This window comes from Rattus norvegicus, chromosome 19, assembly GCF_021556685.1.
Source record: "Rattus norvegicus strain SHRSP/BbbUtx chromosome 19, alternate assembly SHRSP_T2T, whole genome shotgun sequence".
Classification (NCBI taxonomy): domain Eukaryota; kingdom Metazoa; phylum Chordata; class Mammalia; order Rodentia; family Muridae; genus Rattus; species Rattus norvegicus.
Genome location: NC_141552.1, coordinates 7,680,704 through 7,824,882, shown reverse-complemented (window position 1 = coordinate 7,824,882; position 144,179 = coordinate 7,680,704). Strand labels below are relative to the sequence as shown.

Sequence of the window (144,179 nt, the reverse complement as noted above, 5' to 3'; positions counted from 1 at the left end):
GTTTGCTTTTAAAATTCAGTGCACAAAGGGTAATTTCTGTACTTTTCAATTAAAATCTGAAGCTGAGAAAGCTAAGTGTTTCTTCCCAAAGTCAAGACACAGAAGTTCTCAGATGTAACAATTAAAATTTTAAGAAAATCACTCTATTATATTTGGTATGTATATAAGTGGAAATCCAAAGAACAGGATTTGAATTCAGCTTTTAAGACCCTTCATCCAGTTATCTCTGCACAGCCTGACATGGATCACAAAATATAAATAGTAAAAGGGGAGGTGACAAATGAAAAAGGACAGAAACCTAAAAGACATTCTGTTCATATTTGAATATAAATGGATCTACTTTTGCAGATAAAATGTTAGTGTTTATGTGTTTGTGTGTGTGCATGTGTGTGTGTGTATATGTATGTGTATGTGTGTGTTTGTGTGTATGTGCATGTCTGTGTTTATGTGTGTTTGTGTGTATGTGCATGTCTGTGTTTATGTGTGTGTATGTGTATGTGTGTGTGGATATGTGTGTGTGTGCGTGCGTGTGTGTGTGTGTGTGTGTGTGTGTGTGTGTGTGTGCAAACATAAGCATTCATGGATATTGCTGCAACCTTGGGTTTCTTTCTAGAGCATCACTCACCTAATTTTGTGAGATGAGACCAAACAGTAGCTCAACAAGTAGGCTAAACAGGTGGGCCAGTTAGTCCAGGCATCCACCTCTCCCCACGGCTGAGATTGCAAACCTGTACCCCCTGTGCACTTCCTTTTTTAATGAGTTGTGGGGCTTAAACCCATGTCCTCATGTTTGCAAAGTGAGCACTTTACCAACTGAGCCATCTCCTGGGTGTCTGATAACTCAATTTTAACTCTTGTCAAATCATTAGTTTTCAAGCTCCAGCATAGCATTTCTCCAAGGATTACTATTCCATCTAGGATCAGAATTGATTCAATAAATTCCATGGAGGAACAAAATCTCACAGGGACATTTTTTTGTTTTTTGTTTCTAGAATGGCATTTCATAGTCATTCAAAATATGTAGTCAGTCAAGAAAAGAGAGCCCTTTCTTAGTTAATAGGAAATTGTTCTCGAACAGACTGGGCCATTTCTTTAACAAAAACAAAAATCTTTACTTCTGAGGACAGAGCCTGAAGCATTTTAAAGAAAGCCATCTGCCAAGGATTGCTAGCCTTTGGGAAATGCTCTACTGAAACTTGCACTATCTGCTCTTCTTTTCCCCTCTTTCCTGAACCTGTCTTGGCCATACACCAAACACGGCACCAAATATTTAAAAACAAATGATTAAAAAAAAGCAGATAACACTAGTGCATTGTCAGCTAAAGAGAAGCAAGTGTCTCTCAAACATATCCAATTACTGCATAGTTTATATACTAAAAAATGGAATGGCTTAACTGGTAATTATGACCAGTGTCCTCATAAGAGATTTTAGTCAAAGTTGTTTAAGGTTTCAGTCATCACAGAACACAACTGAAAAACCTGCCCCAAGCACACATATGTTGCTAGCTGCAAGCCTTAACTTTTTTCTCTCTGTTGAATGGATATTTACATTGTTCCCGTCATAGGGCTACATCGCTTTGCAGTTGGCATCCTAAAAGCACAGGATTCTCAGAGTGACTGGAAAAGGTTTTCACTCCACCAGCTCTGGAAGAATATTCCCCTCGCTTCCCCTTCTTCCCAGCATGAGCTGTCACTTGTGCCATTGTACATGATAGAATCTCAACGTCATATTGATATACATTTTCCTGATGGCTAAGGATGTCAGGCATTTCTTTATGTTTTTCTCAGCCACTTGAGTTTGCTCTGATGAGAAGTCTCTGTTTAGATCTGTACCACATCACATTTTTAATTGGATAATTTTCTTGTTATCTACCTTCCTGCATTTCTTGTATATTTAAGATATTATACTGCTATCAGGAGTTGGTGAAAATCAACTGTTTTGTCCTATTGATGGTGTCCTTACAGAAGCTTTTCAGTTTCATGAGGTCCCATTTATTCATTGTTGAATTAAGGGTTTGTGCTATTGGTGTTTTGTTCAGAAAGTTGTGTCTTGTGCTAATGTTTTCAAGACAATTCTACACTATATTTTGTTTTTCAGGTTCAGTATATGTGGTTTTACGTTGAGGTTGATCCACTTGGACTTGAATGTTGTGCAGGGCGATACATATGCATCTATGTCTATTCTTCCACGTGTAGTCATTCAGTTTGACCAGCATCATTTGTTGAAGGTGCTTTTATTTTTCTATTCTATCTTATTCTATTCTACCTGGCTTTTTATCAAAAATCATACATACTAATGTGTTTGGATTTATGTCTGGGTCTTCAGTTAGATTCTGTGGTCAATATTTCTCATTTTATTCCAATACTATGGGGTTTTTATTATTATAGCTCTGTGGTATATCTTGAAAACAAGGGTGGCGATAACTCCAGTGTTCTTTTACTGTTCAGCATTCTTTTAGCCATACTGAATTTGTTTGTTTGTTTGTTTCTATATGAAGCTAATATGGCGGTTCCTCAGAAAGTTGGGAATGTATTTACCTCCAGACCCAGATATACAACTCTTTGGCACACACCCAAAGGACATCCTCTCTTGCCAGAAGGACAGTTGCTCAACTCTGATCATAGCAGCTTTGTTCATAATAGCCAGAAACTGGAACTGACCTAGATGTCCTTTCAACAAAGAACAGATAAAGAAAACGTGGTACATTTACATAATAAAGTATTACTCAGGGGTTTAGAAAAAATGGCATTGTGAAATATGCAGGCAAATGGATGAAACTAGAAAAAATCATCCTGAGGGAGGTAACCTAGACCCAGAAAAAAAAGTATGATATGTATTCACTTATACGTAGGATTTAGCTGTTAAGGTAATGACCATCAAGCTCCAATTTAGAGAACCAGAGAGGTTACATTAGGTAAGGAGGAGAGCTTTGTGGGGCAACTTTCAAGGGTCATCCTAAAGGGGAAATAGAATAGCGTTTGGAGTGGGGGGAGACTGTGGAGTTTGGGTGAAAGGAGTGAGCACGATCAGACATGGGCAGAGTGAGAGAGTGCAGAGAGAGACGATACACCTGGGACGCATTTGAGAGCAGCTTGGAAACTTAGTGCAGAGGAATTTCCTTGGATCCATGAGGATAGACTGAGTGATAGCTCCTGGAAATAGAGAACGCAGACCCTCAACTGACCACGCTCTGTAGCCGGACACGGCTTCCAGTGGTTGCCATCCAGTTAATGCTTTGATGAAGTGGGGGAAGGGAATCCTCTGGAGATCTCTAAACAACACAGACTGATACTAAGGCAGAAGAATGCTCTCTGCAACCTGAGAGAGGAGCTGTATTAATCAGGACGACATCCACAAAGCTTACTGAGCATAAAGAGGTTGAGTGAGTATCTGCAAGAAGCTACTTTCCCTGTGTTTTAGTCTCTTTGGAGTGGGGAGGTACACTGTAGGTTATGGAGAGAGAAATCCGGACACCAATCCAGCCACAAAACCCTCAGCCTATAATCTTTCTTGCCTGCAAGATATGCTGTGACAATGATGGACTGGCCAAACAATCTCTGGTTTAACTTGAGGGCCACACCTCCGAGGGAGCCCATGACATACTTTCTGGATGGCCAGGAATCCAAGCCTAGATAGCCCAGAGACCTAAGATAGAACCAAGCATAGTGGGCAAAAAACGTTTAAAAAGTCAAAGAAATAATTCCTAATGATATTCTGCTATACTCGTAGATTGATGTCTTGTCTTATAGTCATCAGAGAGGTTTCCTCTGGCAGCAGACGGGAACTGATTCAAAGACCCATAGCCAGGCATTATGCACAAAGATAGTCTAAGTCACACATAGCCATCAGGTTCTTCCCCTTTGATCTCAGGAAACCCTGTAACAGAGGGGTTGGGAAGACTGTAGGGATCAAGGAGATAAAGGACACCAGGAGAACATGGCCCCCTGATTTAACTCAGCAGGGTGCATAATGTCTCAGAGTCTGACGCATCCGTCCTGCAACGGTGTGCACCATGTCCTCTGTGAGGATATTATGACTGTGATGTTGGTGGGCCTCCGTACAGTGGGATTTTTTCCTACTCTTGGGACTCTTTTCTTCCTATTGGATTGCCTTATATGGCCTTGATATGAAGACCTTTTTCTTGTCTTAGTGTATCGTTTCTTATCATACTGGGTTGTTGTCTCTGGAGACCTGTTCTTTTCTAGAGGCAATCAGAAGAGGGGACTGGTAGGGAGCTGGGAGTAGTGGAGGGAGCGGAAACAAGTGACATATTGTATGAACAAAATCTATTTTCAATTTTTTAAAAAAAGCACAGGATACAAGAGCAACAGAAAGAAAGGAATAAGACCTGCTGTCTACATCTGATATCATCAGTACTGGTATATGTTCTCTGTCATAAACAAAATAGTACTGGAAAAAAACTAAAGGTAACTAAAGGTTCATCTTGCTGTCTGGAACCCACGCGCTGGTGCTCTAGTGCTCTGGTGCTAAAACATAGACACATGATAAATGCATGTATATGTAAATATCCCCTAATTAGTGGTAAGTGAGCAAGAGGTTCCCGGTACAGTTCTTTGGGGACAATCATTCACAAGTAGACCTTCAGACCTGTGAGAACAAAAGGAGAAGTTACTGCGTCCCTGTCCTCAAGATAATCTGAAGCATTAGAGATAAAGAACTCCTACCAATTTTCAAGCATGTAAGTGTCCTTGATTCGATCTCACAACCACATCACATCAATCTCTCCTATTTCATGGAAAGCATCAAGTATTTATTTGTAACTAAGATGTTTTCCCAGTCTGCTTTTTTAATACAATTTGTATCTTGTGCATGCATTTCACTTTGTACTCTACCCACGTTAGTGTAAAATGGGTTTTTACTAAGTTATAGTTCTTTAAAACACCTTGCTGATGTTCTATAATTTTTCTTAATATCTACTTTATTAAGATAAAAACCCTCACATCCACAGATAGCTCAATGAAAATCCCTCCTCCTTACAGGCGGCAGACATTGGAAAGGACAGTTCCCTTAAACTTCCTGGAAGCTCTGTCTTACTCGGGTGATACTTGTACAACTTCCATGCCCATGGTCTGACCTAACAGTGCTATAAGAGAGAAATCTTTGATCTTCTAGGTCTTAATGAAGATTTTATAGTCGTACCTTCAAATCATATTTTGTTCTCCACAAACACTGGGAAATTTTAAAACCTTGATTGCTTGGTTTAATTTGTTTAGCTGTCTTTTCTATATTGTATTACACACCCTCTCTCTCTTCTCTTAATTTTCTTCCGATTACCTAAGAATGAATCAAATAGTACATACGACATCCTGTTCAGAGATCGCTTCAGATAGAATGTTCTGTGTGTTAAATACAGATTCTATATTCCCTGTAGTTCCAGAAAACAGAATTGTTAAATATTCTGTAATGAACAATACAAGAATTCTCTTGATGGGCTTCTGATGGTGTTTATCTCATGCTCTGAAAGAGCTCACTTGTCACTATATCAGAGACCATCATGCTTCAAATAACATCTCCAAGAGACAAAGGCTTATTTATTTTCTTTTTCTCTTTTCTTTTCTTTTCCTTTCTTTTCCTTTCTTTTCTGTTTTTCTTTCCTTCCTTCTTCCCTTCCTTTCTTACTTCCTTCCTTCTTTCTCTTTCTTTCTTTCTTTCTTCCTTTCTTTCTTTCTTTCTTTCTTTCTTTCTTTCTTTCTTTCTTTCTTTCTTTTTATTCTTTACTCTTATTTTTTTACAGTCCAGACTTAAACCTCCTGGTCTACCTTCTGACTCTTCCACATCCCACACCTCCTATCCACCCCACCGCTGACACCCATCTCCAAGAGGATGTCCTCAGCCCATCCCACAACCCACCAGACCTCCCCATTCCCTAGGGCCAAATAACCTGGACTCCTCAGATCTCTCAGATACTGAACCATCAATCAGGCAGCACACACCAGCTGATATGTGGTCCCCAACATATATACAGTAGAGGACTCTCAGGTCTGGGCTCAGTCAGAGAGGGTACACCTAACCCTCAAATTTCACCTCCAAATTCAAAGGTTGTTTTCATATCTAAAGTTTATTATTACAGCCATATCCAATAGCTATTGCTGCATAACAGATTATTTCCAAAATGATTATAACATTTTGTATTTTTAGTTACTTTAAAAGTAAAAGTGTTATTGTATCACAGTTTTGTTGCTGAGGAATCACTAAGCATATTAGCTGTGTGATTCTAGCTCAGGACAGATATAGCTCACAAGTTTGCAGTTAAATTTTTTGGCCCTGTTGCAACCAGAGAATTGATTTCTGAGCTCACTTACATGGCTGTTGGCAAGCCATAGTTCTTCATGACTCTTGGCTTAAAGCCTTACTCCTTACCATATGGCTTCTAGGGCTACACAACACTGAATATTGAGCAAAAGAAGGATTATGAAGAAGAGGGTGTTAAGAGTATAAGTCGAGGTATTGGATGTGACAGTTTCATTTATAATGAATGCTATTGATTATACCAACCTCTCCCAATTCAATGCAGGAGCTACCTGTGTATCAAAACTAAGTGCAGTGTTAATTAGGAACACTGGAAACTGAGTACCAATCCCCAGCAATACACAGATCTTAGGCAATTAAACTTATAGAGTGATATGAAGAGAAGTTGTAAAGAAAAGAGTGAAAATTCCCAGAAATAAATTAGGTCTTCATCTCCTTTTTGTTGAATCCCAAGGCACAGTTTAGTATACACACAAAGCAGGCCAGCATAGCTTTATTAGAACACTGAAGCCATGTCAACTAATCGAGTGGAATCCTAACTTCATTGAATATTTAACATATGGTTCTCAGGAAAAAAAATGATCATGGGTATCCTATTTTATAGTAAGCTTTGAACCTGTTACCAAACTTCAGGCAACACATAGGATTTTGTCATTACTAAGTATCTGTCATCCTCACTGTGATTCTAATGGTAAACTAGACGTGACAGAGGACATCTAAATCTCTTCTTATACATGAAACTTAACTTGCAATGAAATGTCCCCTCCTTCTTCTAATGCATCTGCCACATGGATAGCAGGAGAGGTCCTGTTAGTCAATGAAACTTGGGTGGATTTTTTTAAAGGTAGAATGATATGTGGCGAGATGGAGAAGAGTAAGGAAGATGTATCCTTGGGACATTTCTCTACTTTTAAATTTCAGAGAACTCTCAAGAGTTTTGTTTTGTGTATGCTATTTTCTCATTCATGCGCTCTAATATACTTCCTAAATATAACTAAACTATAAAAGGCAATGGGAATATGTTAATAATGTGAATTAATCAAAAAACTTTTTAAAACAGTGTTTAAATGATCACCCACAATAACAAACAAACAAACAAATGAATGAACGAACAAACAAACCACTATGGGGACTTTCTGATCTAGATCCTTCAGTGAACATCACCTCTCCGATGAGCAAGTTTCAGACTACTTATTGTGTTTAAACAGATTTACACACAAAAATAACTCTGAAACCCTTTCTATGTCACCATTCCCATCCTCAATTATATTGACCATTGTCACCAGTCTTTCTTTTCTTCTCTCCCTATTTCCCCCTTTCTCTTTTCCCATCATATCCTGTATAATTTGAATCTGCTTTTTAAGTAATGGTAGTCTAGTCCTCCAGGCCATTTTAATGCTAAGGATCTCAGACATTATCAGAACCGAGTAGGTAGATCTATGAACCTGTCAGATACCCAGTTCAATTTTAATCCTTTGAAATAATTAAGAAAGTAGATAAAAGGACACATTGAGAGAAGCTGTATGTTTCCATCAAGAGGACAAGGGCATCTGAGAAGGGCTGGAGATTTTTTTCACATGTGGCTTGGTTTAAAGACACATAATTCAGAAGAGACAAATCTGAGTTTGAATATCTTTCTCATGTCAAAATTATTAAGCACCATTCACACTTGGAAAGTGATTTTTCTGAGATGGTTACTTTCTTGTCAAATTTTTATCTCTTTTCGCGTCTTAAAAACAAAGATTCTTCAGGACAGAACTGATGGCTTCATATTGGAGCACATATTGAGTGAGGCTCCTGATGTCCCATTCATAGGACATTATAATTATCTGGCACATGAGCATGTGAATTTAAGTGTTGCTGAGGAAGTCTCAATGGGTGTAATTAATAGAAAAATTATTCCACTTTAGTAAGAACATATTTCTTCCAAGTGAGCACATTTTTTCTGATTAATAATTCTCTCTGAGAAAAATTATTTTCTAATCATACGTTTTTCCCCTTGTTTGTTCAATGGCAGACAAAGCAGGGACTATCATTACACTGACTGGACTCAGGCTCCATTATACTGAACAACTGCGAATGGCGATGGGAACCTTTTCTCTTGTAGGGTTGAAAAAGTTTTCAGTGTTGATAACATATGGCTCATTTTAACATACTCAGTGTCTTGCATTTGTCAGTTGTCAAAATCTTCATTTTTCTGCAGGTGTTGCTGTTGTTACGGCACAATAAGTGTGGTGATTCTCTTTGTCACTTTCTTGATTAAAATAACAGAAAACGCACAGTGAGAAGAAGATTCCAATGTGATTTGCTCATTAGCATAGCTTTCTTTTATTGAGCATTGTTCTTCCAGGAGCTTCAAGAAGAGTATTAGCCTGTGCATTCTCAGAGGTGATTTACAAAACTCATTAAAGATATGGAAATTATTTTAGAAACCATCTAAATTGAATTTAGAAGTGATGGCAAGTCCTGTGTATGATTTCAAATAGTAAACATATCCTCTGAACTAAAGCTTTTCAATAAACACAGAAATAGAAAATTGTGTTTGTCTAGACAGACAGTTTTGATACTTCTCCACATAGACATTAAATTTTCATTTTAAAAATATGATCATCTTACTTGAAAAGGGGAAAACGGAGAACAAGGGTAAAGGGGCTTACGTAGTGGGTCACTTCTGCCACTTACTGATTTTGAAACGATAATTATTTCTGAGCAAAACTGAGAGTCATTTTTTTCAGCTGCACCTATGCAGAGCTGGAACTCAAATGACGTGGCTCAACGGATGCTATTAGTATTTCTGAATTTTTGTTGCTATGTCTTCTGTAACATTTAGTGCGGAAATCACCATTTCCATCTCATTATTTTGCATTTGTATTATTATAATAGTTAAGACAGGCTATCTCTACTTTTAGACATGGTCTATTTAGATAACTACTCCAGAGGTTCAAAGTCTAAGATTGAGCAATTTTACTGAGTTAGCCTCCCCACCCCACCCCCATGGGGAGTTCATAGTGAATGGACCTCAGGTGTGCTTGTGGGAAGGAGTGGTTAGATCAAATTGGAAGTCACAGAGGCTGTGATTCCATAACCGCTGAGGACCTGTGTTCTATAGACCTAATGGCCTCTCAATAAGCATCACCTCTTCAAGCTCCTGCTATCTCAATATGGGAACAGAGAGGTTGAAACCTGGAATCATGGACCTTGGAGGAACCACCACATCCAAACCTGAGCACACACTGAAGTATGATTTCCAAATGTTGAGGTTGTTGTGGCTTTGAGCTGTTATGTAAATTGTTCTTTTGTCAAGCACTCACAATTCTTGATCTTACTCATGCAATTCCTGATCACTCTAGTCTCTAATCCACGTTTCTAGATAATCAGTACGATATAGGCTAGAGTTTATCTGTGTTGACCTTTGGTCTATTGCTGTGTATGGTAATGCTAAATTGTGTTACTGGAAGGTTAGGCCTATGAGTAAATTCTCATGTTTACAAGCTTTTGTTGTGCAAACCTTGTTCCTTGATTTAAAACCATTGGTTAAAAAAAAATTGGCTACAGCCAATTACTGGAGGAGTTAGAGGTAGGTGGGTTTGGAGTGACCAGGGAAGGAAGGAGAACCATGAGGAGAGAAAAAGGTGAGGAGGAAGAGAAAGAAACCATGGGCTAGGAATCAAAACAACCTGGCCCTGAGGGCTGGGCAATTGGAGTTAAGGAGAGCCCAGATGAAACCTAGTAAGTAGTAAGTTGGGGATTTTATTGGAGATAGATTTTAATAGCATAGAGGGCAGATATCTGCCAAGCTCTCGTGCTGATTAAGGCTTTTTGTAAATATAAAGGTTGCATGTGTCTTTTACCTGGGAACTTAATGGTTCAAGTTGGGGTAAAAACACTTGATTAGAATTAGAAATTTAGACCAAGACCTGCCTGTGGTCTCAGGTGGTGTGAGCCTAGAATTTAGTTACAACACCATAACACATTTTATGCCTTTATTTTCCTATTATTATTCATACTCATTTATTATATTCATATTAGCATGGGGGAAATATCTCTGTGCTCGATGCTGGTTTCTTACACCTCTTTTCACACACAGCACACAATAATTTTAAAAAATCAGCACAGATATTTCTGTGTGGAAAGAAATGTGGAAACAAAGAATAAAACCAGTAAATTACAAAGGAATCTCTGTTTTCTCCGTAGAGTTTCTTGGGTTAGAGTGTTGGGGTAGAATCAACCATTGTCTCTCTGAGCTCTTTCTTTGACTCAGCTCGTGTTACGCCATAAGCAGGTGGTCTATCTCAGTGAAATCAGCGAACCCAAGATTAGCCACATTCAGACTAATTTTATAAAGGTGGGGAAAATTGGTTTTGATTCATATTATTTTACAATGTTCAATTTTATCGTAAGTGAAAACATAAATTTTATTTTATTCAGTACAATGTGTACATTTATTGAAATAATACATGTGAAAAAATTAACACAATTAATGCAATGCTATCAGTCATTAGCCATATGAATGTACGTGTGTACAGGTGCATGGATAGAGAAAGAGAGAAAGAGAACATCAGTGTTTCTTTGGCTGTACTCAGATGTGAGCAATTCAGCGAAACATAAGCTAGCTAACTTCCAGCATAGAATATCAGCAAATGGATCATGCTTTTGAGGAAATATAAATTTCTGCATGCTCCCACTTTTTCTAAGATGTAGATACGAGAAAACAAAAAGGGATTTCCTGACTGATAGACTACCATATTACTAGCATCATTATATCGGTCAATTCTGCAGATACCTTAGCATCAGGATCTGAAAAAGTACTGGGTAGAAGCCGACAAACATATGGTCCATCCGTGGACGTCCCACACAGACTACTTTACAGATCACAGTTCTGAAAATGCATAATACATATTCTGCTAATTCCATGAAGTGCTAATTAACAAATATTTGCTGATATTAACTCTTTAATCCTTGATTTGGAAGGCATGTATTTGATCACAAATTTAAAATTGAAATGTTTTTGAATGGATTCACTGCATCTAATTGTGTTGAGCTAAAACAGAAGCTATTTGGATTAATGTTTTAGGTTCTATGCTTGAACCATTTCCTCTTTCTCTCCATAAATACAGTGAAATATAAATATCCCAGAAAAATCTCACTAAAGCCCACCGTAAGTTCCTTAATGGTATTTGCATTTCCAGACACAATCATTGTACCCAGATAATTCTGGTATGTAAAAACATACTGACACGATCACAGAATACTTCTAAAATTATTTTCTTTCGCATCTGTTACAACAAATTAATCTCCAAATCTTGATTTTGATGGTTCAGGCTTTTCAAAATAAATCCCCATGGATTTCCTTTCACCTCTCAAACTATCAGCCTTAGTGAGAATCGATAAACCTTCTGAGCTGACTCGTGGAAGACAAAATGCCGAGCAACTGAATGAAGAAAATTTCTTCTTTCAAAAACCCTTAAACACACGCATGCATGTGTGTGAGTGTGTGCGCGCACGCACACACACACACACACACACACACACACACACACACACACACACCACATCTTTGAGACACATCCATGCTCAACTCTGAAAAGTCCAATGGAAATGTGTACATGCTCCATCCTTCTTCCCGAACATGGTCCTTATGGAGGTAAAGAGGAATGTTGACAGAGAATTGAAGGGTGGATCTATGACTTCTCTGCTGTTGAGCCTTTTAATCAACTCCAGAAATAGGCAAAGACTAGTGAGGAACTGAGTGTAGGTGTTTATGCAGCACAGTACCATATGGATGCGGAACTGCACACAGGCCAGTGCCGTGGATACTAAATTCCTTAATAGAAAATGTTGTAGTATTTATAACTGAATCTGTGCACATTATCCTTCCACTCTACTACTGTACAGATCATCTATGTTACTTACAATACCAACACAATGTAAGTGTTACATAAATCATAATTATCATTTAGGGAACAATGATAAGAAACCAAGTGTGTGCTTCAATCCGGACCCGTTGCTTTTACATGCACAATTGGTTGTTCTACACTTGCAGAAACACCAAAACTGTGACAGGACTAGTTGAGAGGTGGGTGGCTAGAGGGACATAAATACTAGCTCAAACTTGAAGGCTTGCAATACCATTTTGGACATTGCTAGCACACAGACGACATCCACTAAAGATGTGTTAGTCCTTGCCATGGCCTAGCTTACGATTATAGTTCTACTTTTCTTTTAGGATCCTGTACTTAGGAAGTTCTTCCCTTAAGTCAACTTCAATTAAACCATTTATGAGGTTAGAAAGCTCAGTTACAATGCTTTCACAGCATTTTTCAAGACACTGAACTTCATAAAAGTCTTAATAACAACATTCCATAGACAATGCCTTTGATAATAATGATGTTACCAATGACAGGGGTGACCCTGTGTTCCAGCACGCATATTGGATTGTACTATTTTAAGCACACTGTAGTGCAATTTTATGTAATTTTACCAAAAAAAAGTCTAAAATATGATTCCATATTTTCAAGCCAGCTTGACTGCAAATGCCTCTCTGCCGCACTGTCTTGATGCATTTTCTTTTCTTCACTCGAAAGCTGCAATTAGGCGACTTGTGTGTGGTGGGCATGGAGAGGGTGGTGCTCAGCACTTCGTTTCTGACTGCAGTCGCTCTACGTGACCTTGTCAAACGTTTGTCCCGTGGTTTGTTGATGAGTTGATCTCAGAGGAGAGGATGAAACAACAAACAAAAAATTTGCCGCGGAGTTTACCAGATTGCTACTCCTGGTAGCGAACCATGAAGGTTGAATATCAGCATTTGAAGTTCCTACAAGTACTTTGAACAACAACAACAATCAAAAACAATCCCAAGACACAGAAAGTTGGTAATTAGTCTTTAGGCATTTATTTAAGGAAATGTCCATCTCTGCTTCTTTCAGTGTATTTAGCTAGGAACTTCCACTTGGAGGGACACTGGTTTAGTATCACTCCTCATGATTCATTTAAGTTAAACGCTCAGCACATGGCTTACATAATAATTTACACTCACTCTTACTGTTAATATAGTTAGCATTGGAATTTCTCCTTGAAATTCACCTCTCGTTAAAGGATAAAATGACGGGAAGTAATGAATCCTACTTAAAGAATAAAGGCCACTAAATGCCCACATATAAATTTACCTCATTGGAATATAAAAATACTTACTGGCTAAAAACAAACACTCCAAGCTTACCACAATAGTATATACGAGGAATTTACTCAAACACATGTTGCCCTCTAAAAAAATTAATGCTATACTAATTTCTAAAACAATATTTCCATTTGTTGAGGGACCAGGTAAGTTACTCTGGCAATACTTTATATATATACATTATTTGAATTTATCCTGTGTTAAGCAAATAACTCTATAATATGTTAATATTAACTGTGCTAAATTCGCTGATGTTAATTGTATTCTTTTACATTGTTTATGAGATTGCCATAAACTTTTGAGTGTTATGTGTTTCTTCTATCTTCAAAAGACACACCAAAAGCAGTTGAATGCTGACCTGAGTAGACGGACACGATGTTTACTTCGCAGTAGAGTGCATATGAAGGTTTTATAGTCTATATGAAGAAAAACGCTACTTGAAATAAAAAGTATATTATTTTCGTTGAGTAAATAAAGACAATTACCTCAAATCCCGTGTTCCCAATGTCAATAACATCATAATTACATTTTTCACCTAAATTCAGTATACTGTCCTATTTGTCCCAGAGTTTTTCTATCGCTAATGTTGCTATCCACTGGACAAATGTGTACTAGGGAGGTTATAAACTTAACTGTGTATGCTATGAAGCAACTAGGTTAGGCTGGCTTCTTTAGACATTCCTTTACTTTTAGAGAGTTTCATTGTATAGCCAACTGGCCTTAAACGTCGCATCATCCAGCTTCTCATCTGCCCAGTGCAATTGCCAAGAATGTTTTACTCCCTCTAGCTTTCAGGTGAAAGTTTACAACAGCTGCTCTGGGCTGCCTTTCTAAAGGAGAGCATCCTTCATCTCACCCCAGAGAGGGAAGAAGCCGCTGAAGAGAGACGATCAGGCTGAACTCTTACTCACCGGAACCCCGTGAACCTGGTTCAGAAAGGCGAGGATGCCGAGACCACCCTGTGTTTGTACTCCAAGGGGGAACGGTGACAGAAAGCACGAAACAGATGTCTAGTTACCTAGATCCGTCCGATGGGGGCAGACAGCTATCTTTCAAAGCTTTGAGCTAGTTCTTCGTATTTATTGATTTCGCAGTTAATATACCGAGGCAGAGGATGTTGCTTTGAAAACTGCCTCTAACACCTAGGTATAACACTGGATCCAGCAGGAAGCTGTCACAGTACGCTGGGCCTCCTTCTCACAGAAGGAGCTCATCAAGGTGAAAGAGCATCGTTTGTCAATATCTAAGTGCGGAAGCAAAGATGGGAAGTTTCAAGGAAAGGTATTTATCATGAGATATTGTTCTATTAAGCTGGCTTTATTTTGGTTACTTCGGGTGATTGATGTACAACGCATGTAATCATTTTGTCGGAAAGCTGTGCGCCCGACAAAGTGTCAGCTGCTCACTGTACCATTATTTAGCAGCTGCATTCTGATTGAGTCCCAAACAAGACACTTCCAAGACCCTGTTAATCACAAGTAGGCAATCCAAAGGCAAACGGGAAGGCAGGAGGGTGACAAAAGTACTTGATAGACTTTTAAAGTGTCGAGAGAACGGGCCAAATCACATTAAATACAGCTTATTGTCAAATAAAAGGCAAAAAAAAAATCACATACGCCAATAATTGGAAAATCATAACTCTTTGCTCTGCAACTTTGCCTACAATTGACTTTTATGATCCTCTCCCTCAAGGAAGATAATTAATCTTGGGAAATTGTTGATGGCTTTCAAATTAAAATTTCATTGAAAAAACTGAATAATAGATTTCACATAATTTTTAACAAGCTATTTTGACTTTGGACCTTATTCAGACTGAGTTTCCTTGATTTTCTGACATTTAGAGAGAAAAAGAAAAAAAATACACAACACTCTTCCCTTTGACAGTAGGGTAAGTGCGAGGAACAAAGTGTCTCATTTCTTCAGTGTGTTTGTTTGAGCTATTTAACTTTCCCCCTTTAATAATGATAAGCTGTGACTTGCTTGACTAATAAAAGATAGGAAGGTTCTGAGACTCCTTCCCTCTTGTGTAACTATATAAAGGAGAGTGGCAGGCATGGAGAGATCATTAGCTAATGAAGAAGGTACTTTCCAAGGGGGATGCATTTTCCCTGAGGCTTTGACTTAATTCTTTAGCATCCTTTGACCTCCAGCCCTTCTATGAAACATGGAGTCTAGTCTAAGGTCAGGCAAAAAAAGATGCTTGCCTTCAGCATAAAATTTAACCACCATGTGGGTCTGTTTCATTAGTATATCCAGGGTGTGCTTATAGCAGGATAGCTTGCTTCTAGTGGTACCATACTTCCCTGGGTCTTGTTAATTGTGTTCTTTACCTGTTCTTTAGACACTGGTTTTCGCTGGTGTTGGCTGGATGATCTTGGTGGCAGCAGGACTTCCTGGGAAGGCAGGAAAGGGTAAAATGGGGGAACAGACAATGGAGGTCAGGGTCTCTGACTCAGCTGGTTGTGTCTCAGGCAGACCAAACTGACAAGGAATTGGTTGGGCAATGTTCTAAGCTGGTAATTCTTGGGGTCTCTGTAGGTCTCCACAGTAAAGCAGGATGTTCTTGGGTTTCTGCAATGGTCATTGGGACTGAAGGGCAAGCTCAGAGTTAGACATGGGGTTCAGGGCACGAATCACAACTCACCTCTGCCAGCCGTGTCAGATGGCCTGACTGAGAAGGGGTTGGTGGGGCAGTGTAGGAGGAATTTAACCAAGCAGGTCCAGCGCAAATGCTGGCACAAGTATAGCTGATGCTTTCTCCCTTAGTCAACCAAGAATCTGCCGGCAAGCCTAGAGGCCACTGGCGCTGGATCAGGCAATGGAGTGTATCATTGCAAAAAAGACAGTGTCTCATCTGGCTACATGAGAGCCAATGAGATTCTGGTAAGGAGTTTGTCTACTTCCTGCAAGTAAACAAATCTGCTTTTGCCACTTGCCTGACCTCCTGAATGTGTGTCGTTGACTCTATCCCTTCTTACCACCCCCAAAGGTCTTGTCCAGGGTCACAAGCAACAAATCAGGGTTCCGAGCTGGTTAGTCTTTGGGTCCCAACTCACAAAGAAACAGGATGCTCTTGGGGTCCCACACAGCTCCTCAGGACCATAAAGCAAGTCCAGAGTTAGACAACGGAGTTCGTGGGACTGCATCCAACTCCTTTTCAACCTCTAACTCTCCCCTTCAGGATTTCCTAAGTATCTAACCAAACCTGTTGACTTCTGCTTTTCTTGCCATTTTTACGCCATGTCACCGGCTTTCACCAAGTCTCCCTGCCCCGATCCATGCTTCTGTGGATGCAGGCTCTTTCTTATGCTCAGCTAACACAGGTTTACAGTGGCTAGCTCTGCTCGCTCAGTTTGGTCCTGCAGGCTGCTAACTCTTGGTTCTGACCCCTTCCCCTTTGGCTCAGTCACTTTCAGTCTTTCTCTGGAACCCTGCTGTACTCGGGAAAAGCCTCAGGTACTACACCCTCAGGCTCCAGTTTGAGAGAGAACACAGAGAAGTTCCGGGATTGAGTTATCTCATGAGCCTCTTCTGTCTGTCTACCCTCTGCAGGCTTCGCTGAAACGTGGCTGCGCCCGTTAAATACTCCCAGCTTCAGTTCTGCACGGGTCTAGAACGTGCTACTTGCAGGGGTGCTTGTTCGTCCCTTCCACCTGAAACTTCTCGGGCTCTAAGACTGCTTCTTTCGATGCTTGCATTCTTTGCCAGACAGTAGATAACATGTGTAACCGCATGATCTTTCACCTGCAAATTCCCCCAAAATAACGAGTCTTGGGACTTTTTAATATATGAATATATACCTAGGTCAATAGCTTTGGCTCATTTCTCCTAGCTGATAACTCAGTTATCCCATTTAAACTAGTCTAAGTTATTTCTCTTTCAGTTTCCCGAGACCCTCATCCTCAGAGTTTGGGGCAAAACTTCCTATGCTTGATTCTATCCCAGAAATCCTCTCTCCGTACTGGAAAACCCACTTCCCTATTTCCTGCCTAAACTAATAGGCCAATAGGAATCTATTGACAGATGATGCTTGCATACAGTCCAAGAGATCCTCTCTAAATAATAATGATTGGAACTAAGGAAAAGAAAAAAATGACATTGCAAGGCAATGAACCTCAAATTATGCAGTTAAGTTCCTTTTTTGTTGGCCATCTATTACTGTTGGACTTGCAGCCTACCCTTAAGAGTAGTTCATTTCCTCAATGAGGCTCCCTTGGAACAACTAAATTTTCATTTGCAAGTGCTTATTAAATGGAAATAGCATCTTGGTTAGAATTTGGGGCAGGTGTCTATTTTTCATTTAAGCTCTTGAACCCATCTGTGGAATGAAATTTATATCATATTGCCACATAGCAACTATGGATACTATAAGTAGTTTGTGTTTACGTATCTACCAATAGTCTGTGGATTTTCTGCTCCTAAGAATTCGAGCGTTCCATTAAAATATTGTTTTCATGACATATTCAGCATGCTTTTAATAAATGGCTCAAAATCATTAAACTCATAAAAACTATGCCAATTGTATCTTGAAAAAAAAGAAAATAGACAACTAGCCTATGTAGATATCAAAAGCAGAAAATTTAAAACTGCTAGTTATATATAGAAAGGGTATTTAAAAAAATAATTTCTTTAGAGCTACTCCAGGGAGCAGTAAGGGAATTAATGACCTTACCCAGCTGTGAACTTTATGCACTAAAACACCATCTTGTTAGACAAACTATGCCTATTGGTACTGTAGAGGCATGGTGGTTACTGGAGTAAAATACAACTCCCTGATTGCATTGTGACATCTCTATAAGAGGAAACCCACACTAATGCAGTAATTCCAATCCAAAGTCCATGATTGAAATATCTTAGGCCCTCAGGGAAAACTTAAAACTGCTGCATAGCTGAATTGAACACAGTACCAACCTACATTCCAAATATCTTCACACCCACCATACACAAGGCTACTCTCAACCTTAAACAGAGAAGCCCCTCCTTACGGTTAACAGAGGTAAATGCAGAGACCTGTGGCTGCACTAGATGCTAAAAATGAAGGCTGGCTAAGGGTTCAGTCTAAACGAAACATGTATCCCACCCCCTTGAAGCACAGTGAATACTGTGAAAGAGAAAGGAAGAAGGAAAGAAAGACAAGATACAGAAGACGGACTGCAAAATGCCCTCTTCTAGGCAAAACATAATTATAGCCATCAGGAGCTCACAGCAACTGTGCCTATTGTGCTGGCCCTGCTACAGATCAGCTCTGTAAGAACGGAATTCTACTTAACTACTGATGCTCTATGGGCGACTAACAGATTCTGGAAGAAAGAGGTGCGAGGCACCAGTTGTACTGTCAGTGTTGAACCCACCAGTCTCTAGTGATTAGTGCCAAACTCGGAGTCACACAGATCGATCAAGGAGATTCTGGAGTAAGCCAGAAACTAGTAAATATAAGACACTTGAAAGAGAAGAGATAGGCTGGCAAGAGCAGAGGGGAGATGAAAGTAGAGATAACAGGAATGGAGTAGGTACACGGATCTAATTGTTTAAGAACCGAACTTATATTAACAACAAATGCTCTCAGCATATGTGACACTATAAGTTAAACATAATTTGCTGATCAAATTGATATTTATATTATGAATGAAATTTTAATCACCATGACCAGCATCCCCTTTTACAGGTTTTAAAGAGTAAAAATCGTGGCTTTTACAAGGGTCTACTTCGATGTTTTAGAAGATATTTGAAAGTGCATCTCCACAAGAATCAGCAAGGTGAGCACCTTACTGGACCAATTCAATTATTCACTCCATAGGAACTATGGTACCTGTATTCGAGCTGGACTTTGATGTTATGTTCTCTCCTTTTGAGCTTGTCGGGAACATGCTTGGGCCTGATTTTGCGTGAGTTGAGAGCATGAAGTGGTTTTTTTTTTTTTTTTTTGTTGTTTATTGTTTTTGTTTGTTTGTTTGTTTTTGTTTTTGTTTTTTGGTAGCAGCAAAGAAAGTAATCTTATGTCACATGTAGTGTCCTGTTTCTAGAAGCTTTAAATTACTCTAGATTTTTTTTTATTTTTAAGAAATAGCTGATAACTTACCAGGGATTGTAACCAAGGGAATTGGCAATCTTTGGGGATTCAACATCTTCTGAGTACTTGGGAAAAGCACTATTGTATTATTTTGAAAGGTAATCTTCTTGTATTTTTCCTGTCTTTACATATCTACTCTTCGACAACTCACATACAGCCCCGATAGCAGAGATCCTCTCTGTGACATAATATCTTCTGAGAAGTTGTCAACAATTGGGACATGCATGAAAAGCATGGAAATTGTCACACTGAATCTGGCCCACTTTATCTCTTCTTGTTTTGTGGAAGAAAAGGCAACTTGATACAAAACACATGGTACTAGAGAGGCATTTGGAAATAAATGGCTTTGCATTCAAAGGTAGGTTTTTCATAGTCAATTTTAGAATGTGCTTTAAATGTACACGTGGGGGGAAAAGTGGTTGCTGATAGTCTCCACTTAAAACAGATTGTTTAATTGTGAAACATCTGTCAACTTCCTTAAATGATTCCAAAGCTAGTCTTTGTAGCTTGCCAGCAGATCCCTAACACCTTCGCTTCATCTACGTACAAATTAACAATATAGAAATGTGTCTTCAAGCTTAATTTCAACTCTCCAGAGTTCGATCTGTAGCATGAGTGGAGAGCGGACCCCAGAGAACCCTGAGAGCCCCACTGCCTCTGCAGGCCACAGTCAACATTACCATAAACTATGAGCAGCGAGACCAAGACCCAGCAGCCGCTCTCAGCGCCACCTACACCGAGCCGCGGGTAGTGGCAGTCAGGGCAGCCTCACATCTGCGGTGCAGCTTGCAAAGACAATCAGGTCATTGCAACGAAGGTGTTGGGAACAATGAAATGTTCAATGTATGGAACAAGAACTGTTTAATGTATGGAACGGATGTGGTTTGATCAACAGGAATGACACCAAGGAAGACGTATTTGTACACCAGACAGCCATGAAGAAGAATGACCCCAGGAAGTACCTTCGCAGTGTAGGGGATGCAGAGACTGTGGAGTTTGATTTTGTGGAAGGAGAAAAGGATGTGGAGGCAGCAAGTGTTACAGGTCTTGGTGGAGTTCCAGTTCAAGACAGTAAATACACAGCAGACCGTAACCATTGTAAACACCAATCATGTCTTAGGAGTCCTCTACACAATTACCAGCAAAATTAGCAGAATAGTGAGAGTGGGGAAAAGACAATAAGAGATGAACAAATATTGGAACTGAAGGTCTTAAGTGCTTGCTTTTCGCCCGTTGAGCAGATCCACTATAGCTATCTGCATTATCTATGTAGCATTGGGGTTTTTATTATTTTACCTGTAGATGTCTTTTTTTAACGTGTTTTTTTTAAGAAAGAAGAAAGAAAGAAAGAGAGAAAGAAAGAAAGAAAGAAAGAGAGAAAGAAAGAAAGAAAGGAAGGAAGGGAGAAAGAAAGAAAGAAAGAAAGAAAGAAAGAAAGAAAGAAAGAAAGAAAGAAAGAAAGAAAGAAGAAGGCCTGGTTTTTCTCAAAAAACCTTTAACTTTTTTTAAATGGCTCCATATCTGGTCAAGTTGAGATTTTTAAGAACTTCATTTTTAATTTGTAATAAAGTTTACAACTTGCTTTCTTTTTCAAAAAAAAAAAAGTCAACGAACTGCAAGTACCTATTAATAAAAATCTTAAATAATAATAAAAAATTCAACTCTCCATATGCAGAATGACTTGATTCACCTGATGTTCAAAGTTTATTTGTTTATCAGACAAATCAATATGTCAAACTACAACGAGAGATGTCAATTCTTATGGAATAGAAACAGAAGTCTGAGCAGAGAAGACCATCTATCCCAGATTCTAGACCAAGCCTTGTCCCTATCTCAAACATATTCAAAACATCTTTGATGGAATTTCTTAGTGTCACTGATAAGTCGTATTGAATTTTATTTCATTTAATTCTTGAACTATAACCATGGATATACAGAGCACATCTGTCTGCTTTTCGTTTCCCACTTACTGTTCTTTCGGAGCGTAGAATTCAATGGGTGTTGTACAGAAAGGAATAACATCGCCACTTACGGTTACTACTCTCTTTCAAAGACTGCCTACCTCCTCTGAGGCCCACACTGTGTTAATAGAGAGTTAGATCAGGTGTAGCAGCAGAGGATCTGAATTCTTTAATAACTCATATGCGAAGGTCATCATCCAAGCTCTACGTACTGAGTCCTAACCTTTGATTTTAATACTTTCTGAGTCAGGAGGTATCTTTCCTGTTTGGTGACTGTGATTAAGTGACCTATGCTTTTGGCTGCACTTACCTACAATTTAAAATGGTTGCAAATTATGTGCACTTTCTTCAGAAGTCTCTTTTTGGGATGCTGAATGTACTAATGATTATCATCTTTAATTTAGATTTCTCACATTCCACTTCAACATTGGAAGTCTCGCGTATATGAATAAACCTATTTATTACATGCATATGCTGAAGGAGAATGGACCAGTCTCTATCAAGTGGATAGATACTGTGCAATTAGTGCATTTATTCCCAATGATTATCAGAGGTGAATGCTTCTGAAAGCATCCACATAAATGCTTCGAATATTCACCTGTATCAATAGCCACTGAGTGACCATGGAATGATTAGCTTCTTATTATTCTGTGGGTATGAATAAGATCGTAACCGACCCCAGGCCTACTTAACACCAGGGCTTTCAACTAGATCTGCAGCAACTAACAGTATCAGTTTAAAATTAGCTGTTCCCGTTGTTTTCTTTCTTAAAGCATGGAGAGAGTTGCTCTTTGAGTTGAGGCCTCACTTTCCTAAGGAAGCTACGAGAAGGCTGTGCTAAGAGCTTGCCACCTGATAATCAGCTTCATGGTCAAGTCAGAGAAATAAATGTGGTGCACCCCAAGCCTTAGTTTCCTTGTCCACAAAATGAAGCTAAGTGTGATGTTTTAAGTGTCTGATAAGGTTGCCAAAAAACCTCAATTAAACAACCCATAAAAGGCACATGTAAATATGAACATATAAATTGAACATCACATTATATTCACGGGTGGTATAATGTGAGAACAGGTGGACTGTAGCTATAAGAACTACTATAAGGGAATTTTACAACTTCATTGGGAGAGAAATAAATAAGGAGAAATTTAATATTTGTTCCATAACTCACAAACTGATACTATAATAAGACTTTGAACAGGATTTATTTTAGACCCAGTTTGATCTATTGAGTACATACCAACAAGAATGCCAGTGTTCATTACATTTGTGGAGACAGATGGTCTGGACTGAGACAACCAATTAATGTAAAATGTGTTCTGTTTGGCACTTATCACAAAGAAAGATCTTATTTTTTAATACCTTGTTCTTAAAGTTTATTCTATTTTCAGATTAATGTTACTTTATGTAGAAAGTACAAATGGTAAATGCATGTATGGATAACAATTTTACCCAATTATCATTACACATAAAGAAAGCTAATTCTTATGATTTATTGTCTTTTTAATAGCAAAGAATGAAAAGTAAGATGGGCATTTGAAATATTCTCATGGCCCACATATCACATTTTTTCATCTGGCAGAAAAATGCAAGGAAATTGGTTTTTGCCAAGATTACTCAGTGAGGTCATTTCCCATCTCCCTAAAGTCTTCTATTAAGTCGTGCAGATGCCCAAGATTGTGAGACAGCTCTGACTTATTGACAGAAAGAAGAAAGCACAAATGTATTCTTATTTAGATATGCATCCTTTCCAGCTCTGGCTGTTTGACTAAACCAAGGGAAACATTTTTTTTCGAAATGGAGATTTTCTAAGATGTGTGTGCAAAGGTCCAATTATTCAAGAGCTATTGATGCACAAAGTCAAGTTCTGCCTCCTTACTGCATGACCTAGGTCAAAGGCAGTGTAAAGAATAGCACGTCTGTCTGGAACAACCAAGGATAAATAGGACACGAGGTTAAGAAATATCTTGGATTTATGAATTTCACATTAGAACTTTTAAGCCAGTGGGATCAGAGGTTAAATATTATCTTCTAAGCCAAAGTGAGAATCATAATACATTTAGGTATATGAAGCAAATGTGAGAATTTATTTGTATACATTTATCATCTTTTAAACGTTTTCCTTTCTGCTCAGTTCACAAATTTAGACTATACTAGTGCAGAAGCCATCGTGTAGTATTTCACAATAATCCTGCATAAATTAGTGAAAGTTGTTTGAATAGTTTATTGATGTTTGCAAGGATAAAAAACATTAGATGTCACTGAAATATGCAATGACCTGTCAGTCATACATGTGCATTACTCAGGAGGTACTACCTTTATGGACAAGAGGAAAAGAAAGAAATGAAGGGCATGCCGCACCCATGTCTGTACACTCTGTCTATATGTGTATAATGGGTACTAACCATGACTGTCAACTGCCTATCAACTGTGGAACTGCTAAGACTCACACAAAGCTAAGTTCTCTGCTGGGAAGACCAAGTTAATTTCATTTAATACCTAGAGATAGAGACCCCTGTGAGCTGTCATCTGAATTTCTTCTTTCTAATTGTTTCATCATCTTTTGGAAATGGCATTTCTGTGAATATTTGTACTTGGTAATGAAAATACCAGAACACTGAATCTCAGACACACAAGAGAGTCAAGAATGTGGAGAGCGCTGGTTAAGAAATATTGTATTACTTAAAGTGGTAGAGATAAGAACAAAGGTGAGGAGTTAAGTCATGAATTCAAAATGGTGAAAATAATTTACCTGTGATTATAACACAAATTCTTCATGTAAGATGTAGTTATTTGGGGCAAAGATCAACTTATGTGAAATATAAGTACTTATCTATATAAAAATTATAATCCTGTAAATATTTTCTTCTCTTATTTTATTTTAGAAGTAATAATTTCAGACACACACTCAAAGGGGGGAGGGAGGGAGGAAGAGAGAGAGAAAGAGAGAGAGAGAGAGAGAGAGAGAGAGTCCAGACTGCTTTCATGACATGTAAGCTCCAAATAGGGATTTGTGAATAGCCTACAAAATGACTTAATTGATGATTCCTGTGCTTGACTTTAAAGCTTTGCACTCACAAGCTGATATGGAGAAACCGCTTAACCTCTCTGATCTTAAAAGTCTATTGCCCATTATATGAGAATAACAAGACCTACCTAAGAATATTTCAAATGATTCATAGAATGTAACTAGCTTGTGGAATATGGGAGGCTATAAATGAAAATTATGATTGTGAAATGTCTTTTAAGCTCTAATCATGATCATCAATCACCATAATAAGATGATTAGATGGAGTACTACTTTTCCTTATACGGAACTTAGTAGAGAATACAGTGATTTTTAGTTACCTTGACTCCTTTTTTATTCATCTGATTAATTGAAGTAAGAAATTCAGGGGAACCTGATCTGTATGGCAAAAGAGATTTAATAGTATGTATTTGTTTATTCATATGTAATGAAAGACTGAAAATAATCAATTTTGTTGGGCTTTTTAAATATTCTGTTTCTATTTCAGAAATAATAGTGTTTTGCAGTAGCAGATTGGAACAGTAGGGAATTATTGACATAATCTCATTTTCATTTGTTTCAAGTTGAATTTTGCAAAGATATACTGAGAACAAGTTAAAAATACAGCAAAATATCATTACAGCAGGAGTATCTTTAAGCTGCTACTCATGGCTCTAAGAGGTAATCAGAGATGGCCAGGGAACTTGGAGAAAAGGCACTGTTCATGGTCATCTCATGATTCTCTGTGATGATTATTACTACAGTCTTGATCTGAAATGTCCTTAGGGTCATATCTTAAATGCGTCTTCCTTTGCTGTTGGTGCTGGTTTGATAATCAGTGACATATTTAGAAGATAGGTCCTACATGGTGCAAGCAGGTCGCTTGAGGCTGCCTTATGGCTGCTAACTCAGCCCCTGGTTCCTCCCGGCTTACTCTCTATCCTCTATGTGTGATGGAAGCAGTCTGCGCCACAATACTGCAAACTCCATATCAAAACTGCTCCATCATGCCTTCTCTGTCATGGTGGCCTGAAACTTTCTCAAATTGAGTCCAATAACCTTTTTCTCCCTTCGATTGTCTGTGTCAGGTAATTTGGTCCCAGTGACATAAAGCTAAGCGATTCAGGTACCAAAGGTAAGAAAAATAGGGATCAACCAGTACACAGTTTAAAGAGTATAGAACAAAGTGTATTGGGAAGAGTTTGAAGCAGTCTGATTGATGGACAGGTTGGATCAATAATCAATTGCACTTCTGACATAAACTTGACCTATAATGAGAAATGGGCCCCAGCCAATTCTCTTATGAATCCTTGACTTGATTATTTATTTTACTTCACCTTTCATCATGGTAGTGCTTATTTTAAATTATTTGGAAATAAGGTATTTCATCATTTTCTTTTCAACTAAATAACTCTTTGCTGAATAGGGAAATAAATAACTGTCCTAGTACTTGCTGTACTGAAATTGTAACCCCATATCCTCTGGCTGTTTATGCAGAAGCTTGTATAGGCATCCTCTTTCCTTTTGTGAAAAAATATAGGTATGCCAGATTGAGTGTGCATTTTTATAAATACCCTTGAGAAAAGATGTTCCCAGAAAATTGTTTTATCAATTAGTGGTGCACAACTTTAATCTCAGTACTCAAGAGACAGAGGCAGGTGAATCTCTGAGGTCTAAGCCAGCTTGATCTGCAGAGTAAAGCCCTTGATAACTGTGGCTTCATAGAAAAACTGTCTCAACAAAACAAAACAAAAGAAGAAAAGGTAAAAAAATAAATGTAATTATCATTTGCATCAATGAGGGGCAAGAGTTTGGGTGTATAATGTGACTGAAAGTATACTATTGTCTATAAAGATGGAAGAATTTTTAAATAAATAAAAATAAAATATTTATTTACATTCCAAATATTGTCCCCCTTCCCTGAACAGTTCTTCACCCTCTCCCTCCTTCCCTTTGCCTCTGAGAGGGTGCCTCCCCACCCCCAAAACCCCAACCCACCCACCTATTCCTGCATCCCCTTTCCTGGAGCACCAAGTCTCTACAGGATTAGGTGCATCCTCTACCACTGAGGCCACGCAAGGCCGTCCTCTGCTATATATGTGCTGGAGGTCAGGGACCAGCCCATGTATGCTCTTTGGTTGGTGGCTTAGACGCTGGGAGCTGCCAGGATCCAGGTTAGTTGACACTGTTGTTCTTCCTATGGGGTTGCCATCCCCTTCGGCTCTTTCAATCCTTCCCTTAACTCTTCCAATTTTGTCCCTGCATTTATTTTATACAGGAATAATTCTAGTTCAAAACAACTGAGCATAGGTTGGTGATCCCATCCCTCCAGTAGGGGCCCTGTCTAAATGCTGGAGGTGGTTTTTTCAGGTTCCATTTCCACACAGTTGGATATTTTAGTTAAAGGCCTGGGAGCCTCTCAAATCCCAAGTCTCTGAGATTTTCTAGAGGTCCCGAGCCCCAGCCTCTCAACACTCACCTCGCCCCAGCTGTATATTTCTCTTCTTTCTCCTGGCCCTCTGGGCTTCTCTTCTGTCTCCCTCTCCATTACTGAACTTGCACCCCCTTCCCCCCTTCTGCTCCCTCCCACTCAGATCCCTCCCTCCGTCCTTCCCTCCCTCCCTCCATCTGCCTCCCGTGATTATTTTGTTTCCCCTTTTAGGTGAGATTTAAGCATCCTCACTTAAGCCTTCCTTCTTGTTAAACTTCTTATGGCCTGTGGGTTTCATTATGGCTATTCTGTACTTTTTGGCAAATATCCACTTATCAGTGAGTACGTACCACGCATGTCCTATTGGGTCTAGGTTACCTCCCTGAGAATGATTATTTTCTAGTTCCATCCATTTGCCTGCAAAATTCATGATGCACTCATTTTTAAGAGCTCAATAGTATTCCATTGTGTAAATGAACCATATTTTCTGTATCCATTGTTACCTTGAGGGACATCTGCGTTGTTTCCAGCTTCTGGCTACTACAAATAAGGCTGCTTTGAACATGGTGGTGCATGTGTCCTTGTGGTATGGTGGAGCATCATAAAGATGGAATTCTAAGCCATATTCAACTTCTTAACATTTTAGTTATGAGTCTAGCCTTTAATGATTTAGCCATGTCTCCATCTCTTAAATTTTACTTATAAATCAGCAAGTTATAGACAAAGACCATGAACACACTTTCAGAGACATGTTTGGTATAGTCAAAACTGACCACCTGGCGATATTTTAATGTTTAGTTGGATTTGATAAGGATAATGGACAGTAATTGTATTACCGTCATAGGGTGACTTCTCATCATAGGGTTTATTTTTATATTCTTTTTTATATTATATCCCAACTGTAGTTTCCCATCCCTCCTCTCCTCCAGCACACCTCCCACATTTGTCCTCTCTCCCAGATCCATCCTTCCTCCTTTCCCTTCACAAAAGGGCTGACTTCCCAGGGATAATAAGCAAACATTACATATCGAGTTATAATAAGACCAGGCACATTCCTCACATTAAGAGTGAAGATAAGACAACCCATGAGCAGGAGGAAAAGGATCCCAAAAGCAGGCAAAAGAGTCAGAGACAGCCCCATCTCCGATCATTAGGAGTCCCACAAGAACATCAAGCTACATAGCCACAACAAATAGGTGAGACCCATACAAGCTCCTTGACTGTCGGTATAGTATCTGACAGTCCCTGTGAGCTCTGGTTAACTGATTCCATGGGCCAAAGACAATCAGTGTCTTTGACTTCTCTGGCTCCTATAATCTTCATCCCCAGCCACAAAACATTTGACCTACAATTTGTCCTCCATGTAAGGTCACACAGAACTTGTGGGAATGGCCAACCAATGACTAGTTCAACTTGAGACCCATGCCAAAAATAGGAAGCCCATTCCTGACACTGCCTGGAGAGCCAGATAACAGAGTCTGGATAGCCCAACTGGGAAAAAAGGACAATGAAATAATTTCTAGTGGTACTGTTATACTTGTTGATAAAAGACTAACACAACCATCATTAGGGAGGATTCATCCTGAAAATGATAGAGCAGAGAGACCCACAGCCAAATTCCATATACTTTATAACATGTGAATACAGCTGTATGCTATTCAAGGAGAAGGCCTTGATAACCACATCACCTGCAGTAGGTTCATGCCACTGAAATGAGAGACAGTGAAAACTCAGAGAAAGTTTAGGCTGGGGTTTCTGCCCAGTGTTCAGAAAGTGTCTAATTCTACTCTCAAACACATCTTAATCTGGATGATCAAATATATGGTAACCCAACTCATTAACAAATATATGTGTGTGTAAAACATTAAAACAGAATGTTTTTCTCAATTCCATGTAAATCATGCACAGAGAGACACATCAGTAGCCATAGATAGCTGAACATTTGAGAGATAACAGATAGCAGCTCCTATCACCAATGCTAGATGGCTTCACATTTGACACTTAAAATAGGTTCCTAGAAACAACCGAAAAATGACCCCAGCAGAGCAGTCAAGCCTCTGGCTTCTACAATTCTGATACCTACTTCTGTCTTCAAAGTAATATTTATTTTCAGGTTCTTATAAATTTGACCAATAAGAGTGTGAAGACATTTAGGCCAAGTTTTGTTCAGAGTTCAGAGTTAAAGCCAAGGTGTTTGACTATATTCATAATTCTTCTCAGAAAAAAAAAGATATTCTAATTCACTGAAAAAGATGTGCATTGGAAAAGAAGCATTGCCAGAGAGTAGACTGTCAGGCTTTCTGTCTAACTTCCCTTTCTTCTTGTGCAAATCCATAGCACTGACTCCAGTGGCAAGGCTTCATGGAGACCTCTCCCCATTTTACACCAGCATGTCTGCTTGCCTAAGAGTGAGACGGCATCTTCGTTATCTTTTCCAACACCCTCATACTGATCTCAATGTTAACAAACCCCTCAGTACTTTATATTACAAATCCAAGCAGCAAAACATCAATTAACTGGAAGAGAACTGTAATATCCTCTGTGGTAAAACACATCAAAACAGAATATCTCATGTCAAAATAAGTATTTCCAACTAAATAGGCTTTCTTTGAAGTATTAAATATTTATTCTGCACCAACCTCAAAATATTATCTAGAGAAACAAATACCTTGCCAAATGATGGGTGTATTTTACAATAAGTAAAAAAATTCTCTATTCCCTGGACAACAGCAGAAAAAAATAATAAAGCTTTAACAGAGAAACCCGTGTAATAATAATCAATACACCTCATGTTGCTACTCAGTGATTTGCCCAGAAACATTGTTAGCAATGATTTCTAGCACAACATAACATGTCCTCACTAGTTGGTACCACCCTCCTTTACAGTCAAGTCGGCAGAGAGAATTAAATAAGGGAACAGAAAGATTCATATTGCCACCCTGCTGGATCCTCTGAAATTTCTTTGAAATTAATTGCGAGTTCATCTGTGCTTCATGTTTGTTTTGAACTAACCGTCTGCTTTTCTAAAGGTGTTTGAAACCATTTATAATGAAATTGCTGGTATACCACTGGAAATGGTATGGAGGGATACAGGGGACAACTAGGAAAGGATATCACTAATAAAAAGGTGATAATTGTCCTGAAAAGGCGAGACTGAGGCATATGCTCAACATCGCCCGTTCTGTGGGGAACGGACAGCCAAGGCAAAGAAAGGGTAAGAAGGACAGTGTTACAGGCAGGATGAGAGGAAGGAAGAGAAGGTTGGGAGCTGATAAACAGCAGGGTTCCTCAGACATGATGCTCTGCAACCCAGAACACGGCCCTGCTTTCCAAACAGGCAGCAGGCCTGGCTGCCTGATCAATGTCTCCTCATAGCCTCAGCCTACTCTTTAATATCATTACGTGTAAGTGAAATTTATGTTTGAGCATGCGTGCTGCCAGAAATATTTCCCTGTCGGCCATATTTCACTTAACAGCTCATTACTCAAGATTTGCTCTTAAATACAGTGGTTTTTACAGCTGTCTCTAGGTTCTATCAATGTACCCCTAAAAATCCTATAATAATATTTTCCACCTCATTGCTTTCTTTCTTTTGACTGTGTTGTAATAAAGCTCTGTGTCCGATAAGGGGAATTGACATTCTTGTCAAACTCCCAAACAGGCATTTACATAATGTTTTATTCACACAATTGCAGCAGCTTGCAGAAACTGAAGGAATTTACGTTTTCTAAATAATACATTTTCACTGGTTTTGGCATTTTTTTTCCTACAGTCTGCCACTCATTAACCACCTCTTCTGTAGCCCTACGGGTTCTATTCGTTAAGTAAAGGGGATAAAATTTGTTATTTGTTTCAAAAGATAAACAAAAATTCTTGCTAGGAAAGCAAAGTCAGAATGTGAGCCCTGGGAGCCAACACCATCTTTATTTTCGATTAGGGATTCAATAATATCCATTAATACTAATACAATGATAAACTCAGTAGCTACATCAGTGTCTTTAGTACTAGAAGTTGAAAGAACTTATGGAAATTACAGTGGTGGTTCCTCAGACAACTTTTCCAGCTGCTCCAGGACAACATCTGTACGTCCTGTCCAAAAGCCATTTAGTGTTTGCACCTGTAGAAGAAAACATCCCTGAGTCAAAGTTTTCAACATTTGTTCCACTCTAAATGAATGGGTGTCTTTTAATGTTTTGAGGCTGTGTAATTCTCAGACTCATTCATTCATAGCTAAGATTGGTAGATTTACGTTTCTGTCTTATCAGCTTTTGTTCTGGTAAGTCTTGATAGGAGTGCTGCAATCAGGAACCTCTCATGGAAAGTATCTTCAGGATGATTTTCAGTAATGATAATGGATGCTAGAATGCTTACTCCAAGGAGGAACATTATACACACACACACACACACACACACACACACACACACACACACACACAGAGAGAGAGAGAGAGAGAGAGAGAGAGAGAGAGAGAGAGAGAGAGAGACAGTCTAAAACACTAGCAGCAGCTGTTCCCTGGCATTCCAGTTATTTTACTGTGGTCTGTTTACATATAAAAGAGCATAGCAAACAGCACTGTCTATGAAATTGGATAACTGCTTTCTTCTTATTATTAGTCAGTTTCGGCTTCTGTTGCTGTAATAAGCACAATGACGAAGGCTCCTTGCAGAGGAAAGGGTGTGTTTGAGCTTCTAAGTTAGAGTTCGTCACCAAGGGAAGTCAAGGCAGAAACCTGGAGACAGGAACTAAAGCAGAGAGCATGGAAGGATGTTGCCTACTGGCCTACTTTCCATGACTTGCTTAGCCTAAGTTCTTATAAAACCCACTACCACCTGCTGGGATAGGCAAACATGGGGCTAGGCTCTCCCACAACAATCATTAATCAAAACACCCCAAAGACCTGTCTACAGACTGTCTCATTCTCTCAATTAATATCCTTTATTCTCAAATGATTCAGACTTGTGTTAATTTGACAAAAACAACAACACAATAATAACAACAACAACAAATGCACCAGCAAAATACTTCTTTCACTTTGGGAGAATCACTTAACTATTAACTTAGTTTGTCTTCTATAAAATGCCAATGATTACCTAATACTCCTTCCCTTCCAGTTCCGGAATCTCTGTTTCTGAAGCTTGAAGCTAGAAGAGCTTTATAGAACGTATAGAAGCATTTTCCTTGCTCTATGAGGAACAAAGGAAACTATAGCATTTTTATCTGTCTTGTGCCACTACGGAAATATTTGACCTCAACTTAGACCTTTTATGGCTCTCAGCAATTTCCTCATTAGTAAACTTTCTCCCTTTCTCCCTTCATGGCCTATGAGGGTGTTGTAGTACTGAGGTTGACCCTCCCACTCCTTTTAATAGGCATACATTAAATATCTGTATCTCAGCATGGTGGTGTATAAGTATATATGTAAGCCCTTTTGGATCTGGCTATGAAGTTGGCCTGCTGTAGCACCTTTCTAAAGAATTGTCACTCAACAGCTCTCTTCACGATTCTGAATCTTTCTTCATGAATCTGGTTTTATAAGACAGTCTCCCACATGCAATAGTTACAAGGATTAACATTTAAACATAGAATTTTTAAAATGTGTGCTTACTCAACAAAAGGCTTGCACACTAAAACACAGTAAGCTCTGGTCCCAACAAACTGGTAAATCATCTTGTTTATTTCAGGAGCCCTTTAATGGTGGGATAACGAAGACTTTCTCCTTGTTTGTAAGCAACCTATGAGTTTATTCACTGATGGACAACGAACTGGCCATTCGTTTCCATATCTTTCCATCATTTGCCATGCTTTTACCTTCTCTGGACACTTCCACGATCTCTACTGTCAGTAATGAGTCATCCCTTCTCACATGGAGTTTCCCTTGATGCATCTCGAAATCACACCAGCCCACAGGCAGAAGTGGTGACAGGAAAGAGAAATATAATTTGCCTCTTTCCGAAGAACATTGTATGGAAAGAAAGCAAAACAGAGCAAAAACAATCAGAGCTGTGACATAAAACTCTTTCCTAGACTCTCACAGTTTTTAAGCACTGATTTGTCAATATGCCTCCTTTTAGCCTTAATTTGTTTCAGCATGTGCTTTTGCCAACAGAATTCCTGTATCCTTGCCTTCAACATATGGAGTAGAGGTTTCTGACATTACCTTTCTGCTGCAGGCAGTGCCTAATTGGAAAGAGACTGTGTGCTTGAAATTGATTTACAGAGGAAAAAAAAAAAACCATTGGTGACTCAGTTGGTATTTACTAATTACCAGGGATCTTGGTACGAGCGAATTCTTCAACAGGATGAGAAGGTGTTGGCGTGCTTGGTGACTGATATGATTCTACTGTTTTTGTGCAATATTCTAACTGAGGCAAGAGAACACTCCACACCAATCTGATCTACTAAATGTTAAGACATTTATTGGTGTTTTGCAATGATAAAAACTTTAAGAAAGCTAAGTTAGAGAGGACTAAACGACCATAAGCTTATTATTTTTTTTTTCGGAGCTGGGGACCGAACCCAGGACCTTGCGCTTGCTAGGCAAGTGCTCTACCACTGAGCCAAATCCCCAACCCTCATAAGCTTATTATTATTAGTTGTACTTATCATACTAGATGTTAACCAAGATAACTCAGAGCAATTGTACCATGTATCAAAATGAAATTTACTGATGTCTTAAATACACAAATACTGAAGGAAGGGTTGGGGATTTAGCTCAATGGTAGAGCACTTGCCTAGCAAGCGCAAGGCCCTGGGTTTGGTCCCCAGCTCTGAAAAAAAGAAAAGAAAAAAAATACTGAAGGAAAAGGCTACTATGTATTTTAAATTTTTTCTTAAAAATGCAAAGTTCTAATTTGTATATAGAAAATATTTCATTTTAGACGTATGAATAGTTATCCCTTACTTTGCTTTACTTCTGTGCATTTCTTCTAAATATGAATAAAAATTCCATACACTGTGTTTCTGCTGTTAGAGCTCAATTGCAGAAAAAATGGTCTTTCCCAATAGCTGTGTTTCTTTAGAAAACAGTCTGTCTCCATTCAGAAATGCAAGCATCATTGTACCACCTGCATTTTTAACTGATACATAGGAGAAATAAAATATGTCACCCCCATTGTGAAGAAAATTGTGTTTGTTTATAATAACCAAACATTTGAAAACAGATTACAGTAGTCACTGTGCATTTTTAAAGGAGGAAATTACATAGCTAATCTGTCCAGAGTCTCATACCACACCAAGCATTTGGTATCGTGGATGTCTTATACATAAGCATTATTTATTTTGCCTCTATATCCCCTTGACTATTTCTAACATTACCTGCCAAGGTAATTATTTCAAAACCTACCTGCTCTTGCTTGGGGGCAAACAGCACATTGGTCATGTTGATCATGGTGAACATCGGTTTTCTCATTATAAAATAATTCCCTTATCCTTAGAGTCCCTGTGGAGTCTCTGGAATTGCCCTCGATTTACAAAGCAGTGGTGAAGGGTTGCACTTCCCTGACTACTTAGTTAAGATTATAACACAATAAAATCCTTTACAATGAAATCAAGCCGTAAAATGTAACCCAGTATGGGTCAGTCTCGTAACTCAGGAATGAGTGGGAAATACAAAGATAAAATAAGCATGGTAGAAGTCAAGCTTGCTTCCAAATCCAAGAAGATCTAAGCAAATTGGAAGACAGAAGCAGGATAGAGATGAAAGCCAAGAAGGAGAATTCTAACAAACTACAAATCTTAGGTCTCAAGTGGCCAGGCCTTGAAGCTAGGTGATGACAGGATAAAGTCTGAAATCAGGGAAGAAGCTTGGGCTTTGAAGTTAGATATTAGGCTTCTATTCATGCTCTACTCTTAGATTTGTCTCAGGCATGCAACTTAAGTTCACGCTCTGTTCCTCTTTTCACTTTTCTCTTTCTCTCTTTCTCATATAAAGATAGAAAGCAATGCCTATTTGACAAGAATTTGAAGAACTAAACTAAAGGATGAGAATCAAATAACCTTTCCTCTTGCTCTCTTGGAATGTAGCTGACATTCAGTTATGTGATCCCTCTCCCACTGGGTTGGTCTTATTGTCTGGTCTTTTAAAGACAGGACTTTGATAGTTCTGGGTTAATCATTGCTATATTAGATCCTGTTATGAAGGATTTTTCTTCATCAAAATTTCCTTTAATAGGTGTGTGTGTGTGTGTGTGTGTGTGTGTCTGTGTGTGTGAGTGTTGCATATTATATGTTTTGTCTGTATAATGTATGTAGAGAGGATTGGGCATGGTATGTCATACATTCATGTGCTCTTTTGTTAGATGATTTTTGTCATAGAATTGATGGAACAAAACACAATACAGAAAATTTTAATGTGTAAAAACAAAGATGAAGACTCTTTGCAGCTATTCAACAATATTCTATTTTAAATATCATTTTATAATTGTGGAATAAATAGTTACTTCATTTTATTTTATTTTGAAATAAATTGTAGTGGCAGGGGTACCTGCCTTTAATTCCAGCAATTGAGAGGTAGAGGCAAGCAGATCTCTGTGACTTCAAGGCCAGTTTGGTCTACATAATGAGTTCCTGGATATCCAGAGCTATAGTAAGACCCTGTCATAGCAACAATACCAGCATAACAATGACCATGGTGGTGGTAATAATAATAATAATAATAATAATGATGATGATGATGATGCAAATTAATAATGGCACCAACAGCAATTCATCATTAGAAACTTCCTCTATTATTAGAAAATCTGTAGTATTTTTTGGAAAACTGTATTTGCTAAAGATACAGAAGAGTACTTAGAGTAATCCAATCACATTTCCTCAGAAAGCAGAAGCATTATTTATATGGCTGGTGTGGTAATATAAACCTTTATTTCCAGGGCTCTTAAAGCAGAGGCAATCAGGTCCCTGTGTGGTCACAGCCAGACTAACTTACATAATGAGTTCCAAGTTAACCAGAGCTTCATAGAGAAGCAGGAAGAGGAATGGGGGTGGGGTGCATATAAAGAAGGAGTAAAAGAAAGGTTCGAAGAACTCTTATTTTGCAGATATTAAGAACTGATAATGGAACTGTATGGAAATTAAAAGTTACTGCATAACAAAGGAAACAATTACTGGAAAGAGGATAGAGCAAACAGAATAGGAGAAAACATCTGTAAATTAGTCTTCTGGCAAATAACCAGTATTCAGAATACATAATATTTTTAAAGCCAAATATAGAAAAGTTTTGAGTATTTCAATCAATAAGCAGGTACATAATAGAGCAGACAGGTTTCCAGAAAAATTACGAATGCCTAATGGAAATATTAAAAACCTTTACCATCCTTTGACACTAGAAATTTCATACTGAAATTATCATGTGATTGCATCTCACCCAGTCCAAAAAAATAAGCATCGAATATTGAAGAGGGTGTGGGAACCAGGAGTATTGCTGCATTGCTAGTGGCCATGTAAACTAGTACAGCCACTATGGATGGTTCTCAAAAAATAAAAGTAGAGATATTATATAGCCTATCTATATCACTTCAAGATATATACAAAAAAGATGAGTCAGCACACATCAGATGTACTGATATATCTGCAACCATTTCATCTGCGTTCACATTAGCCAAAGTGTAGAACCAGCATAGGTACCCACAGACAGATGAATAGATTTTTAAATGTGGTAATATACATAATGAAATTTCAACCACAAAGAAGAATTTTTATATCATTTTTCAGGAAAATGGATTAGGCTGAATATCACAAAGTTAAGAAATTAGGCCAGACTTATAATGGCAAATATTACGTTTCCCTTCATTTGCTAGAATTCATATTTAACAAACAACAGAATATAATAATCGACACAATGGAAGAAATATATTTTGAAGGAAAAAGGACTGACAAAAAAAGGACAAAAGAGACTGACAGACCAAAAGGGGAGTTGAGTATGATCAAACTACAGGATACATATATACACATATATATATATGATATATAAATATTATATATTACTATATCATAAAATATTTATATAATAATTCTTATGCTATAATTACTCATATTGAATACTTATGTTATAATTATAAATATTAAATTTATATTTTATAATATTTATATTATAATTATAAATATAATACTTATATATTATGTGTATCATAATGAATGAAGCCCAGTACTTTTGTGTAATGAGCAGGCACTGACAAAACAAAAGTAATCAATTTCTGCTGTTACTTTTGTTCACATTTTTTCAATTCCACTTCTATTTATATGAAAAATAAATAATTAAAGAGCTTCTAGTTTATATAAAATGCCCAAGAATGGGTATCAGATGTGCCAACACATTTAGCCTCATTTTGATTTGATGGTCCACCGAGATGCTCCTAGACTACATATTTTAACTCTCAGTGTTCTAATTAGGAAATAATTAAAGTGAGTTTACAGGGTAGTAAATAGTGTCACTGAGATTTTGACTCAGTTTCGTTTCCACTTTCAAACCACGAGAAGTTGAGAACGTGGGTGAACGAGCGGGCATGGGGCTGCTGTCCAAACGTTTCAGCTTGGTTTATTCCCAGAACAGGGAAATGTAACTGAAAGTTTCATGCTTTATAAAAACAGTGTGGCAATGCTCCCTTATCACATGGCACTTGTATATAATCAGGAGTTAACCAAATACGAGAGCGAGGTGAAATGCATATGTTCAACTTATTTCTAGTGATTTTTGTCCTCTGCAATGACATGTTAAAACCATTTTAGATATCGATACTGCTGTTGATTTAAATCGACATGCCTGTGGTTGCGAGATCTTTATCTAATCTTAGATCAGGGCAGTCAAGGCTGCTTCCTGAAGGGTGAAATATTTTATAAAACAGTATGTCCTGTTTCGAAGGAGCTATGTCATCTGTGTTTTTAAGGAAGTAAATTAGTTGTTATATATTATGCATGGATTGTCCTCAGTCTCTGATTTATAGATAGTCTTCAACATGTAGACAATTCCAAACAACATGAAACAATTCATAGCATATGCTCACACAGAAACACTCTTTCTTTGCTCTCTGGTCAACACTTTTTGCTTCTACACAGCTAAGTCTGAGTTTCAGATTCAGCCCTTAAAAAACTTCCTGAAAACATGACTACTGGCATGCTGGACATGTTGCACACATTCTGTTAAAAAATTTAATATTTCTCCCGAGTAGGTATATTTCTGGCCATGAGATACAGATTTATAAAATGAAACTCAAGTAATTTGGTGTAGTGAGTCTTTATACTGCATAGGACTACTTTCTATGATTTTTATCTTACTTCTAACTCATACGGGCATCCTGAGAGGCTTAAAGAAAATGGAAATGAAAATAAATGTCTGGAATCGAGTTTTTCATTTGCAAGTTTTTTTAAGTATGGAAATGTTTATATAGCAGAGATTTGGAAGGAAAACTAGATAAAATAGAGATTTAGAACATAAGATATACTACATTCATAAATCCAATCTTCCATTCCCAAAGAAAGGGTTTAGCAAAATACACTAAATAGAAATTCTTAGCATTTTTGGCCACACTTCAATTGAGACATTTTTGTCCATATTCATATCAAGATATCCCAGATTTTAAAAGAAAATCAAAGCCATACGCAAACAGCATCACCAATATCTCTTCATTAGAGTAAGAAGATGAATGAGAATGTCCTTGTCATTTTGAAGGCTAATACGATTTATCTCTCACAGTTGTGCTTGGATCTGAAATTTAAGTGTACATAGAGTCAACAGGAGGAACGCATACAATTAACTTATTACAAGTTTTCAATGACACGAGGCCTTAGTGAAGAAATGTAGACCCCCAAGTGTCGTTAGAGTCAGTTATAACAGACTGAACTGGACAAGGTTAGCAGATCATGAAGAGGATTCTGAATGCTCTGAGACATATGAAAAATAAGGGCTATATTCAATGCTCACTCAGTCTCTATTTCCAACCCTTCAGAATAAAGAAAGTGGCCTTTCCTTTTGCCCTGGTTGCTCTGTTGCTTCAATAAACAAATGATCAAAAGCAACATGGGACAGGAAGGGTTTGTTTTGTTTTACCTTACACTTCTCTTTCACAATTTGTACTGAAGGCAGTCAGGCCAGGAGTTCAAGGCAGAAACCTGAAGGCTTTTACTGAAGCAGAGAGGATGGAAGAACTCATCCTGTTGGACTGCTTCCAACAGCTTGCTCTGCCAGCTTTCTTAGTGAACCCAGGACCACCTGCCTAGGGGATGGTGCCACCCACAGTGGACAGGGCCTTCCACATCAAAACTCCATCAAGAGAGTGCCCTCATAGACATGTGCTTGCAGTCTAATTGGAACTTATTCTTAATTGATGTTTCCTCTTCTCAGATGAATCTAGCTGATATCAGATTGACAAAATTAATCAGAACACCTTCTCTTTTATTGAAGTGAGACTTGACATGAAGACTTTGTCTTGGCTTTTAAAAAAAGAGCATAAACATCAGAATGGTCATCATATACCTGTCATTTTCCTAATACTGTTAATTCAATCAATAAGCCAAAATCTCTTCCCCATGAATAGACTTTAATTTAAACGGTTGTTTCCAATGGCCTGTATATTTTCTATTCTGAGAAAATGGTTCTTCATTGTTATTGCCATTGTTCAATTTAGAGCCGCTCAGTGGAATGATTGTTTCACTCTTATTACAGTTAGGATCTCTATAGATTTTTAAGAATTAGGCTAATAATTATGTTTCAAAAATATTCTAGCAGTTATATGTTTTGTAAAGAAATTTCAATCCAGCAACATGGCTTCTCTGGAAAGGAAGGGATCACATCCAAAGACCTAGGTCTTTGTGATCAGGCTGGCATACAGGAATGCTACACATGTTTAATTCTCTAACTGGAATATGCACACCCTTAGTACAGACCTTTAAGGTAAAATTAGTTTGTAGAAGGAAGCAGCTATGTTTTAAAGTGACATCTAATTGAGGGCCATGCAAAGTGAGAAAGATTTGACTGAATTAGTCAGAGATAGGGTACTCCTAATTCTCATAGAGCAGTGCAGGAAAGAGGAGCTATTTAAGAAAAGGGGAGAGAAAGAGTCAGTCAGTGAGTTGGCTGTCAGTTGAATTGAGTGCAAGGGAATTCAGTCAAGGAGTTGGGAGTCCGTGCAGGGAATGCATTGTAGTGCAGTTGAATTCGTTCATGATTTCACGCAGTTCAGTGTAGATCAGCAGAGGGCAGCTGAAGCCAGAAAACAGAAGGAGTCTGAAGAGTTGAACAAATGGCCAGAGTTAATCTAAAGCAAAGCAGAGCAATTCGGTGAGAAGCTGAGGGAAACCAAATCGAATCAGTCAGCTTGGGGAAGAGTTTGAACCAGAAGAGCTGAGTTGAATCAGCCTTTCAGAATTTAAAAAGAACTATAAAGGGTGATCCTATTCTGCAGTAAACCTTCAAGACAGTTATAGCTGCCAAATAAAAGTTACTTTTACACTTTCTATCACTAGCATCCCTAGAGGGATTATCTTCTTGGAACATGTCATAGCATGTCTCATAGCCCCTACCCATTAGGGACATAGATGCTGGAAAAATATCAGTGCAATAGCAAGGAGCTTGGTATGTATATTTCTTAGTTAAATAAGCATGAAATATGGTTAACCAGTTGAATCTCTCAAGTCATGCAATAATTAGCCACTCCAAGTTCAATGGAATTTTGGTTTTAAAATACTTTAATTAGGTGCTGCTAGCTGGCTAGAATTGACACCATGACATAGATAATTCCTATTAGATAACGTGAGAGTTTTGCCATAAAGTGATCACACCTTTATTATCTTTGACAGTTTGTAATGCAGATTACATTCTTGTGCAAAATATAAAAGGTGACTGCTATAAAATACTATAAAGATATCAGGCTGATTATTCTTTTATATTTAAAATGTCATGTGGTAAAGGTTATTTCCACTCATTAAAAGTAAATGCATGTGACCATATGTTAGGGCACTTTTGAATTTAAAGTATATCCAACGGAAATTATCAACAAATTCAAAAATACCCAAAAGAAAAATAGGTTCCTTTTGATTTGCCAAAGCATCTTCTTTCAATTAAAATGTCATTATATTACACTCTCACTTGACACTTCATTATGATAAATCTGATACTGAAAACAGTAAGTCGTTCTATATATAAATTTGATGGAATTTTGATATTAAAATGAATAAAACCTGTCAATATCCTAGAAACAGTATATCAGCAAAGAGGATTATTGGTTTACCCAAATAATAATGTAACCATTAAGAGGATAACATTTTCCAACTGCAATTACATGCCCTAATTTTAAAAGGGCTATCATTTACAATAATTGGCAGATTTGGTCCATATTTCTTTCAAAAATTCATTTCTTCATTATGCCTCAAAACAATTTATGGTGCATTTATGTTGGTGAAGATAATTTGCTTTTTTATTGTGAATGGAAATCAGTAATTACATACAATCCCATTTTCTGCAGACATAAAGTTAATTCATGGTAGTAATTTTATACAGAATATTAGCTTCTGTTAGTTATGATGAAAATGTAACTGTGGTAAATGCCTCCATTATAACTGAATTTCCTTGGACTTGATGGAAAAAGAAATGTTGGCTTCATAATAACAATTCCATGGGCAACTCTGTGACAGGCCTGCAGATCACTCTGTCCCGCTGGCTGTGTGAGCTACAATGTCCTTTGACTTTGGCTAGAGTTTTCTATTCTGTTTTAGCTTCCCTCTTCCAGTACTATGCTTCGTTGGGTGAGCAACACTTCTTTTTTTTTTCCATGCCTGAATTTTATACCTACAATATGGAGAAAATCATAAGAATTATCTCATGTTGATGGTAGGATAAAATGAGAAGATGCATAAGCACTTCTAGATTGTTCTCTGTATTTGTAGCTACGTTGCCACTAGCTAGGAAACCTCAGGCCAAATGGTGTAACAAAGTACATCTTCCTCACCAATCTTCCTTCAGTAAGTTGCAACTATTAGGAGAGACCTTAGAATACAAGCGGAAAAAGGAGAAAGGTGAAAAAAAGGATTTTTAAGTTCTATGAAAATTCTTCTTGAAACTTTGTTAGGGACTGTACTGACGTGTTAATTATATTTTTCTTCCAATCCATTAAGAAGAAATGCTTCTCTTGTTAGGGATGGTTGCATGTGTCCACTTCTCTCAGCTCTAGGAACCCAACTGGTGGAGACCAGTCCAGGCCTTGAGCGTGCTGCCTGAGTCTCTGTGAGTTCATATGTGCGTCATCGTGTTGATTGAGAGGGCCTTGTTCTCTTTATGTCCTCCACTCTTTCTGGCTCTGACATTTGTTCCCTCTTCTCTTCCCCCGTGTTCACTGATATCCGAGAGCAGAGAATTGATGGAGACATTCCATTTAGTTCTGAGTATTCCAAGGTTTCTCATCCTCTGCCTCCTTTTCTGACTGTGGCTCTCTATCTGTGTTCTCATCTGCTGCAGGAGGAAGCTTTGATGATGGCTCAGCAGTGCAGTGCTCGGGAAGCATAGCCAGACACAATTAGGAGTCATTTTATTGCTATGCTCTTTGAGTTGAACGGTAGTATTTTGTTTTCTCCTAGGTCACCGGACTACCAAGTATCATCTTCCAGTTCACCCACATCATTGGTTCCTTTCTTTGCAGTAGACCTCAAAACAGATGTAGATTGGTTTCTCCTGTAAGCTTTGTGCTGCTATTACACTAGTATATCTTGCAGGCAAGACTCCATTGTACATTGAAAGATCTGCTGGTGTTTCCTCCTTTGGTAGTATGCATAATACCTTCCTGGACCAAAAAAAAATGTTATCGTGCAGGGATAGAGGTGCTACGTAGGCACAAGCTTGACTTTTCTGTGTCCAACGAGTTCGTGTGTGTTCTCTCCAGCAACTGGGTCTTACTTTGTCATGACAACAGGCAGGATTGTTCAGTTTCCCAGAAGATCCCTTTGGAGAACAATCCATTTGCAAGGAACCCATTCCTAGTATTGGCAACTTGGTCACAAAAGATGAAATGTAGTAAGATGACATTTAAAAAAAACTTTTTCAACAAAAAAACAAACATTTTCACATTATCTCTTAAGACTTTGTTTTTTCTGGCAGTTCTGGGGAAGGAATGTTCTGCCTTACGCCTATGAGACAAATGCCTCAGCACTGAGCTATCTATCAATCCTTTGAAATTTTGGGTTCTTAAATTCGGAAACCTTCTCAGTAAGTTGCTGAAACTCCTCTTGAATTCACTGTTCCCCAGGTAGGCCTTGAACTTATTGTCATTCTGTCTTAGGCCCAAGAGTAACTAGAATTACAATCACAATAGACCTGGCTATACCTTACATCCAAATATTTTTGCTTGTTGGCTATGCTATTGCTTAGTATAGAGCATGTGGGACAATCTTAAATGGGATTAGGTGAAACCAGCAGTCTTTCCTTACTTCTGGAATACAGGGAGCGCTCTAGTCTTTTGGTTTTAAGTATATTGTCAGCAGCAGAATTTTCAGAGATGCCTTATCTAGCCAGAAAACCCCCTCGTTCCCACCTCCACCCTCCATTTGCTTTGGCACATTATCATGAATGTGTGTTTAATTTGGTCAAGTACTTTCTCTTTGCCAATTGATATAGTGATATGTGCTGAATAACACTGATTTCTTTCATTTTAAATGTTAAAGCCACTGAGATACATTCAGCTTGGTCATAACACATTATAATGTTTTAATGTATTGCTACTTTGAGCTAAATCATGCCGTCCATCATGCTTGTGGACAGAGCTGTGCTTCCTTGTTTAGCTTTCCAGTCGAGGTCATACTGTTCTCATAAGCCACATTTTTTTCCATCTTTATTAACTTGAGTATTTCTTATTTACATTTCGATTGTTATTCCCCTTCCTGGTTTCCATGTCAACATCCTCATATCCCTTCCCCCTCCCCTTCTATATAGGTGTTCCCCTCCCCGTCCTCCCCCCATTACCACCCTCCCCACAACAATCACGTTCACTGCAGGTTCAGTCTTGGCAGGACCAAGGGCTTCCCCTTCCACTGGTGCTCTTACTAGGCTATTCATTGTTACCTATGCAGTTGGAGCCCAGGGTCAGTTCATGTATAGTCTTTAGGTAGTGGCTTAGTCCCTGGAAGCTCTGGTTGGTTGGCATTGTTGTTCATATGGGGTCTTGAGCCCCTTCAAGCTTTTACAGTCCTTTCTCTGATCCTTCAGCAGGGGTCCCGTTCTCAGTTCAGTGGTTTGCTGCTGGCATTCGCCTCTCATAAGCCACATTAAATGAGTTCTCGCCTCTGTTTCCTGAAAGACTTCATTTAAGATTCCTACTACTTCCTCTATTCATGTTCCCAGAGTGCAGCAGTGAAGCCATCTGCACCTTAAGGCTTCTTTGTGGGAAGATGGTTAATTATAAAATTCAATATCCCTAGGAAATATGGACTTATTTTAATTATTTCTCCTTGTGTCAGTTGGCTAATTTGTGGTTTGCAATGAAAGCATCCTTTTCAATTGAGTTGCTAGATTTGTGGTTGTCAAGCTGCTCATAATTACAGTGTCCATGTTGCTGCGTCTTCCTTCCGCTGAGTTGCTCTTTTCTCTCTCCTTTTTCCTCTTGGTCAATCAGGTAATTGGTCTATTTGGGATACTTTGTGGAAGAGAATATGTGTATATCTCCACATTAACATTATTTCCTTTTTCTCTGTTTTTTCTCAGCTGTTATCTCTTTCATCATCTTCGTTTCCATGATTTCCTTCTAATTGGAATACTGCTTTAAAAAACACACTTTACTCCTCCTTTTGACCATTTTATACATACAGAAACTATGTTGGTCATCGCCATCACAGCTCACCAACTCCTCTTGCTCTCCCTGGACCCCCTTCTGCATGCCTTTCCCATCTCTATGTCCTCTTCTTCCTTTTTTTCTTTTAAATAATGCATTGAATCCAATTATTACTCTCTGCTTTAGCATGGACATCATACCAGCAGAAATATGATTCTCCATTTCCAAAATCAATACATCAGATAGGGATAAAGGATTATTACCTCCTCTATCATCAGTGCTGGAATTATTGACTGGCTTGATAGTGTGTAGTAGGTCTTATAATCGTAACTATAGTTTTTTTTTCATAAGTGCAACAGCAATGGTTTTTCCAGAAGACATCTCCTCACATTTCCTCCTACCCTCTGGTTTTTAGATTCTCTACCCACTCTTTGTCAATACTCCCTGAGCTTTGGGAATGTCTGAACAGATATTTTACTAGGACTGTGCATTCAACAGAAACTTATTCTCAGGGGTTGGGGATTTAGCTCAGTGGTAGAGCGTTTGCCTAGGAAGCGCAAGGCCCTGGGTTCGGTCCCCAGCTCCGAAAAAAAGAACCCAAAAAAAAAAAAAAAGAAACTTATTCTCAGCACTTTGACCACTTGTGAATCTCTACATTGGCAGTGGCTCATTCCAAATGAAGTTTCTTTGTCCAAAGTTGAGAGTTCTACTAATTTATGTTATACATTTTAATATATAAGAAGTAGTCTGACAACAAATGTATTTAGTGAAATACCAGTAATATAGTCCTTTCCTGGACATGAATTTTTTACTAGGTTTACAGTCCAGAGACCATGTCCTCCTGTAGAGAGGCTTCAAATGCAGTCAGAAAGAACTTAGTCACTGCCCCTCATCCCTCCTGCACCATATCCCCACAAGAGTCATGCCATTATTGCTGCCTGACAGGTCTGTATCGGAGCATGCAAGGTCTATCACAGAATAAATCAATTGATGCCTTTTCTCCTCGGTGCATTGCAAAAATCCCCTCTATTCTGAAAGCCCGCTAACATGGACAAAGTGCTCTTGTCATCCCAGGTTGATTTCAGTGTTTACTGAAGCCAAAGTGTGTTATGTCTTCAACAACAGGCCCTTGCCTTTTAATTGTGGCCTGCAACCAAGAGCGTTGGCAATGTCCTGGTGGTTTTGAGGGCCCTAAGGCTCCCCGGACCAGTATCCTTATGGGTAGTATCTACCCCTGGGACTACTGTACTTGTTTAGTAACCAATATCTTATGAGGGAAGCTTTGTCTACCAATATGGCAGATTTTTATTCAGGCTCTTCACTGCAAAAGCAACAAAATAACAACAACCAAAACTGCTTTGTACCTTTTAACTAATTACAGAGTGAAGGGTTTCCAAAATGTTCCTTTATACCTGATGAGCTTCAGTCAGCTCATTCTCTATTTCCTTCTTTGATTTCTTTTTGCATTTCGTTCTGTTGTTGTGTTTTGTTGTTGTTTTAGACAGGGTTTCTCGGTGTTGCCCTCCTTTGCTTCTTCCCTCATTCCTCTCCTTGCTTAAGCCTTGAATCCCCAGTGCTTTCTCTTACTTCCATATCCCATGCTCTACGTCACCACCGCCCTTTCCTGCTTAAGGTCCTGTCTTCTCTCCCATCCTTTTTACTTCATTTAATGGGAAATTTTGATTTATTTTGTTTTGTAAAAAGCACTGGCCATGGTGTGTATTTCTGCTGTACTGTAATCCTTATTTTTCTTTTAAACTCTATTTTAATACTTTCTTTTTAAATTAAAATATAATTGCCTTGGGTTGGGGATTTAGCTCAGTGGTAGAGCGCTTGCCTAGCAAGCACAAGGCCCTGGGTTCAGTCCCCAGCTCCGAAAAAAAAAAAGAAGAAAAAAATATAATTGCCTCATCCCTTCTCCCCTTTCCTCCTTTCTTCCTTCAACCTTTCCCACACACACTCACATTTCTTGCTCAAATTCATGGCCTCTATTTTTTAAATTAATATGTGCATGTGTGAGTATGTGTGTGCGTATATGTATTTCATTTCTCCATTCTTTTATCCATTCATTCATTTTATATCCTGATCAAAATCCCCCTCCATCCAGTATCCCCCTCAGAGAGCCTCTCCCCCATTCCCCCCATCTCCTTCACTTCTGAGAAGGGGAAAGTCACCCCTGGATATAACCCACCCTGGCACCTCAAGTCACTGCAGGACTAAGTATGTCCTCTTTCACTGAGGCCCGAAGACAGCCCAGTTAGGGGATCACAATTCACAGGTAGACAACAGAGTCAGGGTATGCCCCTGCTTTAGTTGTTGAAGAACCCACATGAAGACCAAAATGCACATCTGCTACATATGTGGGGGTGGATGGGCCCCACCTCTGTATGCACTTTGATTGGTGATTTAGTCTCTGGGAGCTCCTAGGGGTCCAGGTTAATTAACTCTGTTGGTCCCCTGCCCCCTCCAGGCTTTTCAATTCCTTCTCCAACACTTCCTAAAGATTTTCCAAGCTCTGTCTGATGTTTTACTGTTGGTCTCTCCATCTATTTTGTCCAGCTACTGGGTGGACCCTCTCAGCAGACAGTTATGCTAGGTTCCTGTTTGCAAGCATAACTGCGCAGCATTAAAAGAGTCATGGACTAGTTCTTGTCCATGGGGTAGATCTCATGTCTGGACAGTCATTTGTTGGTAACCCTCTTTCTTGTCTAAACATTTTCTACTTTCATTAGCTCTCAGTGAACTTCTTCCTAAAATTCTGTTTCTTCTTTCAAATTTCTAACTATGGGATAAGTGTCTTTATACAAATTAACCTATATTTTTATTATGAAATGCACTAATTTCCTTTAAACACATTTTAAGGTGTGCGTGTATGCGTGCGCGCGTGTGCACACAGGAGCTACCTAACATGGGTACTAGGATTCAATGGGTACTTGGATTCAAACTCAACTCCTCTGGGAAAAAGCACATGATCTTAATCACTGAGCCATCCTTGAAGCTCATCCTCCTTTCCTTTGGTAATATGCTTTTCCTCATGAGGCTGCCTGTGTGGAATGGTGCAGGCACAATGTCTATTGTTTCCAAAGATCTCCCTTTGGCTGCCTACTGGTGGATAAAGAGCATCAGTGGTGGAGAGAAACCAGCTCACCCTCAGTTTACTTTTCATTCAGAAGGTCTCTTTAAATTGAAACTTTTTTGATCTTCATGTAACACAATGTTTGCAAGTTTTTACATATGCTTCCCAGAATAAATTTTATATACCTTATATAAAAAAGTATCTTATCTGTGGTATTTCCACCCTTCTGACTCTTTTTAGGTTGACTAATTTCTGTTGCTGTTGTTTGCTATTCAGTTTGTGTGTGTGCACACATGTGTAAGGGAGGTGCACACGTGTGTATGGGGACCCAATATTGACTGAAGGTGCCTTTCTATTTCTCACCACCCTAGTTTTTGAAACAGAGTCTCTCGCTGAACCCAGAGTTCACCACTTCAGTTCAAGAAGCCCAAGAGCTCAGCCTGTCTCTAATTCTCCTATGTGCAGTCCTATGCCATGGAGCTCAGGTTTTAATGGGTGCTGGAAAACTGTGCTTAGATCCTCATGCTTAGGGCACAAGCACTTTACTAACTGGTCTATCTCCTAGCCACTATATTCACTTTCAAAGCATTATCTTTTATTTTCACTTGTCATTTCATACCTAGGGATTACACCATGCAATGTTACCATTTATAATCCTCGATGCAAATTTGCCACTCCATGTATAACAGAAGTGTGATGGGTACCACTGTATTTTCAGTTTAAATCACTGCACTCAAGATATCTTTGAACCAAAAAAAAATGTCTCCAGTCTATAAGCCCCACCCGCCCAAGAAGAGATGATTCCTAGAATGTTGGGGGATGGTTTGCATATACAAAGTTGCTTACCCTAACTGCACAGAATATGTGCTTGATTACACCTAGATAGGAAATGCATAGACAAGAAGTATGTCAGAATATATGCTTGTTTCTGATTGGACAAAGATGGGATGTAGCCTTGAACTCAAGTGTCTGCCTTCTCTGCTTCTCCAATTCTGGGATTACAGACGTGTGCCACCCTTTAGTTAGACTACCTGACACTGTACCATGGGACTGCTGTTCTTTGAGAATCTGGATTTCCTTTCTAAAAGCTTTCATGTTTTCTCTCTCAGGAATTTACTTTAGATCAATGGCATTGCATTCAATCCCGGTGAGGGTTTTGTTAGGAGTGATTTAAAGTGAGTTTTTCTCTGAGAAAAGGAGCCTATCAGCTCTATTTATAAGGAGTAGACTTTCTGAGATTCTAATTGAATAACTTCTTGAGACTTTTTCATGTGATTTTATCAGAACTCTAATCTTTCATACTCTCATTGATCCATAAAGAAAGCTACTTTGGGCCAGTCCTCCCAGAATTTCATCCCACGTGTATAAATTAGCATTTAGCCCAAGACCAAGGCAAATCACTCCACAGGTCTCTGTGCCTCTTTCTTTGCCTTTTTTTTTTTGATTTAGTAACCCTGAATTCTCATCTCTTTCTTCTGCCCAATGAGAAAATTCCTCTCTGACCATGACTGCCCCATGTCTGTGTAGAAATGCACCCCCCCCCCACCAGAATCCATCCAAGGCACACATGAAGTCCCCCTTCATGGATTTTCAATCTTTGTGTTTCCCATTTTCTGCAAATATCTACTTCAGAAACTTTGTCCATTTATAAGTTAGGTTGTGGTTGGAATACATGCAGTCTGTCCATAACTCTTTCTTTGACAGAATTGGAAATCCATTTTAGTTATATTTACTTCCCATTAAATTTTGTTGGACCTATTCAACATGCCTACAGCTAGAGCATTCCTTTACCTGTTCTTTCTTTGTTTACAAAAGCAGAAAGGACTTGATTATTTGACCAAAATAGATAAATTTTCTCATAGGCATCAGTGACAGCTGGTTTTGTATATTTGTATATCACAAAAGGATAAAGGATCTTTAGATTGGGTAATAGGAAACTTCGGTATCGCTAAATGATTTGTCAGGGTTCACGGGATGTATTTAGTGAGAAAAAGACAGGTCTAAGATGAAAACCATGAAGCTTCAAATCTCACTTTCAGAGCCTTAATCCTCTGGGCTGTATTTGGGGCTGGGAAATAATAGGAAATAGCATGGAGTGAGGTCCTTAGAGAATGGCAGTGTCACCGATGAATTTAATTTAAATGCATCTCATTTCACACCCTGCATCTTTCTCCTCTGAGATGGCTGAAAGAATATGTTACATCTTTTAACTCTCTCATCGCTGAAAGAGAAAAAGAAAAAAGGTTAGTGACAGTTTCCCAGCCTAAGTGATACCCAGCAGCCTATTTCTAGGAACATGCTGCTGTTGTGGGATCCTTGGGCACACATGTCTGCTCATCTATTGGGTCATATTTTATATCAGTTGGTGCACTTATTAAAAAGTTGCAAGTAACCTGTGAGCATTTCATTTCATTATCCATTGAATTTTTTTTGCAAAGTATTACTTAGTTATAGGTATCAATAATCAAAAATAAATCATTCCACTATGACATGTTTTCTCTTCCAGTGTTTTCCTCCATTGAGAAACACTGATTTACATAATATTTTAACTGTCATGATTTTCTATCTTTCAGGTGGAGAATTCCCATGGCACTGTTCTGGATGTGTAATGTTAAAAGGCTTGGCATTCAATGCTTTTGCTTTTCAAGCCTCTAACTGTGAAGATACAAGAATCAGGCCGGCACCAACCACTTCAATGTTTTGCTTAGAAACACAGTGGACGATTGTGTGGCAGGCACTTCCTTCATGTTGAGAAAGACTGAGCTCGCCAGGGATCCAAAGTGACAGCATCCTGCTTTGTGCAGCTTTTCACAAGCCCTGGACCTGTATTAAATGAAGCCTTTGACACGGGTGCCCTTGGAAAATCCCCATGCCGATTAGCAGCCCAGTTCTAGCTACCTGGTTCTAATTATCTTGTTGAACAGCTTGAGAGTTTTCTTTGCCTTGCAAGAAAATACCAAACCAGAGGAGTTAGCACAGTTTGAGATGTTTTGGTTGAAAGAAACTAGTTTTGGAGTCCTCGAAATGTCTGAAACCAAATTTAACACATTTGCAAAGCGAAAAGACCCCAGGAGACTTCTATGTGGGTAGTTGGCTGTCTTATAGCAATGATGGAATTTTGTCATGCTCTTAATAGAAGAAAAAAAAAAACACACATAGCTAACTAATGAACTTACATGGCATAAAGTTAAACCTATCCGTGTTTTCAAATTCTATACACTAAAAGACTTTCCAAGAAAAAGAAAACATTACTGTTCATTTCTTTAAAAGTATCAGTATAGTTTTCTGTCATTGATAAGTCTTTATCTTGATTGCCAAACTACAATAGCAACCATGTTATTTAGTTCTGATTCTCACACATTCTACCTCCCTGACCTACAAGTTCATCCTATATATTCAAAGGAAAACCATCCGAGAGGCTAAGGAATATACTCATGCTGGAGTCAGGGACGCACTCGAGAAGTTCCCCTCCTAGTGGAAGAGTACGGGATAGTAAATGGCTATTTCCAGAGGGCATAGCCATTTTCTTCTTAGATGGGGACCCTTGTGGGCTGTGCTCATTCCAGTGGATGGGCCTATGCCCAAGTGCACTTGGTGAACACAATGCATTATAAAGAGAGAAAAAAAAGAGTACCGGAAGTTATAAGGGAAATGTGGTAGGTAAGTGTGGTGGTTTGAATGAAAATGGCTCCCACAGGCCCGTTTGGAGTGGCACTAATACAAGGTATATCCTTGTTGGAGGAAATCTATCATTGCAGGATGGACTTTGAGGTTTTCTCTGCTCGAGCTGGGCTCATAGTCTCTCTCTTCCTGCCACCTGCTGATCTGGATATAGAACTTTCAAATACCCCTCAAGCACTGGGCGTGCCTGGATGCCGACGAGCTTACCATCACACTGACAAGGGACCAAACCTCGGAACTACAAGTCAGCCCCAAGTCAATGCGATCCTTTATAAGAGCTGCCATGGTCATGGTGTCTCATCACAAGAGACCCTAACTAAGACTGTATGATACGTGTAGGAAGACTTGGCAGGGAGGGAGCGTGGGGAGGATTTTATCAAAACACATGGTACACATGTATAAAATTCTCAAGCATTAAACAGAGAAATGTATTCCATTTCACACAACTCATAGTAGGACATATCTAGATATAAAATTTAAACCATGTGATTTGGATGTAGTAATTTTTTTAAAGATTAATATTCATTCCTGGTGTATAGTTGTTTGTTGGATTTATATGTTTGGGAGCTCAGGTGTTCTCAGAGACCAGAAGAACAAGCATCAAATCCCTCAGAGCTGAAGTTACAGGCACTGAGGATTCCGTGTACCCTGATGCTAGGGACTAACGTTCGTTCTTTTGTAAGAGCAGTACATGCTTTGAACCATGTTTCAGCCCCTTCTACTCCTGGCTTTTGAGACAAAACCTTATTTAACTAAGTTATCCTCCAACTCACTATATAGGTGAAAACGAGCATGACCTTGAGCTTCTTATCCTTCTGCCTCTGCCTCTCTGGTGCTGGGGTTACGGTGTACATTTTTCGTGCCCTGCTCCATGGGGTAGAGCTTTGTGCATACTAGGCACTACACCACAAGCAATAGATCCCCAGTCTGTGTGTGGCACATTTTAAACTGTATAGCCGATACCTAACGAGATGAAGATGATAGATGAATATTGTCCTTAGTAGCGTCTCTTCTTCTTCCCAACATCTATCAGTATTGTGAACTGTAGCTCTGGCTGGCCTCAGACTTGTGATCTTACTGCCTTAGCCTCTCAAGGGCAGGGTGGGCAGAGCTGCACCAAGTGTGAACTTAGTTACCCTTGCCTCTTATAACCTTTCAACGACCCCTATATTTAGTCGGTTCCTTTTTCTTATGTACTTATTACTGCCAACATAGTCAGTGAACTTATTGTCGTGAACACATTTTTGAAGCAAACTCTATGTTGTGCTTGACATGAAGAGTGTCTCGAAGTAAAGAGACTGTTTTCACCATTATGATTAAGGGCTTTGGTGCTTTCCTTCTGTAGTACCCCAACTAAAAGAGGGAAAAGGTTACTCAATTCTTTGTTTTTAATACACTAGTCTCTAATCACAAAATGTGAGCTCTTTCTGTTACGCTAAGGAGCTTTGTTCAGACTGACAGTTAATTTTTTTTACTGACACAGTTTAACCACGGGAGTGAAAGGGAAGTGAAGTTTTGGATCGAAATATTTTGAATAGTAGGCCAACGTGTGTTGCTATTAGTAAATTTAGTAACTCTCCGAACATTCGTTAATAATGTCAGCAAGGCTGCCAGTGTGTGATAATGTGTGGGATTATACAAGAGCACATGAAGTAGGTATGGGAATGTGCTGGGGGCTGGGGTATGGGTGCTGGAAGGTGGGAAGGAGTAGAGGTGGATTTAATCAGAATATATTTAGGTGTGTTTGAAATTTTCAAACAATAAACTATTTTTAATTTTCCTTTATCGGCCTTATGCCTGGTCACTCAACAGATGTGAACATACAACTCAGACAGTTCTTAAAATAACTTTTAAAAAAGAAGTATCAGCGGCTATTGAAAAATTCTAAACACTGGAGGAAAATTCATTCTATGTAAAATGGAAAACACAGAAAATTGCAGAATCAAACAATGAAAATGAATGGTATTAGTATACAGTGTTTTAACGAGATTGATGGAGGCCTTACTAAAGTAAGAAAGATGTTCGAAGGGGTTAATTTTTTAGGTAGTGGATACTTTGCAACAAAACCATGGCCACTTACTCATCGGGACCTGTGTGACTTCTTAAAGCAAACAGAAAATATATATCATTTACTTTGAAAGAGATGAAGGCATGTGGTTGTGGCAGGGGTTTTAAAGTAAAATTTTCTGCTCCTGTTTGCTCATTCTTCTTCATTTTCTGTGGGAGACAAGGTTTACTGGCAGGAGTGGCCCAGTCAACACTCATAATAAGAGGTTATCCTGCAGGAGTGGCTTAGATTAGCTTGCAAATCAGAGAGAATTGTTACTACCTAGGAGAAGAAACAGTTTCTTATTTAGACAAAGTTTCTGGAGTTTACCTTTATATCACTAAATAGGAGTAGTCCAAGGTGTTTTACAGTGAGCGGGAGATGATGTTTAGAAAAAAGTAAGTCATAGAAATAGGATTGAAAACTTTGAAAATCAAGCTGATTTTTCATTCACATAAAATACATATTGTTCTTGCATAGTTAAGTATTCATTCTTTCTCAGTCTGAAATTTCATATTTTCCCCATATTTATGCCATATACATGTATTGAAATCAGGTATTAGTTTAACATAAAAGAAATATTCAAAGTGTTATTTTAATTGATTTGCTGAGGAACATTTCACACATCACCTTGTTTGCTGAACTTAACTGAGCAAGTCATTACTCATGTGTCCACAGTTGGGTAATCCTCATCCAAATGCAATATCAGAACATTCTCACATGCCACAAAGAAATTCTATCATCTATAGAATGAACTGAAGATGTTGTCATGACTAAAGTAGAAAAATTGGGATATCAAATAGAAGTAATAATGAAAAACTGATGAGAATCAGTGAATGACAAGTTATGTAATAAGGGAAATCTAATATAATAGTAACAATAATAACACATAAGACGTTACTCATAATAAGTTAAGGCAAAGATGGCTGTCAAAGGACACATAGTAATGTCACTGATAGGTAATATTTCCCCTGGGCTACAGTTAGCTTTTCATTACCCAACCATTTTCTTCCACAGGTAGAATGACTCAGAAGTGATGGTGCTGGGAACAGACAGGAATGCCATAGACACTGGATCATATTGATGCTAGGCTACAGCACACTCAGTGTCTCATGTGCAGAATGGCTGTGAATATTAAGAGGAATAATTTAATGTCACTGAAAGAATTACTATCCTTTACACAGTTCTTTATAGAAAATATGAGGTGATTTGGTGAAGGTTAACTAAAGCAAAGCCCAATTTATAACTAAAGCAACTTGAACCCATGTCCTCAATGGCATCCAGACAATGTTCTTATTGTCAAACAGTGACCCTTTAGATGACTGGTTTTGTTCAAAGGTAGACAGAATTCCCTCCTGGACTTGATAATTTTATATCAACTTGACACAAGTCATCTGAGGGGAGGAAACCTCAATTAAGAAAAATGTTTCCCTAAGATGGACCTGTATTCATGCCTGCAGGGCATTTTATTATTTAATAAATGACAGGAAGAGCCCAGCCCACTGTGGGTGGTGCCATTCTTAAGCTGATGATTCCAGATTTTATAAAAAATTTAAAAAGCAGACTGAGCAAGCCAATAAAGCAGTACCCCTCCATGGTCTATGCATCAGCTCAAGCATCTAGCCTCCTGCCCTTCTTGAGTTCTTGTCCTGACCTCCTTGATTATGAACAGGGATGTGAAGTGTGAGCCAAATAAATGCTTTTCTGTACAACTTGGTATGCTGTGTCTATGACATTCCTGTCTGTTTACTTCTGAAATGCAGACTTCCGGTCTATGAAAGAAAATCCTTGGGTAGTGAAAAGCTAACCATAGCACAGAGGAAATATTACCCTGAATCCTTTGGCAGCCAACATTACTGAACTTTCATGGTAGTTCATCACAGAAATAGTAACCTTAACTAAGAGATTTAAAGGAGGAGGAGGAGGAGGAGGAGGAGGAGGAGGGGGAGGAGGAGGAGGGGGAGGAGAAGGAGGAGAAGGAGGAGGAAGAAGAAAAGAAGAAGAAGAAGAAGAAGAAGAAGAAGAAGAAGAAGAAGAAGAAGAAGAAGAAGAAGAAGAAGAAGAAGAAGAAAAGAAGAAGAAGAAGAAGAAAAGAAGAAGAGGAAGAAGAAGAAGAAGAGGAAGAAGAAGAAGAAGAGGAAGAAGAAGAAGAAGAAGAAGAAGAAGAGGAAGAAGAAGAAGAGGAAGAAGAAGAAGAAGAAGAAGAAGAAGAAGAAGAAGAAGAAGAAGAAGAAGAAGAAGAAGAAGAAGAAGAAGAAGAAGAAGAAGAAGAAGAGGAAGAAGAAGAAGAGGAAGAAGAAGAAGAGGAAGAAGAAGAAGAAAGAAGAAGAAGAAAGAAGAAGAAGAAGAGGAAGAAGAAGAAGAAGAAGAAGAGGAAGAAGAAAAGAAGAAGAAGAAGAAGAAGAAGAAGAAAAAAAAGAAGAAGAAGAAGAAGAAGAAGAAGAAGAAGAAGAAGAAGAAGAAGAAGAAGAAGAAGAAGAAGAAGTAGCCCTCTTGCTTAAGCCACAAACTTATTCATTGTAGAGACATAAGCCATGGACAATAAGTTGCTTTAGCTGTTATCATTGCCCCTTTGGTAAGCAACAGGGTTCTACTTTTTCAGCATAGAATATGTATTTATAAATCTCTCTCTCACACAGTATTTGGCTAATACATTTTTGATATTCATATTATGAATGCATAACTCTTTTTATATGTTTCCAGATAATTTATTTTAGTAAATGTATTTGACTTTTTCAAGATGTGGAACACATTGAAGTCAATCTTAGTAATTACTGTAAAATATTTTTAATTCCTTTTTTAAAGATTTATTTTTTAATTTTGGTGTGTGTCTCTCTATATAAATACACACTAGTGAGTGTAGGTACCCCTGGAGGACATAAATATCGGTTTCTTTGCTCTGAATTTAGAGGTAGAACTGCATGACATGGATGTTGAGAAGCAAACTAAGGTACTCTGGAAGAGTGGCAAATGTTTTTAACTATTTATCCATCTCTCCAATCCCCTCAGTTATTTTAGTGGTGACCAATGATAGTCTCTTCAGTCTGCATTTGCTCATCTATTCATGCCTAAATATATAGACAATATATCTTAGGCATTCCTCTGGACTCTGGGTGCTCATCAATAAATAATCAATGTAGTCTTTGTAATCAATAAGTCTTAATAATAAGCTGCCTTTGTAGTCTTTCACTCTAGTGTAAGAAATAAAATGACTTTAAAGAGATCAATGGCAGGTGGGCACGAGCTTTTCTAAGTGTCCTTTTTAAAACTTAAAACTGAAATATCTCAAATGATGTGATAGGAGGAAGATAATCACAGGATTTCTCCTTGATGAGGCATATTTAATACAAGATTTCAAATTAAGAAGGAATCTGTCATGCTTGATTTTTTTTTATCTGAAGGATGGCATTTCAGGCCAAGCAGAGGGTTAGTTAAAAAGCTTATAGAAAAGGAAAACGTTGCTTCAAAATCAGACAAGAATCCCTTGGTTCAATCTAGTGATTGAATTGGAAAATGATGAAGAACTAAGGAGGTAGAGCAAGAGATTAGAATTCATTCTAAATATAATGTGAAGACACTTGAAGCTTGCAAGTTTTATGGAGAGAGTGAAATGAATTACAGTTCTTCGAAGTGCATAGCGATGCTCTTTCGTAGGATGCAAAGACTGATTGGGTGAGAAGAAAAGACAAAACCTTTAGAAATGTCAGGTCTGAGCTGCCTTTAAGAGTGGACGTATTGGGCTGGAGAGATGGCTCAGCGGTTAAGAGAACTGGCTGCTCTTCCAGAGGTCCTGAGTTCAATTCCCAGCAACCACATGGTGTCTCACAACCATCTGTAGTGGGATCCGATGCCCTCTTCTGTGTGTCTGATGATGGCCACAGTGTACTCATACATGAAATAAATCTTTAAAAAAAGAGTGAACATATTAAGAAGAAATTGAATGTATAACTCTGGACATTAGAGAAAGTCTTCTACCAAAGATACAGATCTGGATGACAAGTTTATAGACAGCCTTCAAAAGCACAGTTTCATCTGAAAGAAAGCAAACCTTACTTGAGCCAGCACATTAGGAACTGAAATAGAGCCTGAGAGTATCCTCAGGAAGACTATTCTGCAGGAACCTAAAATAGCGAATCAATTCCATTCAAATGAGAGTTGCGTCTGAGGATGGAGAGATGGCCTTTGAAGAGGACTCAGGATCTACTTACTCCCAGTGTAAAGCCACCTTTAACTGTAGCTCCAGGGCATCTATCACTCTCTTATGGGTTCTGTAGGCACTGAACTCACACAAACACATATCCACTCATGCACATAATTAAATAATAACAAAATAAATGAAATATTTTCCGAAGACAGTCACTGTTATAACAGGTGTGTCTGAGTGAAGCGACCTTGGGGCCCAATCATGAAACACACATTGATTTATATTATTTATGTGACTCAGCTCTTCCTGTGAGATAAGGGTGCAGGTCACTGCTCCTGGTATAGAAGAACACAATAAGCACAGTAAAATGAAAGATTCTTGGTCAGAAGTTGTCAGTCGTTCTGAGAGTGAGAAACCATTTTTTTTTGCCTAAGTTTGGACTTACAAGGTAGGCTGAAGACCACTGATGAGAGATTACTGTAATAATGAGACTTAAATGTGTCTGGAAAAGTCATGGTATTACAGGAACAGTAAGCATAGGGAAGAATTATAGCACAATAACCAAATATTCCCATTATTTACTTTTTAAAGAGTTTATAGCCAATGGTTTGCCTAACATTCCATTTTAAAAACTTTAAAGTGTTTTTGTTCTATACATTTTAAATGCATATTAGTTTCCTGATTTAAACTAGCTTTGAAAACATTGCTGATATGGCGTGGGTGAATTAGGATGAATCACCTTTAAATGTCAAGAGCTGTCACTGAATTAATTAATAATATATTTGCATTTATGTGATGGTGGCATATTTATCAGTTTGTTTAATATCAATTAGGGCCTTTCACATTGATTTAGGGTGACATTGGAATATCAACTTTTAAAATTAAGTTATTTTTAAAAGTCCCTTGTAGCAATACATTCAGGATAAAATTTCTTCACATGATTAATGTTCCAGAAAGCATACAGAGTAGAATTTAGTTACAAGAGGAAGACATGGCACACAATATTGAAAAACTGGCTCAACTAAATTATGTCATGGGTTGTTGGGGTCTTGACATGAAACATGTAGAATATAGAAATATTACTTTTTGTATTGAGGTTTGTAGATTGATGCAGGTGAGGGCTGGCACAAGTTAAGTCAAGGCCAATGATTGAACAGTAGAAATATAAAACGGGACAAAGCTTTGGTAAGGTGGGGAGAGACGGGGAAGGACAACGAGAATCAAGATGGAGAAAGAGAAGGTTGACCCAGATCCTGGTGGTCTTGAATTGTCAAGGTAGTTGGGATGGATTTCTGTAGGCAAATTTATCTTATCTAGGTGGGCAGTTTACATCCTTATCAGTTGGTTGTGAGTTCACTGTGAGGATGTATTGTGGATTGAGAATTTAATGTGTACATCTGATTGATACATTACAGTTTATTGAGTCATGATTTCACTGGGCTGTTGGGAATGTGAGCAGAGTCCGTGGCAGGGAGCCGTGATAGGACAGCCCACGCTGGACTTCTCAAGTCCTGATTTTACCAGAGTTGAAACCAGAGGGTTCATGGCTAGCAGAGAGTCGCCAGGAGAGATACTAATTAGAAATAAACTATGGTTAGTTCGATTTGGCCCCACGAGTGCCAGAACTAACATTAGAGAGCAGTGCGGCAAGATGCCACGCTGGAACTGCCCATGGACCGCCTGGGTCAGAGAGCACTTGGGGGCAGCGTGTAAAGATACCCCGCAATCCCATTTGGCCCCACGAGTGCCAGAACTAACACTAGAAAGCAGCATGGCAAGAACGGCTTGCGGACCACCCATGTCAGAGAGAGCCAGGGAGAGAAGCACAGAACGGTTACCCGAGGGAACCCGTCATGCCAATTTTTTACCACAACAGAGGTCATGCAAAATAAAGTAAAAAACATGTTGCCAATTTTCTACACTGATAATAAACAAAAAACATTTAGAATAACAATAATGTCTATAACAAGTATAATATAAAGTAAAAATAAGTTTACCTGAGTAAACAAATAACTGTTAAATCTTTAGAATATACTGGTAATAAACAACTGGCATGTTCTTGCCTAGAAAAAACTATTGCTTTTGTCCTCAGCATACAAGTAACATTATATAGACTGAGCAGGTTGTATTCATTTATTTAAGAATGTGTGTGTGTGTGTGTGTGTGTGTGTGTGTGTGTGTGTATTACATGGATGCACATATTACATATCCATTATATAACATACATTTATACATATGGAAAAACAACTGAAAAAGAGGTCTTGAATTTTAATGGGAGAGCAAGGAGGGTAATATGTAGGTTGATGTCTATATGTAGGTGAGGGCTGGCGCAATCTAAGGCAAGGCCTGTAAAAAGTAAGGAGGTAAGTAAGTTTTTGTAAGGCCGGGGAGAAGAGGAAAATAAAGTAAGGACCAAGATAGAGGCAGAGGAGGATGACCCAGATCCATGTGACCTTAAGTGGCCACAGGTACTTGTGAATATTTCTCTGTTTTTAAGGTTTACATATTTATTATATATAAGTACAGTGTAGCTGTCTTCAGACACACCAGAAGAGGGCATCAGATCTCATTACAGATGCTTATGAGCCACCATACGGTTACTGAGATTTGCACTCAAGACATCTGGAAGAGCAGCCAGTGCTCTTAACCACTGACATCTCTCAAGCCCTGAATATTTCTTAAGGGATGGATTTCTAGAGGTCAATTTATCTTATCTAGGTGGGCGATTTATATCATCAATTGGTTGTGAGTTTATTGTGTGGCCTTATTATGGATTGAGAATGTAACATATAAATCTGATTGCTAAATTATAAGCTCTAGAGTCTTGATTTTAACGAGATGTTGGGAGTTTATATTATAACTACCAGGGGGCAGTTGCTGGGAGTGTGGGCAATAGGGAGCCATGATAGGCCAGCCCCTGCTGGACCACTGGGGTTCTGATTATACCGGGTAGCTGGAACCAGAGAGTTCCTGGCTGGCAGAGAGACAGCTGGAAGAGGGCGGCTAGCAATGAAGGCGGAGAGGTAACATGCCATGGTGCCACACTAGAGACAGCCACTGCTGAGATGAAGATACCCCGCAGATGCCAGGTGGCCCTGCGGTGCTGGAACTAACACGGGATAAAAGATTCTACATTTAATAATTACCTCGACGGGAATATGGGAGGCTATAGGGGGATATAAGGGAAGAGGAAGATGTAATTATAATCTCAAGGAATAAAAGAAATATTTTTTAGAAGAATATGGTACTAAATTGGGATTTTCAAAAACAAACACTGGCCTCATAGGTAAAATTAGAGTTTCTGATTTTTTTTCTCATTCCTACACACTGTATGGTTGCCAAGCCTGTTTGGCCACTGTCCCCTCCTCAGGCTCCCAATGATGTCGTTGAATTTCTTCGAATTTCATATCCACCTAGAGGTAACTTTGATATAGTGGTCCAGTAACCAATACCATGGAGATTAATCAGGCATATATACTTAGAAGTATCTCTCATATTGTTTTCTGCTATTTATAAATAAATTTTAAAGAGAAAGGCTAGAAAAGGCAAGTTAACTACTCATATCAAAGACAGAAGCAGACAGACGTCAATTTAAATCATGCAGGTTAAGTAGCAAACATAGGCTGGCAAACTATGTGATATAAGTCAATTTACAATATTTTCTTCCTCTCTACCAAATAATATACTATCTAGAGTAGCTGAAACATCATTTGCTAAATAAATATGTCCATTCTTCTCCTGGTAGATGGGTGATACATTGCCTAGAGTTAGCCACATGCCAGCTTCAAAACCTTTTTATTGTATAGTATTTTTTAATATTTCCAAAGGAGACAGAACATCTTTCCAAACGCCTGCTCACAGTGGTATGTTTCTAGAAACCTAAATTATGCTTATACCACCCATAGAAATGGAAGGAGTAATACAAGATATAGTATTTAAAACATTTGTTCACAGAAGAGTTCTAAGAAGCCAAATTCTATGTTCTCCCTTTTGGCTTTAGTCAGAAACTAAGTATAAAACATGACACACAAAAAGTTCAATACTCGATTCCGTTCTTTCTTATTTTGTTTTGTTGTTGTTTTAAGTTTCTTTTACAAAAAATAAAGGAATCATTTCTAGAAAGTGTCCTTTTCTACATTTCAGTAGTGCCGTGAAATACTTCGTTCAGAACAGCTGTTTGTCTATCAATAAAAGCATAATTGAGCAAAATTCTTAACATTTTAAACTTGCCCCCTATTAGTCACAAGTGTTATATTTCAATAACCTACAGTTTAAAAACTCTCGAAGGCATATTTATGTTCCAAGAATATTAAGCCACCTTTATTTAGAAAGCTAAGTAAGGAAATAAAGGAGAAAATAAGGTGATTTGGTAATGTTCCTGAAAACACTTTCAAATAAGCAATAATCATCTGAATGATGGGATTGAGTGCAAACCTCAATTAAAAACGGTGTGCTCTGTTTGATTTGCTAAAACAATACGAACAGTCATCCTTCAAGCATGCTAAAAAAAGAAAGGTCACTGGTCTTGGCAAGAGTCTTGTTGGCTGCTTCTTTTTAATTGTTGTGTTTTTCCTCATTAAAACACATTATATATAATTGGGGTTTTGGGTTAAGTCACAAGTAGATTATTTTCTTACCTGCTACCTCTTAAATGTCCTCAATAAATCTATCTTTAAAAACCACACTTTTTTTTTTAGTTTATTTCACTGAGGATTCCTTTGGAGCTTGAAGTGAGAATCCTGAGACAAGTTGGGACATGAACAGAGACAGAACCTGTACTGGCCACAGGTCAGCATTCTACTCTGTCAGAAGAGTAGCCACAGATTAAATAAGAAAGAAAAAAAAAACCATCACAACCAAAACAACCCCAGAATATTATCCCTTTCTAACTGGAAAGTTATCTTCCCTTTTCCAACTCCCCTCCCTCCCTTTTTAGCTTAGGGTATTAATTTCCTATTGTTCTACTTGAATTCTTATCTAAGAAGTACCTCAGATATAAGGGAGCATCTTGGCAGTATAGTGAGTACATGAAACATGTTGGGGGTTGGAGTAGGGGACATTAGATGCTCCATTTTTAACCTTTGTGAATTTGGAGCAGCCTGTTTCTGTGTCTCACTTTCCCGGTCTTGTGGCCCAGGTCCATTAAAGTGTGCTGCGTTTCACGAGACATGTTTGAGCTTATTTTAGAAACTTTAATGAATTTTTCAAGGCAGACATTGTTTTGGAAATGACTAGAAGACAATGCAGAGTCTGTTGTTACCTGATTTTGTTTACACCAAAAAGGAAGATGTGTGAACTGAGGACACACAGGTGTGGTTTTGAGACCACAGAGTCCTCCACAAAAACTTAGTTCAATCTTGGTTAGAAAGTTTAAAGTAGTGTTCATTCAAAGAAGATTTGAGTGAATAGTTTGGGTTAGAATCTAGATATAGACACTAAACCCAGACACTATTGTGGTTGCCAAGAAGTGCTTGCTGACAGGAGCCTGATAGAGCTGTTTCCTGAGAGGCTCTGCCAGAGCCTGACAAATACAGCGGTGGATGCTCCCGGGCAACCATTGGACTGAGCATGGGGTCCCCAATGGAGGAGTTAGAGAAAGGACCGAAGGAGCTGAAGGGGTTTGCATCCCCTAGGAAGAACATCAGTATCAACCAACCAGAACGCCCAGAGCTCCCAGGGACTAAACCACCAACCAAAGAGTACACACAGAGGGACCCACGGCTCAGCCGCATATGTAGCAGAGAATGACCTTGTAGGACACCAAAGGTAAATGAATGCAAGAAGCCTGAAGCCAAGTCAGGATCTCAGATGCTTGCCTCTGTGGTTTCCGTATCTTCTGACCCACATGAGAGTGTGTGAGCAATTCTCATTGCCGTCCCTCGGAATTTATTCCATAGTTAGTGCTCGACGTCCTCTGTAAATGACAAGAACTGTTACTAACTATTGCCGTTGTAATTTCTATTATCTGCTTCACTCCGGTACCTAGATTGTTTAAAAAAAATGAAGGAAGAGGGAGAGGTATGGTCATTTTATTTGATGTTGACAATTAGTATGGGGCAACCCCTAATCTACTTCTCTATTTGCTGGCTTGGCTCCCTCCCCAGCGGTGTTACCCAGATATTTGCTGTTTGTTCTGGCCATGAGTTCATGGTCCATCTCTCCTCATGGTGCCTTCTTCTCTCTCCTCCTTGTTCTCCTCTCTTATTGATGCTCTTCACCCCCAACAAATTAATCAAAACCCACATATCTCTAATCCCCCAGTAATGGCTGAAGCCATTTTAATTTAACCAATAGTTTTAAATTAAGGAGCGAGGTTTGCACAACAAAAGCTGGTAAATATGAGAATTCACGCCTATGCCTAGGCCTGCAGGTACTAAAGTTAGCACCACAATACATAACGACAACCACACCTCGACTGAAGAAGGAGGAGGAGCAGAAGGAGAGGGGGAAGAAGGGGAGGAGGAGCAAAGGGAGGAGGGAGAAGAAGGAGGAGGAGGAGCACAAGGAGGAGGGGGAAAGAAGGGGAGGAGGAACACAAGGAGGAGGGGGAAGAAGGGGAGGAGGAGCACTAGGAGGAGGGGGAAGAAGGAGGAGGAGGATCACAAGGAGGAGGGGGAAGAAGGAGGAGGAGGAGCACAAGGAGGAGGGGGAAGAAGGAGGAGGAGGAGCACAAGGAGGAGGGGGAGGAAGGGGAGGAGGAGCACAAGGAGGAGGGGGAAGAAGGGGAGGAGGAGCACAAGGAGGAGGGGGAAGAAGGGGAGGAGGAGCACAAGGAGGAGGGAGAAGGAGGAGGAGCACAAGGAGGAGGGGGAAGAAGGGGAGGAGGAGCACAAGGAGGAGGGGGAAGAAGGAGGAGGAGGAGCATGGGGCGGAGGAAAAAGAGAAGACACCAGATACCAGGTGTGGGTTTCCCGAGAGTAATAATCAGTGTAGATAAGGATGGAGAGAATTATGGGCATTTATGAGACTGAATTTGGCCTTTGCTAAGGAATTCTTTTTTTTAAAATCCTGACCGTCTATGACTCAGTGACACGAAATGTTTACCCTTCTGCTTCTCAAAGGTTTTGCTTGCTTATTTCTTTTCCTTCCACGATTGCCAATAACTTCCAAAGGAGTTCACGTAAAACAGTTAAAATTACTTGCTCTCTTTGCTTTCTGGTGTTAAGCATCATAATTATTTTCATTGTGAATTTCATATTTCACATTTCAAAAGTCTTTAGTTTCAGCCTTTGTACGGATAATGTATTCTGTATAAAATGCCATAGTTTGAACTGTGTCCACTAGACTTTCACCACTGACACAAAATATCAGAAATAATCAACTAGAAAAGAAAGTCAGGAAATATGGTTTCAGAGGGTTGAGTCCACATCCAGTTTGTCTATTGGTTTCTGGCCTGTAAATGTCAGCATACCACAGTTGGTGCCTTTTACCTCATAGCTGAAAGGAATGAGAGTCAGTTACAGAAAGAGAGAGGTGGTCTGAGACCTTGATGGCCAGCTTGACTTAACTTCTCCGAGTGGGACCTCCATCATAAGAGGCAGACTGCTACCTCCTACAGACATAATCTAGAGCCAAGCCTTCAATGCATGGTCTTTGGGAGCAGTTGCAGATCTAAACAACTGCATAAATGTATACAATAGTTCATTTAATCACAACTCTACAGACAGACATTTGTGAAGTTTGTTTATATTTAATGCTAGCAAAGTATTGGAATAATTGTGCAGTTCTTATCTATATACAGATACTGCTACCTAAACACATATACTTACAAAGCATTATTTTCCATACAGTTTTCCAAAATTACCTCCCACCTATGTTAAATCAAGCAATTCTGCCCTCCATGTTCAGCTGTGCTTCTATTGTTTTTTTTTTTTAAACAGGTCCTGATCCATATCAACAGGATTTCAAGCAGTGGTTTTCATCCTGTTGGTTGGAGTCCTTTGCAGGGGTGTGTATATCAAATAGTCCTTTACTTAAGGCCACCAAGAAACACACATTTACCTTGTGATTCACATCAGTAGGAGATTACAGTCATGAAGTAGCAGTGAAAATAACTTTGTGGTTAGGGGTCACCCCACATCATGAGGAACGGCATTAAAGGGTTGCAACATTAGAAAGCTTGAGAAATGCTGATTTAAAGAACTACATTAGGCTGACTAGAAATCAGGAGACAGTTGTACACCGGAACATGTGACATCGGTCTAGTCTTCACTTAGACTTCTTTGAAAGATCTCTTCTTGTCCTTGACCCTGTCAGCTATTCCTGCATTCAAGCTTTCAGTCCTTTCAGTTTCTTTGTAAAATGGTAGATGTCACCTTAGACGAAGAGGTGCTGTGCTCCTTACGTGAAGAGCTACAGGTAACCTGCAATGATGAGAGTAGAAAGAACACACCCTCTGGCTGTCCAAGGCCAACGGGTCAGCACTGAAAAGATGCATACAAAGGGAGCAGGTGGGATGAGAAATATATGCATATATAATGTGCATACATAATACTTATATAGGCACATACCAATAACTGACAAAAAGAAGAGGCCATAGATTTGACAGAGAGCAAGGAGAGATATATTGGAGAGTTTGGAGAGAGAAGGGGGAAGGGAGAAATGACTTAATTATAATCTCGAATTTAAAAGCAATATTAAAAATATACGGAAGCAATAGGTAAAGGTTCCCAGAACTCAAAGAACCCAGGGCACATCTGCACTACACAACCCAAGCAGAAACTTGTTCTTCAAGGAATTCAAAATTATTTTCATTTAAAATAAAACATGTATATTTCTAAAACTCTTTATGGGGAGAAGACAATAGTCCAAGAACCAGAGAGAGGAGTAACGTCCTTGAAACTTCCAGGGGAAATGAAACATGAGAGAACCAAGAATAGATCCTTCCTGTCTGGTGACGACTGCTGGAATCTTCTCTTAGAAAGAAAACAAATGACCCATATGTTAGGGGGCTTTGCTGTGGTTTTGCTTCGTTGTCTGTTTGTTCTAAATATGAGCTCAATACAGTGTCACATGGAACGAGGATCTCTGTCATATTTACGGACACGTTCCTTTTATTCACAGGATACCATCCGAGATTCTCCCACGTCAGAAGTAAGCAGAGCGATGGCCTCTTGTTACCACCCAGAGCATCAACACCTGGAGATTTTAAGGACGTTATTAACAATAACCATTTGTTTAAAATGCCTTTTCCTTTAAATATAGAGCTTGCTCTCCAGGATGGCAGTTTCCAATCTGAAGGGCAGAATGAACAGGGATGTGATTGCTAGCAGGGGTGATTATACTTACTGTCTTTGAAAGGGTTTCCTTGGCCCAGTGTGTCAGCTCTACTCGAGACTAAGCGAGGCAGGATGAAAAGCCTCAGATGGAGGGGAATTTAACAGTCCCATGGAAATGACTTGCTCCTCAGATGCCCAGTTCTTTCAAAAGCAGTGCTAGGATTAAGGAAAAAGGATTTTCTTACAGTAACTTTATCTCCAAATGAAAAGATTGTTTTCTCCGTGTTGGATCGAATGAGCATCCATGACCCATCACATACCTCTGAGTAGAAGCTGCCTCCGTGGTTCTGCCTATTTCTTTTTCCTCCTACCTTTCCTCTGCTTCTGAGTCCAAAAGTGACATTAGCACTCTTTATACTAGAGATGAAATTAACTACTTAGCCAGATCCCTAAAGTGGAGGACATAACACTCAGAAGCAAGCATTTCATTTGCCAAAATGCACGTTATCTAATGCAATAAATGATGATAGTGTGTCTTTAGGCCCTGGTTGTTCTGTCATTTCGGGAAATAATAAAGACTTTTCATTTTCTCCCTTAGATCATAAGTGCTGTGTTATTAGTGCCGTCTCAGCGTTAAACCAGGTTGCAAGCTGCTTATTCTTCAAAATGAAGCTTTATTTTTTCAGTTTAATTGCTTTCTCAGGAGCATTATTAACTTCCAGAAGGGGTTGGAAAAAAATGAAAGCAGCTGAATCTGTGGCTCTGTATATCTGACGCTAAGAAGTACCATTTCAAACCCAATGCAACAGTCCTGCCACAATTATCAAGGATATTACTTACGAATATCCATTGCATGGTAATTATAAGAGAATGATCTTTTAAATACCAGGTGTAAGAACCATCTGCATTTTTTTTCTTTCAATGTGTCAAGTAAAGAATTATCCTGTTATCCCGAGGGACCAAATAATGCCCAAACTCCCTGGACTTTTTGCAAAATAAATCTTTAATCCATTTTGCACGTGAATCAATCATCAAATTGTAGTTCCCCCCTCCTTAATGGTTCTCAATCTCCTCATCTTATTTTTACAGACCTATGCTTGGTGTCAGAACACAGACATCTGCTACACCATCGTCTCCTCCCAAATGGCTTCCCCATCTGCCAAACCGAGGGATAGACTGAGTTCTCTAAAGCAGAATCTGTAGTGTGTGTGTGTGTGTGTGTGTGTGTGTGTGTGTGTGTGTGTGTGTGTTGGTTTTACTCGAAAGGCTTATAGTCAATAAAAGCTGAATAGTCCAACAGTAGACTTTTGTACACTGTGGACACTAAGAACTCAGAAGTTGATCAACCCACAAAGCCAGGTTCCTTGTAAGTCCCAGCGTGGTGTCAAGGACCTAGAGCCTTCCTGGAGAGTCTGTGCCCTTCAACTTCCTGTGGGAACTTCAAGAAGCTGGAGACTAATGTCAGAAAAATATGCTGCAGGAGCAGCAGCAGCAACAACAACAACAATAACAACAACAACAGTGTCTGTTCACTCACCAACAAGAAACAAAGGCAATCCAGCAAGCAGCGCTGATTTTCACTCATACCCCTGTATGTCTTGGCCAACACCAGAAGCTTCTACACACTTTAGGGAAGGATCTTTTCATTTCAGCTATTCCTCATTGATACTACCCTCACTGACACATCCAGAGGGATAACACATAGTTGATTCCAGTCCAAGAAACTTGACAACCAAGATTAACTACCACGCAGGATGATCACTAAGTCAGCTGTATACTATCCCCCAGGGATGGTTTCAACATCTATATAGATGCACATCATCGATCAAGGTGAAACAAAAACAACAGTGCTCAGAACTCTGCGTGCTGGCGTGATTAGCCATTTCTGCCTCTGCTGCTCCTAAGAGAATGATTGACTGCTCTCTGACATGTCTCTTTTGCTCCATTTTTGTCCAACCAAGTTTGTAAATGTCACAAATCTCTTAACCACCACTGTGAAGAAATCAGGATCAATTTAAAAGAGCAGATGCTCTGTGATTCCTCCAATCATATACGTGCACTTAGGGAAAGTGGAGGCATGTGGGGACCACGTGCTTCCATATTTGGGTGAAATATGAGGTAATTCTATGCACTCATCTTTCTAGCAAGTAGCTTGCTGTTCCTACTGATGAGATGGAATGAATGTTGGGAATACAGTGTGGATCTCATGTGGGTAAGTTGGACACTCAAAAAGGAGCAGGACCTAAAATAGACTCGTTACAGAATCATTTATTCAGACGTATCTCAGGAGTCACTGGCTAGAATTCATTCTTTGCTGATGGAAGTAACATATTCAGGAATATCGTATAATCAATAAAGTAACATATTCAGGAATATCGTATGATCAATAAGGTAATATATTCAGGAATATCGTATGATCAATAAAGTAAAATATTCAAGAATATCATATGATCAATAAGGTAACATATTCAGGGATATCGTATGATCAATAAAGTAACATTTTCAGGTATATCGTATGATCAATAAGGTAACATATTCAGGGATATCGTATGATCAATAAAGTAACATATTCAGGGATATTGTATGATCAATAAAGTAACATATTCAGGAATATCATATGATCAATAAGGTAACATATTCAGGAATATCGTGTGATCAATAAAGTAACATTTTCAGGTATATCGTATGATCAATAAGGTAACATATTCAGGAATATCGTATGATCAATAAAGTAACATATTCAGGAATATCGTATGATCAATAAAGTAAAATATTCAGGGATATCGTATGATCAATAAAGTAACATATTCAGGAATATTGTATGATCAATAAAGTAACATATTCAGGAATATCGTATGATCAATAAAGTAACATATTCAGGAATATCGTATGATCAATAAAGTAACATATTCAGGAATATCGTATGATCAATAAGGTAACATATTCAGGAATATTGTATGATCAATAAAGTAACATATTCAGGAATATCGTATGATCAATAAAGTAACATATTCAGGAATATCGTATGATCAATAGGTAACATATTCAGGAATATCGTATGATCAATAAGGTAAGATATTCAGGAATATTGTATGATCAATAAAGTAACATATTCAGGAATATCGTATGATCAATAAAGTAACATATTCAGGAATATCGTATGATCAATAAGGTAACATATTCAGGAATATTGTATGATCAATAAAGTAACATATTCAGGAATATCGTATGATCAATAAAGTAACATTTTCAGGAATATCGTATGATCAATAAGGTAACATATTCAGGAATATTGTATGATCAATAAAGTAACATATTCAGGAATATCGTATGATCAATAAAGTAACACATTCAGGAATATCGTATGATCAATAGGTAACATATTCAGGAATATCGTATGATCAATAAGGTAAGATATTCAGGAATATCGTATGATCAATAAAGTAATATATTCAGGAATATCGTATGATCAATAAAGTAACATATTCAGGAATATTGTATGATCAATAAAGTAGCAACGGAAAGTTGTTGCCTGCTTCTGTTTATCTTGTTCCCTCCTCTCACAATCCCCTACCCCTACCCCCTCTCTCTCCTTCTTTCCCTCTCTCCATCTTGTAGGTCTCAGCATGTAATTTGCACATCTCACATTTTGTACAGCTTCTATAGGATAAGTCATATGGCCTTTCAAATAGCATCTCATTTCATTTTAAGGAACTCACTCTAAGAAAAAAGTCGAGGAGCCTTGGGTACCCTGCATTTTGTTGCTCCTAATGTTGCTGCTGCTGTTGCTGCTGCTGATGTTGTGGTTGCTGCTGGTGGTGGTATTGTTACTGATGTTACTAGGGGTGTTTTGTTTTGTTTTAAGTTTTTGGTGGAGTGGATGTGTAAAGCTGGCACTGAGCTTAGTTTATAGCTAAAGATACCCTGAACTTCTACCCTTCGTACCTCTAGCTTCTACGTTCTGGATCACAGCTATGTATGTGTCACCATACACAGTGGCTATGTTAGCGCTCTACCAACTGAGCGTCATCTCCAACTTTAGTGAAATTCACAATGCAAAGAAAATCATGCAAAAGCCACCGCCCTGAAAACGCAGTATTGTCAATGTTAAAATATACATCTGAGTTTGCAACACGGGGACGAGACTGACAGAGAGTCTTGCGTTTTGTGATATCCCTTTCTTCGGGAAGTTCTTTCAATACGTGTAAAGATGAGTGAGAGAAATAAGACTGAGAGTGGGAGTGGCCACTTTTACCTCCAGATCATTTGCTTCTGCTTCTTTACAGGAATTACACTTAATAAAACATATTTCCAAGTATTACTGAAAGTCAAGTTTTCCCTGTAACTTTGAGCTAGACAGCAAAAGACAACAAAAGTCTTTAGCATATTTTAAGTAACAATCACCATGTAGTAATCACAGGGAGGAAGAGATGTTTAACAGTCAAATGATCTGCTGAGGCGTTTCTAGCTATTATTGCCCCCAGGGTGGACCTGCTTCTTAGTACCTTAGGCTGTTCTTTCCATATTAAAATCCATTAGCCATGTAAAAATGACAGCTTAGAATGGGGGTGTTTCATGGGCACTGGAAAAAATTTCCTGAACAAAACACCAATGGCTTATGCTCTAAGATCAAGAATCGACAAATGGGATCTCATAAAACTGCAAAGCTTCTGTAAGGCAAAGGACACTGTGGTTAGGACAAAACGGCAACCAACAGATTGGAAAAAGATCTTTACCAATCCTACAACAGATAGAGGCCTTATATCCAAAATATACAAAGAACTCAAGAAGTTAGACCGCAGGGAAACAAATAACCCTATTAAAAAATGGGGTTCAGAGCTAAACAAAGAATTCACAGCTGAGGAATGCCGAATGGCTGAGAAACACCTAAAGAAATGTTCAACATCTTTAGTCATAAGGGAAATGCAAATCAAAACAACCCTGAGATTTCACCTCACACCAGTGAGAATGGCTAAGATCAAAAACTCAGGTAACAGGAGATGCTGGCGAGGATGCGGAGAAAGAGGAACACTCCTCCATTGTTGGTGGGATTGCAGACTGGTAAAACCATTCTGGAAATCAGTCTGGAGGTTCCTCAGAAAATTGGACATTGAACTGCCTGAGGATCCAGCTATACCTCTCTTGGGCATATACCCAAAAGATGCCTCAACATATAAAAGAGACACGTGCTCCACTATGTTCATCGCAGCCTTATTTATAATAGCCAGAAACTGGAAAGAACCCAGATGCCCTTCAACAGAGGAATGGATACAGAAAATGTGGTACATCTACACAATGGAATATTACTCAGCTATCAAAAACAACGAGTTTATGAAATTCGTAGACAAATGGTTGGAACTGGAAACTATCATCCTGAGTGAGGTAACCCAATCACAGAAAGACATACATGGTATGCACTCATTGATAAGTGGCTATTAGCCCAAATGCTTGAATTACCCTAGATCCCTAGAACAAACGAAACTCAAGACGGATGATCAAAATGTGAATGCTTCACTCCTTCTTTAAATGAGGAAAAAGAATACCCTTGGCAGGGAAGGGAGAGGCAAAGATTAAAACAGAGACTGAAGGAACACCCATTCAGAGCCTGCCCCACATGTGGCCCATACATATACAGCCACCCAATTAGACAAGATGGATGAAGCAAAGAAGTGCAGGCTGACAGGAGCCGGATGTAGATCGCTCCTGAGAGACACAGCCAGAATACAGCAAATACAGAGGCGAATGCCAGCAGCAAACCACTGAACTGAGAATAGGTCCCCCGTTGAAGAAATCAGAGAAAGAACTGGAAGAGCTTGAAGGGGCTCGAGACCCCAAAAGTACAACAATGTCAAGCAACCAGAGCTTCCAGGGACTAAGCCACTACCTAAAGACTATACATGGACTGACCCTGGACTCTGACCTCATAGGTAGCAATGAATATCCTAGTAAGAGCACCAGTGGAAGGGGAAGCCCTGGGTCCTGCTAAGACTGAACCCCCAGTGAACTAGACTGTTGGGGGGAGGGCAGCAATGGGGGGAGGTTTGGGAGGGGAACACCCATAAGGAAGGGGAGGGGGGAGGGGGATGTTTGCCCGGAAACCGGGAAAGGGAATAACACTTGAAATGTATATAAGAAACACTCAAGTTAATAAAATAAATAAATAAATAAAAGTTACTTGGGAAAAAAAAGAATGGGGGTGTTTAAATTAGAAAGAAAGCAAACAGTAAGGTTCTGTTCTAGGAACCTGGAAGAACTAAAAGGATTTCTCCCTGCAAGCTTTCTTTTACAAATTCCAGCCTTAATTGTGACCACATAGAAACATGGAGAGGTGATGTCCACATGAAATGCGCTCCACAACGGAAGTCATTGGTGCTCAGAAGTGTAAAACAGGAAGAGTTAACTAACATGACCTACTGACCTACATGTGAATTAAAGAAAACTATTAAACTCTTTAAAAAAAAAACAGCAAAGGAGAATATAAAACACCTTGCTTGAGATAATGAGATTTACAGATTTTATATATTGCACCAAAGCATTTTGGTGTTCTGAATATGCTTGGCCCAGGGAGTTACACTAATAGGATATATAGCCTTGTTAGAGTAGGTATGACCATATCGGAGGAAATATGTCATTGTGGGGTTGGACTTTGAGACCCCACCGCTAGCTGCATGGAAGTCAGTCTTCTCCTGACTGCCTTTGCATCAAGATATAGAACTCTTGGCTCCTTTTCCACGACCATGTCTGCCTGGACACTGCCATGTTTCCTGCCATAATAATGGACTGAACCTCTGAACCTGTAAGCCAGCCCCAATTAAATGCTGTTCATTACAACAGTTGCCTTGGTCACCATGTCTTTTCTCAGCAATGAAAACCACAGCTAAGACATGTTCTACTAAAACAAAGTGAAACAAAAAGGCCAAATCATAAAAATTTAAGAATCCATTCTCTGTGCAGGAGCGCTGTCAAAAGAATAAGAACTACCATAGACAAACATTTGCAAAACAGTTATTTTCAGATAAGGGTATGGTATACCTACTCTACAATGAATGCTTTATTATATAAATGATAATTAACCTCATGACACAATGTTCTATATCATCACCCACTATTGAGTTGGATATAAATGATAAGGAGTGTCCACTACTTGCTGTTGGGACAGCCACAGTCAAAACTATGACACAAGCAGATGCAGATAAGGATAGCAGCAAGAGAAACGTGGGAGACAGTCTCAAAAAACCAAACAGACTTTGTGTGATTAAGACCCTACAGGCCTTTGCAGCATTTACCCAAACAAGTTAAAATTATGTCCCCAGAAAGAAAAAAAAATCTGCGTGAGAATGTTTACAGAAACATTATTTGTAATTGCCAAACACGGAAGCAAGCTCCATGTCCTACAGTACATGAATATATACACTTGGATATTCAAATGATGGGATATTATTCACTTTACCAATGAGAAATGATTCATCCAAGAATAGTTAGTCTAGAACATTAATTGCTTATAATAAAGTAAAAGAAAAATTATAAAAATTCTTCAACTCTGATCACTGGTTTGTTCCTTCTGGCTTGGTCAGCTTGCTTTCTTCTTTTCTGTAGCCTAGGAGCTCCTGCCCAGAAGTACAGCATTCATAGTGGGCTGCACTCTCCTGCATTAATCATACTAATTAAAATACCCCACAGACATATCCACAGAGTTATTTGATAGGGGCAATCCTCCAGTGAGGAGCCTTCTTTCTAGATGACCTTAGTTTGTGTCAAGTTGAACAAAAAATTATGTCATATCGGTTAGCTTTATTGAAATGTACAGAGCATACAACTCCAGAAGGGAACAGTGGAGGAAACCATCGACTTTGGGTGGTAAGAATCTTCCAGTCAGAGTAGGTTCACTGACTTCTAAGCAAACCATTCTGATACGTAATGCTAGCAGCAGGAGAGTTATACAAGGTAGGAAAGAAATATGTAGAAGCTATGAAAACTATCTGAACACTCTTCCCTTTTTTTTGTTGCTTTTTAAAAAAGTAGACTGTAGAGAGCTGAAACCAACTTCAGGCAGTAACTTTCCAAGTTCTGGCCTGTGGATAAAGAATTAAAAGGGGGTGCTTTTGAGAACGGCAAGAAGACTTTTGTTCAGAAGCCTGCCAGTTGGGACTCTGTGGGAAACGGAAGCAAACATAAGACTGGACCAAATTTCCGTGGTCTTTTTGGGTGAATGACAGGTCAGGATGCTGTATTCACCTATGCGGATGCCAACACGAACAAAGGCATCACCTGGGAGAGGATACACTGGGATTATTTGCAGAATCCCAAAAAAGATGTCCCTGGGGCTAAAATGATCTTTGCTGAGATGAAGAAAGGAAGAAAGAGAAGACCTCATAGCCTATCTTTTAAAGGGTACTACTGCTACGAATACCCTTTGCCTTATTATGAATCATATGTTTCCTAGATTTTTAAAACTGTGTTTTTAGTTGAAATAGAATTATAATGCCTTCGACCCCTTGCTTTCCTCCTTCCCACCTCTTCCAGCTACCTTCCGCTGATGGCCTCCCATGTCCCTCCCAATGTCAAGATAATAGCCATTTTCCCATGTGATTAGTATTGTTACATACATATATACATTTGGTATGTGCATACATGCTTATAACATGCTTATAACATATATGCCTATATAACCCATGTATGCATATATGCTTCTATATGCGGGTTCAGGCTGACCAGTCTGCATTCGACAATGAATAATGGAGCTCATCCCTAGAAGAGGCTAATTCTTCTCCCAGGAATTATGAGAATCTTACAGTTCGTTGTCTAGCGATGGGAGACAGTAAAATGTACTCTCATTTACACTAGCATGCCTGATGATATTATTCATGCAGCCATTTACAGGAAACACTGTTTCACTGCAGACTTCCTTATGATTTGGTTCTTACAACACGTGTGTCCCTTACAGGCAATGGTCCCTGAGCCACAGATGCAGGAACCGTATGTGATACTAAGGTATCCGTTAGGGCTTGGCTCCCCCCACCTGTTGATCTCTGTATTGTGTCCAGCTACGGTTTTTTGTCATAGTTTCTATCTAGCTATAATGAGAGGCTTTTTTGACAAGTGATTACAGCTACAGCATCTCCAGGAAAGTTGCATCTCGCATGCAAAAGGAGTTCATGGATTATAGGTCTAGAATCACACTTTTGAGGTTTTCACAGATCATGAATGGCTGTCGGCATATTTTGGGTGGTTCCGATTGAAGTCAAGTTGGCATGTAATAAAAAAATGTTTAAATGAATACACTAAGAAAAATCAGGTGTAATAATTGGGTAAAAATGACAGCAAAACAGCACTGATTCTGTAATGGTTTCTCATTGTCCCTTTATCTATTAAAAAAAAAAAAAGAGTAAAGCAAGAAGCAGAATTCAGTAACAACCAGGATGTGTATGTCAGCATAAAAGTTTCTTTGTGTGGTATTTTTGCTATAATTTCCCTGTAATATTCATATGACATCTCATGCATATTATGTATTGATAATATATCTCAGTTTCAGTCTACACTTCATTGTTAAAGGTGTCTTGCAATATGCTACATTTTAAAAATAATTTCTGCAAAGGAGTTTTGCTTGCCTATAGTCAGTGAGTCTATGATAAAGATGAGATTTGAACTCATGAAAACCATACGAAGCACAGCTCACATCCAGATGACACATACGTAATAAAACTTCAGGAAAGAATGCCAAATGAGTTCCGCTCGCTTCCACTCACTGACGCCTCTAGATGGAACAGAGCTGAATACCTAAGTGAACTGAGTACATGCATATGCTTTTTAAAAACTTTAGCCTTTTCCAATTCTGTAAGTGTTAACGTTAATTAAACATATACTTTGAAGGAAAAGGACCTCCCATAGATGGCATATGCTGCAGTTCAGCTATTTTTGAGTATTGTACACAAGTTTTATAATGACTACTTTCTGGAACGTCATATTGTTTCCCAAATTGCTGGTCTGATGCCAACTGGTGTGACTTGGTGCTGTTTGTTTCCTACGCCTAGGGAAAATGTCAGGTTCTTTCTAAATTAAGCAATTCAATTATGCAACTGCCTCCTTCAACCCCATATCGTTTTTCTGTGCTACTATATTGAATGTCATGAGAAAACGAGAAGAGTCACTTAGTCTTAAAGTCTCCGCTAATCTTTGCACTCTTACGCGTCTGGTCACTTGACCTTTCCGAGAATTGTATGCATACTCGTATAACGCATATGCACACACACACACCTACATATAGACACATACACACTGTTCCATGAATACATTGTGTAGCAAAATTTAGGACAAATCTCCATATTCATCATCAAATTATAAAGTGAAGACATTACGTCATGGCATTCAATTCCTACTACAAGCCACCCACAAGTATATCAGGTAATTGAGGAAAATGGACTTTTCTTTCAAAATGAGTGTTCGGTACTCCTGTGTATGCTGTAAGAAAATACAAGAAATGTGGCAGAACACATGACTACCAACCTTAATGTCACATACCCAGATCAAAGTATTTTAACCCAGAAATATTCCTGTCCAAAGGAAAGACGGGCAAAACAACGGAGCAGACGCTAAAGGTAGGGCCATCTGAGGACCACCCCACCATCCATCCTATCTGCAGACACCAACCCCAACACTATTGCCAAGAAGTGTTTGTGGACAGGAACCTGGTGTGAGTATTCCTCAGGAGGTTCTGCAAGCAACAGAGCAATGCAAATGTGGATGCTGGGAATCAAGCATCAGACTGAGGTCAGGTACCCCAGTGGGGGAGCTGGCAGAAGGGCTGCAGGAGAGGAGGGAATTGCAGCCCTATAGGAAGAACAATGTTGGCTGTACTAACCACCCAGTGCTGCCAGGGACTAGACCACCAACCAAGGAGTGTACAGGGAGGATGCATGGCTCCAAATGAATATGTAGCAGAGGATGGTCTTCTCTGACATCAATGGGAGGGGAGGGCCTTGGTCCTATGGAAATTTGATGCCCCAGCAGGACAGGAGACAGTGAATGGGTGGGGGAGCAATCTCATAGAGGTAAAGGGGATGGGGGGAATGGGGGAAGAAGGCAGATGTGGGATGGGCAGGTTGTGGAGAGATAACAGGGAAGTGGGATATCATTTGAGATGTATGAGAATGGAATGCTTAATTAAAATAGAAAGAAAATCAATACACCTGATCTCACTGCCCAGGGGGATGAACCTAGGTCACTTGATAGAAAGTCAAGAGTATGTTCACTGTGACTTGCCCCAAGCCTCTGCTCAGTGCAGAAAATACAGAAAATACATGACTAACAGAACAAGTGTTCAGCTAGGGGAGAACAGGAGCAATAGGGCTAAGGACTGCAGTTGCAAGCTGAGTTTATCGTCCCTCATCCTCAATGACCTGAGCACACAATTTGTATAATATAGATCCTCAGCATTGGAAACATGACCAGTGATAAACTTCACAGTGCCTTCTTCTCTTCCGGAGGGCATACTGTTGGGGGATAGGTAAAGGTATAAAAAAATCTGTGTCTGTCTGAACTACATGGTCTGATTGATGTGTTCACATAGATTCCCCAACTCAATTTCAAGTTTAGAGTCAAATGTTTAACTTTTTCTCTTACTTTATTTATCTATTTCTTATTTTTAAAAATTATTTTTTAATTTTTCATTTATAATTCCACAATTTCTTCCACCCCTTCCACCCATAACTCTCCTTGCTCTTTTAAATTCATAGATTCTTTTTCCTTTATTACATGTATATGTAATGTGTGTGTGTGTGTGTGTGTGTGTGTGTGTGTGTGTATTCGTACATGTAATGTTCTCAGTCTGTATAATGTTACTTGTATGTATGTTTTTAGAGATGACCATTTGGAACTGGAGACCTAATTTGGTGTGTTCTTCCCTGGAAAATTTCTTCTGTTTTAGCATTCCTAGTTGCCTGTAGTTCTTTGTGTAGAGTTGAACCCTTGAGTTCTCTAACCTTTTTACAGGAGTCCTTCATTAACATGTGCTTTCAGATACCTGGACTCTTCCATTAGTGCTGAGAGCTACTAAGTTACTATACAGCTCCCCATGCCCTCAGTTTGCAGTAAATAGGTAGCTTTACTCTTTGAATTGTTTCTTTTGCTATTAGATGCTTCCTACACACGTGTGGACATGCATGTGCACACCCACACACATCTATATATATATAAACATAGAGATAAAGCATTCATATAACCACCAGCTTTCTGCTGCTTATAAAATAAAGAAATTTTGTAGAAAATAGAAAATTTGAATTTGATGTCCTCAATTTTCTGGCAGTTTCATAGTTCTAGGCATTGCATATGTATCTTTGTTCAATATCAATTTCATTTTGGATTCAGAAAAAGAGCGTCATCTAGATTTATTCTTTTGAATTTGCATATCAACATTTCAAAGTACCACTTTTTGAAGTGATTGTTCACACATTTCCTTGGTGATTCTTTTGTTTGTTTGTTTGTTTGTTTGTTCATTTGGACATCAGTTTTCTATATATACATGGATTGATTTCAGGTTTTTCTATCATGTTCTTCCTGTGTCTCTGTGTCTCTGTGTCTGTCTGTTTGTCTCTCTTTCTCTTTCTCTCTCCCCTTGTGTGTCTGTGTCTCTGTGTCTGTCTGTCTGTCCGTCAGTCTGTCTCTCCCTCTCTCTCTCTCTCCCTTTCCCCCCTCCCCCCCCCCGTGTGTGTGTGTGTGTGTGTGTGTGTGTGTGTGTGTGTGTGTGTAAGCAAGTACTGTGTTGTTTCGTCACTACAGTTTTGTCAAATGTTTGACACTGGAATATTATGAGCATCTTGCTTTGCTGTTTGTACTCAGGATGGTTTTTGATTACTCAGTCTTTTGTAACCCAATATAAACTTTATTATTTTTCTAACTCTATGAAGAATGTCATTGGCATTTTGATACAGGTTGCACTGAATCGACAAGTGTGGGTTTTTACACTATTAATTTTAGCCAAGCATCAATATGAATATCTTTTCAGTAGTTTTTATTTTAAATAACGTTAATAACAGGCTGAGGTTTTTCTTTTCATAGGACTGTTATTACAGTGAATGACACTCCTTCTTTGATGTATCTTTTCAGCAAAAACTTCAGTTATATCTGCAGGTTTTGTGTCCATGACCAAATTCATTCCTTGTCTGTAATTGTTCTTTGTTGGAGCCTTTAGTATTTGCTATATATAAAAATCAAGTCATCTGCAAACTGGGACAACCGGACTTCTTCCTTTCTGATTTAGGATCACGGTGTTTCTGTCTCTTACCTGAATGTCTTTGCTAATATTCCTGATGTGTTGAATCATAAAGGGTAGCCTGTGTGCCTTTGACATATACCAGCTTCTTAGAGAAAATTTGTTTTGTTTGTTCATATGTTTGTTTGTTTTGTTTTTACTTTTGCTTTTCATGGGTCTGACCATATATCCATTTTGGAGTAAAAGTAAGTTTCTTTATGCCCAAGTTGGTGAGCACTCTTATCACAAAAGGGAGGTAAAACTTTATGAAATATTTTCTAAGCATTTATTTTAATAATCATTATTGGGTTTGTGGTTCATTGTGATGAAGTGATGTCATATTTAATTAAGCATACCTAGTGAACCCTTGTTTCATTCATGAGATTTGTAAAGTTGACATGGATCAACTTTCAAAATATATAAGAAAATCAACAACAATATAGTAATAACAATTCAATTATAAGAACTATAATCTGAATAGATATTCCTGAAAAGAAGATCTATAATAAAGTGCTTTAAAACTTCTCAGTCTAACTAATTACATTAAGCCAATGCAAATAAAAAAAAAACTGAATCAATTTTGTCAAAAAAGACCAAAACTAGTAAAGACCGATGAGGGTGTGGAGAAGAGATATTCTTGTAAGGCCTCCTGGGAGTGAAAATAATGTAGCCACTGTAGGGAAACAGTGAGTAGCTCAGGCATAGCTGAGCATAGAAGCACCTTGTGAAGTAGCTGTCAAGTGGCAGACCATAGATGAAAAGAAGTTCTAAAAGGCTGAACTCTGCATTTATTGCAGAATTCCTCACACCAGCACTGTGTCCATCAATGATGAGGCAATAAGCACAATTGAGAATTATTTCGCTTCAAAAGATGAAAGTCTTTTGTTTTGTTTTTGCAACAACATGGATGAAACTTGGGGCTGTTAAGTGAAATAAACCAGTTCATAGGAGTACAAATACCATACTTTCTTGGTAATTTGCAGAAACAAATGCTTGTTGCTGTCAAAGAGGAAGAATAGAACCTTGGGAAGTAGAGACAAAGTAGTCCCAGGACAGAGGCTGAGTCTGGCATAGAGCCCAGTGAAAACTCAACATAAAAAGACAGAGTCCTCAAAATACCAGTAAACCAGAACAGTTACCTGAACACGCTATATTTTACATTTAATATTATAAGTAGATATAATGAGATAACATGTGGCTACCATGTTAGTATAGAGGGTGACCCATATGTCAAGAATCAATGTAAAATGATTCATGTGGATTACACTTCATACTACTTAAAATAATCATGTGATAGGCAAATTTGTGCAGAATCACACTAAAGCAGAAGAACTGTTTCATAGAGAAAGTCACTTCATTCTCCCATTCATCTGATTTTTACCAGGCATAGCTTCCTAGAAATACTCACCCTTGATTGTATGCATACATATGTTCACACACACATACTTACACACACACATATACCCACGCACACGTAGTCATGATTCGGCAGGGGACTTTTGACCCTCTGTGGGTTTCTAAAGCTACAGACACTATATTTCATAAAGTGTTGATTTTATACATTTATATAGTATACATTTATGTATCACCTACACACATAGGTTTTAACTCGATGTGTGATGAAACCTGGATCATTAGCTATTGAGCAGCATTAGTTAGGAAAATAGGAAGAAAAATAGTTTCTACCTAATTCAGCCCAAGTGCTGTTTTTCTCCCAAAGACAGTTTTTTTATTTTAGTTTAATAGTTAGCTGAAGCCATAGATGCAAAGCATACAGGCACCCACATCTGAATGTGTGCCCAAAAGAAAATGGTTATCACGTCTCATATCAAACACACATTTTTCTATTTCAGCATGGGATTTAGTGGAACTCTAAACACAGCTCTTTTTCGTTCCTGGAGAGTTTGCTTTGTATAGTCTCTTGCTTTCTTTGTAGTTCTCTGATAAAGACGTCTGGACTTAGAGAAGGAATACAACGGCCACCACACACTGCTTTGTTCTTATTGTTATTGTCGCTAATAACACCATACCGCCATCTGAATAAGTTATAAAATAAGGAGGTTTCGTTTGTCTCGTGTCTATAGTCTAAAAGCAAAAGCCATCTAGGATGGCAGGCTTCTCGAGAGCAGAGCCTCACTGTAGCCCGATAAACTACATGGTAAAAGACATGGTGACCTTCTAAATATCTTCATCTCTCTCACTCTTCTTGAGGACACACTGGTATTCAACCTAGAAGCTCCATCCTGTTGATTTCAGGTAATCCTAATTGGGATACCGTCTGGTAAGTAATGCATTTCCGTTAATTTCCTTTGGGGGAGTCATGCAGAATTAAGGGAATAGAAATAGTATATTTTATAGATTAAAAGTTCACAGAGATATGAAAGTGAGTCAATTCTCTGAGGTTGGCAAATGAAAATTTTAGTTTGTACTTTTGCACTAAATTCCTTCCAAGCACCATTATTTTAGCATTTGGCTTCTCAGCATTAATTATGATTATAGAGTTATGGTGATTATTTCCTCATATTTTCACATTCTTCTTCGGATGAGTTTCCACCAGGTGGAGGGGTGGCGAAATACGAATGAGAATAGTTATTGGGTTAGACAATGTGAGTCCTTATGATTGGATTTCAGAGAGTTACTCTAAACACAATACCCATCCCTGCTGCTTTTTTGATTTCTAATCAATTTTCATTATCGGAGAACCGGAGAGTACAAAGCTAACTACATTACACTCAATGCAAAAGCCTAAAAACTGTAGTCCATGAACTGTGTGCTGTGTGTCCTAAGAATATGATGCTTTCTTCATTAATGTTGAATGAAGAGGAGAGACCTTGATGGAGGGGGGTAAGGAGGGGAATAACCCTCTATTTCCCATTAAAATTTGGCAGCACAGGAAAAATGGTGAACAGATGGCATTCATGATTTCTGATCTGCATTTTCCTAGCAGTGTAACCTTGGACAATGGACTGAAACTTTGAAACACTTCCACTGCATTAAAAAAAACAGAACAAAACAAAAAACAAAAAAAAAACAAATGAAAAAAAAAACATGTTCACTAAAATGTTACTTGGCTTCTTTCTATGAAAATCAATATCCTTAATGTTTCCAGCAGAGCAGTAAGAACTCCAAGCCTCTGTTTTTTGAGAATTCCTTATGTTAATAGAGAGATATTCCAATAAATTATTAAACTCTCTCACCTGGTGATAAAAACTATTAGCTGTTCTTGTCAGGCACATAGCCTGTTGCAGTAGTCTGTTGCAACGGAATGTAAATGAGTCCTTTGGTACAAATATGGCTGTCTGAATGCCTGCCTCACAGCCGCAATGGAACCTCACTGGGCAACGTGGGCATGAACAAGAGCAAGCTTGCTAATGTTCAGCATAAGGATTCCCATCTCTATGAAATCTGACTTTTTATTTATTAAACACAGGGACCTATCAGATAGAAAGGACTTTAGGAGATCAGAAACTACCAAAGCATGTAAGTAGTCCCTTTCTATGGTAATGCTCTCTCTATCCCGTTATAAATTATCTGACATGAATTAAGGATAGAAACCAGAAAAGAAAATGGAACATAGGGTTATGGTGGGCTTCTTACAAATATTTTGAAATTGAGCACAATAAGATTTGAATAGAGTTTGGCTCAGCAGTATGACATTGTAATCTATGTATTCATTGTATGGAAATGAATAAAATAGTCTAGGAAATTTTTGATATTTTATCCCCAACAGTTGTATGTCCTGATTGTCCTTTTCTACTTCTTCAATATTCTGGAACTTTTTTGTTGCTCGGGGTTGGGGCTTTGCCTTCAACCTATGATTCTCTGCCCTTCCTTTAAGTTTCCTTCTTGATGCTTCATTATACAGAAGTAAAAGATTGGTAATATCTAAGCATTCACATTCAAAATATATTAACCTAGAAAATTATAGTATGTGACTTAAGTTTGAGGAATGATGCTATGTAACTAGTGGTTAAAAATAAAATAGATTCCTACTCCAGAAATATTTACACTTTATATAGACACATTCTAAAGTGTCTACTATTGAAATGTCTTCACAAGAAGAAAATAAATATATTTAACAGGAAAACTTAAGTCTTGTATCACAGATTTTTTCTGTGGTCCAGAGGATCCTAAAGCAAGAGAATCATAGGTTCAAATTACTTCTGAGAATCTTCCGGTCTTGAAATAAATGTAAAAGGAGGGACAGGGCTGAAGTTTGAGAAGAGAACAGTAGTTCAGGATGTGGTTGACCCTAGGGTAAATTCTCAGTACTGTCACCACCAACAAAAAGATATAAAGACAGAGAGAGAGAGAGAGAGAGAGAGAGAGAGAGAGAGAGAGAGAGAGAGAGAGAGAGAGAGAGGAGAGAGAGAGAGAACAGACAGAGACAACAGAGACAGACAGAGAGAGGACAAAAGGAGGTAGAAGGGAAAGAAAAGCAGCACAAGCTGCTTAGAAAATTGGCTACATCAGTGGATCTTCAGATGAGCAATCACCTTGAACCTATTGATTAGCATTATGGAAAACAACTGAAAGGTAGAATTCAAAAAATAAAAAAAACAAAAACCAAACCAGAAATAAACTATTAACTCCATAAGGAAAAGGAGGAAGTAGTTAAGGAGTACTGTGGGATATCAAAAGACCAATGGGTCTGAAACTCAATAAATCTCCACAAACTTACCTTCGATGGAGCGGAGATTTGTTTATTATTAAAGGAAAAAATCAAAACCCTCAGAATATACATCAGATTGTCATAGGCTAAGGCATGGAAGCACAAGTCGTTGTAGAAAGTTAGGGACTTTTCTAATGACAATGTTTCATGCCTCCATGCATCCTCGTCTAACAAAGGGGAGTTAGAGAGAAAATTACACTTTGCTTTCTGTTTTGTTGATATCCCTGGGAGGCCTGCTCTTTTCTGAAGGGGAACCAAGGAGTGGATCTGGGAGAGTGGGGAATTTGGGAGTAGGTACTGGGAGGAAGAGATAATGTAGTCAGAATGTAATATATGAAGGAGGAATAAATTAAAAATAATCATGAGAGATATAGACACAGAGACAGAAAAAGAGAGAGGAGAGAAACAGACGGGCAGGCAGGCAGGCAGACAGAGCCAGCAGGACAAAGGTGAATCAAGTCTTTAACTATGAGGTATTAGCAGAAAAAAAATGGCAAGAAATAAATGCATTTGTATGTTGTCTCAAATGCTCACGATTTGAATTTATACTTGAGCATTTTCTTACTAGCTAGAATTTCAGCACTGATGTTGTAAAGTACATACGGTTCAGGTTTTGTTCATTTGAAGTGTGCATCAGTCCTGTGGTGTCAGGAAGACAGTTTCCTTGGAGCCACCCACCACCTATAGCTCTTACAATCTCTTTGCCTCCTTTTCCCTATAGATACCTGAGCCTTGAGGGGGATGGATTTGATAAAGACATCCTACTCCTAACCAAGAAGCTGCTTGAAACCAATACCTGCCGCACCTGCCGGGTAAGGAAAAAATCAGTTTCATTCAGTGAATTGTCTCTGGGTATATGAAGTCTACTTCAGGGCAAGCCACATGCCCAGGAGTAATCAGCCAGCACAAAATGGAACCCATGATATTTTGTGTGTGGCTTTGCTTGTTTTGATAAATTGTATCTCATTGAGTTATTTTGTTAAACTGAGTTTGTTTCGTTTGTTTGTTTTGAGGGGTGTTCCTTTGAGAGAAAGAGAAAAAACAGTTGGGTAGAAAGGTGAAAATTATCAAAATATTGCATTAAATTTTAAATGATAAATAAATCAATACAAACAATAAGTAAATTAAAATGAAGGTAATTTTCTAAAGGCAAATGCCAGGAAAGGATGTTGTTTTATTTTCTAATTTTATCTATTTATGTAAACACATAAGTATATACTATTATAGCTACCTTTTGTTAAAAACTTTACATGTAATGTGCCGTATATTTTGTGTGAAATATTTAATCAATATTAATAATAATATTGTCAAATTTCATGTTTTCGCATGTGTGGGTGTTTTGCCTGGATGTATGTTCGGGCAGCACATTCTTGCCTGGTGCCTGTGATGTGAGGGGACGTCAGATACCCTGTGACTTAAGTTACAAGTGGTTTGAGACACCATAAAGTCATTGGGATCCCCTGAATGGCATTAAGATGCCTGCCAGCCAACCATTTGGGTGCTGGAAATTAATCAGAGGGTATCTTGATCTCATACAAGAACAGCCAGTGTTTTTTAACTACTAAGCCATCTGTGCAGACCCCAGTATTTATAATAATCTTAATATGTAAGTCAGAGCATTTACATCCTATGTATAAAGACACAGAACTGTATAATAAGAAAAAAATGAAAATATCGTCAGCGAATTTGTATAATTAATGCATAGCAAAGTTGGAGTTTAAGGGCAGGGCTGTCTAACTGAAATTTCTGGGATTTCCGAAAAGCCATACTACCCACCCCTGAAGAGCTACATATGTTGTATGCACGTTGCCAGAGCTGTCCGTGTTATTTATCTCTCTAGCCAGGTGGGTTTGCCTATGACAAATATTAACTAGGGTAACAGCTGTACAGCATAACTGTGTTGGATAAACTGGGACAAGCACAATCTTACGGGCATTGAACGGATGAGTTACCACGTGACATCACGTACTACGGTCTACCTGGAGGGCTCTTCGCAAGAATGTGAACTACTACCTAATCTGCATTTATAAAATGCAGTCTTGCATTCAATTTGCAGGAATTATTCATCGCAAATGGTTGATTTCCTGCCTTTCCTCAGATTTGGGTAAGTGACTCAATTATAATCAAGAAACAGCAGAGCACGCAATGTAACTATGCAATCACCACTGTGGATCTGATGGGATGCTGCTCTGATATTAAATGCAAGCTGAAAAGGGGACGGAGAGTAAATGAAGTATTTGCACTTACCGTTTCAGAAAAACTAATAGGAAATTTTCGTCATCCTACAAGCACTCTTCCTCAAATTTGCTATCCTGACATATCTAGGTATTGTGACGATACATCAGTGTGAGAACAACAGATCTGCACTGGTAATGACACAATTGCAAATGCTTCAGTGCAAGTGAGAAATTAGGCTCGTCGGCTTGGCAAGTGGTTCTTACTCTGTTCTTTTAATAGCTTCTTAGTGAAGAGCTCAGTGTGCTGCTGCTTCCCATCAAGCCCTGTGTTTATCTCTTTCGTGGTTTGTGGTGGAGGACTCTTGGGGATGTGTCACTTCTTTTTTTCTTTTTTTTTCTCTCTCTCCAGACCTCTATAAAAATGAGGCATTCCTTCTGTGAGGAAAGAAAGTCCATACTAGAAAACACACTGGACCACTTTGATCCCTGGCTCACTTTTGTTGGGGCAATAGCAGAACAAGAATTTCTCAGTCCGTGGTTTCTTTCAAGTCACACACCGATTGGCTCAGACAAACAGCACTGTTAAAAACAACCACTGGAGTCATTTAGGTTAGTGCAAACCCAAAGTAGGGACCCAAGGAGCCGACAAACACTGGCTTGCACTTGCGGGCGACACACTTTCCTCAAACCTTTTTAAATAGAGCAAAGAGGGTCCTTCCCAAAAGGGTCCTTCCTTGAGTCCCAAACTAGTAACATCAGTCTCTAAATAGGGCTTGCCGGAATATCCCACTGCAGGAGCTGTGCCAGATCTATTAAGTGTAGGTCTCAGAACGTCCTAGAGCCACTTTTAACATCCTTGAGGCCAATTTGTATTATGTGTTTAAATCAATCTATAATCTTGGTCTCCACAAACTCATGTATCTCAGGTATCGAGTATAGTTTGCCCTATATGGTGGCACATAAATGTAATTCAAGGGCAGCAGGGGAATAAGGCAGTAGGTTTTCAGCTAAGTATAGCTACATAGCCTGAACTATGTAGTAAGCTGTAGGCTGGCTTCTGCTATAGAGTAAGATGCAGTCTTAAAAATAAAACAACCAGCATTGGAGATATGGCTCAGTAGTTAAGGATGCGTGCCGCTCTTGTAGAGGGCTACAGTTTGGTTCTCAACACCTACATGGGAGCTCATAACCGTCTACAATTACGGTTACAGTAGATCCAATGCCCTCTTCTTGCCTCTATTGTCACTAGACATACATGCTGGTAACACTCATATGTACAAAGTAAAAACAAGTAATTTTTAAAATTACATTAGTTTTCCCTAATTTTGGTATTTTTCTTCAGCATATAAAAGTAATAAATAAATTGAATAAATTCTTATACTCTTTTTTAATTGGATATTTCTTATTTACATTTCAAATATTATTCCCTTTCCTGGTATCCCAACCATAAGCCCCCATCCCACTCCCTTCCCCTTCTTCTATAAGAGTGTTCCCCCTCCCCAACCACCTTCCCTTCCCACCCCCCTGCCCCCGACATTCTCCTACACTGAGGGATCCAGCCTTAGCAGGATCAAAGGCTTCTCCTACCACTGGTGCCCAACAAGGCCATTCTCTGCTACATATGCGGCTGGAGCCGTGGGTCTGTCCATGTATGGTCTTTGGATAGTGGTTTAGTCCCTGGGAGCTCTGCTTGGTTGTTGTACTTACGGGGTTTCAAGCCCCTTCAGCTCTTTCAATCCTTCCTCTAATTCCTCCAACAGGACCCCGTTCTCAGTTCAATGGTTTGCTGCTAGCGTTCGCCTCTGTATTTGACAAGCTCTGGCTGTTCCTCTCAGGTAGAATTTTCTTTGAGAAATTTAAGAAGAACTCTCACTGTGTAGCCCAAGCTGACCTTGAACTTGTGGTTCTCTTCTACCCTTCCTACCAAATATTGGAGCTACAGGTGTGTGACGCCATGCTCACCGCTAGGCTTTTGTTTTCTCATTTTTCAAACACTCTAAGAACCACTTTACATAGTAATTTATTCCTATTCATCAGTGTTTATATGAATCAAGGAAATTAACCCAGGGCCCTTCCAATCAGATGTTTACGACTCAGAAAGACTTAGGGTTTTCGCTCTATGAAGCAATACTAGATGTCAGAGCTCTAATTGGAATATTTGGACAACGATTCCAAAATGTCTTGTGCATTTTCCATCAGTAAGTCCATCACGTCATTGAATATTGAATATGACCTTCAGAAATTCAGAGTTTTTCCTTTGTAGCTATGTTCTTATGCCTAGAAACCCTACAAAATACAGTAACTATTCAAATAAATACTTGTCAAAAGTGTTCACATTTCATGTGTCAGTCAAAAAGGAATGCAAACACTCCCTATGGAAAAGAGCATGCAGGATCCCAAGTCCATGCTTTCTAAAAGCTAAACGCTTTTGCTGGGGTATGTATTTACACTTTGTGACATATATATAATATATATATTACATATATATGAAAAATTATACTTCTTGTAAAACTTTTATAAATGTGAGACCACTGTAGCTGTCTTCAGACACACCAGAAGAGGGCATCAGATCCCATTACAGATGGTTGTGAGCCACCATGGGGTTTCTGGGAATTGAACTCAGGACCTCTGGAAGAGCAGTCAGTGCTCTTAACTGCTGAGCCATCACTCTAGCCTGGTAAGCCTTTAAAATGTATACATTTTTTTGAATTTCTTTTTTTTATTATTGAGTATTTCTTATATACATTTCGAGTGTTATTCCCTTTCCCGGTATCCGGGCAAACATCCCCCTCCCCCCTCCCCTTCCTTATGGGTGTCCCCCTCCCCATCCTCCCCCCATTGCCGCCCTCCCCCCAACAGTCTAGTTCACTGGGGGTTCAGTCTTAGCAGGACCCAGGGCTTCCCCTTCCACTGGTGCTCTTACTAGGATATTCATTGCTACCTATGAGGTCAGAGTCCAGGGTCAGTCCATGTATAGTCTTTAGGTAGTGGCTTAGTCCCTGGAAGCTCTGGTTGCTTGGCATTGTTGTACATATGGGGTCTCGAGCCCCTTCAAGCTCTTCCAGTTCTTTCTCTGATTCCTTCAACAGGGGTCCTATTCTCAGTTCAGTGGTTTGCTGCTGGCGTTCGCCTCTGTATTTGCTGTATTCTGGCTGTGTCTCTCAGGAGCGATCTACATCCGGCTCCTGTCGGTCTGCACTTCTTTGCTTCATCCATCTTGTCTAATTGGGTGGCTGTATATGTATGGGCCACATGTGGGGCAGGCTCTGAATGGGTGTTCCTTCAGTCTCTGTTTTAATCTTTGCCTCTCTCCTCCCTGCCAAGGGTATTCTTGTTCCCCTTTTAAAGAAGGAGTGAAGCATTCACATTTTGATCATCCGTCTTGAGTTTCATTTGTTCTAGGCATCTAGGGTAATTCAAGCATTTGGGCTAATAGCCAAAATGTATACATTTTAAAATAATCTAGATTATCTATATGTTTTCTCTATGTTTGTGGCTTTTGTAAACTAAAGACTATTTTATTTCTGTAATATTTTATTTAATTTTTCATACAGTATATTTTTCTTATATTTTTACACACCCCATCTCCTCTCAGCTCTCTTCTACCTCTGTACTAACTCAAGTTCATGTTCTCTCTCTTTTTCTCCCTCAAAAAACACAGAAAACCAAACACAATGTTTATATATATATATATATATATATATATATATATACTTATCAGAAAACAGAACTTGCTTCATGTTCTCTATGAAATATTTTTTTTAAATCTACCATCAATATAGAGCTGATGATCCATTTTGTAGTTTTATATTTGGGAGCTCTGAAAGGTCATTTTATTTTGCAACCATGTTTATAAGCAGCAGAAGGATAAACACAAAGGCCAGAAGAAAATGCTTTATAACGGACTTTTTAAAACATAGAGCATATAACTCTACCATCATAGCAGAAAAGATACTACCCTTCACCTGCTCACCAGTTTCTTCCTTGGAAGTTAAAATAAATGTCAAAAATAATCACCAGAAGATATAAATTTTAATTAAAATATATTCATGTAATAGATAAGTATATTCAGATTGTGAATTGGGAAAGATCTGAAAATTTAACATTTAAAAGTTTTAATCGAAAATAGATTCTTGTTTGATACAATACGTCTTAATCTCTGTTTCCCTCCCTGCCTCCCAGACACTCCCCTTTACTCCATACATAAGGCCGCTCCATTTTCTTCACAGAAAATAGCAAGCCTCCAAGAGATAACAGCCAAACAGGACAAAAAACAGTAAGACAAGGCAGAAGTCCTCATGTTGAGGCTGGACAAGGCAACTAATAGGAGGGGAGGCTACAATCCACAGATCCAGAAAGGTTAGGTAGAGAGGAGAGTTACAGGGGGAAGAACGGGTTTCCCTCAGAAATGAATAAGACGAGATTCTCCGCGTGCCTAGGTTCCGGTGTGTATTGGAGAGACAGAGGGGACAGGAACAGGAGAGCTATTGTGTGGGGCGGGGCAAGGAGGGAGATCTCAAGAGCAGGCAAAAGGGTCAGAGACTCACCCACTCCCACTGCTAGGAATCCCACAAAAGCACCAAGCTAACAGCCATAACATCTTTCCAGAGGACCTGGTGCAGACATATGCTTACCATTTCAGTCTCTGTGAACCCAAGTGATCCCTGTTTAGTTAATTCAGTGGACCATGTTCTCCTGGTTCCATGTTCTACTCCATAACCTCTGAATCCTACAATCTTTCTTACCTTCTATTCTCTTCTGCGGGGTTCCCCATCTCTGAGGGGAGGGACTTGATGGAGACCTCCAATAGAGTCTCTCTCTCTCTCTCTCTCTCTCTCTCTCTCTCTCCTCTCTCTTCTCTCTCTCTCTCTCTCTCTCTCTCTCTCTCTCTCTCTCTCCTTTCTTCCTTCCTTCCCTCCCTCTCTCCCTATGTGGCTAGGAGTCTCTGCACCTGCTCCAATCTTCTACTGGAGAAAGTCTTTCTGATAATGATTGGGCTAGGCACTGATCTGTGAGTATAGCAAAGTATCCTTACGTCTCTGAGGTATCCAACATCCAGTTCCTAGTCATTCAGGCAGTGTTCAGTATGAGCTCCTTCTTGAGGAGTAGGCCTCAAGTTAAATCAGACACTGATTGGCTTCACTCACAAGTTCTTTACCACAACTGGCCCAGCCCATCCTGCGAGCTGGACAGGCTGTAAGTTTGAGGTCTTGGGACTGGGTTGGTGTCTAGGATTCTCTTTGCATAGCTCACAGAGTACCTATTGTGACAGAGACTAGAATGTAGGAGTGAAGACTCCAAGCCTGCATCAGCTCAACTTCTCTGTGTTCAATGAACTGGAAGGAAATTGCCCTCGGGAATAGGCCCCCATTTTCAGATTTCATAAAGCAACCTTCTGTCCTAGCATCAAACTTGGTTGCTTAGGGATCTCAGCCAATCAACTTAATTAAAAGTAACCCAAGGCCTCCACTGGAAGCCTTGCCTCACTACAAAAGATGACAATTCAGACTATAAATCCTCCATTAGTAGGAGTATTCAAGTGTTACCCTCATAAGGGCCACAGTTTCTACCACAGTAGGTTTCCACATCAGCCACAAATGCCTCCCAAATTTGCCTACCTCTCCCTGAACTCTCTCCCTCTACCCACCCATGCACAATCTCTCCTGTTCCTGTCCCCTCCCCACCCCCACAAGGCACATGGAGAATCTAGTCTACTATTTTTTCCAGGAAAACCTGTGCTTCCTCTTATGGCCTCCTCCTATTTACCTAACCCCTCTGGATCTATGGACTGTAGCCTGATTATAATTTGTTACAGCTAATATTCACTTACAAGTGAGTTCATACCATATTTGTCTTTCTGATCCTCGGTTACCTCACTTGAGATAATATTTTTGAAGTTTCATCCATTTGCCTGCATATTTTGTGATGTCATTTCTTTTTAACCAGAGTAATACTCCATTTTATAAATGTACCATATTTCATTTACTCTTCAATTAAGGTATATCTAGATTGTTTCCAGTTGCTGGAAATAATGAATAAAGCTATGAGCACTGTTAAGCAAGTGTCCTTGTAGTAGAACTAATCATCCTTTGGGTATATGTCCAAGAGTAGTATAGCTGGGTCTTGAGGTAGTTTGATCCACAGTTTTCTGGGGAACCAGTATTTTGATTTTTACAGGGGTCGTATAAGTTTGCATTTCCACCAACAATGTTGGACTATTCCCCTTGTTCCACATCCTTATCATCTTGTGCTGTCACTTGTGTTGAAAATATAACGTTTTCTAGAAACCTAACTCATGTTTCAAATTTAATATTCAGGTTTATATATATATTTTTTTAAATTTATTTTTCTTTTTTTTTTTTTTTTGAGCTGGGGACCGAACCCAGGGCTTTGCGCTTCCTGGGTAAGCGCTCTACCACTGAGCTAAATCCCCAGCCAGGTTTATATATTTTAGTGATTAAATTGGACTTTTATTCTTTGAGAATTCCATACAGTATATTTTTATTACATTCTTTTCTGTCCCTCAACTCCTCCTAGATTCTCCCTCATCTATACCCACCCAACTTCTTGTTCTTTTCCCTCTTAAAAACAAAACAACAAGAACAAGAGAAAAAGAAATTACTAGACATTAAGTTTGTGTGGGCTAACTATTCCAGAGCATGGGGCCTGTCTTACCACTGAGTGGAGTTGATCAATGACCAGTGTCACTCCAACAAAGTCAACTTATTTTAGTTCTCCTAACAGCTGTTTATTATTCTTGTTTGTCTTCCTGACTGGGATAGGACTTTGTTATCACTCCCTTCTCCATCCTGGGATTTCGTCTGATTTGAGCTTGTGTGGGTCTTGTACATATTACCCCAGTCTCTGCAGGTTCATGTGTGGATATGACCTGTTTTGTCTGGAAAATGCTGCTGTTTTCTTAAAATCGTCTACCATCTCTAGTTCTTATAAGCTTTCTGCCCTTCTTTTGCATATACCTTTGAGTCTTGAGAGAAAGGCTGTTGTATGCTTCATTTAGAATGCCCACAGAAGTTAAGTGACTAGTAAGGGACAATAAGAGAGTAGGAGGGGATCTTCCAAGGACAAGGATATTAAATGTAGCATTAGCATTATAAGGAGATACAGAGAAATTAAGAAGAAGTGGATTAAATAGGTCAGGGATGGGAGAGCAAGATAGAGGAAGAAATATGGTGAGGGGTAACTGACAATAATGGCCTTTTGAAAAAACATATGAAAACCTACTATTATAGACTCGTCCTAAATTATATACCTATATAAAAGGAATTTAAATTGAGTTGCCATATAATGGGGAGAGAGTATCCCAGCTATAGATCATATATTACCAAATCAAATAGGGACAGAAATGGGTTATCTTTTTGCAATATTGGTCAGAATGGAGGATCCTGTATGTTCCCCCAATTGCTACAGACTATTTCCAATGATATTGATTAAATGGGTATGTAAAATATTTAAAAGAAGATATTCAGTAAATTATTTCAATTTTAACTGTCAATTATTTCAACAAAGTATTTGTTTGGGTATATCTAAAGTTTTATGTGAGAGTGAGTAACACAAGACTTCTCAGTAGTGATCAGTGAAAATCTGACCCTAAGATATGAAACAAATTCCAAACCCACCCTTGACATTATTTTGTGACCGTCATTTTCATTTCATAATCAATATCATTTGCTGGAATTCTTTATTTTATCCAGTCAAGTTGACTTAGAGGTATGGATTATTCCATATTCAGGAAGATATGATTCTACAATCTAAGAATTAGGTGAGTCCTAGTTACTCAAAGAAGTTTTATGTAGTAGTCAGTTCTTTACAGGTATTTTTCTCAGAGAATCAGTAATGTCAATTTTAATCATACCTACCTTATGCCCTCCAAAGCATCTATATAAATGGTACTGTCTTAGGGAGCTCACAATGTGGGAATTGTAAGCCTAATGTCCCTCTCATGCCATCCCTATGACTCCACACTGTGACCTTGGGGAAATATATTTGCAAGTATGCCATATTACATCATAAAATGATTTGCATATGTAAAGTTACTAATAAGTTGATCCAAAAGTAGAAAGCTTTAGCATGTATCTAATATAGTCACAAGATCTTTAAAATAACAATAAATAGTCTATGACTTGTGATAGAAGGAAGAAGGGGGAGGCAAAAAAGTCGATCATGGGAGATAAAGATATTTTTCCTATTCAAAGTATAAGAAGGATTTAAAGACAAAAGGACTAGGGTTCTCAGTCCAATCATCCTTGGGATTTGAAACTTATCCACGACTCAAGTAAACCCAAGTATGTTTCCTAAGTAACATTATTTTCAATTGACAGGTATGAAGTCCTAAGCAAAGAAAACAACTCAACCACCATGACATGGTTTCCACTCATGAGAACTGCTATGGTTTGTACATGCTCAGCCCAGGGAGTGCCCCTATTAGGAGGTGTGACCCTATTGGAGTAGGTGTGGCTTTGTTAGAGTAGGTTGTCACAGCACTGTGGGTATAGGCTTTAAGTCCCTCCTCCTAGTTTTCTGGAAGCCAGTATTCTGCTAATAGCCTTCAGATGAAGAGGTAGAACTCTCAGCTCCTCCTGTGCCATGCCTGCCTGGATGCTGCCATGTTTCCACCTGAACCAAGTGAACCTCTTAACCTGTAAGCCAGGTGCAACTAAATGTTGTCCTTCTAAGAGTTGCCTTGGTCATGGTGTCTGTTCACCCCTAAGTAAGACAAGGACTGTTAAACAAGTCAAGTTACAGTGCTATAAAAAAAATTGAGTTCTATGGTTTGATAATATCACCACCTAGCCTACAGACAACCTAAGGCTCGGACACTTGCCATTCACTAAATACTATATGTTAATCTAAAATGTAGCTCTGTATCATGGTCCTACTCATGCTGCAAATTATGTGCAAATTATGATCTTGCGTTCATATTAGTAGTTGTCAACCTACTGTAGCCCAAAATCACCTGAAAGGATTTTTAATTTGCAGTTAAATTCGGGCTATCACCTTCAATTTCTGATTAGGCAAATCTAGAACGTGGATAAAACTGTGTTCGTGTTTTGAGGCATCTGCAGAGGCAGCGTAGCTAGTTTTCTAGGAATCCCGGAGGAAACTACTGCTTTACCGAATGTTTCTCTTCCTCTTCAGTGTGCTCTTCATCTTCCCTGGAAAAGGCTTGTTATGCATGACTTCCGGTTTCTGCAGCATGACTTCCGGTTTCTGCAGCAGTTCTTTGCGTGGCAAATGAGTATTGTCATGGCGCCTGGAGCTCAAATGCTCCTCTGTGCCTGAGAAGTGGAAAGGAAGGACATATAACATCTACCTAAATTGTTTTGAAAAGAACACTGGATGAAAATCATTTCATTCTATCCGTGGCAGCCATGTTAACCATGTACCTGCCTCCATCAAATTTCCCTCAAACCCAGCAAGCAATGGGTTTTTGTTTGTTTCCTCTGATTGTTTTAAACCTGGAGCACATATCGAGTCCCTATTGTCAAGATCTTAGGAACTAAAAAGTCAATGGACAAGCAACAGGAAATCTATGCCTCACAAATTCCCCAAGAGGAGCAATTCAAACAAGGTATCGGGCCCTATTGAATAATAGTAATAAACAGTTGGTCTCACGTGGGAGGATAAATCCTAAGTGAATATTTGTTAATGTGGGCAGAAGCACTCTATCCATTTTGTACATCAGGATCCCAAAGCAAGTAACGTTTCTGCCACATCAGTCTTTGGATTTTCTTTTAATATTGAATAAATTTTCAATATGTTTAGCAAGTTTATTGAAATATGGTTTCTTTATCATTGAATTCTCTGATTTTACGTACACACTGAGTTTAACCTTAACAGTTTGTGTTGTATTTACGGAGCTGTTTTGAAACATTCCCCCGATGAACTTTCTAATTCTAACCGTCCCATCAAGATCACTTGTACTGGGTTAGAGTTACTCTGCATGTATCTCTCTAGTCGCTAGTTATCTTCTGCATCCATTGGTTTGACTTTTCTGAGTATTTCATGTAGAAATAAATAAAATTCCCTGCTGTCAACTTTTTGCCAACCTATACAGATCTTGTTGTTTGGCCCTGAGATCTAAGGACCTGAAGAAATGGGGCTGACTATAGTCGGAAACTGTAAACAACCTTACTTCAATTTCTATGTACTATTATGTATACATGTATGAACAAAGAAAGCAATGATCCAAAGGAGGTTGTTTGAATTAAGGAAATCATGATTAGAAAGCTATGTAAATAAACTTAAGTAAGCACACACAAACTATTAACAGAGCACTCCCTTCCCAGTGAACTCTGTCAGGACAGACAACTGAAGCACATGTGCATGGACTAACTAGAGATTATATCTGGGACGGTGCAAAATGTTGGGAGGCCATATCCAGTTTCAGGGTACATTAATCATATTGAGTTCTATAGATATGGCCTGTTGTCCAACAAGGCTAAAAGAACAGAATCGAAGTGATGAGGAATGTCAGTGTTACTAATTTTATATCTTAAGAGGGTCTTTGTTGAAAATCCATTAGGGAAAAAGAGGAAGTGTGAATTCAGAAACTTTAAAACGTAATTACCGTTGTCCTGCTGACAGACAATATGACATATTGTTTGGCTCAGGGGTTTTGTGTTTTTTCCCTGAAGTCTAGTTTATACTCAGACTTTTGTGGTAGTTGAAGGTTATCCTGAGTCAGTTTGGTAGGAGATGGGTTTTGGCAGAGTCCACATCAAATGGGGAGTCCTAAGTCTCGTATTTCCCAATTGTGCTTCCTAGATCTGCCATAATAATATCAAATACTATCAAATTGAAAAACAAAGCTTTTCCACCAGGTAGATCTGAATGTCTATTTTGTCTCTAATTAACTTTTCACAGTCTCAGACAGAATTCCTGGGGATCGTGAAATCTCAGTTATGGCTTTACTACAATCTCAAATTTATATCATAAAAAATTTTGCATACTGCAATGCTTAGGCGCTAATAGCCCTCAACACTGGTGGAATTTTACAGTCTAGAAGAGCTGTTGGTCAATAAGATATATTTTACGACTCTAATTTTGCCTCATCTCATTTTAAGAGCTTTTAGTGTCAAAGTATTGCTTGGAAAAATACTGAAGATTAATAAATATCTGTTGATGCTACAGTCCAAGCATAAAAATTATAAATTAAAAAATTACCATTTAAATTTTCACTAATAGGTCCATAATAGGTATTTGAGGCAGAGGCAAGAAAGGCCTTTTTATAGATCTATTTGTCATAGCAATCAGAGCTGAAGATTCACTTCATGTCTCTAATTATAAATGAAAGCCACACATTAAACAAAGGGACCAGGGAGTTCACACTTCCTTAATTAGGGGTTCACAGGGATGCTAGGTTTGGCCACACTGGCTTCATTTCCATTACTTCATGCTGACATTCTCTGTAACCTCACTGTAGGTAAGTTTTCTTCCCAGTCATGTACTTTGTGACAGGTTAGCAACAATTCCAACTTCATGCTCCATTTTCTCTGCCTCCTGAGGCAATTTCCTACCCTTGCACTTTGTTATTTCCTCAGCTTTGTCTCTCCAACCTGTAAGGTACTTCATGATGGGAGCTACACTTTGAATATCAACACTTCAATTGCTCTCCTGGCCAAATACTATCTATGTCACTTGCAGGGGAGGATTTTAATATATAGGTCATCATCTTACATTAAATAGCTGGTCAAGACTATGGACTGAGTTGTTTCAAAAATAAATCTCATCACACCTCACAGGCTTTTATCATCATGAAACTAAAAGTCCCCTGATCAGGTTTCTGATCAGGTCCCGGGCCTCCTCTTCGACCACTGCCTCGTTAGGTGTGATGGGAAATGTTGAACTGTGTGATACGCCCTAAATTGATGATGGCATTTAGAGTGCTATATCCTTCTGCAGAAGCCGCTTTCTCTACCTCTGGGATTCTTGCCTGTACTGTGCTCTGTGCTTTTTAAGCAAATCCTGCCTTCCTTGCTTCTGTTTGAGTGGTCTTTGAGATTCACTACCTTTTAACCCCTGGCTCTCAGATGTCTTGGAATTCTATTTGTATGCTTAGAGTAACCTGGCTAGGACTCAGTTATACAGTACAGCTCACTGATTCAAGGTCTTTTAATCTTAATTCATTTTAAAGTTTGGGAATGGGACCTATTTTGGCATGTGGTCGGCTTACCAGGAGTTCTTACCATTAAGGAAAACTGATTCCCCTTCTCCTAGCAGGTATCAAATAGAAATAGCAACTGATGATGGGATCACAGATACAGTTTCCTCTTTCTATACTAAAATTTTGTCTGACTTGAGCTTGCCAATGTCTTATGCATGCTATAGCAACCACTGTGAGGTCATATGTGCAACTGCCCTATTCAGTCTAGAAAACATATCTTTCCTCATGCTATCTATCACTTCTGGTTTGCATAATCTTTCTGCCCTCTCTTCTATGAAGATTCCAGAGCCATGAGGGAATTGTGTATGTCTGTTCTAGGACTGAGAGTATCCACATTCTGTTATTCTCTGTATTAGTTGTCAGCTACTGCAAGGAGAAGCATCAAGGAGGATTTTGATGCATATTTTTAATACTAAGGAAACTTCCCAAATTGTCATGACACAAAGATATCACCTTTGTAATCTAGTGAAGTTGACCAGGAAGAGAACCATAGTCAAGAGTGAAGGAATGTTCATGGAAGTGGATGGCTAGCTGTATTTTGGAAAGATCTAAGCAGTACAGCTCTGCTAGGGAGTACAGAAGTCACTGAGAGTGAAAAGGAGAAAAATGAAATGTTTTTGAACCACCAATTCCAACCCTGTACAATCTATAGCTATACAAGGGGCAGCAGCCCTTGGACTCCTGAGGGTAGCAGAATGTAATGGGTAGCACCAAAGAGAATAATTATTGGTTTTCTTGTTTAAAAAGTGCTCTAGTGCTTAGAAGTATTGGGAGAATGACAAAGTACCTAGACCCTTCATCTTCCTCCTTTGCTGAGGCTAAAAGGAGAGAATAAATAACAGCTGGGAGAAAAGATCAATGAAGGCCTCGCCTGCAATAACAGATGGACAGTACCAGGCCAAGGGAAACTATAAATGCTACAGAACCTCATTCCTCATCCTTTGAACTGAAGGTCTCCTCTGACCAGACCATTAAAGATCAACTGCAGCTCTTCCCTTGAGCACAGGTGCTTGCTTTACTTATCATCCTGCCCAGCAAGCTAGCAGGGCACTGAATGCTTGTCTGCAGACATATTGCAGGCTTTCTCTGAGGAATAATCCATAAACTTCATAAAAGTTACATTTATCTATCAAGACCCACAAGGTTCATATTATCCGCAGTAGGGTATTTACTTCTCCTTCTTCCATTAGGAATAGCATCAAACGTAGTGAGCCTGACCAGGACCAAGGTGCCCAGGACACACATCCAATTGTTTTCCTGCCTCTCACTAGTGATGGATGGAACCAAGTGAGTTTTTCATCCAGCACTAAAGTGTGGACTCCTTTAGATTGTGCTGTAAGACGACAGGTCTGCCACTGCAGTTTCTTGAGCATGATGGAGTGAGGTCATTTTCAGCTGTGTCCTGGAGCCCCTTGGAATCTGTCTTGGAGAAAGAGATTCATAGATAATGGCAACGAACACAGGGGTGGGGGAGGTCTTAATTTTACGCTTCTATTCCTGTATATGCTTTTCTATAAAAGAGATAACATTGCGTTTGATTGTGGTGGCACCGGGCTTTTTGACTGAGTATCTTCCTTATAAAAATAATAGTGTTGGTTCTTGGGATAGCTAATGTTCACTGTCAACCTGCCTGGTGCTTAGAATATCCTACATCATACAACACAAGATAACTTAACACAACCTAACCTAACATAACATAACATAGCATAAAAATAATATAACATTAAACCTAACAACACAACATAAACAGGATAAAATATAAACATAACACAATACAACACAATATAACTTGAATATAACACAACATTAAACATTTAAACATAACAACATAACATAAACATACTGTTATATAACATAAACCTATACTTAAAGGGAAGTGAAGGTTTACCCTGAGTAAACCTATACCTCCTGAATAAAAAGGACGAAAGGATCAGGAAAGTCCAGCAAATGTCAACATGCATTACTGATGCACATCTGTGAACACTGTGATAAGAGGTCTTAGGCATCCTGCCTTCGCACCTTCTTCACCATGATGGTATGCTCCTCCAATCAGGATCCCCAGAGTCCAGCCTGGTGTCACAGGGTAAACTGCACTAGGCAGCAAAAAAAGGGAGAAAACAGCGTTCTCTATTGTAGTCAAAGCTGCAGCTTTGCTGTTGGCAATTTCTGTCTTCAATTGCATGGCCAAAACTGCTTACTTTTACAATTTCTACCTTCTTTCACTCTTTACTCTTCTGTGGCCAAAAGTCACTGGCTTCTGGCAATTAACTCCTGTTGATAGCAGCAGGGGCCCTCACTGGCCAGGAGAGAGGTTGTAGTTCATTAACTCTTCATAAGCCAGAGAGAAAGGATGAAAAGGAGAAAGTCAAGCACACACACACTCAGAGACACAGACAGACAAACACACACACACACACACACACACACACACACACATATATGTGTGTGTGTGTGTGTCTGTATTATATGTATATATATAATATATATATTATATATTATATATTACAACAAACAGATAGATATACATGGGGTCCCTAATGGAGGAGTTAGAGAAAGGACTGAAGTAGTTGAGGAGGTTTGCAACCCTGTAGGATGAACAACAATGTCAAGCAACCAGACACTCCAGAGGTCCCAGGGAGTAAACAACCAACTAAAGAGTACACATGGAGCAACCCATGGCTCCAGGTGCATAGGTAGCAGAGGAGAGGCCCTTGGTCCTGTGAAGGCTCAATACTCCAGTGTAGGGGAATGGCAGGGCAGGGAGGCAGGAGGGAGTGGGTGGATAGGTGGGTGGGGGCAGCATCCTCATGGAGGCAGGGGGTCTGGAAATGTGATAGGGAGTTTCCAGAGGTGAAACTGGGAAAGGGGATAACATTTGAAATTTAAATAAAGAAAAAAATCCAATAAAAGGAAACATACGCACACACATACACACACACAGATCATATATATATAATCAATGGTGCAGAGCCTCAAAAACCACACTTTACTTCTTTTCTCTTGTAATTTTTTATTATTATTATTATTATTATTGTTGTTGTTGTTATTATTATGTTGTTATTATAGACAAAGTTGTTTTTTTATAAAATTACCTCATAGATAAAATGTTTCACAAAAGGGAAGCTACAGAAGGATGCCAAAAGTAAATTCAAAGCAGTTTTTCATTCTGTAAGCTCATTATAAGTTCAACTAACAGTTTCACATGGCCTTGCTTTATCATAGTGCACACCTGTGGTTTTATCCTTGGACTTGACCTAGAATGAATATTTTTCCTTGATCACAACTATGTCCCAACCTTGTTTCTCTGCTTAGGGAAATTAATAAAAGCTCATTGTATACTGTATCATGTAATCTTTTCTTTTAAAACTATTCTATGAGGCAGGGGCATATTTTGTTCTTGATTCTAATTTCATTACACCTTTCTTGCAAAAAAACTAAAGTCATCTCCTTAAACTTTCTTCCTAAAATTATTTGAATCAAGTTAGAAATTCTATAAGGTCATTAATTCATCTAAACATCATTAATTCATGAATGTTCATTTTCATGTTGAGCTGCAGGAAATTTGCCAACAGGGTGGGCTGATGGCCAAGAATCATTAGGCTATGTGAGAATGACAAGAAAGGCACATCAGCAGTAAGAAGCAATTCTGGGGTCAAGCCATTGGGGCTCTGACTCTCCGGAGTGCACACATAGCAACCGTGAAAAATGGTGGACAATCTCCAAAAACTCACTTGCTTGCCATAGCCTAAATGGCTTCTATCAATGATCCAAACAATTTCTTTCTCCATTTAGCTTCTTTCAGTAACTATTTTAACACCAAAACAAGAAAACTCACTAACCCATTATTTGATCTCTAAGTTGTTTAACATCTTACTATGAGCATAATTTAAAAAGTGCAAGTCTCTATGCCATAGAGAGCTACAAATGAAAAGCACTGTGTTAAATATGAAGTACTGGGAAGGTGTTCGTTCAGCTGTCTGTCATTTGGCATACTCTAGTTTTTAAGCAAAGGCTCTTCTTATTTAGCTCTCTCCTAACTGGCTATCACATAAGATGATTTCAGTAAACACAGGTTACTTTCCTTGGCCATATTTTTAATTTATTTTATTTTTTGAATTTATAATGCAATTGTATCATCACTATTTCCCTTTCTTCCTTCTGGTTCATCCCTGAAGGGGTGGTTCTAATGCTCTGATTGGGAATCTGCCTGAGAACTTTGAAGGTCCTGTTCCCTATTGGTTCTTGATTGATCAATAAAGATGCCAGCAGCTAACGACTAGGTGAAAGATGCAAGACTTCCAATTTTCTGCAGTCAGGCTAGTTTATGCAGGAGAGGAGAAAAGATTCTTCAATCTTCAGAAGTAGAAGGAGCTACTAGCCATGTGAAATCTAGGGTGGAGTGGCCATTGGCTGCTTCCCCAATGGGGCCTTGGGTAGCAGGCAGGAAATTAGAAACCTAACTATGCTGACGGCAGATTTAGGGTCTTGAGCTGGGAATAAAGGTAACTGAGCAACCAAACTGAGCAACTAAGTAAAGGGCAGAATTAGAGGTGCTGAGCTGGGAGTGAGGATAAGGGCATGTCAGCCACTGGATGCTTAGAAGTGTCCGGCCATTGAGCTAAAGCATATCATAAATAAGCTAATGTGTGTGTATGTGTCTTTCATCTGCAGAACCTAAGGAATCTGGGTGGGGCTGGTAGTGTGGTCCACCTGGAGCTTAAAACAATGTAGTAGGAACTTCACAGTACACATCCTATACACTCTTCCTCGCTCTCTTTCAAGCTTATGGCCTCTGTTTTTATTAATTGTTATATGTAATGTGTGTATGTATATATACATGTATTTCTAAATATATGAGTATATCCTAGATAGTTTATACAATTTTATTTTTACGTACGTTTTCACTGATGACCATTCGGCCAGTTTGTGTACTCATCCCTTAGTTGTCTATAGCTCTTTACGTAAAATCGAGGTCTTGTACTCATTCTGTTTTCCACTTAGATATGTCTACTCTTGTGGTTGTCCTTGTTTACCTCATGTTGAGGCTACGGTGTTAGAGAGACTTTATGGGTGTAGAAACCATTATTAAGAGACAAAATCTCAGAGCAAACTCCCTGACTCTCTGGCTCTTGTAATCTTTACGTCCCATCTTCTGCAACATTCCCATCTCTTCATGTCCTGCAAACAACTTTTAAAGGAAATATTTCTAGAGGCAGTCACCATGATCTATAAAAAGCAGAACTCGGAAGGAGGGAATCACTAAGTGGGAACATCATTGTGTGCAAATTTCTCAGAAGACCAATTTTATCCTAAAGACATAGAACAAACCTAAGTGTCATCACTGTTTAAGTAAGGTGACGTTTTGATATTTCATTATAATTTACAATTAAGATCACATTTTTGCCCTGTACATATCTATTGCTCAAATGTAAATATTAGTAAAATGTATAAATATAGTAGTATTTGCTCACTTGGAAGCCAGAATTTTTCTCTATAAGAGCATGTGCTAAGTGCTAAGTCATTTTTACATTGATCTGAAGTGCTCTCACAAGGAAACACACACACACACACAACCACAAGGACCACCAGGACCAGCACTACCATCACACATACCCTAGATATCGGACTCATACAGGTCTGAATCCTGTCACCCATCTGTCAAAGTCACAAGTCTTTGTTTGAGCTATTTGAACCTGAACTCAACATTAGTGACTGTACACGAGCTTGTTAAACACAGGAAGTCATATAATCTGAGCAAAATCTAACTATCCATGAGTTAGAGAAATTACAAGCAATGGATATCACTTACAAAATCTTCTTCCTTGGTGAACGGATAGTGGTAGAGAGCCATTACCATTTTGTCCTTTAGAGAAGTTTTAGAAAGCACTGGGAAGACTCAGCCTGAATAATAGAACTAAGAATAAAACTGGAGCAGCAAACAGTAGGTTCATTAAAATAGCAGCATGGTGTTCCTGAAACTCTAAGCAGGGAATCCTAGATTGTATTCAGTGCTAACTGTGCATATTACTGGAATTACAATACAATTAGGTTGCCACTGTAGCAAATGTCTCCAGTCACTGTGCTGGGTACCTAGTCAGTTCAGCTTTTGACTGATTTCTGTGGTAGCCCATACAAACTCAATAGAAGAAGAAGACACTCCTTGGGGCATTATGCTGGATTATGCTACAAATTCACATTTCTGTTTCTTCTTTTTTAAAAAAAAGTATTCTTTAACTGGGGTTTCATCCAATGGTGCCTTATAAGAAAATGTCAGCAAGGGTAGAAGTTAAAGAGCCCTACTTATACTATCCTTTATAAAATTGGGTGGGTAGGCAGAGGCAGGCAGATCTCTGTGAGTTTGAAGCCAGCCTAATTTACAGAGTGAGGTGCACAACAGCCAGGGATATGTAGAAAGATCCTGTCAAAATAAAACTAAACAAAACAAAACAAAAAAGGAAAAAAAACTATCATTTATAAATCAGTTGCCTTGTGAGTAAATAAAATCCAACCATTTGCATAGGAGAGCATGTTGCATCTGCTCCTAAAAGGAACATTTAAAGTAGAAGTTACAAAGTACCGAAATAAAGTACAGTATAGTCTGACCTAACTCCTCCCCCTACCCAAAGATCTACTACAGTGCCAATAATTTAATGCTGTGTTCTAAACTGATTTCTTTACACAGTGGTGCTCAACAACAACAGCAACAACAACAGCAACAACAAAACCTCTGAGATAAAGATTTCCTTTTTCTAATTCCAACAAAAATGGACAGGTTTCCCTCTTCGTACATTAACTCTTATATTACATACTTCTAGCAAACTACCCATCTTACTCACATATTCTGGATTACATGTTCTTGTAGCTTTGACCTTCGTTTTTTTTTCTGTTCCCAGTAATTCCGATGTGTGTCATCAGCTTCAGTCCTTAGCTCTATTGCTGGAGCAGTACCTGTCAGTAAAAATGTTAGATGCCTTCAGCCTCCGATCTACCACCTTTCTCTGCCTGCCCTTTAATGATGGAGCTCCTTGGGGCTCAATTTGAACTCTCTTAATTCTATGCTTCTTGTCTAGGCAAATTTATTTCTTCTCAAAGTTAAATTACCATCCATTTTGATGACTCAAAAATTTATGTGTTCAACCTAGACATCTCTTTTAACCATAGAATCTTACATATGACTACTGCTTTGGTAATACTATTTTAATATCTCCAAGACACTAAAATGTCAGTGAGTGACCAATGGAAATCCCAGAGCATCTCATACATCAAACCAAATGACCACCAGTGGTCCTTAAGTTATAAAAACTCATTTTTACTCATCAACTGTCTTGTCCTAAATATGTGAAAGTATTTTTGATTGGACTTTCTATATCTAACTTTTCTAAGGTGAACGTCTAGCCTATTTCATAATTTCAATTTCAAGTACAGTTGACCATTGCATCTTGTATTAAACATTTACTGTTCTAATTATATCACTTCCAACTTTATAATATTAATTTATGCTGCACACACATCACAATCTTTGTAAATGCATTTATGACTTCATGGATTTGAAATTTTAAAAACAAAACAAAACAAAATGAGACAAACAGCAAGTGTTTAAGCCATGTTACATTGCCCTTCAAATACAGTGCAGCCTCCAAGTTGGCTTTGTACACTGCATCGTCAAACGGAATCCTCCCCTCTGTGCATTCCTAGTGAAACTCTTCCTTCTTGAATATGACACTTTCTCCAGCTTGTAATTCCCTCTAAGGTCTTCATATCTGTGGGGTTGCTCCTTCTCTTCTCTTTGTACACTGAGCATCATTATTCTTCTGGGATCATTATACATGTTGCTTCTTCAGAGAACTCAACTCTGGACCAACTGATAACCCCTCACTAATTTGAAGGGCTCCTTGTACTCCATCTTTATAAAGACTATTTTTATAAATTATTCTTCAAATACCTCAAATTCTGTCTTGGTCATTAGCTGTAGAGTTTATGAAAGATAAACTTTACACAAAACTGCTAAGAATTTTGTCTTCCATTCTTTATGCCAGGTAAAATATTTCTTTTTCTCTATTCTTTATAGGTCTAGCTTTATCTCACACACATCTATATTCAGATTTCTAATCTCCAGTTCTTCAGAATATTAGGTTATTTGGAAATGATATCATTGCAGATTTAATTAGTTAAGATGCTGAGTCATACTTAACTAAGGTGGTTCTTAATATAACATGATTTATATACTTAAAAGGAGATAAGAGAGGCTATGACTGGAAAGTTTAAATAAAGGAAGAGACAAATTGAGGTGATCTAGCTAAAAGTGGAGATGCAGAAAGATAGATGGACACTTCCAGAGAAAGATGGTGCTTACTAGAGTTTCAGAGGGAACAAGGCACTGTTAACCATTGATTTTGAGTCTTCCACAACTATGAGAATAACTGCCTTTTACTTAAGTATTTTGTAGTGCTGGTTTATTACAGCACCCTAGAAAATCAGTATAGCTTCTATCCAAGTCCTCATGCCTTCTTTATTATTGTTGTTATTGTCGTTGTTATTGTTATTATTATTAATTATTTTTTATTTATATTCCCATTCTGAATGTTTCCCCTTCCCAGTCTCCCTCAAAGTTCTCATGTGCAGTGCACTCTTCTACTCTGTGAACATAATATATACTTGATAATAAATAATAATATGACATTGATATATTCTGGATATACAATGAATTTATCACCATTAAGGAAAACAAGCAAACAAAAATTTGTTGTAAAAAAGTACCTGACCCCCAAATCTTGCCTTTAGGTCTTTAAGAATATTTAAGTACAAATACTTAAAGAAGTAGGGTGCGTTATAGTCACAAACCAAAGTCTACTGAAATGTCTTCATAGAATAAGCAAACTACGGATTCTACAATCAATGGTATACTATTGAAAAATAAATTGTACAGTGATACACAAACAATATCTATCAATCTTGAGAGGTCACCTAAGAAATAAAATCCTTAAGAATGGAAAAGTTTCGGTTTCCCAGGGAAGCAGACTGGGCTCCTAGGAGAGAACTACTGACAGCGTGCTGATAGCCATTGATGGTGCTAACAAAGGGAGAATAAGCTCAGAGCTCAGTCAGTTCCTGGGACATTTGGCTCAGGGAAACAAAGAGGCTATAGCTGAGCACATTCCCAGAATTTCCTCAAGGTCTCACCAAATATAACATATAACATAGCAGCCAATCAGAAACTGACCCATGTAACTTCCACAGCAGCCACCAATGGCACTTTAGATTGCCTAATCTTTGCTAAAACTCCCTTAGTTTTCTATAAAAAAGGTTTCCATGCCTTTGTCTGGGGTCTCCATTTTGAGGAATGGTAGATCCCTGTAGGCTGGATTTCTGTAGAATAAAAGCTCTTTGCTTTTACATACTATTTGAGTCTGAGATGTTCTTCATCACTATTTGAACCCTTAAAATCTCAAATGCATTACTGTAAGTGAAAGAAACTCGACTCAAAAACATTTGTACCATCCATTCACTCTGGCCATGACAATCTAGAAACAACAAAAATGGAAGAGGGAAGAAAAGTATCACTGTAGTAGTGAAAACAGCATTTGAACATGAAAGTTAAGCACAATAAATATTCTTAAACTTTGTTTTTGTTTTTTGTTGTTTGTTCATTTTTTGTTGTTGTAGCTGTTCTTATTTATTTATTTATTTATTTATTTATTGGTGTTCTAGTTGTGGCTTGGTTGTGAGAACTTAAAAACTATGTATAATTTTAAGTTTTATGAAATGAAAGGACATAGCACCAAACTAAATATAGGGGGAGATAACTTTTGAAACTAAAATAATCTGTGTGGTTTATGTTGCTTCTCTTCTTTGTGAGAAAATGCCTCGTTTTTTTTTTTTGGTAGCAGTTCATAATTTTCAAAGACATCAGTCAGTACTATATCCATCCTAAAATAAAAATCTGCTATGTGGAGATGGTTTCTACCGTCATCTGCCACTACATATTCCATGAAGAAGACCATTTTGCTTGGATTTGTTTATGTGCCTCAGGTCTCTTTCATTCCTTAAGACTAACCCGGAGCTAGCCCTGAACAGCAGCAGCTGGAAGTCATTGGTTTATAATAGTGGCTTCCCATTCTGTAGCCTCAGCAAAGGGAGTGGCTTGGTCCAGTCCAGTTTCTAATGAACAGTTGTCCACATTTTAAGGGTTTTGCTAATTGTCATCCCGCTGTCAGACTTAGTGGATCCCTATGAGAGGATGAACCCCAGAGGCTGAAAAACCCCACAGGTTGGTGTCGAATTTAACAATTTAAAATGCTTGTTGCTGCTGGTCTCACTGATTCTCCAGTGAGTGGCTTTGGGACATGAGGAGTATCTCACCATGGTTGGGTAGGTAGATAGTAGTATAACAACCCCTCCTTCCAGTATGCCTTCTGGCCAGCCAGTAAATGCGTTTTAGAACCATTAACCCAACACCTATCTGTCCTACAGCAAACCACAAAGAAAACAGTTTGGGAACAATCTTTCTTAATTAAATATCCATAAAAAGTGCAAATTCTGGCTTTAATTTTTCTGCTAACCAATCTGGTGGCCTATAGTTGGAGCAAACAAATCTTAATTATTCTAGAGTGGACTAGTATTCTCTCAGGCAATCACCAGACTTGGCTTCTAAATCATTCTTCCTTTTAATATAGTTTGATAGATCCAATTACTAATTTGCCACTGCCACTAAGGAAAACAGACTGTTTTTCAAGGATTCCAGGGTAACACTATCTTACTTAGGTCACCATGACCTAATATTTAGTTACTGGCTTGGCAAGAAGACTTACTCACAGCCCCTACACTAAGAAGATTCACAAAGCTAATCCTTTCTAAAAATTCAAATGTAAGATTGCAGTATAATAAAAATAAAATAAAATGTAAATATTTGATTGACACTAGTCTTGATGATTTTTTGCTTCCACTAGTAGCCCTTCTGGTGCTAAAGATATTGAAGTAGCAGACCTTGCATGGGGTAAAGCGATGTTCCCTTCATGGTTATGTCCAGCATCACTCAGTTAGAGTGTAAGAAACACATCTATTTGGATTTAAACTTCTGCTTCCTTAAAGCTAAGAAGAAAGCACAATTAATACTATTTGTTTGAATATGGCTCTTCTAAGCAAATTCGCTTAAAAAGTAAGTCTTGGCACAGAGGAGGCAGCTTGGTTAGTAGTGTAATCATCACATAGCTGGGAGAGCCCAAGTTTGGTCTTTACTATCCACATCAAAAAGCTGGCTGCAGTAGTATACACCTGTGTTGCAATGAAAAGAGCAGAGAGGAGCACCGTGGTGGTGGTGGTGGTGGTGGTGGTGGTGGTGGTGGTGGTGGTGGTGGTGGAGAAGGTGGTGGTGGTGGTGATGGTGGTGATGGTGGTGGTGGTGGAGAAGGTGGTGGTGGTGGTGGTGGTGGTGGTGGTGTCTTCCTACGTAATTAATCTAGCTGGACCCACCACCTTCAGGCTAGTTAGAAACACTATCTGACATAATAAGTTGGAGAGAAATTGAAAGGCACTCGATATTAACCTGTATCCTCCATGAGAATAGGAGCATCTGTTCTTAAGCATGTGTATATACAGAAAGGGGTAGGAGCTACCACAGTACAGCCAAATAATACCTTTTCTTCCTGCTGTTAAAGACAGCAGTAACATCCCTGCAAACGTCTCTAGCATCCCTTTTAGACATGAATACAACTTCTGACCACCTGTGTAACTCTTCCAAAGAAAAATAGAGCTCAACTAAATGATAATAATAAAAATGTATTCTCAGTGTGTGTGTGTGTGTGTGTGTGTGTGTGTGTGTCTAAAAGTGTAAAAGGAAATGGTTAAAAAAAATCTAGTAATTAACATCAGAGGGTTCAGAATTTTAATAGACATCATTCAAAAAGTAAATGCTAGCAGCGAACACTTTCAACAAAAGTTCTTGGAAATTAAAAATAAAAAAATAATTTTAATGTGTTGAAATAAAAGTTGAAGTGATATTTCAGAAAGTAAGAGTGCTAGGTAGACATTAAAATAAAACCACGACTTACTTAAACAAACACCTGCTGGAGTTTGGGATGAATGGCCTGTAAGTACAAACCAAATTATAAATTTTAGAAAGAAGTAAGTAGTCATTATGTGCAAATCAGCATGCTAGTATCTCTTTATAACCATTACACGATTATTACTCTGTAAAGAGGACCAGGAACTGCCTATTATTTAATTCATAGTGGTGATAAAAATTTTTGTGGGAGCTCATGTAAGAACACAAAGTGTTCTTATTAGGAACTTGATAGTATCTAAAATTGATGGAATGGAAAATAGCAACATAAATACATTTTTAAATTAAAGAGAGATCTACTGGAACAGAGAGTTGGCAGAATTTGTATCGGGGGTGCTGATGAGTAGGAACGAGACTTTGTGGAGGAAGCCATGTGTCCTTTAGCTGATGAGGTTCATCTGGTTTCCAGCACAAACTGAGCAAATCCTTCACTGAAGATCACCTGGTCCATGACTCACTGAGGAATGACTCAAATAGTGTGTAGATACAAAGAGTTTCATTCTGCAGAAGTCCAGCATGCTGGTTTCCCATTACCAGGACAGAGAGACAACCAAGTGGGTTCACTGACATGATTTAAAGCATATTCTAGGATAGGTGACCTTTATCTTACTCCAGCTCTAGGGACATTCTATAACCAGGACATGGGGGCTGGAAACTGTTGCTGAAGAAGTAGCTGAGGAAGTCTGGAAACTGCTGGCTCATTGTCCTTGCCTCAGGCCAGGTGGTGGGACAGCCTCTGAGGCCTGGACTTCCTTAGACCTGCCCAGTTCTTGGAAACAGAAATTTAGGTCTGAACTGCCAATTTAAAGCCTGTCCTGGAGTCAGCCTGTCTCACTACAATGTAACTTAATTCTAGCACTATCTACTTTAATCCTCTAAGGGCTCTCCCTCATTTCATATAGAAATCTCAAACAAAAACACAGAATATAACCCCTTCTAAGGCTCAACTAGTTTTCCAGGATGGCTCATGTAATTTAGAGACAAAAAGAATATTGTGAAGAAAGAAGAAACAGCAGTCAGATGGGGAAAAAAAATGTATCTACAGATGAGGAATGAGAATGGTTTCATCCCTCTGGGGAAGTCCACAAACTCAGAGCCCAAGAGTTCTTCAAATGTGTTCTTTTGTATGTCTTTGTTTGTTTGTTTGTTTGTTTGTGGGGGCTTCCTTACCTGGGTCTAACTGATTATATCTTTATACTGTATAGCTTTTTCTTTTACGCTTGATCTTAGCCAAAGTCGAGAAGCAACAGCTTTTTCTTTTAAGATTAAAAAAAATGCCCATTTTAAAGAGAAGTTCATTGAGACACATGTTTTTCAAGGGGAGATGAAATATTTCATCCTGCATGGAAGCTAGTTAGGCTCAGGAGGTAAATAACTTGATAGCTTCAGGAAGTCCCTGAAACTAACCAGATGCACTACTTTCCTTCCCTATGGATATGTAAGCAGTAAGGACTTCTGAGAGACACTCCCCAACAAGCCTAGCTGATTGGCAGTTGCAGAGAGCTTGAGCTGCCTAAAAGAGACACCCTGCAACCTACTGGGCTGCCTCATGCAAGAACTCCAGGCTTGTAACTCTGGATCTCCTCACCTATACCAGCTTGGACTTTTGGTGATGCTGCTCTCTTTGAGGCACTCCTGTAAGCAACCCCTCATCTACACTTCTCTAAGTAGCACAAAAGAAACTCATTGGTTTACCAAGTTGGACTCGCTGGCATCAGGACTTTGGTTGTCATTGGTTCCCTATTTGTCATGATTAAACACTGACCGTGCTCTCCAGGTACGGTGTTGCACAAAACCTTGTTCTTGTGCAATCAGCTTTACTTTTAATCTCTCACTTCCCTGGAGAGGAAATCAGAGCATCGGTTGGAAATTGGTCTTCACTTTGGCTCTTCTAGTTGTCTTTCCCTATCTTGAAGCCATCTAGAGACCTACACCCATGAGACATTTTATCAGCATCCACAAAAACACATGTCACTTTTGGATAGCTCAAAGCTTTTAGGAGCCGTGTTTCAGGAACTAGGGACAGAGCCCAAATATGTATTTCAAATTATATCACACTGCCACAATTTATATGAGCTGTTTATATGTAAGGACCTGTTCTACAATAATTAACATCAAAAATATTCCCCGCAAACTTTAGATCATCATATATTGGCAGACTTATTGAAGATTGTATATTGCAAACCTTTATAGTTGATGTCTGTTATCAGGTTAGTTCCGAAAACAGTCAGCTCCTCGTTATATAATTCAAATACCTGGCTGACATGAGAACTCTGCTTCAGGATTCAGTGACCTTTACTTTGGACACATGTCCCTAAATATACAACCCCTCTCAATGGCTCCAACCTGCATTGCTTTCCCTTCGTTCATTTAACTTGTCAAATTTATGCCTTGCTTTCGAATTAATGGATGTTTGCAATTTCTTGCATCAGTTTTCTCAAAATGAGCCAATCGCATAAGGTCATAAAAGCAGGTTTGTCATAAAATGCCTCTGATGAACAAGAGCGGTTCTGTAGTACAAAAAGTCTTTCAGAGCAGAGTCACCCAGAAACATGGGCATACAGAGCTTGGATTTTATGGTCCATATCAATATTTTACTGTGGTTACAAATCTAGTGCAGATGCCAATATAGTTTATGTTGCCAAATGGTTCTTTTATTTCACAGCACATGGTGTGTGTTCTATTTAGCGTCGAACACATCTGCTAGAACATTTTTTTTCTTTTCTCTCTCCGTGCATTTGTGTGTGTGTGTGTGTGTGTGTTTGCAATTCTAGTTCCTCCAAAAATGCAAACGCGTACCTCAGCCCAATGCATGTTTTATGACTTATAAACATTGTTAAGCGATGCCGTTCTAAACATTTGTGGGCTAGGAAATTACTGTTTTGGGAAAGGTATTTTTAGTGGCAAAAGTACTTTTCATCAATCTCAATTCTCCAGGTTTGAAAAACCTAAGCCGAGCAAGACGACTCCGCAGGCAGCTGGGCTTCAGAGTCCTTTGGGAGTGTGCAAATCGAGCAAGGGCAGGAGAAAGCAGGTGTTTTGTGCAATCCCGTTCCACTGGCTTCCGACTTACCCTTCTTACTGCACCTTAGACTCTTTCACCAGCTTGGCAGACAGTGCGTCAGAGGCAGGGGTGGAGAGACGGAGGAGCCGGAGTTATAGCTCTTCATGCCAATGAAAACTAGGAGGTGTGTTGTTTTCCGGAGCCTCTGCCAGTCCTCCACCTCCAGCGTCACCCAGCCTGTCTTCCCTACTGAGTTGAATCAACATTTTCTGAAGCAGTGATCAATGAGGGGTGTTGCTTGGAGAGGAACTGAATGATTTCGCACAGCGGGGAGATTCCAGATCGACTAGTGAGAGCGGGAAGGAGAAAACTGACTTAGGGTGGCTTTTCTAGCCGTCTCCCCCCACCCCCATTTCAGTAAGAAAGGTGCGTAATGGGAAGAGAAGGAGAGAGATACTCTCACCCCTTCATCAACTTCGGTGGTATTTGCATTTTAGATTTGGGTAGATTAGCATATAAAGCTACAACAGCTGAACTGACAGGCAGGACCCCTACCCCCACCCCCCACCCCCCACCCCCGTAAATGCTAAAACAAATCACTGGACAGGCTGCCGCCCCACCCCCCGTCCCCCAACACACCTTTTTTTAAAAATCTGGTTATGGGGCTGGGGATTTAGCTCAGTGGTAGAGCGCTTACCTAGGAAGCACAAGGCCCTGGGTTCGGTCCCCAGCTCCGAAAAAAAAACCAAAAAAAAAAAAAAAAAAAAAAAAAAAGAAAGAAAGAAAATTAAGCAGTGGTAGAGCGCTTACCTAAAAAAAATCTGGTTATAAGTTTCTTGGTTACTTCTATATCTTCTTAAGCCACTTTACATGCAGGAACCTAGCAGCCCCTACTGTTTTAACTGACACGCTGGAAACTTAGTTTTGTCTTAACTGTGTTCCTTTATTTATGATAGAGAATACCATTAGGAATAAAGCTTTGTCCTGAGATGAAGGCTGAATTCTTTCTAAAATCAGCTCTTCCCTGCTTGAGTAAGAAGTATAGATTACTGTTTAGTGTCTAATAATTGTCAACTGTCCTAAGAATAGGGGCGGGTAAGTGGGGATCCTTCAGACTGATTTAATATGGTGATTATTGTAGTGCTCTAGGTCCAGGCAAATCCAGGAAAGGGATTGACAGGCAGAGAGTGAAAACACCTTTCAGACAAAAGAAGGAAAAGAACCTTACTGAGTCCATTAACAGCTTCAAGAATACCACTACCTGCAATGTGGGGCTGTGGGTGTCCATGTGTACATGCATGTGTTGTGTGTGCATGTGTGCATGTGCACACGTGCACACACATATTCATTTGAAAGAAATAATTTTATCACAAGTTTTTGGGGCTAGATTCTTCGTGTGCAGGTTATACCATATGGAGAACCATAGTCCAGACTGGATGGACTACATTTCTGTGAAGTTAGTGTGAGCTGTTATCCATTTATTAATATCCAGTTGTGTGATCTCTGCCATGCTAAAACTTCCAAGGAAATCAGGGTCATGTAAATAGTGGTAGTCCTGGTCAGAGTGTGTGTCACGGGGCATCTGGTGTGTCGTCACAGCCTTCTTTGACTTGAACTTGACTGTGCATGTCCTTAGCAGTACTGGCTGCATTTGTGATCTTATGTCAGTGACAGTGTCTCCACTTCTCCCACGGACAGAGTAACAAACCCAATCTTGAAAAACGGGTTGGAGATCATTCTTTTTGTAACTGCTCCCAAGCGAGTGGGTACAAAGCATTGGCCCTACCTCTCATTTATGTGTCTTTTATATTTGAGTTCCATGGGGTGGCACAACAAAAAGAACCATACTTTGGAGCGTTTTTCATCGAATGCCCTTGTTGTTTGGTTCACGGAGCCCAGAGTAGCTTTCTTCATTGGCAGGGTTGAAAGCCTAGTTGAAGCATCATCTAGAGATGGCACAGTTGAACCCCGGGAAGCACAGGCTTGACAAAACAAGGTAAAATACAGGAAATCAAGTGCAAGAAGTAAACAGAGGCCTGGGAGTGGTTTAAGTATGGGCAGGCAACAGGACAATGATGACATTCTTATCATCCAGGAATCTTGTTCTGTTATGTTTTTCTGTAAGAGGAGGGGGAAGGAGGAGGAGGAAGAGAGGCAGAGGAGGAGAATCGGGGGAGAAGGGGGAGGAGGAGGGAGAAGGGGAGGGGAGGGGAGGGGGAGGGGAAGGAAGAGGAAGAGAGGGAGGAGACAGCAGCCATCTTAGAAATTCCCAATGTATATTACTTAGTCATTGCCTTTCTCCATATCTGTCTTCCTAGCAGAGAACCTGTCTGACTCCTAGTTCCGTGGCATGGCAGTTAAATGATCCTGGAGCATTAGAATTTAATAATCATACGCCCTTGTTTTACAAGTAGATGATAGTGAGGCTGAACATAGCCTTCAGCCTACAGACAATACAAGCTAGTTTATTCTGAGGTAGATATGAGTAGCCTTGGCGTGGAGACTCGAATTCAGTTAGTACCGAAGGACAGGTTACAACTGGCAGAGTTTAAGAACTCTCACAGTCCCACAACAAAAGACGTAAATCAAAGAATTAACAAAATATGTCATGGAAGTCCCACATGTTATAGCCAAGCATGTGGGAGTGGGTCTGTAGGAGGATGACTCTATTAGAAGTTTCAGACATGAATTGCACTCTCTGATTTGGAGGTGGAGAAAGTTAGTACTTTGATAAGTTGATACATGTAAAAGTTTTAACCTAGTAGTCAAAAGAATGTTAATTCAAAGAAAGAAAGGGGTGATAAATGCCTGCAAAGAGGACTAAAGAGAGCCTAAGATTTTGCCCTGGACCTGTGGCATTCCAACTCTTCCCAAACATGAAGTGTTAAATGGCTGACCAGTAGTAGTTTGTTTGTGGACACAACGGGTACTTCTTTTCCTCCTCTTAATGTTTACGAAGTCTCTTCTTAAACAGATTCTATCTTAATATCCAGAACCGTTCATTTTTATCCTTTACAGAATAATGCAAGCAATCTGCTCCATTTCAAATCTGGGTTACTCTGAGGGTTCTTTTTTTTTTTAATATAAAATTATTTTTAATTTCCACCATCTAGCTTTTGATGTTAAAATATGTATGCTTATGAAGCCTCAAGTAAGAATTAACTTTAAAGCCATGATAAGCAATTAATTCATTTGAGTTACCAGCCTTCAGTAACACTTCTAACTGTAAGATTTCGTTCCTAAAGAGGGCACACTTACAGTAAACGCTACTTCCTTTGGCAAAAACAAATGTGAGACTGGAGATAACGGGTTCTATCTAGTTACATTTAGAAAGCTGTGCATGTTGAGGTCTTCTTTACAAACTTACTCACGCAGCAGTTCGTAGTCTTAATTCTGAGGTCCATAGAACAATATCCTAATCTGCTGCCCTAGCATAAACTTGTAAAACAACCCCATTCTGTGTTCAGTGTATTTATCTGCATATTAAACATGGCATAGCATAAAATATCTGTGAAACCTGAGGGTGGTGATTAATCATCAGAAGTGACAGCCTAATCCGTGGTATCGGAACAGAAGTTTAACTCCGTGCATATTAAAATGACTTTAATAGAGTTTGGCTCCTTGTTGTATGGGGACTTTTAAGAGGAATGTGTTTAAAAAAATCAATCGAGACTTATGGCTTCTTAGTAGAGTCTTGTTCTTCCTTTAGGAGAGTGAACTACGGCATCTTAGACCACATTAAAAGTGTTTATGCGTCTGAATATAGTAGATATGGTGGTTTAAATGAGCGCGGCTATGATACGCCCCTTCCCTAACCACCCTCTACCACCACCATTGGCAGAACTGTTTGGAAAGGATTGGGGGGTGTGGTCTTGTTGGAGGAGGTGTGGTCTTGTTGGAGGAGGTGTGGTCTTGTTGGAGGAGGTGTGGTCTTGTTGGAGGAGGTGTGGTCTTGTTGGAGGAGGTGTGGTCTTGTTGGAGGAGGTGTGGTCTTGTTAGAGGAGGTGTGGTCTTGTTGGAGGAGGTGTGTCTTTGGGAGAAGGCTTTGAGGCTTCCAAAGTCTATGGGATTCTTAGATCTCCCTGCCTTGTGCTTGTAAACCAAGATGTAAGCTCTCTGTTACTGCTTCAGCCCCATGCTGCCTGCCTGTTGCCGTGAGTTCCAACCATCACGGACTCTAACCCTCCGGAGAGTGAGCCCCAAATTAAATACTTTCTTCACGTCTTGATCATGGATGGCGTCTTATCACTCTGATAGAAAAGAAACTAAGATGGTGGGCATGCCTAAAATCCCAGGCATACTCTGGGGTTTGAAGATCTGGAAACTGAGACAGGAGACTTGTAAACTTGAAGTCAGTCTACACTAGTAAGATTCCATTTCATGGAGTAACAATAGAAGATACCCACAGTCATTTTCTCTGTCAGATTTCTTTGTTGTTTTCTTGTTCTAATGGATAATCTCTACTCAAGAGGGAGAAAAGTCAAATCCCTTCTCTCTGTACAGCTGTCAGGGTAGAGAGAAATTTATTCTGCCTTGCTGACTTACAATTTTCAGTAGAAATAAATTAGTTTTCACCATCAAAACCAGTGTGCTAAGGAGGAGGGCAGTAATCTGCCTTATACCAACTTTTCAGGTATTCTTCTTTGGAGGTGATGATAACTTGTTACTGTGGCATTAGAATCTTGGCTTTGTTTTGTTGTTTGTTTTGGCAGCGGTACGCCGGAGAGCCACCTGCTGGCCTCTACAAAGAAACACATCTTCAGCATTGGAGATCACGAGGCAAAAGGAAATCAAAAGAAACAACACCATTAAAACGAACCATTTGAAAAATAAATCCGTTGTTCGAGGCAGATAAGATGGCTCAGATGATAAAGGCTGACCTGGGCTCAATTTCCGGAAGCTACGTAAAGATGTGGAGAGAACCAACTCTTGCTAAATTGTATTCTAATCACTAAGATGGCATGGCTCGCGCACACACACGCACGCGCACACACACGCACACACACACGCACTCATATTCTTAATTAAAAGTGATCGTTTGCTGTATTAAGCAATTCCTCTCAGTTCACTGCTGACGGGGCCTCTAGTGCTGGTGGCTCTCCACAGAGATCTCTGGTCTGGCTAGGTGTGCGGATTCAGGAAAAGGGGAGAGAATTTGGACAGGGAGGGGCATGGCTTTTCGCTGCCTCCACTGGTGCTGCTCCACCTCTGTTTCTAGCCTGGCTGAGCCAGCAGGAGACTGACTGGTGGGCGAGGGGTGCAGGAGAGCTTCTGGCAGCAATTTCAGGAGAGATCTTTTCCCCAAGCAGCAGTGTTACAGCTCTTATGACAGAAGCTCTCAGACAATGGAATAATTCTTGCACCTTTTAAGCCTTCTGAACAGGATTCTTAAAAACAGTTTTTGGGACCGGTCAGGGTCTGATAGCAGGTACTTCCTATTGGTTTGGTCTGAGAGCTTGGGAATACGTCATATACATGTTTGGGGGCGTGGTCCTGCTTCTTTGTGACAGATCTTTCTGTAGCCTATGTAACCTGTGGTCATGTTCTCCCCTGTGGAGGAGGGGCTTAGTGCGTTGCCCTATGTGACTGATCTGTCTCAAACTCTCTACAGGGGGTTGTGGAGGGCTGAGGGGCCTGACCTCCTAGAAGACTTGGAATACTCCTGCCATCCCTTTTAGTGTCTCCGCGGATTGGACCTATCTCAACCAGGAATCAGGGTACCTCTCACAGCCTGCTGCCCTACACTAACATTTAAATTGGGTTGTGTTAAAAAGTAGCCTTGATACATTAAGCATTAGAAAAGGCATTACTACAGCATTGCAAGTCGTTTTCTATTCTCTATACCTTAGAATTAGTATTCCTATTTTGTAGTTGGGGAGTTAGCTAGAAATAGGCTGGCTAAATTTCAGGTGAACAGAAACATAAGGCATACATACAGCAAACCTACACTGCTGAACCAAAGAGGAGCTGCTCCTCTAATCTCACCAGGCTGTGATATATTTCGTTTTTCTTTAAACATTGCTTCTAAATTGCATATCAGCAAGCATTGGCGGTGCACACTTACATTTAATGTTTGTGATTTATTCTGATGCTCAGTTGACTGGCTCGCTGAGTCCAGAGCCTGAAGTAGAGCTTCTAGTATGCGATTCGGTGTTATTTGAAGAGTGTGTCCATAGTCCACCCCGCTTCTGCCTACACTGTTGAAGAACATTGAATTTCCAGTTGGGATTGCCTTGCAAGTTTTAGAACACGTTAGTTTTGTTTTTGATTGGTTGATGAACATGTGATTGGATTTAACAAACCTTAGTCCTTGAGAGTTTTTGTCTTCTGTGCTTAGGCCCAGCAAAATATTAAGTATTTCACTTTTGTGTTTTTTCTTACCTTCCATAATAACCAGTATCTTCATGCTTAATTATGTAATTAAGCACATTCTTTCTACATTGTTTTCTAATTGCAATAACAAACAAAGGATCTGTGTGGTCTGGTCCGAGATTTGTGAAGCAGCATTCTGACTCTTTTATTGATAAGCCTGAAGTCACTAGAGAACTTTAGTATCCCACCGAGTCATACTGTCTTCTTCAATAAGCATCAGGTTATTGACAAGTGTGGTGGTTTGAATAGGTATAGCCCCCATTGACTCTAAGTGCCTGGCTCACAGGGAGTAGCCCTAGTAGGAGGCATGGCCTTGTTGGTGTAGGTATAGCCTTGTTGGAGGAAGTGTGTCACTGTTCGTGCAGACCGTGAGGTTCCGTATGCTCATGCCAGCTCACCTCCTGTTGCCTGTATACCAAGATGTAGAATTCTCAGCTCCTTCTCCAGCACTGTGCCTGCTGGAGGCTTCCATGCTTTCTGCCGTGATGATAATGGACCCAATCTCTGAAACTGTAACCCGGCCCCAATATAAGTCCTTTATAAGAGTTGCCATTGTCTTGGCGTCTAGCTTCAGCAATAGAAACCTGAGACAGTAGGTGTTCTGGAACATTCTATCTCACGTAGATTTTTTTTAATGACTGCACATATAAAACATTTGTCTTTTGAAGATATTTAATATCCCCAACTCTCCATTAAGCACTTCCTTTGAGGAATTATGTCATTTAATCTTTTTTTTCCTCCAGCATTTGCTGTAGATATTTCTAATTCGTAGATCTACAATATCTTCAGTTCTATACAAATTGGGTCGTTTCGGGTAATACGACAGTTAACAATGAACTGCCATACTTGATGAACAATACAGCCAATACAATTGTGCTGTTCTGTAACGTTCAAGGGCTGAGTGCTTAGGTCTTCTATGACTTCCAAGTAAGACTTCTGAAGAACTTCTGCTATGGAATCTGCATTCAGAACTGTCATATCCTAAATAGTCATTAGCACAAACCTTTCCTCCATGACAGTTGGGCATTGTGTTTAGAATAAAAACAAGTTCTGTCTCTGGCATCTCTGAATGGGCTCCTTGAAACTCGTCCCCAGGGAGCTTCTGCCATTCAAAAGGAGAATTCCCTGCTCGCCCTTTTACTGGTTCTTAAAATCTTTCCTTGAAGCCTCTCCATTTACTTCATAGAGTTTGAAATTGGCTTCTCTATGTCCAAATCTGCAATTTTATCTTCCTCCAAGTTCTAATGGACAGTTATTCAGTTATTCTCTCTCTCTCTCTCTCTCTCTCTCTCTCTCTCTCTCTCTCTCTCTCTCCCTCCCTCCCTCCCTTCCCCTTGTGTGTGTGTGTGTGTGTGTTCACGTGTGCGAGTGCGTGCACGCATGTATTTGTATGCCAACCTCTTAGCACCTGTACCCTCTTTGGTTCTCAGTAAATATTTATACATGGAAGGAAATAGCTTTGTAATGAAACATATTTCCTTATTTTACAGAAAAAGAGCTGGAAGAAACGAAGCAGCACATATTAAGACCAATAGACTAGCCTAACTCTACATGAACCCACGTCCTTCGGATTACACGCCTATTGCTCTTCCGCACGTACCTTTCACGTATACAGTTTCGTATATCCCTACAGATTCTCATGAAGACCCTCTCATGGATATTAAAACATAGAGCTGGGTGCAGGGGTGCAAAGAGAACACAGCAGATCAAACCAGAAGGATTGGAACCCCAAGGCCAGAATGGGCTAGAGAGGGAGTTGAAGGTTGGCTCAGTCAGCGAACATAAGGAATCCCTGCCTCTCGCCTTTGAAAAAGTAAACAACGGCTACAAAAGTGGGAGTCAGAGAGTCTAGTGATGTGCAGTTCAGTGGTAGAGTCCTATCCTCATATCAACTAAGCCTTAGGGGCAACATGCAGCACAAGAATACAATAAACAAACACATGCATAAAGACGTAAACAAATGAGAATGGAAACACTGGATTCTGGACTATCTACAGCATGATGCAAAGAGAGGAGAGAGGATGACTTTGAAAGGGAAAAGTCTGCTTGGCAGAAAACCTTCTGGCCAGCTAGTTCTCCGAAAGTCAGCCTGGAGGCAGGCGTCCCTAAATAGGATGGACTCTTCTGCCTCACCCCTCCTGGGAGTGGGGAGGATGGTAATTAGCACTTGAAAGCTGAGGCAGGCGCTAAAGTTGATGGCCTCGCTGCAGGGAGCCTTTAATATAAAGTGCTGCCTTCATTAGCGATGCAGAGAATAAGCTTCCCTGATCTCTCTCAAGATTGAAAAGGGAAAATATGCTTTGGAAATCTACCTTTTTCTAAGTGACAGGGAGAAAGAATTCCCTGGACATCTGTCGGTTTAATCGTACGTCATGGACCTGCCCTGCATACAGAAAGGATTCACTTACAAAACGATCTTCATTAAAAAAAAAAAAAGAAAGAAAAGAGCACGGATTCCCAATTTATGTGGCAGATCTGTTAAAGCTGACTGACCGAGGTAGGCCTGGCAGCCTGCACTTCAATATATAGAATCATTTATTAGTTTCTTATGCCATAACCATACTTCATTGTATAGGCAGAGAATATTCAGGAGCCAGTTTCTACATCAAAAAATAATAACTTCATCAACATATAATACCTACTGATCTGTTTGTTTCTCACAGAACTAAAATGAGTCTGAATCAACCACACTCAGTAAAAGGTAAACAACCGCTCTTCCCAGGAAAGGTTCTGTTTCCAGACTTTTAATGCTTTCACCAGCGCCCAAGTTAGCTTTATCAAGTGTCAATCAGGCAAGGATTCCTGTGGATAATTTGAAGCCCCCACACCCAATCTCCCATCCTCATTGTGATAGGCTACTTCATGTCACCCTGACAAAAATACCTGAGTAAGCCAATCTGAAGGGGGGGGGGAGGGATTTACTCTGACTTTTGATTTCAGATCTGTTCATTTTGATTCCATTGTGGTGGCCCTGTGGCAAAGGGCAGAATGCTCTGAAAGGGAAGGCATGGCGAGCTGGCTACCTCACAGTGACAGAGAGATAAAGAGAATGAAACAGCAAAGGACAGGCATCTCAATATGCCTTCTAAGGTCACCAACTCTAATAACCTACTTCTCTCAACTAATCGTTCCCTCCTAAAGGTCCTGCCATTCTCAATAGCACCATCAGCTGGCAGCTAAGCCTTGGACTTGTCCTTTCCAGTAAATGAGATCCTAACTGATATGTTTTATAAAGCTAACAATATGTTTTATAGAGCTCAGTAGAGTGTCCTGGGGGTGCCACTTCAGCAGGCCCATGCTGAGGCATCTCTCATCCCTGCACCCCCAACAGATACCAGTCATGCAATGGGTCAAGTGTAGAACAGAGTTTATTTGGGGACCTTGGAAGGAGGGTTGAGAAGAGAGTAAGAGATAGAAAAAACAGGAGAGACAGAGACAGAGAGAGACAGAGGCAGACAGACAGAGAAAGGCAGAGAGAGAGGCAGAGAGAGAGAGGCATAGAGAGAGAGGCAGAGAGAGAGAGAGAGAGAGAGGAGAAGGGAAGGGAAGGGAAGGGAAGGGAAGGGAAGGGAAGGGAAGGGAAGGGAAGGGAAGGGAAGGGAAGGGAAGGGAAGGGAAGGGAAGGGAAGGGAAGGGAAGGGAAGAGGTTTTGGGGAGAGCAAAGGGGGTCAGAAAGTCAGAGATTCAGAAAGAGAGGGAGAGGCCAAATAGTCCCGTCTATAGCAACCTGGGCCTACCTGGCTGTTACTAGGTAACTGTTGGGCAGAACATAGAAGGAATGGCAGCACTAAACGTAACAGTGGTCAGAGAACTATCGCCATAGATGACTAAGAGAGATGTTTGTCTTCTTTAACCTTCCAGAAATATGTTGGCCAATCAAATGTCCAATGAATGGCCATGTGTTCAAACTGTATGACCGTATCTCAAGGCCTGAGTGCATTTCTTTCATGTTGCCAAATCCTATGGAATTAACATTGTACACGTGAGATAACAAGAGAAATATGCATGAGAGTGGTGATAGGCGAAAACAAAAGCCATTCCACATAAACTTACTTTTCCACAATGCTGTAAATTAGTTCTAGCATAGTGAGCCTGATAAAAAGAGACAGGGCAACTTAAGGGGCACAGGGAAAGATGAGCCTTGCCTCAGAGTCTGGTTGAAGTCTCTTGACTGCTCAGTGTTAAAAATTCCAGAACAAGCATTTGTTGTGCCTGCATAGTCAAAAATTTTAGCATAGAGAGATTTCAAATAAGAATGCTAGAACAGCAATGAACCATATTTAAGATCTAAACATATTAAGATCTCTCCTCTGCCTGCTGCAGGTTTTTAGGATTCAATCTCTCTCTCTCTGACTCACACACACACACACACACACACACACACACACACACACACACACACACACACAAACAACATATTTCTTTTAAACAGTATAAGTTTGTTTTTTTTTTTATTAACTTGAGTATTTCTTATATACATTTCAAGTGTTATTCCCTTTCCCGGTTTCCGGGAAACATCCCCCTCCCCCCTCCCCTTCCTTATGGGTGTTCCCCTCCCAACCCTCCCCACATTGTCACCCTCCCCACAACAGTCTAGTTCATTGGGGGTTCAGTCTTAGCAGGACCCCGGGCTTCCCCTTCCACTGGTGTTCTTACTAGGATATTCATTGCTACCTATGAGGTCAGAGTCCAGGGTCAGTCCATGTATAGTCTTTAGGTAGTGGCTTAGTCCCTGGAAGCTCTGGTTGCTTGGCATTGTTGTACATATGGGGTCTCGAGCCCCTTCAAGCTCTTCCAGTTCTTTCTCTGATTCCTTCAACAGGGGTCCTATTCTCAGTTCAGTGGTTTGCTGCTGGCATTTGCCTCTGTATTTGCTGTATTCTGGCTGTGTCTCTCAGGAGCGATCTACATCCGGCTCCTGTCAGTCTGCACTTCTTTGCTTCATCCATCTTGTCTAATTGGGTGGCTGTATATGTATGGGCCACATGTGGGGCAGGCTCTGAATGGGTGTTCCTTCAGTCTCTGTTTTAATCTTTGCCTCTCTATTCCCTGCCAAGGGTATTCTGTTCCCCTTTTAAAGAAGGAGTGAAGCACTCACATTTTGATCATCCATCTTGAGTTTCATTTGTTCTAGGCATCTAGGGTAATTCAAGCATTTGGGCTAATAGCCACTTATCAATGAGTGCATACCATGTATGTGTTTCTGTGATTGGATTAGCTCACTCAGGATGATATTTTCCAGTTCCAACCATTTGCCTACGAATTTCATAAAGTCATTGTTTTTGATAGCTGAGTAATATTCCATTGTGTAGATGTACCATATTTTCTGTATCCATTCCTCTGTTGAAGGGCATCTGGGTTCTTTCCAGCTTCTGGCTATTATAAATAAGGCTGCGGTGAACATAGTGGAGCACGTGTCTTTTTTATATGTTGGGGCATCTTTTGGGTATATGCCCAAGAGAGGTATAGCTGGATCCTCAGACAGTTCAATGTCCAATTTTCTGAGGAACCTCCAGACTGATTTCCAGAATGGTTGTACCAGTCTGCAACCCCACCAACAATGGAGGAGTGTTCCTCTTTCTCCACATCCTCGCCAGCATTTGCTGTCACCTGAGTTTTTGATCTTAGCCATTCTCACTGGTGTGAGGTGAAATCTCAGGGTTGTTTTGATTTGCATTTTCCCTTATGACTAAAGATGTTGAACATTTCTTTAGGTGTTTCTCAGCCATTCGGCATTCCTCAGCTGTGAATTGTTTGTTTAGGTCTGAACCCCATATTTAATAGGGTTATTTGTCTCCCTGTGGTCTAACTTCTTGAGTTCTTTGTATATTTTGAATATAAGGCCTCTATCTGTTGTAGGATTGGATAAGATCTTTTCCCAATCTGTTGGTTGCCGATTTGTCCTAACCACAGTGTCCTTTGCCTTACAGAAGCTTTGCAGTTTTATGAGATCCCATTTGTCGATTCTTGATCTTAGAGCATAAGCCATTGGTGTTTTGTTCAGGAAATTTTTTCCAGTGCCCATGAGTTCCAGATGCTTCCCTAGTTTTTCTTCTATTAGTTTGAGTGTGTCTGGTTTGATGTGGAGGTCCTTGATCCACTTGGACTTAAGCTTTGTACAGGGTGATAAGCATGGATCAATATGCATTCTTCTACATGTTGACCTCCAGTTGAACCAGCACCATTTGCTGAAAATGCTATCTTTTTTCCATTGGATGGTTTTGGCTCCTTTGTCAAAAATCAAGTGACCATAGGTGTGTGGGTTCATTTCTGGGTCTTCAATTCTATTCCATTGGTCTATCTGTCTGTCTCTGTACCAATACCATGCAGTTTTTATCACTATTGCTCTGTAATACTGCTTGAGTTCAGGGATAGTGATTCCCCCTGAAGTCCTTTTATTGTTGAGGATAGTTTTAGCTATCCTGGGTTTTTTGTTATTCCAGATGAATTTGCAAATTGTTCTGTCTAACTCTTTGAAGAATTGGATTGGTATTTTGATGGGGATTGCATTGAATCTGTAGATTGCTTTTGGTAAAATGGCCATTTTTACTATATTAATCCTGCCAATCCATGAGCATGGGAGATCTTTCCATCTTCTGAGGTCTTCTTCAGTTTCTTTCTCCAGTGTCTTGAAGTTCTTATTGTACAAATCTTTTACTTGCTTGGTTAAAGTCATACCGAGGTACTTTATATTATTTGGGTCTATTATGAAGGGTGTCGTTTCCCTAATTTCATTCTCGGCTTGTTTCTCTTTAGTGTAGAGGAAGGCTACTGATTTATTTGAGTTAATTTTATACCCAGCCACTTTGCTGAAGTTGTTTATCGCTTTAGTAGTTCTCTGGTGGAACTTTTGGGATCACTTAAATATACTATCATATCATCTGCAAACAGTGATATTTTGACTTCTTCTTTTCCGATCTGTATCCCCTTGACCTCCTTTTGTTGTCTGATTGCTCTGGCTAGAACTTCAAGAACTATATTGAATAAGTAGGGAGAGAGTGGGCAGCCTAGTCTAGTCCCTGATTTTAGTGGAATTGCTTCAAGTTTCTCTCCATTTAGTTTAATGTTAGCAACTAGTTTGCTGTATATGGCTTTCACTATGTTTAGGTATGGGCCTTGAATTCCTATTCTTTCCAGGACTTTTATCATGAAGGGGTGTTGAATTTTGTCAAATGTTTCTCAGCATCTAATGAAATGATCATGTGGTTTTGTTCTTTCAGTTTGTTTATATAATGGATCACGTTGATGTTTTTTCGTATATTAAACCATCCCTGCATGCCTGGGATGAAGCCTACTTGATCATGGTGGATGATTGTTTTGATGTGCTCTTGGATTCGGTTTGCCAGAATTTTATTGAGTATTTTTGTGTCGATATTCATAAGGGAAATTGGTCTGAAGTTCTCTGTCTTTGTTGGGTCTTTGTGTGGTTTAGGCATAAGAGTAGTTGTGGCTTCATAGAAGGAATTCAGTAGTGCTCCATGTGTTTCAATTTTGTGGAATAGTTTGGATAGTATTGGTATGAGGTCTTCTATGAAGGTCTGATAGAATTCTTTAATAAACCTGTCTGGACCTGGGCTCTTTTTGGTTGGGAGACCTTTAATGACTGCTTTTATTTCCTTAGGAGTTATGGGGTTGTTTAACTGGTTTATCTGTTCCTGATTTAACTTTGGTACCTGGTATCTGTCTAGGAAATTGTACATTTCCTGTAGATTTTCAAGTTTTGTTGAATATAGGCTTTTATAGTGAGATCTGATGATTTTTTTGAATTTCCTCTGAATCTGTAGTTATGTCTCCCTTTTCATTTCTGATTTTGTTAATTTGGAAACACTCTCTGTGTCCTCTCATTAGTCTGGCTAAGGGTTTATCTATCTTGTTGATTTTCTCAAAGAACCAACCTTTGGTTATGTTGATTCTTTCTATGGTCCTTTTTGTTTCTACTTGGTTGATTTCAGCTCTGAGTTTGATTATTTCCTGCCTTCTACTCCTCCTGGGTGTATTTGCTTCTTTTTGTTCTAGAGCTTTGAGGTGTGCTGTCAAGCTGCTGACATATGCTCTTTCCTGTTTCTTTCTGCAGGCACTCAGTGGTATGAGTTTTCCTCTTAGCACAGCTTTCATCGTGTCCCATACGTTTGGGTATGTTGTACCTTCATTTTCATTAAATTCTAAAAAGTCTTTACTTTCTTTCTTTATTTCCTCCTTGACCAGGTTATCATTGAGTAGAGCATTGTTCAATTTCCACGTATATGTGGGCATTCTTCCCTTATTGTTATTGAAGACCAGTTTTAGGCCTTGGTGGTCTGATAGCACGCATGGGATTATTTCTATCTTTCTGTACCTGTTGAGGCCCGATTTTTGACCAATTATATGGTCAATTTTGGAGAAAGTAACATGAGGAGCTGAGAAGAAGGTATATCCTTTTGCTTTAGGATAGAATGTTCTATAAATATCTGTTAAGTCCATTTGGCTCATGACTTCTCTTAGTCTGTCTATGTCTCTGTTTAATTTCTGTTTCCATGATCTGTCCATTGATGAGAGTGGGGTGTTGAAATCTCCTACTATTATTGTGTGAGGTGCAATGTGTGTTTTGAACTTTAGTAAGGTTTCTTTTACGTATGTAGGTGCCCTTTTATTTGGGGCATAGATATTTAGGATTGAGAGTTCATCTTGGTGGATTTTTCCTTTGATGAATATGAAGTGTCCTTCCTTACCTTTTTGATGACTTTTAGTTGGAAATTGATTTTATTTGATATTAGAATGGCTACTCCAGCTTGCTTCTTCCGACCATTTGCTTGGAAAGTTGTTTTCCAGCCTTTCACTCTGAGGTAGTGTTTGTCTTTGCCTCTGAGGTGTGTTTCCTGTAGGCAGCAGAATGCAGGGTCCTTGTTGCGTATCCAGTTTGTTAATCTATGTCTTTTTATTGGGGAGTTGAGGCCATTGATGTTGAGAGATATTAAGGAATAGTGATTATTGCTTCCTGTTATATTCATATTTGGATATGAGGTTATGTTTGTGTACTTTTCTTCTCCTTGTTTTGTTGCCAAGACGATTAGTTTCTTGTTTCTTCTAGGGTATAGCTTGCCTCCTTATTTTGGGCTTTACCATTTATTATCCTTTGTAGTGATGGATTTGTAGAAAGATATTGTGTAAATTTGGTTTTGTCATGGAATATCTTGGTTTCTCCATCCATGTTAATTGAGAGTTTTGCAGGATACAGTAACCTGGGCTGGCATTTGTGTTCTCTTAGGGTCTATATGACATCAGTCCAGGAACTTCTAGCCTTCATAGTTTCTGGGGAAAAGTCTGGTGTGATTCTGATAGGTCTGCCTTTATATGTTACTTGACCTTTTTCCCTTACTGCTTTTAATATTCTTTCTTTATTTTGTGCATTTGGTGTTTTGACTATTATGTGGCAGGAGGTGTTTCTTTTCTGGTCCAATCTATTTGGAGTTCTGTAGGCTTCTTGTATTCCTATGGGTATCTCTTTTTTTATGTTAGGGTAGTTTTCTTCTATGATTTTTTTGAAGGTATTTACTGGTCCTTTGAGCTCGGAGTCTTCACTCTCTTCTATACCTATTATCCTTAGGTTTGATCTTCTCATTGAGTCCTGGATTTCCTGTATGTTTTGGACCAGTAGCTTTTTCCGCTTTACATTATCTTTGACAGTTGAGTCAATGATTTCTATATAATCTTCTGCTCCTGAGATTCTCTCTTCCATCTCTTGTATTCTGTTGGTGAAGCTTGTATCTACAGCTCCTTGTCTCTTCTTTTGGTTTTCTATATCCAGGGTTGTTTCCATGTGTTCTTTCTTGATTGCTTCTATTTCCATTTTTAATTCCTTCAACTGTTTGATTGTGTTTTCCTGGAATTCTTTCAGGGATTTTTGTGTCTCCTCTCTATGGGCTTCTACTTGTTTATTTATGTTTTCCTGGAATTCTTTCAGGCATTTTTGTGATTCCTCTCTGTAGGCTTCTACTTGTTAATTAATGTTTTCCTGTGTTTCTCTAAGGGAGTTCTTCATGTCTTTCTTGAAGTCCTCCAGCATCATGATCAAATATGATTTTGAAACTAGATCTTGCTTTTCTGGTGTGTTTGGATATTCCATGTTTGTTTTGATGGGAGAATTGGGCTCCAATGATGCCATGTAGTCTTGGTTTCTGTTGCTTGGGTTCCTGAGCTTGCCTCTCGCCATCAGATTATCTCTAGTGTTACTTTGTTCTGCTATTTCTGACAGTGGCTAGACTGTCCTATAAGCCTGTGTGTCAGGAGTGCTGTAGACCTGTTTTCCTGTTTTCTTTCAGCCTGTTATGGGGACAGAGTGTTCTGCTTTCGGGCGTGTACTTTTTCCTATCTACAGGTCTTCAGCTTTCCTGTGGGCCTGTGTCTTGAGTTCACCAGACAGGTCACTTGCAGCAGAAAAGTTGGTCTTACCTGTGGTCCCGAGGCTCAAGTTCGCTCGAGGGGTGCTGCCCTCGAGCTCTCTGCGGCGGCAGCAACCAGGAAGATCTGCGCCGCCGTTTCCGGGAACTTCAGTGCACCAGGGTTCCAGATGGCGTTTGGTGTTTTCCTCTGGCGTCTGAGATGTGTGTCCAGAGTGCAGTCTCTTCTGGTTTCCCAGGAGTGTCTGCCTCTTTGAGGGTTTAGCTCTCCCTCCCACGGGATTTGGGTGCAGAGAACTGTTTATCAGGTCTGTCCCTTCAGGTTCTGGCGGTGTCTCAGACCCAGCGGACCTGCTGGTCCTGGGCCCTCCTCTAAGGGAACCCAGAGGCCGTATACAGTTTCCTCTTGGGCCAGGGATGTGGGCAGGGGTGGGTAGTGTTGGTGGTCTCTTCCGCTCTGCAGCCTCAGGAGTGCCCACCTGACCAGGCGGTGAGGTCTTTCTCCCTCGGGGTCTGGGAGCAGAGAGCTGCTGCGGGCCGGCAGCCACAGGTGTGGGACTCGAGTAAACACAGGAAGTGCCCGGTCCTAGAGGAATTTTGCCTCTGTGTGTCCCGAGTTCACCAGGCAGGTCTCTTGCAGCAGAAAAGTTGGTCTTACCTGTGGTCCCAAGGCTCAAGTTCGCTCGCGGGGTGCTGCCCTCGAGCTCTCTGTGGTGGCAGCAACCAGGAAGATCTGCGCCGCCCTTTCTGGGAGCCTCCGTGCACCAGGGTTCCAGATGGAGTTTGGTGTTTTCCTCTGGCATCAGAGATGTGTGCAGAGTGCAGTCTCTTCTGGTTTCCCAGGCGTGTCTGCCTCTCTGAAGGTTTAGCTCTCCCTCCCACGGGATTTGGGTGCTGAGAACTGTTTATCTGGTCTGTCCCTTCAGGTTCTGGCGGTGTCTCAGACCCAGCGGACCTGCTGGTCCTGGGCCCTCCTCTAAGGGAACCCAGAGGCCGTATACAGTTTCCTCTTGGGCCAGGGATGTGGGCAGGGGTGGGTAGTGTTGGTGGTCTCTTCCGCTCTGCAGCCTCAGGAGTGCCCACCTGACCAGGCGGTGAGGTCTCTCTCCCACAGGGTCTGGGAGCAGAGAGCTGCTGCGGGCCGGGATCCGCGGGTGTGGGACTCGAGTAAACACAGGAAGTGCCCGGTCCTAGAGGAATTTTGCCTCTGTGTGTCCCGAGTTCACCAGGCAGGTCTCTTGCAGCAGAAAAGTTGGTCTTACCTGTGGTCACAAGGCTCAAGTTTGCTCGCGGGGTGCTGCCCTCGAGCTCTCTGCGGCGGCAGCAACCAGGAAGATCAACAGTATAAGTTTTAAAACTCATGTTCTGATTACCTTGTGGAAGCTTTGTAACCTCTGATCAGATTATAATCCTGCCCAAAGCATGTCCAGAGACCCCTGTTAAGTTTTTTTTTTATCAGAAAAGCACGAAAAAATATTAAATATTTTCTTAACTATCTTTTGAAATGTTAACAAAACACACACACACACACACACACATATCCTCTTTATGCTGATTCATGCTGAAATTTGTTTCTGCAGTGAAGCATCTGGCCTCACTTGACTGGAGGTCTCTGGAACCCAGCTTACGTTGTCACAGACATCAGTATTATGCTATGTCTCTGAATCCTGCTCTTTTGCCCATGATAGTGAAACCCACCATCTTGCCTACTTCTGAATACTTGGTGATCAGGAGGTTCTTTTAAAAAAAATCAATAGAAAAAAAATGAATAAGTGGAGAAAAACATGAGGGAGTATCAATTAATATTTTAGTCACTGGACTGGAGTTAAGGTAAAAAAAACAACCCGGAGAGGATGTACCCTGTTAAAGACCAATATCTACAGAGGTTTCCAATTCAGGTTTCAGACTGATGTCTTATTGTTGGAAGGCAGACTGTATGTATGTTCTTCAGACATACATGTTTCCCTTGTGCAACCATTCTTATAGCTATAATGCTACTGTGGCATCGATGTTAAAACTTCACCTGTGAATATGATCCTGCTCTACCCTAAGATCCTGCTTCATGCTGGACAATTGAACCGAGCATCGTTCCCAGATAGACATGACCAGTTGCATCTATAATTGGCACCCACTAAGACACATCAAATGGTTTAAGATTGCACATCCATAGATTTAAGACAGATCTGACAAGTGTAAATTGCACTGTCTCTGGTTTGGGTCTGCATGTGCAGTTTACACGCTGTGTTGTCTTGAAGAAGACACTAAAACATTATTAGCCTCAGTTCCTTAATTTGCAAAAGAAAATAAAAGATGATTATGGACGAAGAGATTGCATTCAGATTAAGTCTCCCAATCCTTTTCTTATCAGTTTTGATCGTTACCTTAAACTGATACGTCAGCTTCACTTTCTTTGAATATCCTGTCAGAATTTTACTCTCTTGGTCCCTGGATGCCACTAATCACCGCCTTGACCTCAAATGCTTCAAGTTCTCCTACAGATAACCTCCTCTGCCCTCACCCAAATCCCTTTACTTTATTGTTGCTTTTTGGGCACCAAATGAACCCAGAGTCTCTCAGAGTAAGTATGGGCTCTTATCTCAATTTCATTCCCAGTCTGTCATAAGTCTTGATTTTAACAGCTAAGGGCTGACAAATTGCATGCTAGTCTATAATTTTTATGAATTCTACATGACATTTTAGAAGTCTCCGAAATCAAACATGGGAAACCAAATATGATAGAGATGCACTATATGCCAGTATAAAATTCTACAAGAATAGATAAGAATATTATAGATCATTTACTGTGTTTTTATGTTGCATAATTTTTATTGAGCAAGGAGTTGCAGCTAAGTTCTCACAGAAGCAAAACTCTTGGCTTTTGTGGACACTAAACAGCATGTGAGACTGGAGCAGGAAGCCCTCATCTACTTCCCAGTTGGAGAAAGTTGGATGGATAACAGGAAAAGCCACTGGGGAGTAAAGAAAAAGTATGTTGTTATAGGGCATGATTGATTGATTGGAAATGCTGGCTTTTTCTTCTCAAGTCTATTCTCCTTATTTTTTTTAGACATCCATTATTTTGTTTTTTAAAGATATATTTACATTAAAATATAATCACATGACTTCCTGTTCCCTAGCCTTCTTTTGACCTCTCCCATGACTCCTCCTTCTAACCCGTCCTTTGTACCCTCCCCTTTACTCTGTTTCAACTTGATTGCCTCTTTCCTATGATGTGCACATATATGTAAATGCAACATCCTGAGTCTGTTCCTGGAAAGCTGTTTGAAAATAACAGAAGCACTTTAGATAAGCAATTCCGGTCTGGATACATCCAAGCCTTAGTCAATTACAAAAATCAGTAATTGTATTCCCGATGAGAAAATTGGAAGTTTAGCTAAGGAATGGGATCCATTCTCAGGAGTGATGTTTTGTTTATTTGTTTGATTTATTAAGATTAACTAGAATTAACAATTAACACATTCCTTGTTATTTCTTAGAGAGAGGGAGGGAGAGAGAGAGAGAGAGAGAGAGAGAGAGAGAGAGAGAGAGAGAAAGAGAGAGACTGATTATTATGTATGTTTTCATGAGGAATCCTCCTCCTGTCAATTTCAGTTGGCCCCAATGACATTCAGATTTAATATGCTACATTAAGTTGATCTGTGTTGAGACAGAGACTGCTTTATTTCACAAGTAATTCACTATTGCACTTTTATATGGACTATTATCTCCTTATATTCCATTACCCATGATCCTGTCCAAATGCATGGAGAGTATCAAAATCACCACACAGAAGAGAGAAAGCCAAGAGAAGAGACAGGGTCCCTACAAACTGCCCACACTGACCAAACTGTCAGGAAGATAAAATAAATCAATGGTCGGTTTCATTTCAAACCTCAAACCATGCATTAAAGCCTTTTACAGCAACCAAAGCCAGGTTGCCAATATTTGACTTGGCCGTAAAATTCCCAAGAACCAATGAAAAGGAAGAAGGTCAGTTAAAAAATTTAAATCCCCCACCATACGAAAGATAAACAAGTCACTGAGCAAATCTGCCAATGGAGTCATTAGGGCGCTCTAATTCCAGTACAGCCAGCCTCTTCCAGGAAAAGAAAAGGTAAAGCTTTGCACTGATGAATAGACATTTATCTCAAACAGAAGGGATGATCCTTGGTTTTTTGTTATGAGACTGAATAAACCATATTTTCCCACACCTAAGTTTATCAGTGTGATACAGTCTACGGAGGTGGTCGTGTTTCTTTGCTCTGTAAGTTAAAAAATTAGAAGGCAAAACCTCAAGTGAAACAGGTAGCAGCAGAGAAATCTCCACCATCGCAGACCACAGCAGACCATCAGCAATTGAAGGAAGGCATTTACTGGAGGTGAGGAAGCACACACAAGCAGGGGATACCTACAGAACGAAAGAACTTCTGCAAAAGTAGAGAGGGACTCCAGAGGCCAAAAATCCCAGGCTCTTCTCAAGGCCTGTGTTTTATAAAGTCCGAAGAGTTTACTTTCCGTAATTTATGTCCAACAATTGATGTGTAACTTATTCCTGATCAAGGCCTGTACTTGGCAAGCCGGTCCATTAGCAGGAGTCCTGCTGGCAGGAGAAAGAGGAAAGTCTTTGTTTTAAACTGCCAAACTTAGAGCCGAAGACGTGGCTCAGTGGTCAAGAGCAAAAGACCAGGGTTTATTTCCCAGCATTCACAGAGCAGCTCACAACTGTCTGTAATTCCAGTTCTAGGTGACCTAATAGCCTCACAGACACACTTGCAGGAACATCTAAAAAAATGTTTAAATTTTGGAGCTGGTGAGATGGATCAGCAGTTGGGAGCAATGGTGGCTGGTCCAGAGGACCAGAGTCCATCACATCCCTGTGAGAGCTGAGAACTTTCAAGGGATTCAACCCCCTCACATAGATTGCTGTTATCAGGAATGGCTTTTGCCTCCAGCAATGATGTCACCTGCAGGCGACAGGGACCTGTCCATCTGTTGCCATGGCAATGGTCTTACATTCCCAGCATACATTTGCTTCAGTTCCCACCTTCACCTGGGAGCAATGATGTCACAGTCTCAATAAAAGGCCGACCCTTTCTGCCCACTTTTACCCTTCTCTTCTCTCCTCTCTCTCTTCCCCACTCGTGTGTCTCCGTCCAACTCAGTAAACCTCTATGTGGGACTGTGTTGGCCAGGTTGGTCTGTCCAGATTGGAGCTGCGATTCTATCACAACATATATACATGCAAGCAAAACACCAATGGACATAAAATAAAAATAACTCATTTATAAAACATGAATTAGTTTTAAAACAAAATTCGTTTTTAAAAACAGAGTTAATTTTAAAAACAGAGTTAGTTTTTTTAAAAAGCTAATTTATAAACAAAGCTGCCAGCCAGGCTTTGTCTCTGGTCAGGAAGGTGAGGAAGCCTCTATCTTGGAAGTTCACTGCTTTTTCTTTTTTTTTTTTTTTAACATAGTCATGGTCCCTCTCTATGTATCTGCTTACCAAAGAATATATCTAACGCCTATCATGGTCTCTCAGGCCTATCATGGATTATGCCTTAACAATAGTTAAAGTTAATTTATAGAGAGAACATTTGGACATAGTTCCTTAAGCTCATTACAGAGCGGACTAACTTTTGCTAAGACAGACTTTTCTGACGTTTAAATGAAAGCCCAGGAATTAGAAAAACCCCATACAGTTGAGGTGATTCTATCTCAGGGTTTTGTGATTGTCTACCCAGATTGAGAGAGAAAATTTACCATATCTGGAGAAATGGATGGCTTGCTTATCGTTCAGGCAAGTTAAATCCCTTCTAGTTGATAAAGCCTTGAGTAATCAGGAAATGAAAGAGACTAATAGATTCACCCTTGATGAAAATTGACACCCACATGCAAGTCTGGAAGTGAATTTCCCACACAAAACCTGCTTGGGTAATGTAAATCAGGCCTAGAAGGCGCCATTTGTATGCAAACAGACTTAAGGACTTAGTGTGATTGCTTTCTGTCATCTGGATCACAAACAAGATGAACAGATTTAAAGTGGAAAAGGCTTATCTATAAACCTGGTAGAAAATAGACCCAGATAGCAGCACATAAAGAAGAGAAGGACTTAAAGGTGTGTCGTGAGCATCCCTAGCACATAGCACAGCTCTGGGAGAAGCAATCCTTGGTTTCTCAGTGCATTTGCTCACCTACTTCCTGTCATGTTGCATGCATAATCATCTGATTTTAACCCCATGACTACAAACAAATAATGTAAAAAATATATATTCACAATCGTTTTCTCATTTGTGTTCATGTTACTTGGGACATAGTGGGGTTTCGTTGGTGGTGGCTTTTGTTTTGTTTTGTTTTTCGTGTGTGACTGTGTTAGAGATTTGTTAATGTAGATATAAAAAACCAATATGCACAATGGCACATTTAACACATTTAATGGATAAACGTTTTTCTTCTCGAATACAGTTTATTCATTAGGTTCTCTAACAGGTGTTACCATACCCAGAACTGAAAGAGAGAGGATGTCCTGCCACTTTTTAATGCAACATTAGCCTCCAGTGGAAATCCATTCTGTCAAGTCAGGGCACATTGGAAATGTTAGTAGGAATTTTGGAATATTCTATTGGAATTACTAGATGTTACAGGAGAAATGAACATCTTTTCTTGGGGAATTTAGTCTCATCAATAAAAGAAATTAAGAACAGATTCAAAAGAAAGCTCAAAGGCAACTATATTAGCATTTAAAAGAAAAACTCAAGGTAGGCAAATTGGAAATCTCTGCACCTCCCTTAGAGGAGAAAGTCAAAGAAAATACCCGGCCCTTTAACCTAGTTAAACCCCACAGAAGCCAACCCCATGGTGGTCAAGCAGCCATATTGTGGGTAGGAAACATTTAGATAAGAGTAAAAATAAGTCTTAAGTCCCACATAAAACATACTTAATGCCCGGGCTAGCACCTCTTTCTACTCTAGGTCCTAGAAGATGGAGATAAAAGAAAAAATGTAATTTATGACTGACTGAGTCAGAACTCATGGAAATGTGCCTACCTAGTTGATCTTCAATGGCAACTCCTAGGGACTGTTCTGCATGTGGGGATTCTTGGAAGGACAGGGACATTACCTCACTGAAGGGATGATTAGTCTTCCTATCTATAAATGAGGGGGTTGAGCTATTCTACAGGATTAACTCTTAAGGGAAGAGACAATTACATGTCTCCACCTAGAAGTGGATTCTACACTTTACTACAACAGAAATTAGTTCATTGAGCTGGAACATTTTGATGAAAATCTTAAAAAGCAAACAAAAACTGGTAGTTTCTGTGATCAAGCAAAAGACAATTAATAATAGGAAATATATCTTTTTTTCTCATGTGTAAATGAGGGGATTTTGTTTCTGTATCTGTCTGCTTTTTTGTTGGCAAGTGAGACGAAATTCAGTCCGACACCGACTAAATTCCACATAGATCTGCTGACTGTAGTAGCTAGGAAGAACCAGAATGAAGGAGAGTCCAGCCTGACAGGACTGGGAAGGTAATGGACAACAAACACTGTTAATATGCTTCCTCCCCATCTATTTTTTTAATAAAGTTTTACCTTTGCTCATTTAAAACGCAGGTATCACATTAAGTAAACATAGTAAATACACCTGTAAGCCTTCCACTTTTTCAGCCTTGTGCCCAGAGAGAAAGACAGGAAGCTCAAGCAAAAACCCATTTAATCTTTGAATTTTCTGTTTAGTGACCTGTATTCGTGTCCGAACCAATAATTATAGCAAAAATACTTAATGAACTTGATGGGGCTACTTTGGTCATAAAATTCCTCTCTAGATAAAAAACAAAACTTTAACAACAACAACAAAAACGAAACAAAACAAAACATTCTGAACTGTCAGGATAAGGGGTAAGAGGAGCATCATGAACTGAGAATGGTAGAAACATGAACCAATGAGTTGGAATGCATCCAGGATCCAATCTACAGTGAGCTAGGATAACACCTAGGATTGACTAAAATGTACCACATAATATGATTATAATCAGGACCTTACATATATAAACCCATTTAGTGCTTGTTGGTATGAGGTAGCAGAAGTATCTTGGTGGGTCAGAGCCACAGAGAGATCACATTGCACAACAGATCTTACACAAGAGGTTTATTGGAGCAGGATCGGGGTGGGGAAGGAGCGAAAGGCCATCTCAGAGTGGAGACATGAAAGAGAGACAGACAGAGCGACAGACAGACAGATGAGATGGGGGCATTGAGATCTTTGGATACCCAAGAAAGCTGGGAAGTTGGCCAAGTCCTGGAAGAGCATGATGGTTCCCTTGATGTCTAGACTCTGTAGGACCTCAGGGACCAGTACAGGCCTAGTTGAAGCAGTCTTTAGGGCTAGACCTCCTGGGACTTTGAAGCTGTCTGCAATGCAGATTTTGGGGGAACACTTGGACCTGTCACATGGCCATAAGAGATAGAGACAGAAGATGGAGTTGAGGGGAAAATGAGAGGTACATTTACCCATGGTCCTAATAGTTGGGGCAGGGGAGTCCCTAAACCAGGGAAACTGGGAGAGATCCCACCCTCAAGATTAAGAAGACTATTCAGGTGGTGAAACAGGCTGTTGCTTGACACCACTTACATAGAGTTGGCAAGTAGGAGAGAGAGAAAACCACTAGGTAGTTTTAGAAGAAGGTCCTCAAAGGCAAACAATGCTATTTATCTCTTGTACAAAAGTCAGAACTCTCCTTAGTTCTACTGGCACATCTGTCCCACCTGGAGGGGAGGGACATCGCAAGTGTTCAGGGACACTCAATGAGCTCTGATTTCTCCTTTGATTTCATCTCCTTTGTGTGGCAGCTTATATGAACACAACTGCCTGAAAGCTATGAGTGAGGTTCCACTCCAGTCAGGACCGTTGGATTGATTCATCAGCTTACCCCCATGCCTTAACCCAGTGAAGCATTATCAAGTCCTAGATGGAGTCCCTTGTGGCAAACTGTCTTTGGAAAGTGCTCTTGCCACACCTGATCTCTGCTGGTTTGCTCTATCTTAATCTGTCATGTGTAACTAACTCACAGTAACCCCTTTCTAAATGCATCATTCCATTGTTCATGAGAGTCATCCTCTGAGTAGAAGCAGAAGATCTGAAGCCAATGGCCAAGGATAAATTTCAAGACTGTGGATTTGTTTGTCCCAGACCCGAGGCTATACGTTATTGCTCATCTAAACTGAGCCTCTTTTACAATCAGAAGAGTCCCATCTCCTTCAGCCCCTGCTTTCCCCTGAGTCAGTAAAAATAATTTCCCTTCTTCTTTTCTAGAGATATGGAAATTGGCATAGACAGAGGGTGAGCAGCTTACCAAGTTCGTATTACCACAAGTATTAAGGGCAAACGGTTGTGGTCCAGGTACATTGTCCTAAAACATCACATTCTATCATCTTTTGCTGACCAATAAAACCCATCACTCAGCATTAGAAAACAGCAATTCATTCCAAGATTGGGAGAAGGGAGTGTCTCATCCTTTGTTCTTAGAATTCTAGAAGACCAAGTGTACTGAATGGTTGCTATTAGAAACTTACGTTTTGGGGTTCTGTTATATGAAAATTAGTTTGGTTTAACTACTCACAATAAGTTACAGTGTAATATCAAAAGATTTTCATGTATCAAGACGCTCCTCTGAAGTAGCTGGAAGCTAGAGACAGTGACTCCTCTCAGAGCAGTTATTGGTGTGCCTAATGAAGCATGTTGGGGATTCACGCTGGAGCTTTATAGCTTTTATCCACAAGGAAACACTGTAGTTTCTGATAATATTTATTTCAAAAACATGATTTGTACATTGTAGTAGGGTCAAAATAAATCACCCTCATGTGGTGGTTATCAATAGCACAATACAATAACCGATGCTATGGTTCGCGTTTTAAAATTTAGTGTGTATGTGTGTGTGTGTATTTGTGTTATATGCATGTGTGCACATATATTGTGGGCATGTCATCATACATGTGTGGAAGCCAGAATTCAATGTCATGTCCTTTATAGCTTTTCACCTTACTTTTGAGACACAGTCTCTATATAAACCTAGAGCTTACTATTTGTTCTAGTCAGTTTTCCTGTCTAGTTCCTGAACAGTTGGTCTGCTGAACCGTTTCTGAAAATGATTTTTAAAGTTATTATTTCCTCTATAATTATATACTTCCAAGTTGTTATTCAATCAGTAGTTTCCCCTCTTCAATTCTTTAAAAAATTTCTTAATGGGACCCGGTGGCGCACACCTGTAGTCCTATTTGCGTTTTTGCAGCAAAAGGGTATTCTGACTTCGAGAGGCCCAGGGAATGCTGCTGAAATGACACCACACAACAGTCTTCATGTAAGAAAGAAGGGGAGCTAGAGATGCTATGGAAAAACAGAGAGAAACCAGGTCGTGGTGGCTTGGATTTTATAGGGGTTGTGGACCATGAATATAGGGGAGCTATGAAACCATGACAAGTATGCAAATGTGTGGAATTGGCTTCTAGTGATGAGTCATTGATGCTGGGGTGGGGCATGGGGGAGCCCCCAGTTTTGGAATGTAGGTGGTTCTTTTTTGACTAACATTAGTGCTATGGAAGTTATGACATGAAGATGTAGAATTCAAGGCCAACGTGCCCTGAATAGCATGTTCAGTAACAGCCTGACCTACATAGTGAGACTCTCTTAAACACAAAACAAAACAAAATCTTAGTGACTTCTGAAAATATATTTATACAAACTGGATCTGTGTATGTGTAGGTATAACTCTACATATTTAAACAGAAAACGTTTATAAGTAAATAGAAAACATTTAAAGGCCATGTTAATGGTTTGTCTACATTTAACAGGACAGATTCAATTTCACATTATAGACTTAATTCAGAATATCTATAATCCTCTTTTGGTTTGTGCCTCTGTTTGTGTCATGACATTGTAAGAAGTGTACCACACCTAGAGTGGTTAATATCAGCAAACCTCTATTTCTCATATTCTTGGAGGGTCTGAAGAAGTTCCTATTCTGAATTGGCTTTTTTGTCTCCATCTCTCTGTCTTTCTGCCCCCTCTCATCTGTCCCTCTCTCATATATTACCCATTAGTAAGCAGAGAGACAGAGGAAACAAGTTTTATAATATTCTTACAGAGACACTAATTTACCATAAAGAGTTAACCATTATCTCCTAATTGCTTCCTAAAGGTTTCATTCCCAGTGCAATTACATTGGAAAATTTAAGGGGTCATAAACTTTTGGTAAGCAGGAATATATTCTAAGGGTGGCATTTACAGAACTGCTCAATTGAAGTAACACCTCAAATTCGTTCAAGTATGGTTGCTCCTAAGATATCTACGCTCTCTCATTTGGTACCTGTACTATCATTCATTCGCTCAATTTCACCTTTTAATCTGTGAGTGGTACTTCCTGTTTGATTTGCTATTATGCATATTTGTAGGTGTAATAGCCACGACTTGTTATAAATTGATTTCTTTCTATGTGCTCTGTATCGTACTGGATTTATGTGGTTTCAGCCCACTCTATTGGCTAATTTCCATTCTGTAAGACCCAAACAGCTTAATTCTTGGCCTTATTAACTTTTCTCCACAGCTCTGTAATTGTAATTGAGGATGGTTTTGTCAATACATTAATAGATTTAAATTTTATTGGGAGACTTTAGAGTTCACAGGTTTCCTGCTTGCACGTATGCAATTCTATAATGAGTGTTATTTTATATGATGTACCTTGATCTTACTCCTTTTGTTCCAGTGGAACTAATGCACTAAGGGGACCTGCATAGTTGTTTCCTTTCAACATTATCCCTGGGCCTGCCCTGGAATTGCATGAAGAGGATAGACTTCTCTGGTTAAGGAACCCTAGGACATTCAGTATGTACATTCAAAGTAATGGCTCACTCTAGAGATTGAAATTGTAATGGTGCTATCTATGAAAACCAATATTGATTCTTTAGCTCTAATCTACCCCATCATTCCCAACCAATGGTTTCCAAGTCAATTCTAAGTTAACCCAACATAATTTATTTATGTAAAGATAGAAGAATTATTTTTACCAAATAGCCTTCTCATAATTCTCCACCTAATGAACATCTTCCTGCGTGACAGTCAGATTTCACTTACTAGATACATGGATTTTATCTACAGTTTTCTACCATGGGAGAAGACTCAAACTCTTTGCAGGCATATAAAATTGGTTCCAAAGTTAGTTTGAATTTAATATTAAAAGATATTAGAAAAGGGAGAGAAGCTGTCAGAAAATTGCTGACTCAATTTATAGAGATGTAAATTTCCACTACTACCCCACATTTCCTTAATTGAAGATGTATTCCCTAAACATTAAATTTGTACCCTAAAAAAACCAATTCTTGACTTTTAGTCTCTTAGACAAAAATGCTTACCATTTTCTCTAAAGCAATATGTATTTTATTAATTCACATAAATTTCCTTCTCCTGAAATTGGCTTGTGAAATTAAAGCATAGAAATACCTTCATATTCAGTTGAATTTAGAAGAAGGAGTGTTAAATGGAATTATTTGAATTATTTAATAACACTCTGCTAAATGGATTTAGTCACAAAATAGTAACCTCATCTAAAAATATATTTCCTGGCTTTCAACCTGCACCCCTCTATTTGACACCCACAACGACAAATGAATATTGCCATTGCTTGAGTCACTCCCTACCCCTGTGCTCCAGTTTACCTATTGTCCATTAGTAAATGAAGAGTCCAGTTCAATTACTATTCTTGTTTTGCAAACTCTCATCCTGAACTTCAGGGTACAAAGAACACATCTCCAGGTGCCACCACATCAAGCAAACGTCAGTTGTCACTTGTTGGGGTCATTAACTAGACAGGTCCAAAATAAAACTCCAAACAGAGAGGACATGTCATGCATTCTATAAATTGTGTGTTCTGAGAACCTATTAAAGCTGACAGAGAAGGGAGGCCGTGGTTGGAGAGTCCCTGATTGCACCGTGTACTTTATTCCCTGTTGACTCTGGTTATGCCACACCTTTCCATTTCCCGGAGAAATAAATTAAAAGTCAGAAGTAATTTGCCTGACAGAGGGTGCAGGTGGAATTTTGCTCAGAAGAGAGTTTGCACACTGTGAAATCCAATTTAACCCCTTGATGGGGGGATAGCGTATTTTCTTTGGCTGACAGCTTTGTGGCAGCTAAAATAGGGACCTGATTAAATAGAGACACTGAGAGATTGAGGTCTTGTTCCAACAGCAGTGGGATCAAGGCCTCTAATCTTAT

At 39.4% G+C, this 144,179-nt stretch overlaps 2 long non-coding RNA genes across 7 annotated transcripts; both read right to left on the bottom strand.

The window, feature by feature from the left end:
• Positions 1-30,813: 30,813 nt before the first annotated feature.
• LOC102548009 (uncharacterized) lies at positions 30,814-99,218 on the bottom strand. 5 transcript variants are annotated; one of them, XR_015643520.1, is made up of 5 exons: positions 91,956-92,145; positions 66,896-67,041; positions 63,424-63,521; positions 32,721-32,857; positions 30,814-31,028 (listed from the first exon to the last, which is right to left on the bottom strand). It is a non-coding gene; the product is annotated as an uncharacterized LOC102548009 (long non-coding RNA). The 5 variants fall into 5 exon arrangements; XR_015643523.1 differs by lacking the exons at positions 30,814-31,028; positions 32,721-32,857 and adding an exon at positions 39,829-40,162 and having other exon boundaries at positions 91,956-92,138; XR_015643521.1 differs by lacking the exons at positions 30,814-31,028; positions 32,721-32,857 and adding an exon at positions 49,601-49,956 and having other exon boundaries at positions 91,956-92,138.
• Positions 99,219-133,716: 34,498 nt separating this feature from the next.
• On the bottom strand, positions 133,717-140,411 carry LOC102547837 (uncharacterized). 2 transcript variants are annotated; one of them, XR_015644289.1, is made up of 3 exons: positions 140,266-140,411; positions 135,327-135,514; positions 133,717-133,883 (listed from the first exon to the last, which is right to left on the bottom strand). It is a non-coding gene; the product is annotated as an uncharacterized LOC102547837 (long non-coding RNA). The 2 variants fall into 2 exon arrangements; XR_015644290.1 differs by having other exon boundaries at positions 135,327-135,511; positions 140,266-140,384.
• Positions 140,412-144,179: the final 3,768 nt, after the last annotated feature.